Source organism: Anarhichas minor, unplaced genomic scaffold (assembly GCF_050575085.1).
Source record: "Anarhichas minor isolate MPS153535 unplaced genomic scaffold, ASM5057508v1 ptg000042l, whole genome shotgun sequence".
Taxonomy (NCBI): Eukaryota; Metazoa; Chordata; class Actinopteri; order Perciformes; family Anarhichadidae; genus Anarhichas; species Anarhichas minor.
In genome coordinates, this window is record NW_027466488.1 from 5,303,838 (window position 1) to 5,448,016 (window position 144,179).

Consider the following 144,179-nt stretch of genomic DNA (forward strand, 5'->3'; position numbering starts at 1 on the left):
ATCAGTCACAGCGAGCAAGAGATTGGCATATCCCAGCAAAGCTCTCAAAGGGCTTCCATAGGTTTAAGATATTCTCCCCAAATTGTATACATGTTGTCCATTGTCCTGTTCACGTCCACATATAACTGGGAATCATGTCCGATATTTAACATGTATTGAAATGCGTTGCAAAATATGCATCAGCAGCGAAGGCTGAGATTTACATGCAAACATAGGCTGATATTTATTATCATGAGTAGGCCAATTTGAGTTGCAAAATTGTTAACATATATTCATAAAAAACTGAAACAACTGTCAGTGTGGTTTAGTGTAAATGTGTGTGTGCGCGCGTGCACGTGCGTGTGAGCGAGAGCGAGAGGGGTGGGGGAAAGAGGTGGCGTTGTGTAGCAGCGTGGTGACGGCAGAGGGAAAACCGGCTGGACAGATTTGCGTTTACGCCTGATCTGCTTCTGGAGAGCGGGGCTGTGTGGGGAGGGAAAGGGAGCACCTGGCTCGACCGCTGTATTCCATCTCGTTTTATTGACAGCCTGATAAGCAGGGACCAAGCCGTGCGGTTTCCAGCGCGGATGTCGAGCACCCTGCTGCGTTGCACAGTATCAAGGCCTCTTAATGACTGTTCCTCCAAATAATGGCCCAAACACAGCCAGTCCTGACTGGCCCGTACCTGCGCTTCCCCGGTCTCTTCCTGAGAGACAGGCGGCGGCGCGGTTGCCCATTTACTCACCGTCTTGTTCAAATAGACACAAACATCCGAGGCTGTGAAATAGGATTGGAGGCTTTTAGCCGGCTTTAGAAAAAGGAAAGCTAAAGCCCCATTACGACAACTTTATAGGGCTGTAGAAATAACACGTTTTCAGCGCAGGATGAAACAGTGGAATTGTCGCCAACATATTTAATGTTTATGGTTACAATTTCGAACCATTGAAACAGAGCTGTAGGATAATATCAGAGTTTTGGAAATGTATCTCAGCCTATACTTCCCAAAACCATCATGAAGAACAGTGAGAGAGACATTTGCATATAGTCTCTTGAGTGGGACTTGACTGCACCTGTTCTGCCCACACCTGTTGAACATGCTCAAATCTAGAAACATAACAACAAAGACAATCTACTTGCTCATGTCTTACCCTGTCAGTCCAACCCTGTCTCCTCAGTAGCCTAACTGTTAAAAGCATTAGCTGTTGAGGGGGAAATGCAGCTATAAAAATCCATTGTGGTGAGGCTTACGTTTTCATACATTTAAAGTTATGTAAAATATCTTGCAAAACTCTCATGTAAAACTTAAAAAGACTACCAGGCTAAAGCATCCAATTCCATGTTGCATGTTTTTTGCATAGAATGAAAATTGTTTTTGACTATTCTTCAGTTTCAGGGTAAGCTCAAAGAACCTCTCTTCATGTGTCACATACAATTCTTTAAAATGCTCTTAAAACCACTGGAGTATAACACCTTGTTCTGTTTCTTGTGAAACCGTCCTTTAATCTGACACCAGAGGGGACGGTGCAATAAATTAAAGTAAAGTAAAATAAGATGAAATACAATAATAAAACAGGACGTGGCCCTTACAGAGTGAAGGGTTAGCTTTCAGTCCCTGAACACAGCACACACTCGGACAGTAAACAGGCCGGTGTGCTCCACATGTATATTCTACCTTACTTCCCCATTCTGTGCTGTGTCCTGTCCAAGGTATGACGTCGACCCGTCGCTCCAGCCAATCACTGCCAACTTGAGGCTGATGCTGAAGGGAAAGTTGCTTGTAAGAGACGCAGATTTTTTTTCCCACTCTCATTGACATTTCAACTCCACGACGGATCCAAAGGTAGATAGATTTTAATCGGGACCTATAACTTTCTGTCGCTGTGACACGGAGGAGAGATCCGGGGAGGGAAGAGGCGACTTTATACGCACAGGATACCGGTCAGACGCAGCTGCTGCCTTTCAGCCGGTGAGTTTGGACGAACTGTACTTTAATTTATTTTTACGATTTAAAGCCCCGATACTTTTCAAAATTCTCACTTTGAGGATATTTAAACACAGAAAAATGGGCACACTTTGCCTGATCTCTTCCAACTTTAAAAGCTGTAGAGGAAATTCAAAGAAACTTGCATACAGCAGATTTATCATAAGACTGATGGCACGCGTAAAGTTGGGTAAAATTACGGGTGAAAGTGCTTGCACGTTGCTCTGTGTAGCCTACAGGAGGTGTGGACACCCGCATAAAGTTTAACACAGCGAGCTGACTTCGTTTATGTTGTCATCACTCACTCACACACACACACTCACACACACACGTGTAATCAGCGATCTTGACTGAATTATTGTGAGCTTTACGCTGGGGTGAATTAAAGGCTTCGACCTGTACAGTAAATTGAATGTGTATCTATTCAGCTCTGCTCGATCCATCAGCGCTGTGGAAATGACGCTGTCTATCAGCGGAATATTTCAGTTTGTTTACTGCGTTTCATCATCGCGCTGCAATCCACGTGCGATTTTTGAAGAAACAACTTTATATTTGGGCTTAAATGTTGATTTAAAGAAGTTATTATTCGCGTTCTAAAATACATTTGACAGCAATTTGCAAAAAAACAGTGTCGAGTTTCAAAGCACAGCTAAGCATGTAGGGAAATGACCTGCACCCAGAGGGTTTCAGATTGATTTGGGTTTATAAAAGGGCCTGGGCCTTGTGTTTATACTTGGATTTATGTTTTGTTAAATTGTATTTTTTTCTATTTTTGTCCCATCTCTAATGAGATGAGCTTTCAAATGTTTATTATTATTATTATTATTATTATTATTATTATTATTTTCTACGTGAAAGATGATGATATAATAATCAGATTTCCAAACAGTAGCTGGGAGACTTTGGCTCTTGTATGTTTGGGTCCAGTGTTTCTGTCTGTCACGCTTGCAGAGCAGCGCTGTGACACCATTAGCCCCGGTGTTTATCCAGCCTTCAGCCTTTTGCCAGGAGAGGGCTTCTGTGGACCGTGCACCTTCTGTGGGCTGCATAAGAAACCCTCGATCCTCTCCTTGTCGCTCCACAAACTTCAAAGATCCTGCACTATGGATTAGTTAAATAAAAACTATACTTGCATAACTGTACTTATCGCTCAACACATCCTCCCACAGAAGGAGGCTGCACCATAATTCAGTACAAAATGAATTACATAATGTAGACCTTTATTGTGATGGAACATGTTTAAAAGCGCTCTCAAAGCTGATGCTTTTCATTCCCTTTGAAAAGCAGAATAAGGACCATCTGCGACATTTCTATTTTCCTGATGCGGTTATTTACCTAATGTGCTGAGAAATAACTCGACATTAATAGAGTTTCCTGTACCGGGACGCGCTCCATGTGCAGCACTCTTTACAAAATAGCAGATTAATGAAATAACTGCGCAAAAGTCAAACAAGCATGTGATTGTATAATTATTGTTGATAAAAAAACAGAGATGTACATTGTAAATGTGCAAATAATTTATGCAAATAAACCAGCGATGTCTTCATGAATCTCTTTAGAGAGAATAAATGTGACAATCCGAGGCTGTTTGATGAATGACAGGTCATCTCAACAAGAATACATCTTAGAAATGCAGGTCGACGTTTGTAGTGATTATTGAGATTACAACATGAACAACACCAGTTAAAAAAAAGAATTGTTGGTTTTTCTTTTCTTTTTTTAATCTACATTTTTCATCATCAATCTCTTTTTATTTTATTTATTTTATTTTTACACCTCAGATTGCTTTAAAAAAATACTAACCGTCATAGTCCATCATATATTGCCGCTAAACTATTTTATATCAGAGCGTGATCTCATGGGAAGGCGTAATAATAGCACGACCTGCTAATAATTACTAATATCATCAAAAATAAGAATAGTATAAATAAAAAGAAATTGTATAGTAATATTGGATTTAATTATTTTCTTAACAGTGCAGCAGTTTTATTAAAATGTGAGGCCTTAAATGATCACTTCTAATGAGCAGCAGGTAGCGTTGGGATTTGTAGGAGGTAATAATAGCAGGATTTATAATGTGCACAGCGATATCCTGAAACAAAACAAAAATGAACTTCTGAATGAAACTGACACCTATAAAATCCGAAGGATTCATCCCAGCAATCTTTTATTTGTTAGAAGCAATCTTGTTACAATATTGAAACATTTTCTAATGGACCTCCCCAGATGTCCTGCTATATAAAGGTGAGTGAACTATGACCCCCAGTGGGGATCATCACAAAGGCAAACAAGTAGTAATGAATTAAGAAATATAACAACAGGTTTTCACAGAAACAAAACTAATTGGAAGTACCATGCATATTTCCACCAGTTTTACACATGATTAATTAAAATCTTACAAATGTGCATCAGCCTGTAAAGGGTAAATTATAATCCTAAATAAGAACCAAATTAGGGGGGTTTACCCTGCACTACATTTCTCTCCCTGTCCAAAAACAATGTCACTGTTTTTCACTGCAGCTCCTTCCCCAAATGTGTGTCCTTCTTTCTTTCTTCCTTTTTTTGTATTTAAAAGTTTCTAGATACGTACAAATACCGAACTGCCTCAAGGGAAAATAGCGACAAGATTAGGCTTTCTTTTCAAGGCCTGTGGCATTAGTTGCTGCTAATCCGAATTGGGCTAATTGCTTTCCCAACATCAGTCTATCCCGTTTTTTTATGGACTTCCACAGCATCCAGAGTGCCTTACAATATATATATATATATATATATATATATATATATATATAAATATATATATATATATATATATATATATATATATATATATAAATATATATATATATATATATATATATATATATATTTATATATATTTGTTGCTGATGAAAATGAAAGCCTATTGACATGCAAGTGAAGGTTGTGAAAAAAAACCTGAAATCTCTCAAAAGTGGAGACAACGAATTAGCTCTTGGAGCGGATTTACAGCTTAACTAAAGAAATCAATAACCTACTGGAGGTATTGTTTCCAAAGAAAACTACTTGACACACTCATCAGGGAATCTGTCTTTTCAGCGAGGGCAGGTTAGTGGTGGGAATTTTTGACAGCTGCAGTCTGAGACAAGTGAGTGGCAATAACATTTGCACTACAAAGGTGAACACAAGCATTCTAATACAAGGATGGAAGATGATTGTTTTTGCAATTGGGATCACATTTTAACATTTAATTGTACGGGATGTTCCATGTTTATCAGCATTTTGTTACACAATTGAACTCAGCTTAAGAGTTCAACACAGAAAATGATTATATCCATGACTAAAAACAATGGCTATACAATTGTTTTGGTGCCACAGCTCTGAGGCAGCTGTTCAAGCCAACATGAGGCTGACCGACATGAGGACGCAGGAGTTGCAATCAACTTCTTAGTGTTACAGAGTGTCTCTAACTTTAGGTCATGTGCATTCTCTCCACAGAAAATGATTCCCCTCAAAGTTAATTCCGAATGATAACTTGTGTTGGAAAGTTAAACTCCACCTTCAGCGTGTGTCATTCAGTTTTACAGTAAATCATAACCAACCCGAGCTTCCCTCATTGCACAAGCTCCTACCGGGTGGGGGTGGGGGGTTGTTTGTGGTCTAATGCATGTCTAATAGGGGGGTCCTTGACGTGAAAATGTTTGGGAACCCCCCTTAGCTGATATAAGCTGCGGCCATTCACGGTAGGCCTATAGGCTGAGCCACCAGTCTAAGTGAGTAGAAACAATGCAGGAAGGAGAAACAGATGAATGTGCTCGTTTAGTTTACGGGTTGTTTGATGAAGGAGTATTGGCGAAAGTGTTGTTCCTCACCGCGGGACCCTCGGTGACAGTTTGAGCCGGTCCTCTCAGCTCATTATCTCGCCGGCCCACTGAGGGCCCCATTCAAGCCGGGCAGTCCCACTCTCTCCCCCCCCTTCCTCCCTCCCTCTCTCTCTCTCTCCCTGCCTCCTCTCTCTCTCTGGCAGCGTCGTTTGTCTACTCATTGAACCCATAGTCAGGAATGCGATGGTTGTTAGGGAGCCCTCTTTCACCTCCGAAGTGTTTTATTGATGAGCTCTGACTTCTCCTACTTTTTCACATGTCAAAGAAAGTCAAGTGTAGGCCTCCATGACTTCATTTCATGGCCTCCATCCCCCAAAAAATGATCTCCCCTCCCCCTTATGCCTGTCCTCGCTCCCTCTCTCTCTTTGCCCTTTCATGCACCCCCTTTTCTGCTTTAGTTTGGCTTCCACATCCATACAACCCTCATTCTCTTCCCTTTCGGTTTTCCTCCTTTTGGAGTAAGCGACGGGGCTCCTCAGAGCCAGACTGGTGCTGCCCAAAGCTCCGGGTGTATGCTCAAACACGGGCGCAGAGGGGTTGCTTTTGGGTGCGTTGAGGTGTGCGTTAATAGCCAGTCATTCAACCAGCGCAGTTTGGGAGCGTGTGGCCATGGCTGCACAGTCATTTGCTTTACTTTATTTACGCGTGCTATTTGCTGTCAGGTCGGAGGAGTGACGTGGCCGTGCCTCGCAAATGTGTCCATAAAAAGCAGCGGAGCTTGCCTAAAGGCTCCGCTCTTTACGCATGGTGTTCTCGTTGACAGGAAGGGTAAGGCTATTCAGGAGAAGGTGATACCCAAAAGAATCAACAAAAGCACGTGGTGGACACTTTTGATCGTCTTTAGTGAAGAGAGGTCGTGCCTTTTTCAAGAGCAAACGATTTAAAAAGTAAACAATCTCCCATATCAGCTATACATTCTGCTTTAAATTCATCCAGAACAGGTGCAGGTTATTTTGTATACCTCCTGCAGGTTTACATTTGACAAGTGGATGCAGAACCCCCCCCCCCCCCCCCCCAAAAAAAAACTAAAAAACATTACGTTTACATGCATCCCAACTTTTCAACATGATCTCATAATTACATGCGTCTACATAAAATGAATCTCATATGCACAGCCTCGGTTGCTTCATAACATGTAAACTGCAGCTCTTTGGAATTATCATTTAGCGTTATGAGCTCCAGCGCTCACGTGTGCTGCTGCTGCTCCACTGCTACTTCCCGTTCCCCTTGCAGCACTAGTTAGCCTCAGGTTGGAGCTGAAGAATAGAGCCTTCCGACCAATGGGCATTTCCGAGGCAGTTGCTTTGCAATAGGGCAATATTCAGCAAGTGAGCGCAGGGTATTTGCATGCGTGGGCTGATTAGTGGGTTGGGAAGACTCTCTCTCTCTCCCCCCCCTCCTCTCGCGCTGTGGCTCGGCCCTGTTTCCCGCTTTTGCTGTGGTGCAGGGGGAAGTGTTTATATGGGGGATGATGACAGAGGTCGGGTCGCGCTAATGGGCCAGTGAAGAGCGGCGGAGGGAGGAGAGGCGAGGCGCACACAGCAGACCAGGAACACATAGGCCTACATTACACTTGTTCCATCGCTAATCAGCATAGGTGTGTTCATTCTCTCACCCCCACCTCCTTCCACCACCACGATTCTCCCTCCCTTCTTCCCTCCTCCCCTCCTTCCCCCCTCTCTCTCTTTCTCTTCCCCTCTCTCTCTCTTTCTGACTCTCTCATTCGCTCTCTCACACGCCAGCGCACATCCTCGCCAAACTCCGTGCGTCCTGACATCTGAGTTCACTGTCAATCTCTGTCCCCTTCGCAGGGATATCCCCTCCGTCTCCGCCGAAGACCGCTGGAAACTAATTTTTCCTCTTCTAAACTTCCCGAGAGAGACTGATCCTGGTCGGCTTTTTTTTTTTTGCTCGTTCTGTGGTGTGGAGGCTGTAGCCTATAGTTTACCAAGGACTTTGACAACGACACAGGATGCCCCAAAAAGGTAAGATTCTGACTTAAAGTTTGTCTGTGCAGTTCAATTATGGAATGATTATTGATATAATTATGATTATATATTATATATTATTATTGTTATTATTATTGTTATTATTATTGTTATTATTATTGTTATTAGTATTGTTATTATTATTGTTATTATTATTGTTATCATTATTATTATTGTTATTATTATTATTAATAATAATAATATTATTATTATAGGTCATTTATTCTCGGCTGTAGATTGAGGTTCAGTGGTGAGCTTGTGGGTGTTTATCGTGTGGATTGTGCAGCCTGTCTTCTGACTGGACTCTCTCAAAAGTGCGAACAGCCTTTAGCGGCTCTGTCTGTTTTATCTGCTCGATTTTGTTGGTGTGTTTAGGCCTACGGATAGCTTACCGCTTATTTATGACAGTAAAGAGTAAAAAGTCACGTTGGGCCAGGACAGTGATCATCGTGGAGAATGGGGCGCAATGACCCGTTCAGGAAAGGTGTCAGATTGATTCATGCAGGCAAGTCACCCAAGCGCCTTCTACAAAAAAAAGCTCCATGAAGCACTTGGGGAGGAGGTCCGTTTTTAGCGTGTTTGTGTACAGCTTTCCCCTTTTTCTAAGCTGGTTCCCTTAATGACAGCGAGTTAAACTACTTTTACATTTTAGCAGTTGGGCTGAGTAGTATTTAAAGTAGTCAGACACTATCTTTGACAGGACTATCAGCCTATAATAGTAAATCATGTTTTAAATAAATTCACAAATAATTCATAAAAAACACAAAATATGGATACAAATTGCTGCTTTTAAACTATTTTGTCAAAACAAACAAATCAGTTGTATAAAACAGGCTTATTAATGTACTGTAATTAGCATCTTTATTTTGTAATTTTCAAGATGCATTCTGCATAATTCAGCCTAAAAATACCCTATAAAATGTTGAAGAAACACATCAGGCCTTAATAAGAGGGCTTAATAACATGTTAACTAACAGTGTTGATCCTTTGTACTGAGATTAAACATGTTGTAGATAAGCATGCTAAAAAAACAATTGACTAAATGTGTAATATTTAACAATTTTTTTCAAGTAATATACTAAATATAGCCTATATATTCTCTGTTAGCCTACTTGCATCGGGGCCATTGTAGTCAAGGCCCTCACGCACTATTTCTGCATATGAATGTTGTGAGCGCAGCCAGAATAAGCATGTTGAATTAAGACATTGTTGTTACGGATTACTAAAGGAAAAGAAATGCAGATTAGATCGTAGTTAACCTCGGGAACAACAACGTTTGAGCTTTCGACCTTAAATAAATGATTAACCACTTGGACCTTACAAGGCTAAAAGCTACTGCATTTTCAGGCTGGTCAGGGTTTTTGTATTTATTATTATTATTCCACTCTAACTTTGTTGTGACATCAGGCCAACAACAGCAATTCTTTCTGCATTAGTTGGTGGTTGTTTTGGTGATTTTAGGTTATGCTAAACAGGCTAACTCCGGCTATGTGGCCCAGTGTGATGGAATCTGAATTTGATTAATGCAGCCTTGTTAAACGTGAAAGAAAGCTACAATATAAATGCAATGGCGGCCCCTGCGTGGATCCCACAAACTAGCCTTGGACTAAACACAGTCTGTTATAGACGTCGCTATCAGGCCACTTTGCTCTGCACACAACACAACTTTGCATGGAGGGAGAAAACGAAAACTTTAGACTTCTCCCTCCCTGGCCCCCTTTTTATCTGTCCCCCAGTCAATAGCTTCTTTAATGCATTTGTCTTTTCCAATTTAGCGCCCTACTGCGCTGTTGTGTCTTTAAACCCGCTTTACAACCCGCACCAGCAGCACAAAATAACCACCAAATATTTGTTACAAGAAATTACTTAAAAAAAAAAAAAATCTAGAAAAGCAGGGCCAACAAAACCCACATTCACGCACTAGCGGCACCGGGGTCACGATTGTGTGTGTGCGTGTGTCTGAGAGAGAGAGAGTGTGTGATTTTGTGTATGCACGGGCGCGCGCGCGCGCGCGCGCGTGTGTGTGTGTGTGTGTGTGTGTGTGTGTGTGTGTGTGTGTGTGTGTGTGTGTGTGTGTGTGTGTTTGTGAATGGTCCCGGAGGGGGTGGATGCATGCCTCCGGCTCTTTGTATTAATCTGAACTTGTTGGTGTGTTTAGTGGGGAAGCTGTGTGTTTCTAGTCGCGGAGGCCGAGTTTTTGCCCCGGGTTTGAGGTATACGAGGCAGGAAAGGGGGTGCATTGTTGCGAGTCCAGCAGGCTTTGTACACCAGCTTTGTACCCCCTCCTGGTCTGGACTTTTGCAGTGCAGTGAGGCGAGGTAGACAACGTGTGTCACTGTACAGTTTCCACGATAGACTCCCTTATTGGAGGAATATCAAGTTTGTATTTATAAGGCTATGAGGAAATAAATAGTGCTGTAAAAGTTATAGGCCCAATTTAATTTATTTTTGACAAGTACTGTCTGAAATAAGCCTATAGAGATGTTCAAGTAATTCTGTGCCGCATACATTTTCTTTTATTTGCTTGGCAACAACATTGAGGTTAATTGTAATTGTAGGGCACAAATAAAGATACAGTAAGTGCATCAGTATAGCTGTGGCTGTGCTAATGTGTTGTTTTGCTTTGTCCTATAGGGAGACATTAAGTAGTGAAAACGGCAGATGATTGACTAAATTGTTATAAAGTGGACAGTCAACTCTGTTTCCAGGCAAGTTTAATTAAAATACATACATACACTGAGGATGTGAAAATTATTTATGCATCAATAATGTTTTGAGCACAAAGATCCGCAAACATTATTATCGAACGATGAGATGAGAAACTTAATTTATTGTTAAATGCAAATAATTTGACAGTAAAAAGGAAGATGTGTACATGAAACTAACCAGCTTTGTCTTTTCCTTGTGACGCGTAGAATACCACAGCCAAGCCGCGTGGGAGTCTGGCGTAGCCTCAATGATGCAGAACAGTAAGTTGTTTTCATATTTATTTTTGTTTGTGAAAGTTTTGATTACAACCGCAAGTTATAATGTGGTTGCATGGAAGCAACACCCACTGACATTATGCACTGCTTGTTGTAGCGCAATAACTTTAAGAACACTTTAAAGGAAAGGAAATGTACGTGCAGGCATACATTTGCATGACTATGAGGTGCAGGGGCGAAATATTCTCAGTTATTTGATGGCCGTTTCATTGCTGTTAATTTATTTTTTGCAATGATAGGTAGAGAAGTTATTATTGAACAAGTTAATCACACGTCGTCCTGCTCCAGGGAGAGAGAGAGGGGGGAGAAAGTAGAGGGGGTTGGGTTGAGAGGGAGATTTTTGTTTCTGCTTGAGTTGGTATTAAATAATTGCACAGCCGTCTGCATTAGCGTTAGAGCTGGCTGCCAGGCTGCATACAAGATTAGCTGCGTAGAGAAGGGCCCTGCATGAAACATGAGGAATAGCAATAATGTCTTATGTAGATTAGTCCATATTCTTCACGGACAGACAGCATGAACTAGAAAGAAAATGCTCATAATACAACCCCATGCTTTACTGTTAGGTGCAGGCTGAACTCACAGCAGAAGATAAATATTAACAACCATATTGTCGTGGGTGCTAATCAAAAAAACATGGTACATGAAGTTGCTTATCGGCCTCTGTTTAAAGTGGCCCATAATATCTGTCTTATTATTGGTGTGTGTTGAAACAAAAAAGGATAAACATGAACCATTTTCTCTCTTGCTGCTGGACAAGAGGTGTATGACATCTGTGATGAAGGTGTGTGGGATGATTTTATTTTATTATTCTCCAAATACCTTGATGACGTGTCTGTGCTGTATTCTGTGCGCATTAGTAAAAAAAAAAAATAATGTTTGAATCCAATGTTGGACACAATGACAGTTGGATTGTTTGATGTGAGCAGAGGTGTGATTTATAATTAAAGTGACCTGTGATGAAAACAACAAAATACTTTTACAAACTGCTGGCATTAGCGTCTTATTTTATAGCTACAGATATTTTTTGTTGCTGTTTATTTGTATTATTTTTTTGCTTGCCAGTGTTTCATTATAGAGATAATAGGGCCTTATCAAAGCCATGTACAATGCCCAGTGCTCCTGCTTTGCAGCGGATTGATGATAATGGGATGCTCCCCTGGCTTGGCGTGTGATGTCTGGTGCGAATTGCCGAGGAGATATCATTGGGCCCGGCCCTTTGGGTTGTCTAAAGGTCGCGACGGCCTCGATGGCTTTTGTGCTAATAACTCCTGGGTGTATATGGTGGGGAGCGTCCAAATTGACACCATATGTTTTCCTATTAGTCGATTTGCAATAGAATACAAGGCGCATAATCAGCGCCAGCGGGCGAGATCGACTCTGGGCACTTGAGGGAATTGTGCCATGATTAAGACTTAACCTTAGGAGAGTTTGATTTTTATGTGATGTCCTTATCTGACGGGTTTATCGATCCAGAGGATTTATATGATAGCTATAAATCAGAGGTGACGGAGCAGCTCTGGAGAACCCGCTGAGCAGGACTGCTAAATGCGGATAGGCCAATTTCAACGTAAGAAGTCTATTAATTCCACTTAATCCTGGAATTACCAAAGAGCAAGAGGGATGATAATGGATTTACTATCAATCAAATCCACGCTGGAAGATTATTACATAGCGGCCTAAGGGGATATGTTACTCGTTTAAACAGGTTTATTTTCACTCAGCTATACACAGGCCCCTTTTGATCATTTTTATACAATTAAGTCTGCAGTTTAAAGCAGAGTCCTGTGACATATTTCAGAGTAAAGACGCCTACCGATTGCACACAACAGGAATGCAGTGGCTGTGAGCATTTGTTGTCGAATACAAACAAGGGGGGGGGGGGGGGGGGAGAGAACTGCATGTCACTTTTAATATGTTAAGAATCCAGGCGCGCCCTCGTTTCTGTGACCGCGCGTAGCCCCTGGCCACCTTAAAACGAAGTCTCCCTCGGAGGGTAAACGAGTAGCGTCCAATTTTGCCTGAGTGATATCCAAATGCAGACAGAAAGGGTCGTTTTATCATGCTACTATTTGTCGTGACGATGCGATTTTCAAAAGCAGAGCGGTGTCATAAAGTGACATGCCTGCCACAAGTGCTCCAACTGATCTTTTCAATTAGCCTCCCATGCATGATCCGAGGCGACTTCCGCCTATTTCCAGAAATTAAGCTCAAACTTGACGTGCAGCTAGCTTTATTTTAAAGACAAATGTCAGGCAGGCTCATCATATTATCCCCCTCTTCTATATTTGGAGCTTATTTATTGCTAAGGAGCCTCTGCTCCCGGAGTCAATGTACCGGGCGGCAGCGCAGGGGAAGGGAGCGGAGAAACAGAGAGCAGCTCAGGCACTCCGGGGAGTCAGCTCTCCCATTTTGCTTCAGGTTTGCCGGTTTATTCTGTGCTTTAGAGAAATACCATAGCATCATTTAGGAAGCATTTACAAAAAGCAATCTTTTTTTAGACAATAACCAATCATAAAAATGCTATTTTAGAGCTAGATTACTATGTGGTGTCTGTCTTATTTCTGCGTAATTACTGTGTGTTTAGAAGGACTATCGGAGAAAGAACTTCTCGATTTAAAGTCACTTTCCAGGAAGCGATGCCTTTGAATGAAAGCTAATTTAACACATTATTTCAAGTCTAGTATTTTCTGTGATTGTCAGTGCTGCTGGTTATTATTAGTTATTAGATAGTTTTTGAGTGAGGTGCTGGTGTTGGTGATGCGCAGCTGTACATGAAGGGATGGATAACGGTGCGACTGTTTTAATACCAACGTTTTCCGGTTTGATAAAAGCTTTGTTTAGTTTTTTCGGGGCAAAAGACCGACTGGGTTGTTAATTTATAATTGAAAAAAAAAAACCTGTATTGAGATGTTTTGGTTGATGTGAGGCTATTGTCGTTTAATCCATGTTCTGCATGTGTTGCTGAATAACTGCGCAATGATTGTCTTCATAGCGGAATGTACCGAGCGGTTTAAACATTTATTACAACTATTGTTTTATCAGTGCGCTTCGATTTTAAATACTTTATTTAACCACATGACAGTTAATTTTTTTTAGTGAGCTGTTATAAACCGTTTGCACTTCTGTATGCTGTCTTCATGTTTCATCTTTAACTCTGCTATCCGCGCTTATCCCATTATCCTCTCCATTAAAAGAAACTAATTTGCTTTATAGCATATGTTTTAATGAGAGTTATTTTACGATGTGATGACTGCGATGCCTTTGTCTCCATGTAGGTCACAGTGGCGTAAACCAGCTTGGTGGTGTGTTTGTTAATGGTAGACCGCTGCCGGATTCCACCAGGCAGAAAATAGTTGAACTCGCTCACAGTGGTGCTCGACCCTGCGACATCTCCAGGATACTGCAGGTGACAACCACACTCCCGTTTGAACAGATAACAGGTTTCAAACTGAATTTGTTTTCAATGGATGCAAACTGATTTTTTTTCCCAAAAGAAAATTAAGCAAAATATGAGAGACATAACGGTATGGTGTTCCCGTGTAATCCATTTTTTCTGTAGTCTGAATGTTGCCATTTAAGATTGTATTTAAGTCAGTGAAATTATTATTTACTAGTTACATCATTCCGTTTACTGGAAATGTAATAAGGCCGACAAAAAGGAAAGCAATCTGCCAGCTCTTATAAAGAATACATATAATGCCTAATATACCATTGAAGGCATATTTTTTGTGTTTATAGACCCATGATGAAGTCCAAGTGCTGGACAGTGAAAAGGTGAAAATTATTTGACGCCATCTTAGAAATTCTGGTAATAGTCGTAAATAATGTATGTGAATTGTGTCTTTTGTTTTCTATACAGGTATCCAACGGCTGTGTGAGCAAGATCCTGGGCCGGTATTATGAAACTGGCTCCATAAGACCGAGAGCAATAGGCGGCAGCAAGCCCAGGGTTGCCACTCCAGAGGTGGTCGCGAAAATCGCGCAGTACAAGAGGGAGTGTCCGTCTATCTTCGCTTGGGAGATCCGTGACAGACTTCTGTCGGATGGGGTCTGCACCAACGACAATATACCCAGTGTAAGTGTACTGACTGTAAGTTATGTGCATGATTTAATTTGCCACATGAAATGACTTTTTTTCCTCATGCAGTGGAGGAAAAGGAGATGGGCAACCAACCATTCCGTTTTATTAAATAGAAAGTGTGGGGCGCGCATTACTGCATGTGTGATCATCCAAACATACAGTCAATTAGAAGGAGCTTGCTGTCCATTTGTGCGCTTTGCAGGAACCTCTTCCTGTGCACATTTATTATGATTATAATGTGTGTGTGTGTGTGTGCCACATATTTTTACCCGCATATAGAAACACATTGATACGGTGCTCCATCTAATCTTTACTTTTATCATATGCAATTTGTCATTCAGGTGTCATCGATAAACAGAGTCCTCCGCAACCTGGCTAGTGAAAAGCAACAGATGGGCGCAGATGGCATGTATGACAAGCTGAGAATGCTCAACGGTCAGACAGGAACTTGGGGGACCCGGCCCGGCTGGTACCCCGGAACATCAGTGCCAGGGCAGCCCAACCAAGGTGAACCTCATTATCACACAGTGGCATTAAAGACACCTTGACGCATGCATTGTAAAGGCGGATACAGCCGGGCGGCGTGGGTCTGATTTCTGAGGCTCAGTAACGTTTCAAAATATTTGACTTGTGTTTGAAGATGGATGCGTTCGGATTTATATACCTCCACAGAGGTTACCATAAATGATCACGTTTGAATATGAATAGTTTTGCAGTTTACTATTCCAGTGGTTCCGGTCCACGACTCTGTTTGCGGGAAGGTATTGAATTGGCATGCTTTAATGCCCTGAACAAGACCCCCAATTAAGACTAGTCGATTAGAGGAAGCCATAGGTCATGCATGCAGTCTGAATGCTTCCACTGTCCCAGACATGGATGTGCGTGACAGCGGCTTGTCCTTTCAGCAGAGGTGTCCACCCAACAGCCTGCATTTTCCTCCCCTCCTGATGGGGAGGCAGAGCCGGGGAGCTGTGTGCGGGGATATTAGTACAAAGGAATGTTTTCCTTCACACGCAATGATTGGTTATGGGAACGGTCCGCACTACATGTAATTGCTCATTAAAGAGGGCTTTGTCTCTCATTATGGCAACATGCAGGAGTGTGGAGATGGTAAGGCTGCTGTGGAAATGTTCCACTTCAGAAGGTTTTCTTTCGGCCTACTGCAGGCCGAACACTGAGCACATTTTATTATTAGAAACACCACCTGTTTACGCTTACTTTGCTCCTTCAACATTTACTCACTAAACACGTTTTACGATAAAGCATTGAGTTTGAGTAATACGCATCAGAATTGGGAAATACAAGTGCTGAAATTCAGTCGTTGCAAATAATAATTTGCATTTGTTTGATGACCATTTGGACACGTGGGGCTGTTGTCAATAAGCAGCAAAGCGGAAAAGATCATATTAACAGCGAAAGGATTAACTTCATTTTGGAATAATATTTAACAATATAATTAATAGTAATAAGCCTATTATTGTTGTTGTTGTTATCATTGTAATATGCTACTTATTTCGTTTTTTTTTACTGTTGTTGGTACAGCCTGTCATAGCACGTTACATCAATTATTAATCATTCTTAATAAATATGATTATTTATAATAATTATGACACCACAATAAAGAATAAACAATATCATTATTAATAATAATACATATTATTGTTATTATTAATAACGAGTTATCTATCTATCTTTTTAATTCAATGGCTATCTAAGCAAAGCATTTTGTCTCAGGGGAACGAAAATATGTTTTCCATCTGACAGCCGAGTCAGCAGCTATAATGGCTACATGGAGAGTGACAGGCCCCCAAAAGAAGACAACTCTATCCAAAGAGGAACGAATAAAAACTCCTTACCGATTTTGTCTTTTATCTCTTTCTCATTCTCATTCGCTGGCTATATGGCTCTAAATCCCGTCTATAGGATTTAGTCTCTCACTTTCTCTTTCAGTTCTAAGCGGTTTCTCAAGAGTGTTTTGATCCAGCCTCAGCAGCTGAAAGGTGCCGCAATTGGTTCGGTATCTCTTTTTTGCTGCTTTTCCGCCTGACTGGCTGAGACATCGTGATACTAAAGAATGAGTTCATTTCCCAGCGCTTTTATAAAGAAAACAAATCCCATCCTAGCGTCAGTGGGTCTGGCAGACGGATAATAGCTGCACATTCACTCCTTTTTATGGATTATCCAGAGTGAAGAAACAAATAGCGTGGATACAAACTGTTGGCCTATAGAAGAATACTTTTGTCTATTTGTAGCGAGGGAAATTGTCAAGAAACATGTCGCATCAGGTTTTCCTCCAGTGAACCAAGACTTTCACATTTAGACACTAAATATGTTTTCAGGTCTACTGCAAGCATGAAAATTCGCTTTTGAGCAAACCTGCATCTTGCTTGAACTCACATTATGGAAACGTTTGTTTTTTAAAAATATTTTTACAATATCTAACTGCTGCATTTTTCACATCAGAAAAAAAAGAAAGTTTGCACACCTTAACTTAAAATGTTTGGGTGTCCATGGAACCCACATGTTTGCTTCTAAAGGGCACAGCAGCTTAATGCATGGCTTAGGCCGTTCTGCACCTGTTCCAACCTCGTGTCCACGAGCAAGGTACTACTCTCTAAAACTATGCTAATCTGGTTAAAACATAAACAAAATCTGCATACAAAAGAACTCTCTTGCATGGGTTCAACCCGTGGCTCCAGACAAACATCCGTGAGATATTGCATAAACCACTCTTATCAACGCACCCCTGCTTACTTTCGCATTAACTTCTCGGTGTGATAATGATGTCCAACAACAAGACAGACATTAGTCGATAAGCCTCGTCCTGCAACTGAAGGGGCAGTGAATAGATTGGCCTTATTTTGGTTGTTCAGGGGGTTGCATGCTCTCTCCTCACTCATTTGTTTCCAATTGAAGACAGAAATCCTGACTGGCGTGTAGCTGGCCGGGGGACGTGATTAATGATGGTAGTGGATAAGGGTTAACACACTGGACTCAAAGCTCTGTTGACTGGGATCCTCGTGCGCACAATGCCAAAGTACTATAGCTTGTGCGCCTCCAGAGAGAGAGGATCCTTTTGTCATCTCCTCCAATAGCCCCCCTCCCATATATTACACCCACCGAGGGCTCACTGCTCGTCCCTGGCTGTGTCCATAGTTTAATGGTTTCCCTTACTCCTGAAGGCATTGTATCATTCTGAAAAGCGTCTTCTCCTATTCAAAAGTTGGTGGTCACCTCAATGGCTATACCAACGCCCATATGGGAACGACCATTGAGGCATTGCTCTGCCTTAAAAAAGGGGGCTAGAGAGTTTGGGGTTTTAATACATTTCGTAGGCTCTGAAAAGAGGCTCGCCACATCTTGTCACATTTCTCTTAACCTTTTGAGAACACACGCCATTGTTGGGAAGCGATAAGTACACGGAGCCTTTCCCTCGCCAGCCTGTTTTTCCCACAATATTTTATAAACAGTTCAAACATAAAGCCTTTTTCATATTGTTCATTTTTCACGCAGTCAGTTGTCTGTAATCTGGCAACATTAAGAAGCAACGGCAATAATTCCTCTGATTTTGAATTTAATCAACCATGATAGAGGCTTTAATTAATGATGTTGCACCGCGGTCTGTACAATTAGCCGCAGGCCGATACAACACGCGACCCGAGAATTAATTATTCAATTAGCTTAATTGAATGTATATTTCAATCATATGCTTTTTTTTTTTGCAGATGGCTGCCCACAACAAGACGGCGCAGGAGAAAACACAAACTCCATCAGCTCGAATGGGGAGGATTCAGAGGAGACACAGATGCGACTGCAGCTCAAGAGGAAACTACAGAGAAACCGCACGTCCTTCACACAGGAGCAGATTGAAGCACTGGAAAAAGGTCGAGCAATCAGTGAATCATTTCAACATTTATATCCGCCATTTGTTATTTTTTATTTATTTATTTACAAAATGTCATTGTTATTTGTAAAAAGAAATACACACGTTGCGGTTTGTCTGAAGATATTAGGATAGCGACACTTTAATCTTTTATTCTGAAATAAAACGAATGATAGGTCTAATTTCTGTTAGACAGTTTATAGTCCATAATTTTGGATATAGGCTATACACATATTCAACTAATATCCCTGCAAAAAATAAATGACCCTAGATCTAATGCATTCCTTATTTACTAACAATGTTGTTGTGCGGTTTCTTTCATTACAGAATTTGAAAGAACTCATTATCCAGATGTTTTCGCGCGAGAGAGACTAGCAGCGAAAATTGACCTGCCCGAAGCAAGAATACAAGTGAGTGATCAGAACTTTTTTATTATTATTATTATTTTTTTTACAACGGATGTGTGAACGTTTTCAAAATAGCAACAATGAAAGGAAAACTAAGCAGCCTTCGTTGCAGGTATGGTTCTCAAATAGAAGAGCAAAGTGGAGGCGAGAGGAGAAGCTGCGGAACCAGCGCCGGCAGGCCAACAACTCCTCCAGTCACATTCCCATCAGCAGCAGCTTTAGCACCAGCGTCTACCAGGCCATCCCACAACCCACTACACCGGGTAGGTGCACCACAGCGGGGATAGTACTTACAGGATACCCCCACCCCTTCAAATACTATTCAAGTTTGATATCAAAGTATGTGTCAACTAATGTGCTGCATGCATAAATATTCACATTGCATTATTACTGTTATAATGTACGTAAAAACATGTCGATGGGTTCGGGTCAGACAGGATCCATGTTAAATATTACTAAATATTATTATGCCACAGCCTGCGGATTAATATAAAAAGGAGAAAAAAAATGCCTCAAAGGCTGTGCGCTCTGGTTCACTTAAAGAAGCACAGGTGGTTTCCTTTTGATGGATGATTGAGCAAACCTTCTCAGCTGACTTATATCTGCGTAATTACCGAATCAGGCACGAGGGCACACCGGCAGAGCTGAAGCTCATGCTCACAAGTCAATCACCTGAGACACACGCTGTACAGTATGTGTCCGGGTCTATCCGCCTGTCAAATAAGGCGTCCCCTCACGCACGCAATAGCGCTAATGAGACGGTCCATCGCATTGGAGGACTTGTGTTTGTGATTTCAGCGGGTTTTTTAAACACATTTTCACTTTCATTCACAGTGTCTTTCACCGCGGGGTCAATGCTGGGTAGACCTGACTCTGCTCTGGCAAACACCTACAGTGCGCTGCCCCCCATGCCCAGCTTCACCATGTCAAACACTCTACCTATGCAAGTAAGTAAAATACCACAATGCTCTATAGCCAATCATGTTTAAAGATATACCTATTATGTGATATTTTATGATGATTGATGTGATTGTAAGAGTGGAATCAAACACGCCATGAGTAATTTAAATTGTGTTTCCTGGCCAAACAAAAAAAACCTTAAAGGATAGCTTTCTCAGAGAACCAAAACGTATAAATTAAATTAAATCAAGCCACATCTGCCTTACAGTATTCCAGACTACAACTATGGTTGGCTCAGCTAATGTAACATTCTCTCCCCTATCTATAGCCCAGCCAGACCTCCTCTTATTCCTGCATGCTGCCTACCAGTCCGCCTGTGAACGGGCGGAGCTACGACACATACACGCCCCCTCATATGCAGGCACATATGAACAGCCAATCAATGACCACTTCTGGTACCACCTCAACAGGTAGGCAGACAGTTCATTGTTTACCAACATGCTTGGGAATTAATCATAACAAACAGTGCACTCTCTGAAACATCTGCCACCTTTCCTGTAAATAAGGGGGTACTACAGCCGTCTTTGATTCATGATCTGTTGCAGCAACTTTCCTTTTTCCTTTCCATCTACTTGAGAAACTGGTTTAAACCGATCAATATCTCTGCATTCCATATCATTCTCCTTCTGCAGTTGCATGAAGCTCATTTCAGTGCCGCTCTACGCCATCATGTCAACCCCGCTACTCCAGCCCATAGTTTAGTTCCACCCCATTAGGATGCTTTTACTGAGAGCCGTATATACCGGTTATAGTCATGAAGAGTTAATCATGCATAACCACATTTCCTCTGTGCTAAATTGCTAATTAATTTGATTAATTTGCTGTTCTACTCTATCTGTTTAAATGCCATTGCCAAAGCCTCAATTTATCGAGCTTGCAAGCCTTTTACTGTGCAACCATGTGCAGAGCATTGTGACTCACTGCAGCTCCACTGCTACCTATTTGCAAGCGTTTAAAGCACAATGCTCTGTGCTATGAGCCTAACTAGTGTTAGCTGTCACACTAACTGTGCATGGTGCATCAACTCATCTAATTTAGCTTGGGGACTTCTGGGGATCTTTTCACATTTTTTCTTTTTTTTTACTGACATCTTCTCTTTTTGTCTCTGCAGGACTCATCTCTCCTGGAGTGTCTGTCCCTGTCCAAGTCCCAGGGAACGAGCCTGACATGTCTCAGTACTGGTCAAGACTACAGTAGAGAGAAGAGCTACTTCACCCTATAACCACCCACTCCACCGTCGCCCTCCGGCAGTGCTCCTCACACATACACGGCACAGAAGAGTAAAGAAGGCAAGAGAGGGTTGTGAAGAGGAGAGGAGGAAAGAAAGAGAGAGACTCTGGGAGAGCCTTGGGACGTCTGGGCTTTGTTTTTCCAGTGGGACTGTGTGCTGTTCTGTAGCTCTAGGCACATTCAAACGAGGACTTGGAAGAGAGAACAACGATGGAAAGTCAAGAAGAAAATGGACCTCTGTAAAGTGCCCGGTGTTACATTTTTATGGAACAAAAACTGTTTTTTTTCTATTTCCAACTTCAGTCATTGTTTCCTTTTTTCTCTGGTGTGTTAGTAAATGGCCATTTGTATGTTAATATGAAAAACCAAGATCAAGTACTGATAGATGGACTGCTAGAAAACCATGTTGGTCTTGCGTTTGTTTGAGAGAAGAGAACCTGAGAGATTCTGCCATGACTATCTTTTGATCTGCTTATATCGAGACTTTCTACCAGCCTTTGCATGGTCTCTGGACGCTGTTGCATATCATTAAAGACGAAAAGCTGGAGGGAAGACTCTTACTGTGTAAAAAAACAAAACTATTTATTGGTCTTATTTCTTACGAATGGATATTTAGCAGAGGAAACTCAAACTCGATCCACCCACTGAGGCTGTGGTCTTGACTCCTCTGACATGGGCCTGCGTTTGCCGGCTTATTAAACACGGATCACTATCAACAGCTCAAAGTGTGCAAAGACAATGCGACGTGCGGCACAACTTGGACCTCTTGCTTCGGTGGTTGGATTGACTCTAGATTACCACGAAGAACATTACATGTGGAAAACAGGTGTAAAAGAAAACCTGTAGTCTGTAAATGGTAGACTGCGTCTTCGATATAATCCAGTTTGTTTATGTCAAAATGTAAAGTACTTGTCTTCCCTTGAAATCTTCCAGAAAGATTTCTCCAATAAAAGTTGATTTCATTTATATCCCCGAGAATATTCTATAAATGTTCCATGCATCATGAAATACATTTCTTTAGGGTCAGGTACAATTTGTCTCTTAGGTATAGTTGTATTATAGTGTCCTATGGTCAAAAAAAATCGTGCTAGAAATATTTAATTCCTATAATTATGATTAAACATTGCTTGACAGAGTTTTAAACTTAAGTGTTTGGCAGTTGTTTACAAGTACATATCAGATTTAATCATTGTTGATTGTAAAACAGACCAAAGCCTTTGTATTTCATCTAGCACACAATGTTTTTTTTTTGAAAGATATTAGTCTTGTGTTGCAAATTTTTTGTAAACACGTTCTGTTCGATTACATTGGCTTCGAGTTCATAAGACTGCAGTCAAACCCCGCAGTCCTTATTTATAATTGAAGACCACGGGAGGGTTTTTCTAGCATCATCTGTCATGCTCTTTTGAGTTTTGCATTTTTATTTCAGTGTGTACGTAGAACATGGACACACTGGGTTTACGTCTGAGCAATGCTTCTGAGATAAAAACGTCTACACGCTGTCTCTTAAATATTTCAATTTAATTTTATTTAAAATGGAGCTTTCTAAATGTATTTTGTGAAAATTATAAAACATTTTGTACAGTAAAATTGTGTCTTAAAGAAAACCTTTTTGCCTCTTCAATGCTGTGTCTCATACAGTGTCAGTCTTTACTGAGCAAGTAAAGAGTCAAACATTTTGACATAATGCATCATAGCTGCATATTCTAACAAATATAAATGCTGACAAAGCATTTATTACAAGAGCTGGCAATATGTAACACTTCCAATTCCCACCAAACAAAGGTGTCCAAAATAACAAACCTCTCTTGATGTATGGGCTGAACCAAGTCGACACAGACCACACAGCACAACACCGCTGCACAATGAGAAAGGTCAAGCAATTCACCATCACTGGCTCTTGTTGTAGTAGAGTTACGATGGTATGAAAAAAAAATACAGAGCCAATGAAGAGGAGGGAGCAGGGAAGAGAGAGAGAGAGAGAGAGAGAGAGAGAGAGAGAGAGAGAGAGAGGGGGGAGTCATGGAATAAAGCAGTCAGTGCCTAGAGCGAGGCAAAGGAGCGATTGTGTGGCAGAGTGAGTTATTTTGCTTCACTTGCTGCCTCAGCAGGGGGGTTGTGTCTGTGTGTATGTGTGTAGATTTGAGGGGGTGTGTTAGAGAGAGAGAGAGAGAGAGAGCATCTAAAAGGAAAGGCTGTCCAGGAGAGAGTGAGGTCAGGTAATATTCACACAGCATGCAGCAGCGCCAAATATCTTGCTAAACTGATTAATTGAATTTACACATGCACTCAATATTTAATAGTCCAATTAGAACTTGGAGGATTGGCAGTTAATCTGATTTTTAAGAGGATTCTTTTCTTTTATCACACTGAGTTTATCACACAGACGGAAGAAAACTGTTTAGAGAGCCCAGGGAGGGACAGGGAGAACAGGCAGAGGAGAAACATTAATTATTACAGAGAGAATGAAAGAGATTCAAAATGCAAGAAAGACTGCAATTAGTGGAAGTCTAAATAATACACAGCTAGATAGAAAGGTTTGAATGTAATTTTCACTCGGAAAACAAGTTAAACAATATAAGTTTCTGGAAAAGTTCCTGAGAACCTTGTGCTCTTTGATCTATTTTTTTAATGAGACAACAATTCTGACCTGGAAATGTGAATTCGCACAGCAGTGAACAGAAGCTAACACTCTCCTATTTAGTGTCAGCAGTTAAGGTCTGTGTGCGAGTGTGTGCTTTATGCAAACATGAATGGACGTTTCCCTCATCATTGTAAATACAATACATAACAGTCCAGCTTTGTGTCTTTTGTATTTGACAGATATGGTCACCTCATTTGCGAAGATGGGTCTGCTTCATGAAACCCAAATTGTCTGAGAGATATCGAGTGTGGTAAAAATGAACTGTCCCACATTGTGGGCTTGAATAGTGCTGCAACGTGACGGCCATTTAATAATAGGACACATAAGGCCGCAGCTAAAGCTACAGTAGGAAAACAACTATGGCTCAAGGAATCAATAGGACATGAGCAGCAGCTGCCAAAAGACACAAAAGAAAGAACGCTCTCTACACTCGGTCCCGTAGATTCCTGTCTCTGCTTAAGGCCGAGCAAGGCTTTCAAGGAATAGGTCCTGTGAAGTGAGTGTACATCTTATGTGCTATTGTTGCAGATTACAATAAGATCAATGCAGACAAAAAAAAGGAAAATATCTTATATGTAATATTTACAGTTTTCTTCCCTCCACGTTAAGATGATTTGTTGATTTAAAAAGAAAGAAATGGGGTTGTACAGTATACGGTTTACTCTGGAGGGCGTCTAAAAAAATCATTCATCAGAACAATCCCACTGAACAGGAGAGAATACATTCTCCACCTGATTGTGAAGCTCCAGTTATTGTGTTACTGTGTTCAGAGGCTTAAATTAATTTAGATCTCCTGGTACCCGGAATTTTCTTATTCATGCTCATTACAGAAGCATGTGTGACTAATCACAACCCCCGCCATTGTCTGACCGGCAGAACACTAACAGATCCAGTCAATCAGGTATACAAAGTCATATTCTAAATTTTATTTATTTATTTATTTTTAACTCAATCTTGATTATTAACGTGCACAGCTACATGCATAATATATGTATACTGAATGCTAACATTGGTCGAAAGTGAGGACTGGCATCAACTCACTAAATTGTAAATGTAAATACATTTTTTACAATGTGCATAGAAGAAATTGACATTGTAAAACTCTGCTGATGGTTTTAAAACTTAGAAAATGATGCACTTTGAACTGAGTGTATCAGCACTGTGAAAAAACAGACGTGCCAGGAGTATGTCAATTATTGTATTTTAAGCTATACCCTAAAAGTGTATGCTGAAAATGTCAACTCCTTCACAACAATAACTTGCAAAACAGTTTTTATCTTGACAACTCAAGCTCTGCTTCACCTGTATAAGTGACCTGTGTATATGTCATCTCTCTCTCTCTCTCATATACCCGATATAAGAGCACTCCATTCATGCATGAAACTGTCAGGTAGCACTACCCTCTCCCAACACGTGTTGCAGATGCTTACCAATACTGCCAGTTTTCACAGGCAAAATTATTCAAACTGGCATCAGCGGCAGACTGAGGAAAACAAAAATGAAACATTTAATTTTTCATGTTGTTTTTTTCCCCCTCTGTTTCTCCATGTCACCGTTTGACCTAATTTGTTCTTTTGGACTTGTCATGGCAAAGCAGCTCATCCAGCAAACACGCCTGATGAGGTGTGAAGCCTGCACCCAAATCCAGCTCTCCTACCCTCTGCCCACATTTTCCCGCTCAGCTCTCAAGCTCACTGGAGGTAGACGTCACTCACCGGCAGAGTCTCAGGGTCAGATGGAAGCATCCCTGTTCCAACCTGAAACCAGTGAGGCAGACCAGAGATTCATAACACACTCTCTTTACATCCTCTCACAGTCTCACAGATAGTCAACTTCCCCTTCAGAGCTGGTGTTGACACACAATAAAGTAAAAAAAAAAAACATAAATAAAGACCATATGTTGTGTATTTATTTGCTTTTATTTAACTAAACAAAAGCACATTTTTTTGCATTTTCCAAGAAAAAAAAACTGTTCTACAAAGAGGAGCTAGTCAGGAGAGGCCACCTTTGTTTGTACAGTACGCTCGAAGCGAGGGAGAATGCAGTTAAATTATTTAATGTTTGCCAAGAGTGAGAGTCTGTGTAGACTAAAAAAATATTTCATGATGACACTTTACTTGTAAGTGAAATCCTCAGAGACAGAGAACAACAAAAAAAAAAAAAAATGTACCAAATCTTAAAGATGCTCAATACAGAATTCAGAGTATATCTATTGCCTCCACAGGCTCTACACATTAAGATGGCTGAGTCGGCGGCTAGCAGCTGACAGCGCGGTAACCGCCCGTATGAGCGCAGTGAAGAGCGGCGGCCATTAGCAAGCCAGCTGGGTACCACAGAGAGACTCGCATGCACTAAAAATGCACGAGCGGCCGGCCAGGCTACGTAAACAAAGCACAGAGAAGCTTGTATTACAACAAACACGAAGGGAGTGGGACTTCGCTCTCTGCTCCACTATATCTTTACATTGTTCCTATATTAATGCCCCGAATACACCTTTGAATAATCCCTCCATCTTGGATTTTAATTGGGTTAAGTACTAGTCACCCTGCCAATCATATACCTTGATAAAACATCTAGAAAATACCTTATGGCTCACAATTTTGCAACTTACAGTGGGAAAAAAAGCAAACTGTAGGAATTCAACCTCGGCCAATCATACAAGTTAAATGAACTTCTCATAGCAGAATGTCAACTTGTGAGTGTACTGCATGTTTGTATAAAAAAGGACTTGACATATAGTTGATGTTTAGATCTTCACCCCTGGCTGGGACAGTTGGCAGGTGGTAATGGCTTGCAGGGTTATCGAGGTTGACATTACGTGGGCGAGGGAACAACCTGGTCGCCATGGTAAAGAGGACAACGCCGCGGCGTTCCAGGTGTTGGTTGCCCTTGGCGACTGTGTGGGAGCACACTAGAAGTCCAGGTGTTTGTTGCCGGAACTGCCGGAGCCACAGGCTGAGGCCACCGTGGCCGCTCCTGCCAGCTCCCCCCTGCTCACACGACTCACCGTCTCAGACAAGTCTGGAGGCAAATGCAGTCTCTACAGAAGTCAGAGAGAGAGAGAGAGAGAGAGAGAGAGAGAGAGAGAGAGAAGAGAGGGAGGGGGGCAGAGTATTAGATCACCAAAAGAAAGCACTACAGTGGATCAACATACAGTAGATGGTACACTTCAGTGATGTTTATTCACAGAGAGCCATGTTGGGTTGAAATTGCATTAGATGCTTCAGCACTCCCCTCAGCACTGGCATGGAGGAGTAAACCTGCTAGCATGCTGCTAAATGCTTCAGAGAGCTTTAGGTCTGTTACAGCTCACAGGGAATATGTCTGTGTGTGAGAGTGTGTGAGGTAGGGGTGTTTTGAGAAGTTGTGTAGGACACAACAGCATGCGTTTATGAGGTGAGGTGTGTTCAGACGCAGATGTGCATGCAAAATCTGGATGTGTTTGCACTTGTGTTGATTCGCTGTGTTTGCAACACAGATGATTATGTTCAGCTAATACCAGAGTCATTCGGATCAAGTCTTTTAGCCGTTTCATAGCAAAGCTTATCTACGGAGCAGCCCTGTGCCAACTCGAAGCACAAAGACGCTAAGAGGTTAATGAGGGCCACTCATGTAAAGCCCCCTAACACCAACACGCTAACTACTACAAACCTTAAGAGGGGCTACGCTGCTCTGCTCTCTCAAGAAGCCGCAGGAAAAGGCTCCCAATGGCACTCCATGAACAAAGTCTTGAAGAGGTGCTGAGAGCGTGAGAGGAGGTGAAGTATCTCCAGAGCCAAGTGTGCGCCCAACAATGGTGTTGAGCAGCACGTTGCTCGAGTGTCTATCGAGGAAGTTAAATCAGAATACAGGCATCCCGGGTACAAGAGAAGTTAAACCCTGTAATTTGCCCCTGAAAGAATCTGCCATGACATCTGACACCCACTGGTCAAAGCCTGCGCTCCCACCCCACCCCACCCCTCTAAAACTTCCCCCCTCAAGACATGCAGCTTTAGGAGAGCCCTTCCACTCCCACAGATACTTATCTTTTTCTTAATGACTAGGTGTTTGGGCGCAGGGTTTAACAGCGTCATTACTAAGAGATAATTCAGGACTACGCAGCACTCTTTACCTCTCTAGGATAGACTACTTCCTCCCTTGGACTAATACAGTTTTTTTAGGAGCACTCAAACGTCTCAGTCTGAACTGAAAATGTTTTTACATCACTGATGTTCATGTCTGATATGAAGCCTTGTGCTGTGGCTACTGTGGCTAAAAGGTCAGAGGTGCATCAAGTGGTCTCTTTTCTGTTCAATGCATTTCCTTTGTGTGTGTGTGTGTGTGTGTGTGTGTCAGAAGACCGTTTGTCAAGCAAGTAGAGGAAACAAGAGGAGAAGTCTACATGCAGCCCTGCAGATTATCTAGGGCAGGTGAGCCCTGAGACACTGTGAAAGACCTATAATTTAATGTAAGATGGTAAAGGTAAGGTTACACAGGACTTATAGAGGCACAGACGGAAAATACCACTGCGAGAAAACACAGATACATCATGAGCATAAACTAACTCTTTTGACACCGCAAGAAGAATGATCAGTCGGTGAAAGACACATGATGAATTAGATAAACTTCTCTCTGTATAACTTTCTCTCTGACTCCCTCCCCCTTTCTCTTTCTCTCTCTGTCTCTCACACACACACACACACACACACACACACACACACACACACACACACACACACAAACATCCATGCAAACTCATATATTGGCCTTGAGGGGGCCTCCAGAAGCTCCAACTTCCACCCCTGCCAAACCTCACCTGTGTAACCTTTCGTGTCTTCAGCTCACTCAAGTGTGATTGAAAAAGAAAAACAATGCATTGATCAAGCCTGGACTCAGTACTGCTTAGTGCACTGCAGCGGAAACACGGTAGAGAGAGAAAAATCAATCACATATACATCACCCTCAGTGGGTGAGTAAAAAAAAAGAAAAAAAAAGACATCACACCGTTGTCTTGCTGTCACGCACCCATGGGCCTGGCTACACCGCGTCTGTTTGGCTCTGAGCTCTGTAAACCCACTGAGCATGTGCAGAGCGAAGGTCAAAGCAATCCAGAAGTGCGGCTCAGCTACTCTAACCTTTGAGTTCAGGGGCAGATGAGAACAATCAATGCTAACATGAAAGTTGGAGGGAGGAGCAGACAAAACCAATCGATCGGTTTGAAACACAGAGGGGAAAAGGGAGAATAGTAACAGTTAGCAACCACCCTGCACATCAGTGACAGACAATACTAGAGCTGATAACTGTTATTGATTATCAGGGCCATGAAAACATTCTTTATATTCAGTTCGACAGTCCAAATAAACTACTTTTGCTAACTTTAACTAAGTTAGCTTATTGAAGATCCAATACAAACATTTTAAGTCATTTTCACCCCTATTTTTAAAATGTGCACCCAAATATGTGAGGGTAGCCAACGGAGGGGCTGCCATGAACATTTGCATTGCCACCAAATGAACGGAGGTCAGTGTAGGACTTAGACAGACATAACCAGGGAGGCTCTGAGTCTGCTTCCCCACGACCCGCACACTCCATGATGTAAACAAGGACATCCGGAAAACCCTCAGAGGCATAGTGGGGTGTATGTGTGTGTGAAGTCTTTCTCTGCTGCCTGGCAACCTTCACGAGGGTGGAGAAAGAGGAAAAAAATAAGAGACGGGGGGGTGTTGGATGGGAGTAGACGGCGGGAAAATAGACCATTGGCTGGGGTGCATCGGTGGAGGTGGGGGGGGGGGGGGGGGGGTGTTGTTAAAAAAAAAATGGATGTGTGCCATAATGTTAGTGCGAGTGTGTTTTAGAAATGTGATGTTAGTGTTCCCTCCCTAGTGGCGGGCAGGGGTGAAGGTCTGTGGTTGAGCTCCGCTCCACAGCCAGAGGGGCTGGGGCCATGCTGGCAGCAGGGCGAGGGGTGACAAAGCTCCAAACGAGTGCTAAGCACTTGAAATGAGCCCTCGGGGCCGGCCCACAGACTAGCTTTGCCTAAGAGGGTTACTAATATCACCCCACAATGGACAATTCCCCTCAGCTTACTAAACACCCCAAAGACCCGGTTCTTAAGGAATATGGCGCTTCACGCTGTCGCTCACAATCTCCACATACAGCGGTGGTTGCTTGTGAATGTCACATTGTTGTTTTATAGCTCAGAAAAAGCACCAAATCACTTTTTTATGTTCATTTTATAGTTGTGAGTGTAACAAAGTTACGTAAGTGCAAACAGACCAATATTTCCAACTGGAGCTTAAAGAGGACCTACTCACACAAAGCAGCCCCATCAAAGGCATTCCACTGGTGTTAACGGCTTGCTAATGACTTGAGTATTAGCTGCTAATTTAACGAGTCATTTCTTCCATAGAGTTTGAGCCACACTTTCAAACGGCCCGTGTCACTGTACAGCTTAAAACTATGGGAAACCTAACACCTTGGTGGAACTCAGGACGACCGGTCTGGCTGTTCCAATCAGATTAGCCGATGTTGGAACATGCTCATAGAAGCGACACGATATTTACCATAAACACCTACTTAACACAATCACTGTTATAATTTGGTCCTGTTTGTTGTAAGCTCTATTAAGTCAGTGAAATGACAAAACCGAACATTGTATCACTAAGCTAAAGTCATAACAATCACAGAGGAAATGTCGACAAAGCAATCTGGCTATATGCTGAGAATGCATGAATAAGAAATTCCAGTTATCGTATTGATGCAGAACACTGATATTAAAAAAATACAGTTTGAATGGATTTATATACCACAAGTCCAGTATTCATGGACAGTGGTCACATTAGAGGTGATACCTTTTGCCAATTCAATTTCCCTGAGCAGCACAGCTGCAGTGCATCCACTGTAAACTAATGTGCACGTCTGTCCATGACACCAGGTCAATGTCCTCCATTTCCAGTCCCATTTCTTCAACCAGCCAAGGGTCAAAATGGTAGCAGAACCAAATAGGTAGAAATTTCCCAGACTTGCTGGTCTTTCCAGTCACTAAACCAAAGCTAAATCACCTCCCAGTGCCGTAATCCCTCGCACCTCTAAAGTTACACTGCATTGTGTGGGAAATCATTTGCTGAAGCTATAGGACAGTTCCTATAGGTTTTAACTTCAGCAAAACAAAACCCACATAATGGAGTGATGTCAGTTTCTATTGGGGGAAGCAAACTATCATCACATTTACGCTGGATATTTCACAGAAAACCTCCGCTACCGTATACCAGCAAAAAAAAAGCAGAAACAACCCAGCATAAATCCCATCACTTTGGTAATTCTAGCCCACCTCCACCTAACAAAAGCTGAGAAGAAGCTCTTCCTTCCTCTTCTTTTGTTGTAACAAAGAGTGCAACCTGATCCGTGACCTTGCCCTGTTGACTGGGGAAGTATTTTATCCCATGGACTTTTTTATTGTGTTTTGTTTAACAGATTTGATTTCATTCATCATACATCAGGTGAGTATTCTTTTGTCGAATAAATGTCCGGACGTTTATTTTTTTTGTCAGGGCACTTTGAACGATCTCCCTGCAGCATTACTATTACTACTATTAGTAGGGCAAACTGCAGAATAAGGAATTTAAACGTATTCAAACAATTCAGCATCAGCTGAATTCGCAAATATAAAATTTGACATGACATGTAAGGAAGTGTACATTTTCTGTCCTCTTGACATGCAACTAATGTAAACGTAAATGTTTAGTGAGTAAAAGCGGCGTAAAAAGAGTTTATGAGTGACAGGAGAAGAAAGAGACAAATGTAAGCTACACTGGAGCTCATCTCGGGTTTCTTTTTTGGTAATTGGGTGATGGTCACCTGCTCGCCATGTCACCTGCTGCCTGATCCAGGATAATCTGAGAGGCAGGCATACAGACAGTCAGGCGGACTGACAGATAGACATATAGACAGATACAGACACAGGCTCGCCATCTCTTCTGCTTCATGGCTAATGCATCTGACAGAGTAGGCAGCAGGCAGGCAGAAGGATGAGTAAGCATTTTGAGTGTAATTATATTCCCAAACACTGGGAGAATGGGAAGGGACGAATAACTGACTGCATTTCATTAAAAGTGAGCATGTCCAAGCAGGAAATGGATTAGCTGACAATATTTCAAGGTTTTTTAATACCTAATGGAATGTTTATTCCTGTTCTCTTAGCTCCTCACTTGCCCTTCATGCTCCACAGGCCGATGTAAAACAGCATTTGATAGTATCTGTCATGTTACTAAACATGACATGCTTTGGAATCAGTTCGCTCTGCGATGCGTCTGAATAACCAAATGGACAAACAAGGGCCAAAGTGTAACTGCGCTGTAACACAACAACTTGACTTGTTATCTCCATCGTCATCATCTTCAACTGAGCCCTCCTCTGGGGGGGCCTCTGTGCGGGCCTGTCAAGAGCTTTGACAGGGGAAGCAGCGTGGGGCCATTTTGTCTCTTTTCAGTTTGGTTTTGTTTCTCTTTGGAGGGCAGTGTTGGTATGGACCGTAGGCGTTGTAGGGTGAGGGGGCGAGGGCACATTGACCCCAGTGGTGGTGGGGAGTAAGGAGGGGGGGGGGTTAGTTGGTGTTATGGACTTGGGCACAGTCAGGGAGTACTGGTCCACCCCTGGAGTGACATGGTGCCTGGGGAGAAAGGGAGGGGGATGTAGGGCATAGAGTACAAACATGTCTAAGTGCTGCCTTCACTACAGATAGGCCCATAGCAAAGAGCGCGGCTGCATGAGTTATGACAGCATATCTGGGGGACCTCTTGTGCCCTCCACCCCACAAACATTTTGCGCCTCAAACCATGACTCTGATATACATGTCCTCAGGTTAAAACACCACTGACACTTTTGGTAAAAGCAGGTTTTCTAGTGCTACATAGATGCCCTGCTATAACAATTGCACATGGGATAAAATATCTAAATATCCATTCATTTTTGAACCATAAAAACAGCACGAGGTTATACCTTAATCCTCTATTCAACTGTCTATAGGCAATGGGGCCCAATTCTTCATTATCATCAAGTTCAAGCCACTTTAAACGTTTAGGTTTTTGATGAAATTATCATAACACATGTATGGGAAATCAACTGACGACATATACTTGGACAATTTTAGGACAGAAGCTTCTTTGCTTACATGCAGCGTTAGGTGAGAAGATCAATACCACTCTTGGTATCTGTCCTTCAATAGGAAGCTTGATCAAGCAACCACTTAGCTTAGCATAAAGACTGGAAACAGGGTGAAACAGCTAGCCTAGCTATTTCCGAGGGCAATAAAATCTGCCTACCAAACTCCAAAGTCAACTACTTGACTCTTTATACCTCGTTTGTTTAATCCCAAAAAACAAAGTGTAAAAAACAAGTTGGATTGTTTTTAGGGACTTTGTGCAAAAGTAACTCTTGTATGGTAGCAGTGACTTCCTTGAGTCTCCGCTGATTGTCTGGCAACCTCATGGTAAACGACAAGATGGCAAGCGAATGAGCGCATTTCCCAAAATGTCTAAATAGCCCTTTGAGATCACTGTCCTAACTGGCTCTGGTACTGCTTCAGTCACCAAAAAATAAAAGCCAGAGCATTACAAGGATATTTTGTCATGTATTATTCATTCTCTTTTCTGTGTTGCACTCAGTCTACAAGTGCACACAGCCATGTACAAAAGCAGACAGACAGACACACACTGCCACTTGCTTATGCATGTGTCACACAGAGGTATTTACAACATGCGCACACAAAGCCGGCCAGTACAAACTGGGTTTCCTGAACCCAGCCATGCCTTCCAACAGAACAACCTATTTCTCCCGTTGTCTCGTCTTTTTGCGCCGTGATGGAGTTCAGGCAGTTTACGAGCATGACATTTGGCAAAGCGAAAGGTCGTCTGGAGGTTACTGTGTCATCCTGGGTAAGTGGCAAACCCCTTGGGAGGGGGGGTGGGGGCCATCGCACTCAGTGAGGAATGGTCGGTTGTTGTGCTAGCAAAAGACCAGGATGGAATAGGGCACACCAGAACTTATACTACGACTACGACAGTCATTCAAAATATTTCCAGGATCAACATGATGATGTTAAAGCTCCCACACCACAAGTCTGTGAACCTCCAACCTGCCTCCTTGTACTGGTCCTGCGCAGAGTTGTATGGCACTGTAAGGCACAAGACCCATACAGAGAGACGTACAGAGCAGAAATGGACTCAAGTTCAACAGCTTGAAATCTTCAGGAACTATCCGAGCCAACACATGGATGACAAGGATTTCTGCATCATCACTCAGCAAAAGAGAGGAGAAAAAGTAAACAGAAATATTGAAGAAAAGTCGAAGAAAAATGAGTAACTTCACTTTCTCTGTAACTCAAGACTGGAAGAGAAGATTTATCTTCACATGTGAAGTGAAGGGGAATGTAAATGAACGGCATGGAAAGCATTCGATGTTGACCTGTTGTGAGTAAACCCAAGTAAGACGTGTGCACTTTAACCATTTTTCAAAACACTTGTGTAAGACAATGTGCCGATGTGTTCGTAACACTTGTGCCGTCTTTGTGGTTGCATGTATGTGTGAGAGTGTGTGTATGTTTGCATGCATCCGTGTCTGTTAGTCTGCCCGGATGAATAAAGGGGGGTGGGTATAATCCATCACCAGTTGATAGTCCTCACAAAAAAGGAGCCCTTTTTGCTGAGAGGACAGCCCTTGTGTGGACAAAGACCACCATACTGGGGACTTCATAGGACCCAGCTGAAAAGGTGTTGCCCAGAGTAACCCCATTCACATTAACAGGCATGCTGGCCAAAGCCAGTCATTACTGCTGACTTGGACCAGCCGGGCCACACATAGACCAGCCTAGAGCCTCTAAGGCCATTCACTCCACATCAGCCCACAGGCAAACAGCCTGAACTCTGCCACTGGGGAGCATCTAGAATTGTTACCATTCTATTCGACTGTCCGTCTTGAGAGCTTCAACATTTGCAGCCTTTGAGTGAATTCATAAAAAGGAGGAATATACAGTTCTAAAGGGAAGGCGGTGTTGCCTTTTTCATTAAAATGGGCCAATAATGTGACAAAATCAAGAAATATATTGACAATTTATAATTGGTTCAGTATGTCGTCTGGGTCTTAAACTACACCACCAGTTATATATGATCTCTTGGGTGATAAACAATAGTAGCTAGGGAACGTTTAGACATTTAGCTAGACACAGCTAACAGCCACAGACGAGCTTCTCAACTAACACTTTCCAACTTCTTGCATTTTGTAAAATTATAGTAAAATTGGAGTAAAAAATAAAAACAAAACAAATACAAAATTGCTGGAAATTAGACAGCCTGTCATATGAGATGTTGTATATTTAGTCTTTCAAAGGGCTCAGGTATATGCACATCCAATCGTTGGCCCCTCACCACTGTTATTTGTGACACTCTGAAATGAAGGTGACTTTCACAGTGAAATGATAAATGAAAAAACAGCTGATGTGCTCTCAGTGGAGTTGAACAGGAATCGCTGGGGGCTGAAAGCTTCGTTCCACTAATCTACCGAGCTCCTAAATGCACTCTGGAAAACTCAAATCTGACCTATTCTCTGTCTCCACTCTGATGCAAACTTGCAGTACAACAGAAAACAGCCGAGCCAAGAGGGAGAGAACACCAAAGAGAAATGCTGAAACTTCTCGAGTAAAAACTCTCACTTGAATATTCTTCATTCAAATAGCAAACTACGTGAAACTTGACCTTTGACAACCACACACACCTCAGTCTCCTACCTCCTCCTTCTCTCTCTCTCTCTCCCCTATTTGTCCTCTATCCTCACCCCAGCTCCACCTCTGCTCTCCTCTCCAGTATGCTCCCTGTGGGCAGGTGGTTGTGTAAATTTAGCCACAGCTAGGTGAGGCGCTTCCTGGGTAGACTGTTGGCAAAGCCACCTTTAGGGTGTTTAAGATGTCAGAGGGAATGAGACATCACCTCGGCTGCCCTGTCAAAAAATTCACCACCTTCCATTTCCCCCGTAACCTCTAGGTCCTAGAAGCACTGTGGGTGATGGGGAATTCTTGTTTTGTGTTTTCTAATTTAGCCTGAAACACACCAGCCATTACCTAACCTGGAGCGCTGGCTGAGTGTTAATTGTGAAGCATTACTAAAGCCATTAAAACAGTGAGCCAGGGCCTAGGGGAGGATGCATGCTCAAGCTAAACATCAGAGAGACAGTGCTAAATGCATGTGATATCCTCTGCAGACAATGTCTGGATTTGAAAACAATGACGAGAAACATAACACATAAAAAAATATGAAAACTTCTTTAAAGGCATTATGATGAACAGCATTTACAGATACAAATTTAAATCTCAATATGTACACATTAGTAAAAGGAGACTAATGCTCCATCCATTAAAGACTTGTTACAACATGGTAAAGAACACAGACTATTTTATCTCACGGTCTTTTATGAAACATGATATTTAATATTAAATGTCTTTAGACTTTTTTGTAAATGTCATAGTCCAGGTGTGTTAAAATGTATATTTTCCCTGAAGGTGTTTTAGAGTTGATTGGAGGAATAATCATAATCAACGCAAAGGTTTATCTGGAGGTAGTGAGCTGCATTAGCAAGTTGGTTTATTAAAGAGACTATCAATCAAAATAAAGATGACATTCTCTTCCTAACTTCACAAAGCTGCATCTGACAAAACGAACAAGATGGATAATTATCAATCCGAGTTCGCTTTGCTCAACATGTTATGTAATCACTGAGCCTTTCCCTTTGTGATAGAGTCTCTGGCAACAGTTTTAAAAGACAAATGGAAACATTCTGTGGTCAGGGTGGTTGGACTTATTTGCCAAAATCCTTTGATCTCAAAACCACAAAAGCTTGAGGACACTAATGGGTAAGAATATTAGTTTGAGTGTAATTATGTTCAATGAAGTAGAGTTTAAAATAAAGCAAAGTAAGGGTAAGTACAGAGATGGCTACAGAGCGCTGTTGAGTTGAAAAGAATAACAAAATTGGAAAGCGTTCCAAATGTGACTATCAGCTTCTTCATTCTCTCCGATGTTGAGTTAGGCGTTTTGCTGGGAAATGGGCGGCCTGCCAGATTGGGGCCAAGTCAGAGTTGTCAGGGGATTACAGTTCTGCCTTGCTCACTGCAGGGGGTGCAGAGTGGGCCTCAATTATCCTGGAGCGGCGTGTTTGATTTGGCCCGGCACTTTTGGGGACAGACCAAAAGCTGAATAATGCACCATTAGCAACTCAAAATCCTGCCCTAAAATGAGTCCACTTATGCATCACATACAGTAATTGTGTGTCTATCAAAGGCTGGCAGGTCTACACCAATTACCCTGATAACAACAAAACAATCTATGCATAATATTATCTGCCGAACACCTGTGGGCAGCCCAGTTTAAAACTTCTACATCTCATTCAAAGTCCGTCATCAACGCACTGCAGTGAAATGAAGAGTCAACTTTAGAGTGTTCTAACACGAAAATGCAACGTTGCTGTGAGATAATATGGAAAAAAAAAATGTGGTGTGATGTGTAGAACTGTTTGTTTGCTTGTATTTACAAATATGGGACATGGCAGAGAGAGAGAGAGAGAGAGAGAGAGAGAGAGAGAGAGAGAGAGAGAGAGAGAGAGAGAGAGAGAGAGAGATCCCAGTACCAGTTGGAGCTGTGCAATTGAATTTCACAGGGTATGAGGCAGCAAATGGCATGTAAAGGCTGAAGCGTCAGACGGTTGCTGCCACACGGGCCAGACAGATAAGGGAGGTGTAAGTGAAATCATTAGGTAACTCTGCAGGACATCAGGGGCAGTTGGAGATTGGCAGGGGGCTATGAGAGCCAAAGGTCCTCCTTGAGCTCCATTGAACACCCACTCAGCCTGATATACATGCACTTACAAACACACAGGGAAAATCACTTATACAAACACAAGCCGCAAGACAAACAAGGACTCAAGACAGGCCAACAACCAAAAGCTGTTTTTTCCCTCTCCACCCACAAATACAAGCACATGAACAGGATAAGTGTACTCATGGGCGCACGCACACACACACACACACACACACACACACACACACACACACACACACACACACACACACACACACACACACACACACACACACACACACACACACACACACACACACACACACACACACACACACACACAACACACACAAACACAAACACACACACACACTTCAAACAGCAGACGCCTCATTTAGGTATCAGCCCCAGTGATTGTGTTTGTCCACCTGGGTATGAAAGAGCCATTCTGGCTTGTGTGGAGGAAACAGCAGTGTGGTACAGCTCAAGCCGGAGCCCAGCTAGGCTACGTCTGTCTCAGGCTCTCAGGGAGGGGAGCAGCCAAGTGTGGATGCACCTCATTACCTCACTCATCCACACACCAATTACCCCTAAATAAATACACCCAGCCCACAGGCAGCAACAATGACATCCAGCCTGAAAGGGAAGAAAGGAAGCCGTTCAGAAAGCATTTGCACGCACAGAAAAGTGCTGTTGGATAATGATGAAAAAAAGTACAGAGAAAGGAAGCAAAAAGAAGGACATGCAGGGGGCTCCAAGTCTTTTTAAGAGCTCAAAGACGAGACGGAGAAAGAGAAAGAATGAAACAAACAGCGAGCAAGCAGAGTGAAGTGATTCAGAAAATGATAATTTCTTGCTAAATTTCACCCAACACATCCGCAAATGATTGTTGTGTCGGGGGAGGGGCATGGCTGAATTGTTTTAATGCATGCAGCCATGAGATAGCGCTGCCACGGACTAAAATGGTGATCACTGTTGAGCTGACACATATTTGCATGTAAGACGGACCGCTTGGGGCAACGGTAACAGCAGTGTGTCCGAAGGCCGAAGAACTTTGGCTAAAAAAAAAAAGAGCGAACTTGCAGCCAAAAAACTTTATCCCAAGAAAGTCAGACAAAATATGGCAGGTGGCACGAAATGTGACATGCGAGACACACTTCCTGGCCGCCCAAAATATAAAAAAAACATTTAAAGCTGTTAGCAGAGAAAAGTCTGTTCCTGGAGTGAGAAGGTGAGCGAAGGATGCAGAAAAGGTGTGTGGCAGAGAAAAGAAGACAGATGTGTTTTCAGGGAAGGGGGGGCACAAACGCGGAGAGGAAGCCAAGAGTTCCTTCATACCCCCTCCCTCTCTCCCACCTCCCTCCATGTGGGATCTTTCTGCATGAGTGACTCCGTCATACCTGGGGGACACAATGGTCTCTCTCTCCCCCAGTTCCTCCCCGACTCTCCTCTTGTATGTCTGTGCTGTGACTCTGGTGAGCCAAGCCTGGTTGGTTGTGTGGCATTGTGTGGCAAAAGAGCCAGAGGACTATAGAAGCAGGTGATGGGCTGTATGAAATTGTCATTATTAATAATGTCTTTAAACGATTCAAATTAATAGAAATCCATAATATATGAAATTCTAAATCTCAATCAAGGAGCAACTTGTAAAGTAAGTGAATCACTTTTCCAATGGCACCCAAAGGCAAAAGAGATGATTCACTTCCTCCTCTGACACCTGGAGACATGTCAGGCAACGGGAGGAACTGTAAATCACGGAGGGTGGTGTGTAAGAGTGATGCATCAGGATGTAATCTCCGATAGGCTTCTCTACAGTCACCAGAATGTACGAACCGATCCCAAACATGAAAATAACCCACGTGATCAGGGCCGACCGGTTCACCTGACCAGAGGCGGATTCCTGGTTAACAGAAACAACGGCTGGGAACATGTCAGTTTTCCATGCTGTTGATTTGGTGAGATAAACATGAGGTGATAGATTTAATTGAAGTGAAAGGAGCAGGTTTATTAGGATTCCTTCTTGATGGAGGGAGGGCACGTCTGGTGCCACAGATGGGTGGAGTGGTGTTGACATGCTGACAGCAGCATAGTCAGGATTCCTGGTGCACGAATCAACCCTCAGCTGGAATCAGACTGCGTGGGAATCCCAGGCTCTGTCACATACAACACAAAAGGCAAAGCCTGCGAAGACGTACTGGCCTTTAAGTAACCACTGTGTTTTTTTGTTTTTTTTACACAGGTTCAGCTAGTTTGACCTGCAGCTGGACCTAAAAATAGAAGGGTCCATTCTCCCATCCTCCCTTCTTCCTCCCTGCTTGATATAGCCTGGATGTTCTTCCTGGGAGCTCTAGTGTTTTTAATTTTCTGCACCTTACGACACCTACACATGCTGTTGTCAAACCCTGCAGCCCCCTTCATACACACACGCACACACGCACACACACACACACACACACACACACACACACACACACACACACACGCACACACGCACGCACACGCGCACACACACGGATATACTGTGAACACATCATTGTCTTTTAAGGTCTACAGGCACACACACATTTCTACATATCGGGACTAACACTTTCTCAGAAAGCGTGTGAAAAAGGGAGGAAATGCCGCCTGCAATTCCTGCATGTGAAACTCCTTCGTGGAAAGGTTTGCGTGACCTGTGAGATTTCACACGCTACCTGTGCCTGAGAGCAATGCACAGGAGATATGCAGGATCCTCGAGTACACACCCAGAGATGCCGGATGACAAACTGTCCACAAACATACAAAAAGAAAATTGGCCTGCTTTTGTTTGTATTCATCAAAACATGTCCTGTGGGCAGGAAACTGGAACGCCAGCCAGTTCTGTCTTTTACACAACACACGGTAATGATTTTACTCACTCATCATGAAGTCCTTGTTTGTAAATATAAATACTTTTTGTAGTTTTGAGACCATTAAACATATAATGAATCCTTCATATTTTGAACAAGCCAGTGACACATTACCACGACTCGCGATAATGCACTGGATTCTTATTGATTTGTATTTTACTAGAGCACTTACACATGTGTGTCGATGCCGAGGACTCCAAAGCAAATAAGTTCCAACTAGTTCAGCTTTTGCCACGACACAATGCAACAAAATCTAACAATACACTGTGCTGGCCAATCAAACGTGCAAGGAAACACTCTTGTTAAAATATGTTGGTGTAATTCAACTGTTTACACCGCAATTGCTGAGATGAAGGATGAAATGATTGCCATTGTGAGAGCGTTCCTCGGACCACTGGTGCCTGAGGCATCACACCTTGACCAAGGCAGCCTTTTGTGTGGTTTCTACAGTCTGACCAATCTGATACATATCAGATCTGTGGCAATGTGACCTCAGTCTGAACAGTCACATCACAAGAAGTTCTACTATACATGTGACTTTTACATCACTGGTGGTCTGATGTAAATAACATGTGTGGTGCTAATAAGGAGAGATGGAAGACATTTCTACAGAAAGGCATTATCAAAGTGTGTTGCTTCTGCTTAGTCATGAAAATGATGTTTTGTTTGCTTCTGTATGCCAGGTGTGACATCTTGTTATTATCCTTTTGTACATGCTGATCAGTTCAGGAGCATGGCCTGTTGAGACAGGTATTGGTGAAGATCGGTATGTGAAAATAGGCTCAGTATCCTATCTGAAGTCTTAAGTGTTTGAACTGTCAGAATATAAATAAAACATCCTGCATGTAAATACTCTACTGATATCTTAGATCCTTCTTCTCCCAGAGAGTAGCAGATGTTATGTGGAAAATATACACATAAAAAGGCAAGTTTAAAAGGTGTTAAAGTACTTTAAAGTATTTACAAGGCTGAGTTAGATTAACTACATAATAATTTAATAGTTTATCATATACAGGGCTGCACACTACGACATAACTTAAACATACTGTAACATTTGAGTGTGAGTCCAAATAAAAGTGATTGGGTCTTAATGTGCCATATCACAATGTAATCTAACAATCCCTCATGATGGCACAATCTCAGAATTAGCAGGACAAACACGACAGATCACAGTTTTATGGGCCGTATACATTGGCAAACACACTTACTTCATCTGCCAAATCCCTAAATTAACACCTTTTTGGTGGGAAAGCTCTATTTGGAACACGTCACACAAACACCACAGCTGGCATTCAAGGGTAAAATTAATTACTTCAGATACATGTGCTTCCTCTCAAAGTGGCAGACTTATTTGCATTGAGGAACATTCAGCAGAAGTAATCGATGCACACACAAAATACGGCCACCCGATGACCCCAGCCCCCGACTCAAAGTCCCCCCCCCAGTCCCCGAAGCCCTGGCGGCTCATCCATGCATGGAGGAACAAACACAGGTAGCGAGAGCAAATCAGACCGCAACAAAACACAGAAACATGAATGGGAAGCATTACAATGACGGGCTGGATGCAAGACAATGGGCCCCGACATTAAACAAACGGCAAATCCCAGGATGGGCTGTGGGAGTACGATACAGATTACAGGCACCTAGTCCCTGCCTGGGGAACAGGGGACAGGGAGAAAAAAGGACACAATATTGCAATCTGACAGCTGACGTCTTCATATAAATGTATGAATTTACATTCCAATTAGAGGAAATTTACATCTTAATCACAGCGAGCAGTGTGTCGGTCCCTCGGTTGGTGTGTTGCTACGGTAATGAGGTGGGATGCTGGCTGTGCTCTCTCATCCAGACAGTGATCTGTCAGCAGACGACACCTCCCTGTTATGAGGGAGCTGTGCACCCTTAAATGCAACCGCCGCCACAATCCGGTAACATCCGTTGAAATCTGTCTTAAATACCAACAAGGTGTGAGCTGCCAACCGAGGATAATGTGCCAAATATGGAGTTTGAAAAACATCAAACATATCTTAAATACAGTGCACTGAACCAGGAGTGTCTTTAACTGTCACTCAAGTGACAAGCTTTCAGTACTCTATGGCATTCCAGTTCTAATTTCCATACTAATAATGGGTATATTATCTTTAATGGTTTGACTTTGTTTTATGGCATTTGAAATGGATGTGGAATTACTCAAACATATCATGTCATCAGATCACATGCTATTCTGGTGCTAACAAAGGCAAAGTGGATGGGGGAGATGGAAGGATTGGGAACGTATCATCAATATCCTTCTGGTCATCATCTACATCAATGTACATCACAGCATACAAGCTCAACCTGGAGGAAAGCACACGGCGAGAGGGCGCGTGTGTATACTTGTGGGGAGAGAAGAAAGACAGACAAGTGCAGAGAGCTGAGAGGAAACAGTAAAGGTCTGCTGAAAGAACTTCTTGTTCAAGTTTGTAAAGTCTACTCAAGGATACTTGTTGTGGTTTAGTTCGATTAGCAGACAAGAGCTGCTGGTTTGAGGTTTTGGAAGTGAAACCACACAGACAAGCCTAAAGCCTGGGCACGGTACTTTTATAAGCTCACAACGGAAAAAGAATATATGTCACAATGCTCCACTGATATCAATTTTAATGAGTCCAGAAATGGGACCATTTAATAATATAAAGAAAAAAAAAAAACAGCATCAAAACTTTGCTGGATCAACTTCCGTCCAGTGAAACCATTTACTTGTAGAGCTGCACTGATTGCTGACAATGCAATCAGGACGAGCAGATTAGCCACCACCACATAGGAGAGCACATAAATCAGTTTAACACAGTCCCTTGCCATCTTCACGCTTGACTTTAATACAGGGATGTGTGAACAAAAAATTGGAGGTAAATGAGGCATGGCCTCTTTATCACCCACCTCGTAGCCAATCAGGCCTCTCCCGTCAGAGACACTGCTCTAATGGCTGATATCTATGGAAGCAGCCTATTACTGGATACTGCCTGTAATTAAGACAAGTCAGATTACACCAGGCCAGTGCTTCCTCTCTGATATGTAGGCTGCCATTAAGGCCAGAAGTGGTGAAGCGCTTTGCACACCACATTTAGAGAAGATAGAAAGCTCATGTGTTTTTAAAAAAGGCGTGTGCGTGTCGTGTCCAGAGTAGGTGTCGGATGCGTCTCCAAACATCACATGGGGTGATATGTGGGGCGTGGCTGGGATTCCACTTTAGCCTGCAGGGTGTTTGGAGAGGATGCCGGGAAGCTGCACACACACACACACGCACACACACACACACACACCCCATGGCACTTATCTTGCGTATTCTAACCTCGCAGATTGATTCCCACAGCAGTGCTGCTGTGTCTGTGCACTTCTGCCCGACCATCCAAATGAGCTTGCCTATCTCTTTTTTTGAGGAGTGTGTGTGTGTGTGTGTGTGTGTGTGTGTGTGTGTGTGGGGGGGGGGGGGGCAAAGTTGAATTTAGCAGGAATGTTCATCATGAGTACAGCATCTTAAAACAGGCATCAGCTTATAAGATGCCAAGCTGACTTTGTGTCTGGTAGCAAATGAGGTGAAAAGGGTGAATGTGAAGGCTGTTTAGTTGGATTAAAGCCTCTCAATGTAGAGAGAGCAACACTCTTAAAAAGCTCACTATGATTAAAAAAAGAGGAGTAGAGGGAGGGAGCGTTGGACAAAAGAAACCGAGTGAGTGGGAGAGAGAAAGAGGGAGTGAGTTTGAGATGGGAAAGCACTTCTTTCTTTCTGTACACAGAGCGACCTTGCTAACACTCAGCCTACTCTAATATTCACCACTACACATGCTTTTGTGCGCTGTTCCTTGCCCATCCAAGCACGCAAACCCTCCTCTCAATACACACACTACTCATTATACAATTTCAACTAGCCGGTTATCCAAGACTTGCACGAGCATTAACACTCTAACAAAGATTCAAAGACACACACACACACACACACACAAACACCAAGATGTGTAATATGTTGAGGGGTGCAATGAATTCATTGTGCTGATTTAATTATAATTTTGTGCATTACTTCTCTTGTCTCTTTGTAAGACTTCTGTTGTTGCAGAAAGCTCAAAGGATGACTGCTGAATGTGTTTCTAAAGATGCGCATCAAAGGAGGCTGTTAACTTTCATGTCCTATATGAGATTTATCTGGAGAGGGACGCTCATTAGGATCTTTCCTCTCGTTGAGGTAAGCAGGTTGTTTCTGATATGAGTAAATGCTTGTGATTCACATTTCATATCTCTGCAACAGAGACATAAAATATTCCCATCATATCTCCAACAAAGCAAACTAACAAACAGAATTTATTCAAACTTTTGAACTAGAAATTAAGCTGAGGTGTACAATTTTCTTACTTTTTGTCAAATAAAGTAAAGTCATGAAACAATGTTTAGGAGACTTAAAACAAAAGCAATATAAAGATACACAGTCAAGATTAAATACATGCTAAACACAGGCACACAAATACACGTATAGGCATGCGCACACACACAAATTCACAGTGGGTGATGAAGCAAGCGTACACATCGTCCCCAAACAAACAGTCTGTGTAAGTGAGCGGACAACACCAGGCCATCAGATCACCCCCCTCTCCAAACACGAAGCCTTTAATAGATGTGAAACTCCAGGCCCTGGATCTTTTCACACCACTGAGTCGCAACTCACACAGAAGAACAGGAGGGAGAGGCTGACGGAGCAAAAAAAAGTAAAACAATGACAGAGACTCCATACTCCATTTATGATGAGGGGATCAAGCAGAAATATAGCTGATTTGATTTCATTCATACAAATCTTTCTACACTGGACATAAAATATGCTTGTCTGAGGGAAAAAAAAGATTCATAAGAATCCTCAGACTAACATATGGAGTAACCTTTGTGGCCTTCCGGGACTTGAGGGTGGTGGTGGTGGTGTGTGTGTGTGTGTGTGTGTGTGTGTGTGTGGGGGGGGGGGGGGGGGGTTACACGGGGGGGTCTAACGCTCCGAGGACTATAGGCACGCTAGGGAGAGGTGAGCTGTCACCCCCTGTTACGATCACTGCCTGAGCTCAGAAAGGGGGAGGGGTAGAAGGAGAGCAGGCAACAAAAATATATATATACTGGTTCCTCACTAACCGCCATCTAAAGCCATCCGCGGGCCTCAGATCCCTCAGTCTACAACTGCCTCCTGGGAAACACTTGCACGCAAGTCCTCCTCATCCCTAGCTAGCGGTGGGGCATAATGTGTGTGTGGGGGTAAAGGGAGGGGTTTCTGTGTGTAGAGTTGGGCTGTGTAAGCAGAATGTATGGATTTTGCCTAACAAAAGGACAACTGTGCATGTTTTCTTACTTGCTTTAGAGTGAGATGTACTGACATGCAGTTAGGCTGGGTAAAGAAAAGGAAGTGATGCAGAGAGAGAGAGAGAGAGAGAGAGAGAGAGAGAGAGAGAGAGAGACGGAGTATCTCAAGGCAAACCTTGTTGTTATTCAAATTTTAAAATGAGGGCAAAGAGAAGGCAAGAGGTACCTCAGGGGCTCAATGTGATAAGACTGCCAGCAGAGCTGCTTTTAAAAATCAATAACTGACAGAGTTTGTACACTTTGAAAAGACTGCAAAGTCCTTTAACTGATGTAAAGAATAGTAGTGGAACTGCATAATAAGCAATACTGTCAAGTCAGCGAGAACACAGCAAAGAGACGTGTTTTAGCTTATTATGTGACACACAACATGGTGCAATATTATATGCCAGCGGATAAGAAGCTTGCCTCAGATTTGACCTTTCGCTGCCTTTTGTGTGAGTTTGGGTGAGCACTGCTTAGGAGCATTCTGTTCCCCAGATCCCACTCCTAACACCCCTGTCACTCATCATCACTCATCATTGTTAGGGACAAAAGGAAAGTTTGGTTAAGCCACACACTGGAGTATTCTCCCACCCAGTGCCTCCCCCACCTTCACACACTCACGTATGTTAGGTAGCGCGCACACACACACACACACACACATTGACAAACGCACAAAGAAAATTGTTCTATTTTTGCAGCATAAACGCAAGACCACTGACTCAAACATGCACCTTAATTCTCAGACGGGGTCGCAAACTATTCGATGAAGCGCCAACAACTTGCCCTCTAACTTGCCTTTTGAAGTGCAGGCTTGTCCTTCAAATGGCCCCCTGACTCATCTGCTGAGTGTAATTAAAGTCTATTCAGGGCGTCATGTGCGTCCTAACTATCCTCCATCATCTGGCCAGGCCTTTCAATAGCCACCTGTGAACTCTAAAGGACAGGGACACTTGCCCTCATAAAATACATGAGCACTACTACATTCAGTGGCCGGCCAGCTTCTCTCAATGGCCTCACTTTAAACAACTCTGTGTTGATTGTTGGGTGAATCCTTTTTAAATACAACCATATTCACGGGAGCAGGGGTTAAGTAGCTCCCGTGATTAGCTGAAACAAATGCCTTTACGGTGTGCTTGGAGATAAAGAGAAAGAAAGAGGATCAAAACACCCAATTTGTTTTCATCACGCAAGGACTCATTGAGGGATTGATGACATTCAGAAAGCATTCAGAAAAATGCTTGACCAGTGTCCAACTGGGCTGGCATCTGTAAGTCTACTTTTTCTTGTGCAATCCAATGAATGAAGTAAGCACACATATTCTTTTGGGAGGAGTCTGGAAATGATGGACTCCTTACAATAAGACTGTCTCCTCATGTGGATCGGCTTCCCGAAGACTTAAGTCTCACGTTGTAGAAAGTCTGCTGCCTGCAACTCTTTCTGTGTTCACACATTTGGTGCTATATGTCGATGTAGCCAACCTCGTACTGCAAATGTTGTTGTTGATAGTAAATCTTTATGTTTATGATTTTAGCTGGCTGCACTGAATAAAGTGTTCATTTCAAATGCAGAAGCCATGGAATCACCATGATCAATGGGCCTTTGACCAAATAACTATTTTACACAACATTAAACGATTTGTCAGTAATAAGTGATCTCAAATAGTGGCAAATACATCAAAGTATAAGTTTCACTCTCCTTAAACAAAGTAGGCTTTCTGGTCATATCTCTCAATGTGTAACAAGTATGTCCATTCAACTCAAGAAGAAGACACTTAACCAATTATATAACAAATATTTAGTAAAACAATCCCAAAAATGAGTGTACACATCATCTTGTTAGACACATTCATTTGTGTTTTCAAATGTGTTTAAATCACAGCAGCATAGCATACATAAACACTGAGCAGACACACAGAGAAATGCATACACACACTCCTCCTCCTGACCCCCCTAGGACACTGAGCAGTGAGTGTGGGAAAGTTATTTTTAGGACCCAAGCAGAGAGCCTTCCTGAGTTGGATGCTCCTGCTCCGGATCAACATTCCACCTTTGAACCACTCCGACCATGGAGCTGTTTGTGCTCATTGTGGCAATTTTGAACTTTCTCTGTGGACTAACAGAAGTGAACGGACTTTTTCATTTTGGCTGGTTTAAAATTACACCATCCCAAAAAACAGGACAACGTCTGCCTTTCGCCACCATTTAATCAAGTCTCAGCAATGATGTTAACAGGTTTTCAGTGCAATTGTAGATTGTTTATTGCACTGAACATCTAGCTTTTTGAAAACGTCTGCATGATTGCAAATGCACATGCCCTGTTCTGTGTAGGCTAAAATGCAGAGTGACTAACTATTTAATGTTAAATAAATACAGTGCATAAATTAAATGAAACACTTAGGAAATTTATTTTGGTTGCTGCATCACATGATTTCTAGTGTCTATTAACAAACAAGTCTAAGTATTATGTTTACACAACCAAAGAACAAAAGTAAAGAATGAATGATGCTTGACTGTGAGGAAAAGCAGTAGATGCTTTGCACAGGCTTTACAGTGAACCAGTCTTGTAAATAATGTTGTTTTCTTTAAAGAAGAAAAGTACAAGGACCTAAGGCAAAATTAGGAGATAACAATAAAATGATTCAGAAGCCAAGGATACAGTGAAGACCCAGTTTATAAGCACCATGGGGCCTAAGGTTCCCCAGTCACTACCATTATGCTAATGTCGAACCCTTTCCGAACACACTTACACGTACCCTATAGTACCACAAGACCCCATGGATGTGGGGTGGCATGCAAGTTACAGCCTCTTTTCCTTCCTCTCTCTAATGGGAGCTGAATACAACTAGGGCTACTTTAATCAGGTCTGAGTCCAATGTGGCCAGTCTAGTCTGATGGGGGCTGAGCGGTGCATGGACCATGTTAAGGGTTCACTGCTCACTGATGAAACGGCTTCACTTCCAGGGCGAGCTCAGGCAGACCACACTCTTACTCAATCTGGCAGGAGGAGCACATATGCCCTGTTTTGTTTTCCTTTAGTACTCCACGTTTTGTAAGAAACGTTTCGGCATTGTGTTGATATAGTATAGTGGGCAGCACATTTGGCAAAGCCCCAGATATTCTCTTGTTGCACTTTGACTAGACTACAGCAAACACAACTGCTACTACTTTTCCCTGGGCATTTGAGGATTAAAAAAAATAAATCATTGACGACTGATTCAGCCAGTCTCCTTAGAATGATTTTTGAACCTTGACCGTGTCAAGACAAGCACATCCTCTATACATTTGAGCCCTTATGCCACTGACAAATTTGCATTTCCAGCCATACAACTCAGTGGAACCGTTAGAAGATTTGGCATTAAGTGAAGTTTGTTTTTCTCAATCAATAGATTTAACAAATACCAATATTTATGAATTTCATGGGCCAGTGCAGCAAAGCTGAATCACTTGCAGGTCCCATCAAGCAGGTACCCGCAACAAACAAACAAACAAACACAAAAAACATGCACATGTTTTCACCCCCCACACACACCCAAAGTCTCAGCACAGAGACCTTACAAGCTGGGCCTTTTCAAACACACATGCACATTTGCAGAATAGATAAAATCCCCGTTAAATAATAAATGCAAATCTGGTGTATGTTGTGAATATTGTTCGGCTGAAGGGTCGGATCGCGTGCCACTGACTGGCCTCCGTCTCTCTCTTTCTCATACACGCACAAAACCATAAGCACACCTCATTCCAAATTGCAACAGAGGCTGGTGTGCACCAAGGGAGGAAGCATAAATTATTCAATTGAAATATTATTCCAAAAGATCCATTCCCATCTGATCGTGATTCCCAAGGCAGGCGTCCAAATCACTGGCAGATGTATGAAAAACATAAGGATTTTTTTGCATTCTACTAATAGGTTCAGGACATCCAATAAGCCTGTTGTTTGCATTTAGTTTACTCAATCTGCAAATATTCATTGTGATCCGCTAATGGAAGTAAATATTAAATGACCCAGTTCGGTTTTTCAGAGTTCAGAGTTTCTTCTCTACACGAGTTCTTTTCAACATTGACTTTTCTCTGATCTTTAGTACCGAGCATTATTTAAGACTTGGGGAAGCAGATATACGACCAGGCATGAAATACAAACAAACATATAAGCAAATACACAAACAGGCCCTGAGGACTGGGTCTCTGTCTAATTCATTCTGCATTGCACAATTCTTTCTTTCCCTCCCTTTTTCTTTCTCTCTCAATAAGACGGTTTGGTGCCTCTGAGGAAAAGCCCTCATTTTAATTAGACCTGACCTGAGAATCACTTAACTGCTCCTCTCCGTTTATGCCTCCCCCCCCTCCTCTCCAAGCCTTCGCTCTGTTCCTCGCATAGGTCCATTAACACCCTTCCCTCGGCACCCACAGGCTTCAACAGGGAGCAGACACAGGCGTTGTCTTAAAGACGTTTTGAGGACATGCCAAGAAACATTAACCTACTCTATACACCTCCCTCGGACTCTTTCAGTTCGGCTTCCTCTTCTCTTTAAGTCTTCTCCTAACTCAGCACCATCATCCTCTTCATCCCCCTTTTCTGCTCCCTCATTGCTTCCACTCAGCTTAAAACTATACTCAGCTGGCTAATGTCATGTTCATGTCATGTGGGATGGAAGGTCATCGGATAATCTGAGATGTTTGTATGACCGTAGAGTTTGTCTTCTGAAAGTTAAAAATGCAGTACATTGTCAACCTAGCACCGTATCCATTAAATTAGCATTTATTTACCTTTAACGCCGGACTTTGGCTGACATGACGCATCTGCGTTTGTTTGCTATTTTGGATGTTAAGACCAAAGCCTGCATTAAAATAGACCGGGGGCTGTGTTGGCGGGCATGTGCTGTTTCAGGTTGTGGTGAGATGATGACATAAAATTCATAAAAAGTCCAATCTAGAAGATGACTTTCAAGGCCTATCAGATGCCAAAACACTGCACAGCAGTTTCTAATACTCTGAGACAGGTTTTTACGACACACAATGGCAATTATTTTGTCTTTTATTGCGGCGATTAACAAAATAACACTATTACTACGGAGAATTACAAGAATCTACAATAATCAATGTGACTAAACAAGATTTTGGGTAGGAATCTGGCCTCGGACCATCCTCACGCGTTATCCTCCTCCTCTTTCTTTTACTGACTCTCTCCGATTATTACTTAAAAATGACAACATAAAAAAAAAACATTAATATAAAATTGAAAGTTCAAAGTTTAGCTTGTAGCAAATACCTGCACACAGCCTACATAGCCATCCAAGTGACAGAGCCAGTCGGGGACACCTCTAAATAGCCTGACTAGGAGAAGACTAATTTGACACAAATCCCCGTCTTATACTGTATTTGACCCTGTGACCTGCCTCTGGCACCCCAGAACCCCACGGGCACATAGCCTGTCAGTTTAAAGGGTCAAACAAAGGTAAGGAAAATGTAATTGCGTACCATCTACATTCTTCAGAGCTTCATCCTCAAAGCATCTTGCATTGTGAAAGTATAGTGAAAGAAGCCTGTGACGGCTGAATATGAGTGAGACAATTCTGACACACATTGCGTGTCACCTTCGTGCATGCGTTTCTCAATAAGTATGTGCTTGTGTCATTGCATGAATGTCAATATGTGTGTGGGGCTAGGCAATGTTTGAGTATGTGTTAATCTGGTCTAAACACCTAACACTCCCCTACCTGCTCAGACAGGGCCATGGGTTAATTCTGGCTTCAGGCGTCATGGCTAATAACTGCTCATCAACCGCAGTTTGAACTCTTGGAGACGTCAAACGTTTTCACGGTAACCTTATCACGGAACCAAGAGAACCTCGATGATGGTGCTGAGTGCGGGGCTGCGAATTAATGTAGGCTACTAAGACCTAATACATTAGGAAAAATAAATTATTAATTATAACCGAACACAAAAACATGTCTCTATTGACAAAACCTGTACTCTGTGTGCTGGAGTCCCTGAGGCGCTGGGTGATAGACGTGTGAGTCAACCAACAGTTAGGAAATTAGTTACCAGCATGACTCCATGCACAGTTGGGGTGACATGTATCTGCCTGACCCAACTGGTGAGAAGCTAGCGCTGTCAATAACTGTCATACACCTACACATACTAATCCAGATGAAACAGAGTGAGGAGGAATTCGCTGCCTTTAAAAATGTAGAAAAGGAGTCAAAAGTTGAAGGAAATGTATAGTAGCAGGAGCAGTGATCTACCATTACTGCGATAGACGTGTGGAAGAAAACAGACTGTGAGCACAAAACTTGGGAAGAGAATGCTGTAATATGTGGCCCCAGGCAGAGGAGTCCTGTAGCTTGAGTAAATGAGGTGATTAGCAGGGGTGGTGTGAGCTGTCACACATCAGACACTGGGCTTAGAATCCAATCACCATCCCATGTGTCAATCAGTGGCCCACCGAGGCAGTTGATCAACAGGTCAAACAAAGTATACGATGAGCCACATAGTCAGAGCACAGCGCCAGTCCTGCATGCAAAGATATACACACAGGTATACTGATATTAACCAACCTCTGCAACGAGGGACGCAGAGCCAACATGCACTCATGCCTTTGTGACATCTCTATCTAAGGTGATGTACACGTTAATGACAGCCAATCAAAGTGCCAGAGAATCCAACACTAGAACACAAAAGCGTATTACAATGTGTGTTTTGATTGATTTGATGCATGACTGGTGACGATACAATGTTCTCTGGGAAATTCCCTGACACATGCAAATGCGTGATGGCCAAGGATTGTGATTGACATTTCATATTAGATGCGTTCTTGTGTCAACAATCGCAGCCATTTTAGAATTTTGATCCCTCTTTGGATATCGCTCTTTTAACACTATGTGTATTAAGGGCAATACAAGAGTATGGCTACCATTCAACAAGAAAAAAACTCCAATAAAGCTCCTTAAACAAGGAAGGCAGACAAAGCGTGGACTTTACAATGTGCTGCTGGGATATATGACACAGTATCCAGGCCCCACAGAGCTACAGGGATGCTCTAGGCCTCTGCCCCCTGGCCTGCCCAATACAGAGGCCTAATTAAAAGACCATTGAGGATAACCACCTTGACTTTTACGGACCATATAAATCTATGCTGGAGTGGCCTATTCAGGGGGTCAGAGAAAGGAGGGGGAGCAGGCTAATGCAGACAGGAGAAAGGGTGAGAAGGATGGTGAAGGCTGGCAGAAAAAGAGAAGGGGTTGACCATAGGATGTGGAGAAGATTTGGGTGGGAGGGTGGGGAGGGGGGGGCATTCCTCTCCTCCCCCTCACCTCCTGCCTGAGACAATAGGACTCACTAACAGCCAAGGACCAGAGGGTGTGATAAGGTAATGATAATGTAATGAGGACCAATCATGAGCCTGAGCTAAGAGGAGGGCCCCTTAATTTGTCTCCCGAGTGGTAGTTCACCGACAGATTGATTGCTCTGAGTGAGAGTGATGATGTGACACATGCAAAATGGATGCGTCTCTGACAGGAAGAGAAAGAGAATGAGAAATCATGGATCAAAATTAGTGAAGAAATGGAAAGGCCATACAATCCTGTGCTGTGTTTATGCCCTATACTCCATACCGGCAGAGCGAACATAGCTACCCAAATTGACAGTTCACAAATACAGGGAACTGAGCAGAACAGCCAGCAAGTTGAGGTGCTGAGTGACCCGTATTAAACTGTGTGGAAAATGTGAAATGGCGCTACTTGCGGACCCTCTCAAGCCTGGGATTTTCCGAGGCATATTTGAAACAATGTGCGAGGGCAACTCACAGCTCCGGAGGCACTATGATGCGAGGCCAGTTTTCAAAGGATCCTCTAGCATGATTCAGAACAAGCTGCTGAACTGCATGTACCAGGTGTATAGGGAGTAAGTTGCTGTGCAAGTAGCTGAGACATTCTTTGTTGCTGTGCACATACCAGCTGGTACATATTGCCAAACAGTACGGTGAGAAAAGGTTTTTAGAGATTGTGGAAGTTAGGGATGAAACTATTGCTGTAAGCCTGTCTAACACCATCAAAAGTGCAGTGGAGACACTCAAGTTAGGGGACAATTTGATTGCATGAACATATGAACGTGTCACCATGATGAGCGGGAACGTCCGAAGCATACAGACCTTGATGAAGGAAACCTATCCAAATGGCCATTTTGAGCACTGCTATGCACACCAGCTCAATCTCACTCTGTCAGGAGTGTTGAGGGTGTCTATTTTGTACCTAAGCACCTTCGCCGCCTTCTTCTCAGAGGTCTCCAAAACGAGTTTCAGCCCTCACAGAGGCAACATGAAGGCCATCAGCTGTCATTGATGCAGCTGGAGTCAGCAGTGCTCTTGTTCAGTTCAAAGGGAATATACAAGACTGCAAATATGACACAGCAAATCGAAAGATTGGCCACGTCATCTCAAGCATTATGTAAAAGTGTGTAATTTTCTGATCATGCATCTGTCCAGAGAAGTCCATGTCCATGCATTAATATATTGACCAATGATTACTTCATACTCCTTCAGTTTATACAAACGTTAACTATACCTTTAACTTAAACTCCCCCAGTATTTTTCATTGCATAATCATGAATACAGAAAGAGATTTCTCTCACTCTGTTGCCTCTGGAGTAAGTGTGGGACCAACAGTCAATAGCTCCACCTTTGATTTTGACACCCAATAGTAGAAACAGGCTGGCAGAACTAATGTGAGAGACTTCTCATGATCATCAGCACTTAATTTCAGCACCGCTACGAACATGATGAATGGGAACAAATGTAATGGGTTTCTCAATAAAGAATTACTAATCTAAATTCAGCTCTTGTTTTAGGATAATGGTTGCATGGCAAGTTACAAAAACACATTAGAGGTACAAAATTGGGCCAACAAAATAAAACAAAAAAATCAGATTCTGACAAGAGGGCAGAACCCTTAACAGTATGTTTTGTTTATAAAGACATTCTGGCTATGCTGAGTAACCTTAACAACTTACCTCAATACTGAACTGTTTTCTCTTGAGCTTAAAGGCCAGGTCCTTGTGGTCGGGGAGTTTACTCGCTAGACAGTTCAGGTGAGGTACTTGGCGTACATGCAGCAGACCTGTAGAGGACAGTGACAGCAGATTAGACTGGGCTGAACAGTGCATAAAACCTGGAGTAAAGGTACAAGATATTCCAGTGTGCATATCCAAAATGTACATGTTTTATATTAAACTGTGCCTGAGACAAAGTTGGGTGCTTCATTTTGTAAAGTGTAAAAGTACAAGTGAGGATCAGGGTTATTTATTTCTCCGTCCAAAGTTTTCTTACGCAGGTTTCATACATGGGGGATTCACTTGATACTTTACACATGACAGGCAATATCTCATATGACTGCTAAAAAGAATCCTAATATTTGTACATTTCAAATAACTTTTGTGACATCTGAAGGGAGCCGTGTTTCTCTTCTTGATACCTACAAAAAAGTTGTTTAATTTTACATTTTTTCATTTAAAACAAGTGTGACAGTCAGGATCTTAAAATTATGTTTTCCAGAATCCACCTGCTGATTCTAAATTGCTAGAATCTGACGGTTTAGAAAATGTTGGGCAAAAATCAATGTTACTTTTTCCATATTTGATTTGAAGTGAACTGTGCTTGTGTACTTTAGTGAATTGATTGAATGTAGTAGGACAGACATTGACAAACGGTGTTTGTCAGACTCCTACATCAGCATCATAGTTAGAGTAAGTGAACACTGCTGACCAGAAACCAGAAACATGGTGGCATTGCAGTGACATAAAAATGTATCACTAGTGTAAGACAAAACCACCAAAAAACAAACTACTTATCAGATATCTACAAACATTTCAATGTCGCCATTCCTACTCTCATCTTTTTTCTCTACAGGCCGGAGCATGGCTGTACTGTAGAGGGAAATTTGCCAATTAAAGGACACATTAGAGCAATGAGGGACAGACAGCGAACATACAAGCTAGGGATTCCTGCAACGGATAGAGGGAAGCTGTGGAAAATTATTTTACCCTTTGTTTCTCTTTTCCTGTCACCACAAAGTTTCATTTTCCGGAAAGTACTGTAGAAGTGGGTATGGCTAAATGAGCGTGAGAGAGAGAAGAAGAGATCGAGGGAGTAATGGAGAAAGGGAGACAGACAGAGAAAGTGGGGGATGGTGGGTTCTCTCCTCTGTGCACTTGGGTGATTTCCTCTTGCCTGATTTGCAGTGACAGGCTTCCCAGCATGCTTTGAGCAGCCCTGAACTGCTGCCGCAAACACGCACGCACACGCATCCGCATGCACTCTCACACTCGCACCAGATGCGTTTGCACTCATGAACACACATCAAAACAATCATGCACATAAATGTATTTCATAACCCAACCATAATTTCTCTGGCTGGTTAAACAGATGGCAAATACATTCTCGAACAAGAAATTCAAATAGTATTAATTGCAAATTCCAAAGAACATTTTTGTACTAGAACAATAGTTTAAAATAATGATGCACTACAACGTGCGTATGTTGAATGGGTTTACAAGCCACCTGCCTTTACAAAGCAGAGGAATGCGATCACTATTGGATGTGTTATCTAAATAAAACATGCTGTTGGATGAAACCAAAATCTGCCATTGAATGTTTTTATTCCTCATCCCCTTCATCTGTCACAACCGGGGCTGTCTAACCTGGGGATGGGAGGGAGGGGGGAAATGAGAGGAAAAGCGCAAGAGTGAGTCGGAGAGTTCGAGAGGCACGGCTAAAAATACTCCACTCGCTTAAACTGACCTTTATGCGCGAAGAGTGCAATAAAAAAGGGGGAAGCAAACAGGAGAAAGAAGGAATGGTAAAACCTTAAAGAAAAAGTGATCGTGAGGACCGAGACGGCAGAGAAAAACGATGTTGCCCCATTTCTTTCTTTCGTTTCCATCTCTCAAATCGTCCCATACCAGTGTCCTCTTACCCTACTGAAAGCCTTGCCCTCCATTTATTAGCAGAGCATGCTGGCCATGGAGGCATTGAGTGAGGGATGGAGAGATACAGGCAGAGAGGAAGAGAGAGTGATGGTGAGAATATCGATTCCCCAGTGTTGGTCTGCTCTGCTCCAGAGCCTCAGGGGTATGGGACTGGGGATGGAGAGGGGGCGAGGCGAGAGGGAGAGAGAGGCTCTGCTGGAGGGGGGGGGGGGGGGGGGGGGGGGGGGGGGGAATGGAGGGCGTGAGGGTGCGAGGGAGAGGGGGTACAGCGTGGCAGCTGAATCCCCCCCGGCCTGTCTACTGAGGAGCACGTCTGATTGAGCAGCAGCACACTAACACGCACTGACAGCCGGGCCTGCAAGGGGGCTGCCCTGCCTCCATCCACAGCCCAGCCTTAATGCACTGCTTGTGTGTATGTGTGTGTGTTTTTGATGGAAAAGAGGCAGAAAGATACGCGAGTGTGTGTGTTCTTACCATGGTAATCTTTGTAGAGTGGGTTGGTCTCTCTCTCAGAGCCTTTGAATGATTCCAGGGCTATGGCATTGTCACATAGCCTGGTTATGCTGCCCATTAGAGCTCTGTCCTGTAGGGTCGAGAGAGGGAGGGAGAGGAGAGAGACACACAGAGAGAGAAACATGAGCAGGTAATTAAAAGCCACCTGACGAGCCATCAGTGTTGCAATTAAATTAGGTCAACATGTCCCGTGGCCAGGTCATTTCTGCCCATGGCTTAGGTGAGGGTGATGAGGTATAGAGGGGAAAGAGCCCCGATAGAGGTTACGCAGGTGATGTTGGGGCAGGCAAGTGGACATACACCTTACATTGGCATACATATACAAAAGTGACTCGGGAAAAGTCAATCGAAACACACTGAAATTATCTTTACTTCATCAAACAACAATTTTCACGAGAAAGTTCACAGTTGGTGCACATTCTCAAACCTGCACATGGCAGGGGAGGAGAGAGAGAGAGAGAGAGAGCAGCAGAGGCTTGATGGGGAGAGCTCCCCCTACTGGTTAGGTCAGTGACTTGACAACAAAGAGGACACATCAGGGGGCGAATACAGTAGATAGAAAACTGAAGAAGAAATATACAAAAGGGTGGAGGCAGAGGGTGAAGAGAAAGGAGGGGAGCGAGAGGGACGCTGGGATGGAGGGAAAGAGGGAGTGCTGCATTATTAATCCCTTTGCCTCTTGAATCATTCACATCCTTCTCTCTGTGTTGGCTGCCACCGCCTAATGCAGTTTTCATGCCTTCATGTCTTTTCCCCCACTCTTTCTTCTTCCTTTTCATTTTTGTCCTACTTTTAAAGTATGCATATCCCACCAGTCAGGACCGCCAGCACTTACAGGGTATCTGAGGTCTCTCAAATGCCTCAGTAAAGCCAACGTAAGAGTTTGGCTACGACAAAATATTCACAACACTTATGGCACAGTATGGCCAATAGTGTCAGTACGAGAGAGAGGATCTGCTGAACAATGTGTTAATTCATCTAGGCCACAATACTTATTCTGTGTTTACTGAAATACAAAGATGAGGCTCCTTGGCAAAGACTCAAAAGTTTCAAAGTCAGAGGAATTCAAAGTGTCGAAAGGGAACGGCTCAGTTCAGTGGCAGAAGGGCAGAATGACGTCAGTGAGGCATGCAAGTGCTCCACAGCTCCTTGAGTTTTAGGAGGTTACATCTTTTTTTTTTTCTTCATCTTATTTATAATTGATAAGGGACTAAAGCAAGAGTTACTTCAGTTCTGCAATGAAAGTCTATGCCGGCTCAATTAGCTCAGATTCCATCAGTGCAAATCCTCGGAACACTCTGAGCCTCAGCTGACCATCCCTGACAAGTGATAGGAAGAGCCTCACGTTCGTTTACTCTGCAGTATCTTAACTTGACCGGGTAAACCACAGTCCCTTCATGGAACTAGTTTCTGATGAACAGCTCTCTGTACTTGTGTTGGCTCGTGTGAACATGTGTGTATGGTGTGTGCAGAATCTACCCCAAATACAATACATCACTCTGAGGGAGGAAGATGCTGCTCCGTCTGCCTAAAGTCTTGGGAGAGTAGAGTCTATACATATATATGAGACTAAATAAATACACATCAATTCCAAGGCTAGAAATGGAAGGAGGACATTCTCCAAAAATGTGATTTCAACTGGGGACATGGACACAGTGTCTGCATTAAAAACAATCTAACAGATATGAGAGTTGTAGTTATTATGATGATTATATGAGATTGTAATACATTATATATGATGGGATCACATAAGCCTCAACGCCACATTGAGCTAGGGGCGTAAAGTGGGGTGGCCGATGGCCTCTTCCTACCCTCATACTTTAGCACCCTTGACTGGACCACACCCATCTTCAAACTCTATCTTCATTTTAATCTCGACTAAACACCTGTAAAGTTTTGTGACTGCATCTTGCACAGTTGTGTCGCATCGCATTGACAAAATCTGTCCACAGGCATTTGTCATGATGACACACACACACACACACACACACACACACACACACACACACACACACACACACACACACACACACACACACACACACACACACACACACACACACACACACACACACACACACACACACACACACACACACACACACAGTGAAAACAATACCAGCCACACGCTGTCACAGCTGGTAAATACTAAAAGACAGACTAAGATTGAAAAACTACTGTTGGAAATTTGCAATTAAAAGCCACTAAGTATCATTAGCTGCGTAGCTAAAAAAACATCAGCCTAATTTTCAGGAATTTAATCAAACAATTAAATCGTACGAAGTCCTGTTCAAGTTTGTTATTTTACAAATCATGAAAACTGCTCGGAAATATAACATATTCTATGATAAATGAATCATTCTATCAGTCCAAGTTTTACATATGAGAGGATTTGCTGCTTTTCTTTGTCACATGTGATAGTAAATTAAATATCTTTACGTTTTGGACTGTTGGCATCACTTCTATGACCACATAGACTTTCTGATATTTCATAAACTAAATGATTAATTAAGAAAATAATCAGCAGATCAATTGATAATGTAAATAATTATTAGTTAAAATTGAAATGTCCAAATGTGAAGGTGAATTGAATACCGATGGTACATTTCTGGGGACATTGATGGTTATTAAAAAGAACCTGCGGGTTTTGTTGCCCCACCAGAGTACTAAACAACTCCACCTGACTAAATATTTGCATAGGTCGGGACACCACTTAGCCTGAGCAGCAGGTGAGGTGTGTATGGATGCATTTTGGGAAAGACTGTGTACTTTGTGTTTGTGTGTGTTTACTGGTGGGGATGGGGATGATGGCAGGAGATGGGATGATGGAGGAGGACCAGGCTAGGACAAGCCTAATTAATGTTTCAGATGGACTGTGGCACTGGGCTGCTTTGAGGAGGCTTTCAGTGAGTTGCTCGACTTCCCAAGCTGCTTAATAATGGATAGAGAGTCCAGTGTGGTCTCGGTCAGCTAGCCCTGCTACTAGTCTAGACAGTGTTCCAAAGGCCACACTCCGTTAACTAAGCTAATTATCCAAGGAAAGGCACCGGCAGAAAGAAGCTGTGCGAACACATCGATTCATACCATACCATGCACACTCACGTTAACTTAATATGAGCAGCCTGCACACTCGCGTTAACTCAGCTGATCAATTAGAATCTTTTTTTGTGACAACAACACCAAGTGTGATTAAACTAATCATAAGGTCATTTCATTGATGCCCATCTTTAACAGCCTCTCATTACCTCCATGTTGGCTTAGTCATCTAACACCTGATTCGGTCCAAAATCTCCCCCTCTCCTCTTCTTCCCTCGCTCATTCACTTCACTCCCCAGGGTGGAGAAGGGGGACAGATTAAGGGTTTGGAGGCCAGACCAGAGAGGGACAGGCGGACTGCTCCCACCACAGCTGACATCTGCTAGTTAGCCACTCTACCTTTCTTGACTAGGCCAAGGCCGCTGTGCACTGAGCACATAGGCTTGGAGCCAGAGCATGTTGTGGCAACACAGCTGTTCAGAAAGTTAAGCATCAACCTATATCTTTGTATAAAGGATCAGACACAATGCAGCTTCCATGTTGTTAAGAATGGGGACTATAAGGAAGTAGGGTGTCTTAAGAGTAGGCGAGACAAAACATTTGAGCAGAAAGTCTCAGATGGCTATTCTGGTGAGTGTGCGTCTATGGTCGACTGTCTGGGGGAGGGCTGTGGTTTGCCATATGCCTCAGCAGATGACTCCTCCTTCACACTGAGAGGCCAGACTGTACACAGACGCATGCACGCGGACTCATACACCGACCCACCCCCCCACACAAACACAGCCAGAAATACACACAACTACAAGCAGAGATATTTTGTAAGAGAATAAAATACATACACAGGCAAACACTGTCATTGTGTACAGCTTCAAGTAATTAAAAGGCCAAACAAACAAACTTAGAGTCCTTTGAATGAAGTGTGCACTCGACTGGGTCTGTTGGGGGAGCGATGCGTGAGGAAGAGGCCCCCGCGCAGGCCTGAGTCATACCAGGGTGACACTGGACCACAGGGTCAAGAGGAGGCCCCACTACAAAAGACTTCAAACTTTGTTCCCATTTAATGAACAAGACAAAGAAAAAGCACATGGGCCAAGCACTAACTGTCCATTGTATGTAAAATCAAGTCGATTCAACTTTATTTATCCCTCTGGTGGCAACTAAAGGAAGGTGGTTTCGGATACAACAGAGGAGCAAAGACAGAGAAAATAAAGCAGAACCTGCTGCGGTTATGACTTGTTAAGCTTGTATATCTTGGTATTCTTGCATGACAAACCGGTCTTAACTAATTAAAGCTAGCATAAAAAGATATATCAGTCATAGATCAGGGTTACGGTTGCTAATCAGAGAAGTTGTATTCTAAGTGCATGCTGATGCTTATGAACTGTGCCGAGTTGTTCTCATGTGTCAAAAATGTTCTTACCTGGATGAGATGTGAAGGCAAAGTAACTACTGCAACTGATAGCGATGACCTCAGCAAAGCACGCAGTCCATAGAGAAAGGTAGTGAGGGCGTGGCCATTTTTAGGGTTGTCGTGGCAACTCAGGTCATCGCCCCACAGAGCCGAGCCAAGAGAGTGAAGCCCAATTCGCAGGATGTTACGCGACTTTGACTATAAGAAAGAACAAGCAAAAAGAAGGGTTCAGGAATATTAAAAATGTGTAAAAAAGTCAGACAAATATGTCATTTTCTACAGAAGTAAACACGCTAATGCATTAATACAGTTTTATTTGATTTAAAGTTCTCCCATTGCATCTTAAGAACAACAGATTGCTGCTTTTGCATTATTTTGGAAAGGTGCTGTTTTGGGTAGTATTCCCAAACTCTGGGAGAGAGCGACCGGACAGTCTGCTCACCAGCACAGACGATCGGAACACAGTGCCCAAACGTGACTGGACACAACTGCCCAATCACAGAGGCCATCTGACACACGCACAATGGACCTGTCAGACAGGCTTCCAATATGGCCGCCACCCAGAAAACCCAGCACATTCTTGGCACAACAGCGATGCTCTGCAGCCAAGGGGGCCTGGGTAAGGGTGGAGTGCCTTCCCTTGAAACACCCTCCCCACCACAAGAGATCAACAGTAACCCACTCTCACGAAGACGGAGGAAAAGTGGCCAAACAGTGGTGGGGTATATATCACTGAAACTGAGAGAATGGAGGCGCCTGTCCAAACTGTGAGAGGTTTTTAACCTTTACTACAATTGCCTTTTATTTGGGGTTTCTTCAGGATGGCTCCTGATTACTGAGGTGAGCGCCAAGAGTGATTAATAAAGCTCTGGCCTAAAATCGGCTCACATTTTCCCTTTTTTTCCTCTCTTTTATCCCTCCCCCTCTATGATCTCAACCCTCCTAAAATCTCCTATGCCCCACTCCCTATCCCTTCCTCTCCCAACGGTATGACCTAAGCTTCAGTTGGACCTGGATCAGAATCACAGGCATCTAAGAAAAATAAACCCCATTGTTTCTGGGAGTTTTTCACAGTTGGCTCATAGTTTCCCAAAGGAGGACTCTCACACCGGACTCTACATTCATCCTCCTCTACACCATTCAACATTAGTGCTGCATCTCTATGCCTTACTATGCTTAGTGTTGTGTGTGTGTGTGTGTGCCTTTGTCATTATTAGATATGCCCTTTCTTTGTTTAACATGCTTTGCCGAACACAGGTCTTGGGGGCCACAGAATTAGAATTCTATTTCTATGTCTGTGGCCCAGCAGGGGGGGGGGGGGTCTGTGGTAACACGACTGTTGCTGTGGCATCAGGAGAAGAAGCCAAACTTAACTCCTATAGTTTAGCCTATAGAAAAATCAGGGAACAGTGCCAGTTGAGTCCAGCCAAGGGCCAGAGGCCAGCCTTATAGACTATAGCCAGCCTGGGACAACAACCTAATCACAAGCCAATCTCTGCCGAGACTCACAGTCCTGCTGCCACTCCTGTCCCAGCCATCTCAAAAAACACTGGGTCTAGGAGATTGATCATTGTTCTAATCTGTTATTTACACAACACAGTTTATATGAAATCTGCATCTTGTTACCAATCCATGACGGCGGATTAACCAATAAACATATAAACGCACACACTGACTATCACCCATACTGGGCATTCTTGTGCCAGTGCCCATGTCGCTCAGTGCCGGTCTGCATTCCTGGACTGTGCCAACAGCATGTCAGGCGGCCACACTGCTTTAATGATGTCAGCAGTTAATCTGCCGTGAGTGACAGCGCTCGGGGAGAGAGGGTGGGGGGTAGTGGAGGTAAATCCTGTGTGTGAGTGACAGGGGGAGAGGTGGCTCCAGGTGACGAGCAGAGGGGTCACCGAAAGTAGGTGAATAAGGCGTGGGAGGCGAGTAGAGTACACACACCCCGTCATACTGTATCTATGTATATATATATATATATATATATGTATATATATACAGGCACATCACAGTGTGTGGTACGTCCTGTGGGAAACAGACGGGGCCATGGATGATTCTGGCATTCTGTGGGGCACTGGTGACTATTAAAAAAATGTATGTCAAAGGTAAGACACACACAGCTGGGACACACAGGTGAGGCCAACCAGAGCAGGTGACAGAGAGGTAAACAGACTCAAGAGAAGTGGAGGTTGAAATGTGACAGAAGAGCTTGGGGTCACAGATTCAGATTTATTATCTCTATCTTAAAAATGCTCCTTTGATGAATATCACTCATAACAATGCACAATAGCCTGACTGGGCTCATCGTAATTAGTGGGGTTAGCAGACATTTGCAACACAAACATGTTAGCAGCTTGAATGGCATTTTTAGAAAGAAAGGAAAAAATGCACACCTGTGTTGAATCACTGCTAGTGGCAGCTTACTGCCTGCCTATTCAATGTCACCAATGATTTTTTAATCAGAGAGCCAAAACCAAAAGCACATCCACAAACAATGATTAAAAATGTATGGATTTGATGATTGGTGAAATGGGAGTTCATTCAGGTCTTACCATGGGGGCTGCTACATCAAAACCCTCCCTGTTTATGACCTCTTGGAGTGACTTCAGCAACGCAGAGTAGGACTCAAGCATGGTACTGAAAAGAGCACAGGACAGAGGACAGTACAGTGGAGAAAGTGGAGAAGACAACCAGAAAGAGAACACAAAAGGGTTACTTAGGACGTGTAAAATGTAATTGAAAGTATTTTGATAAAACTGGGCCAAGCCTTTCCCCACAGAAGCTTAATCCTCTATGACTGCAGCATGTTTCTCCTGACTGTGCTTTTCTGGAGCCACTGAAGCAGACAGATGATCCATATCAAGAGATCCAATTAATTTATTTGGTTGATTAAATTACAACATGACTGGTTCTCCGTCAGCTCCCCCAGGATCTGATTGTGCCGAGACAGACAGACAAACAGACAGATGAGATGTGCATATGCACAAACAGACACACAACAAAGACGATAAGTGAGAAGGAGGAGGGGGGGGGGGGGGGGATTAATGGGCTGATATCTAGAATTTACAGGGAACAGCATTTTTGAGTTTAATCAGGGGTAAGATGTGCACTATTGACAAAAGGCATCCAGTTCCATCGGAGCAACATTTAGCAACAGTCAAGGGATGGGTTACTGCTGAGCCCATCATGCACCTATAGGACGGCCAATAGAAATGTTAACCCCATCATTTTACGCAAGTCCCTCAACTTAAGAACGCCATTGTAATGACCACTCTGTGGTAAGTCACAGTGGGCTGCTATGCCAGTTGTCAATTTCACCTGCAGGCTACAAAAGCTGATACACATAGATTGGTCACACACCAATAGCCCTGCATAAAGAACAGTAATACGTACTCGTGTTGATTACACTTGCGCCAAGTACATCCATGTACTCTATTTCAGTTATTCAGCCCAACAATGGTGCCTCCTGACCCCGCTGGGGCTAATGATAGAGCTGGTTTGGTGAAAGAGGGACACCTACCCTCCTTGGCCTCTCTGCCCATGCCCCTGCTCTGAGGTAGGGGGCTGGGATGGTTTGACATGCAGTTGAGCAGGAGGTTGCCTCTGGTTGGCAGCCATTGTGTGGGACGGCATTGTGTTTTAGCTACCCCTACTGAGCACCCCTCATTCAGGTACCAAAAGGTCTAGGTGCTTAGCTACAGGGGCTAGTGCGTCGGCTAATTAAGATCATACACAGGGAAGCTTCTTTATCTCGGTGTTCCTCTTTCAGTGATGGAAGAAAGGAGGAGAGAAGGGGGATGCTTGGTCTTAAACAACAGGATCTGTATCACCTAGAGAGCAATTTGTGCCAATTATGCCTTCAAGTGAAACGGAGCAATTTAACAGCTAGGGTATCAACATGGGGCTGTGGACACGTGCAAGGGGGAGTAGCCTGCTTCGGAGTTTGTGTGGTACATGTGCGTGTGTAATATGCTAAGTGTGTGTGTGTGTGTGTGTGTGTGTGTGCGCGCATTTATGTATGTGTGTCAGTATTGGGGCGGGGCTGGGGGGCACAATGGTGCGGTGCAGGTGTAGTTTCCTGCTGTCAAAATGTCTTTGAGATCTATAACCCATTCAGATGCCACAGCGGCACAACAGCTCCACCATGTCACTCACTACACCGACACACAACGCTGCAAACATCAGCGGAGAGGATATTTGATTATTTTGTTTGTATCCTATCAATAAGGCATTATTACCTTCTGAACTGATATTTTGAAAAATGTTCCACGCTTGTGAAAATGTGTACTTTGAACCGAATATCCACAACATGTAATGTGTTTGCATGGGCGCTCTGTTAAACAGTCTCTGTTCATTGAAATAAAGGAAGAGGCATTCAATAAAGCCTCCTCCACATCCTCTGTGCTCCAGATTGCTGTATTTACCCAGTGTGTGTGAGTGGGCCTTCGTGTGCCCTTGTTTGTTCAACAGCACTCTCTGAGTAAAGAGCCCGTGTGACCTCTGAACCCTAAATACACTCAACGCAGGAGAAATCAAACAGACGCTGAGCAAACAAGACCCTTATTTGAATAGACATACACAACCTTTCCAAGAGGCCGAATGTCTTAGGCCAATGGCAAGCTACTCAGAATAGAGGATGAACCAAGCTGCTTTTTAACTGATTTAAATTGATTGTTTAAAGGGTAAAAAAAACTGAGCTTTTAAAAGATTTTTTTTTTTTTTGAAAACTCACAGATTTCATTTAAATGATGTATCAAATTCTGGATGGTTTGACTTCAACAGTAATGATTCATAATTTTTACAGATATGAAGCAATTCAATGAATCTCAGTAAAAACATGAATGTAAAACTAAGATCGTGTTCTGTACTTAATTAGAGCTGAAACTGTTAATTGATCGATCAGCTGATCAACAGAAAATGAATCAGCAACTATTTGAATACATTTTAATCAGAAATGTCACACATTATCTGGTTTTTTGGACTGCTCTTCACACAAAACAAAACATCTGAATATGTTAACTTGGGCTCTTGTTTCTTGTGGTTTTACTATTTCTGACATTTTATCAAAAAACAAAACAACGAATCCAGAAACATAAAAAGATGAACTCGTAATGAATATTTGGTTGCAGCCATAGACTTTATTCGTATAAATGAGTAACTCTACATGATACTAGGGAGCTAGTTTCTTCCTCTCATGTTGACTTCTCTCTAATGCACATGCTGGTTGCAGGCCTTATAAAGTGTACGCTCTTTAAATTATGTTAGTCCGTCTGCATTGTTGGTTTACCTGTATTCTGTGAACAATGCCATGTTTGCTTTCCTGTGTTCTGTTGAAGATGTCTAATTTGTGTAACTGTGTTTCGTGGATGATGTCGTGTTTGTGTGCCTGTGTTCTGCAGATGAAGTCTCATTGGTTTCCATGCATTCTGTGAATGATGTCTTGTCGCTTTACCTGTGTGTGGGTGATGACTGGGTGGGATGTTCTGGAAGGTAGAAGTGGTGGCACTTGGCTGCCTGGCGAATTTCTGGCTCCATCGTCTTGGAGACATCATAGTAGTGCCCAAACCGGGATGAGGATGCCAGGGCGCTCTAAGGAGGTCAACAATCAAACTCAGCTTAAAGCATTTGAGCACCAAAGACCTTTAATTAGAGAGCATCCCGATATGACGCTACTGCTTGCTTTACATTTCTTACAACAAATGATGTGCATTTAACTCAATTCAGATAAGAATAAAGCATCTTTCTAATATGTTAAATGAGTAAGCTTCACAATACTATGGCAATGCAATTGCATTGTTTATGGGTCATTCCTCAACATTCCTACAGCAGAGAAGTTAAATAACCACTACGACCACGCTCTTAATCATTTCTTCACATAAATGTCCACTTCTGGCTCTGAAAGCAAATGTGTCAGGGACGCAGGGGAAGGCGGATGTTTTCCTGCAGCTGAAAGAGGGAGTTTTAGCTCTTCTCTCTCAGTGAAACCAGGGATTCCATTGTTAGAGGGGCCCTTAATCTACTCCTAATCTGGATTAAGGCCCCCGGTGTGTCCCTCTCCTGGCGGGACGAGGGGGTCAGCAGGGCAGGGGGGTCAGGGGCTCATCTTCTCTTTGTGAGCTAGGCAACCCGCTTAGCGTTCCATCCCCGCCCTGACGGCCTCACCTTTGATCTGATGTCTTCATCGGGAGAGTAACACAGTGGGCTATGCCAGGAGAGGTGTGTGTAAGGGGAAAGTAAGCGTTGACTCTGGGGGTGAATTTGGGATGCAAATCCTCTGGCGGGGCTTACTAGTGGTTTGTAAAGACGATTTTACAGGGGAAGGGGGAGAGATGAGGAAAGGACACAGATATAAAGAAGTTTCCAGGGAGAGAGAAAGAGAGAGAGGATCCCCAGGGACACACTGTGTGCTGTTAATCCACATAGCGATATGGATTATAGACTGAAGGGGGGAGACTGCAGAGAAGTAGAAGGGGAGGGTCACCTCTCCTCAAAGCGGAAGAAAGAGTGTAGGGCTGCCGACCCTAGCAGGGGGAAAGGCAGGGATTTGGGGAAGACAGAGGCGCAGGTCTGGGTCATAGGGTTGAGCGAGCAGACATGTCAATGCACAGGCTGCAAAGTACTCTTGTTTCCCAGGCTAAGCAGGGGTGCAGGCGTGTGTGTATGTGTGTATATGTGAGTTGGGGACCAGTGAAAAGCCTACCTATTGCCAGCTAAGTGTGAGTAATCTGGTCCAGCTCTGAAAGGAGAGTCTGAGGCCTCATTCAGTCCACAAAGGAGTTTAGAAGCTGATGGATTTAGTGGTAGAGACAATTGCCAAACCACTAAGACCAGAGAGCCAGTGCTGTTCTTTCTCATACAATCATGAACGAAGACAAATGTTGGAGTTTTGATAAAAGTAGCATTATTACAGAGTTGTCTTTATTCTACTGTATGTCGTCGATCAAATATGCTGCAATAATTATTATTACAGACAATATAAACTAACATGTGATTACCTGTACTTTTGGAAGATGCTGATAGCGCCAGGCTATCTTCATGGCATCCAAACTGTCCTGAGGTTCACAAGACAGCCTGGGCTGCTCCACTGGTTTGTGGATGGCAATATCGTCCAAGATGGGAGCAGGTAGTTCCTACACAAAATAATACAATTAATATAATAACTCAAAATATGTTGATTGTAAATGGCCAAGAGGTATTTTAATAACCCTTATTGCTGTTTAATATCATATGGCATGTCCCAATGTGTCACATATAATTGAAATGCACTTCAAATTCAAATGTAGCTGTCAAAAGTAATATGATATCTTGAATGTAAAGAAAAAACCAAAGTTGGTTTTGCTGGTCATGTTGAAGCACTTGAAAAAACCCAGATAAAACTGGGAGATATTTCTCGGGGAATCTTGATTTCTTGGCCATGTACAAAACTGAACAGCACATGTGCATTAAAAGTCTCCACACGGGAAAAGTATCGCTGTGGCATTAGTGCGGAGGGACGAACGATCATGATAACGCCGTGTCCTTGTATCAAGTTAGATCCAAAGACTGACTACAATTGGAAGTCAGTCAGTTTCTAAAGCTGAACATTAAGAAAACACTCTTACCAGCTTACTGATAAACAAGCCTGTTCTTTCACTGTGCAACCAGTAAAAAAAAAAAATCCAACTAAATGGAAACAAATCTTGCTCCTTGGTTCAAAGACATTGTACGGTGGGTGGGAAATCTGACCGATTAGCTGATTCAAGTCATCATGGGTTTTTAAGTGCAAGGAAGTGTTCTCAAATGTCCTGCTTTAGCTTGATGTCTTCCAGCAAGCTTGTTTCTTGTGTGCATGTTAACGTAATGCATAAAGTACAACCTGAGCAGCCAAACATTAGCATACTGTGAATGTAGCTGTGAAAACAATAAATGATGTGATATATCCCCATTGGGACTCCCCGTCTCTTAATAAGCCTTTGATATGTAAAGAGAGGGTGAGGCTGTGACCCCTCCCACTATCAATCAGTGGGAGAGAGGCCCTCCTCCTGTATGCTGGGTGGCAGTCAGCTTCTGGGACTACGGTCCTCTTCACAGAGTGATGCATCGGGAAACATTTCAACAATGCCACAACCGTGCCACCCTCGACCTCTCAGATACCCCGCTGACCCTGACACATCTTGGGGAAAGCTGTGCACCTTCAATACGTGCTAAATCACGGTCTGACCAGCGTGAACCGGGCTGAATACTGTACAGCGGGAGCTGATTGATTTATTGTGAGAAAAAAAAAAAAAAGAATAGGCAGTAGGCAGAATATTCCCAACTTCTTCAGTTGACTAAAGGTAAACAAAAGTTTTTTTTTAGATGTCTTTTTGACAGCGCAGCAGTTGTACGGGGTTGATGTTAAAGCAGACGTATTAAGGCCATCCTTGCTTCTTTGTGGATGGTTTGTCAAGACTTGCAGCTTGAACAAAAATCATACTTCGCAGTGAAACTAATTTCCTCTTTCAGAGCTTGCAAAATACGGCACCTCCTCTCATACCTGTAAAATGTCATCTGGGTTATCTTGAGCCGCCGCCACAAAAAGTTCATGTCGACACACCACTCCTTCTGCCAGGAAGTACTTCAAGATCATACGAGAGTAGCTATCATATCGGTCCTCCTCTAAAAAAGGAACAAAAGACAAGAACAATCAGAAATTGAGTGTGAGTGGAAAACAAAAATAAACACACACTCGGTCAATCAATGCCATTGTGCTAAAATTGTCTGAAAGGCCTAAGGAAAATATTTAGTGATGAACATTTTCCCTAAGAAAAATATATCAACCATTGGATCTTGTCTTGTTCTGACCATTCATTCAGACACCACAGATCCAGAAGTTCACGACCACATCACAGTCGCTAACTGTAATTGATATAAGGACCACGTTTGGGTTACCTTTGGTATGGAACAGATGAAGTAGCACAGAAACATAGGTGTTACTGTGTGACCTGACTACCAAAGTGGAGCTGACATCTTCAGCTCTCTTGTTAAGGTCTTCACAGTGTCCCTGTCCACTTTCACCTATCATATCCGCAACCATGGGCGGAGAGAGGGGGAGGCACCTGTCTTAAGCACTCACCTGACACCTCCCCCTGAACACAAAGGTACCCCAGCTGTCAGGACAACTGACAAGAGGAGGCAGAAGCGGGATTATATAGTGCCTGTCCTCAAAATGCTCACCGACGTCTGGTTCAATCTCTCTGCTGTTTGTGTGAATTCTGCTGGCAATGGCATGCTTTCATTATTCTGTTTCTACATCAGGTGTATTTATTATCATAAAATGGCATATAAAGGTTACATGAGAGACTTTTAAACACAAGTGGAAAGGGAAATTCTCAGCTGGTGGTGGCATTACAGTCTCATTTAGATGAGTGTCTCCAACATTAAATGGACAGGCAAGTGATTCCAAACACTGAAACCGTTTTCCCTAAGGTAGCCTTTCTCCGTGCACACAAAGCGGCCACCCGGCCATTCCCCACCCCAAATTCACAAGCATCATCACCAGGACCCCCCCCCCCCCCTATCAAGGCACATAACTCTACCCAGCATGCTGCTGCTGCTTCCTGTCACAATCATCATTTTGTAAAGATTTCGTAGGCCTCTCCATACAATGACAAACTGTGGGCTCAAGGACAAAGGCAGCAGTGACAGTTTAAGGTAATGGGCATACAGCTGACAGTTTGGGAATGACATCCTGACGTGTCATCCTGAATCATCCGGAGAATTCCCCCCTCCCACGTTCCCGGTCTATGTTCTCACCTACGGACTTAGGATGGCACAGGAAATTCCATGGCTCTTCAATTTGTTGTCGGTGGGGCTCCCTGTTCTCTTATTGATGGGTTTCTAGGTCAGCAGGCCTTTGTGGCTTTCAGCAGGCCCCACAAAGACTCCCAGATGGGCCCTCTCAAGATGGGGCCTATTGTGGCTGTGTTTCTATGGGAGCCTTACAAATGGAACCTCCAGGAGTCATTAGGCTGTTGAGGCGGGGGGTAAGGGAGGGGGTGGGAGGTGGGGGGGGGGGGGGGGGGGGGGGGGGGGTATACGAGCAACAGGGGGTGGAGGACGGTCATATCTTTGAGGGAGATCAATCACTCTGGACAGTCATGGCATGATTTTTTTCTTCTCCTTTTTATTTTATGGGATTGGGACTGAGGTTTGGTAAAGAGGGGAAACGCCTTTGTTTCATTTGCCCTCAAACAGGGGAGTGTGAGTGTCCTGAATCATATCTGCTAAACCCGGAGGGGGAGGAGACTAAATATCTAGGTCAGGGTGTTTTCCCCCTTGTATGAATCTCTGGTCTTAAGCATTTCTACTGAGCAGCTCAAATTCATTTAGGGCATAAGGCAGGTACACTAAATATGGACACTTACAAAAAAGCACTTGAACTGAATCACTGTACATTTTACTACAAAGGTGGGTTGTATTAGGCTACCGTTAAATGCCAATTAGCAACATCTGTCGGGCCCCATATACTGTATATGCCATTTCTATTGTTAAGCTTCAACTTGTGACCGTTGTTCCTCTTAATCAATTCAATTTGTCTGTGTTAGGCACATGGTGTTAGGATGTTTTAGATTGTTTACCATTGACACATTCAAAACTGCAGTAATCCTGGTTATTATCATATTTGTTTCTCTTTTATAATTGTTGCAGTTCTTCATTGATTTCACAAACATTTTATTGTATTCTGTATTGCATGTATAATATTAGCAATTGTTATGTCTTTATTGTCTTAATATCTTTTTATTGTTTGTACGTTTTGTGTTTTTAAGCTGCCTTGCAGCCAAACGTATGTCCTCTTGTGGGACAATAAAGATCTGAACTGAACAAATTGTCATGGAACTTAATATAAGCTACCACTATAGAAAAGTATGTAACTGTGATTAAATAACTTCAGGGTTGTTTTTTCATCGAATGTTGCCATACATCGTCACTGCATCTCCCGGAGTTATACTATTATGCCTATTTAGTTTGACAGAGTAATAATTGTGATGAACTACTGAAAATATTTGTTGCGGTAATCTACACAAATACTAAACCTGAGCTCAAATCTAAGATAACTCTCACTCAAAGTGCACTTTAAAGCTTTGAAAAATGTAAACATGTAAAACAATTAAATAGTCATTACTATGGGTACATTAAAAGGAAACACACATCCACTTAAACTAATGAAAACCTGACATGATCAGCATAATAAAAGCTGGAAAGCTTTCTTCCTTCTATTACAGAAACACAAGGGACGAGAGATCTTCAGACAGCAGCCATACTGAGCTGATCCCCCTCGAGTTGACAAATCAGGATGGACAGCTCAAGACACTTCAAAGGCAGACAACGACCAGTCTGATAATTTTATGTCTGTGTCTCACAAACAGGCCATCACAGCTAAAGGGGCAGACTGTAGGAGACGACTGCCTGAAACAAACACAAACAAACACCACCCACACAACAAAACAGACACACACACACACACACACACACACACACACACACACACACACACACACACCACTCTTTCATAGACAAACACAAGAGAGCTCACACACGCATTTCACCTTTACTGTGTCTCTCATTACCAGATGAAACCAACCGTACATTGATTCCCAAAATGGAAGGGAAGAACGCATTAGTGTATAATCACTGACTCCTGCATCGATTGGGGGGGGAATTAAAGGGCAAAGCAATATCATCAGTTGGTATAGGCCTTTGCTACACACAAATTACAGCTTCAAATGGGAAACAGGAATACCTTAACCTCACTGTCTACCATTTCATATAGCCTGGCCTATGATGAATGATAATAACAATAATAATACAGTGGAAGACATTTGTGTGCCTAGAAAACCCACTTGCTTTAAATGTACTTCCGAAAACTTCTATAAACACGTATGCAGATGAGCATATCAATTAATGATCACAGTGGACGTGTGAACACCTGGGATTATAACACCTTCAGGTCATTCTTCTATTTGCCATTCTGCTAGACGCTGACACGCTAACCACAAAGATCCGGAGAGGACAGACAGACAGTATCATTAGCTGTGGCATGCTACTGAATTCAGCTTTGGTATACGCATGAATATATAATATATGTTTGATTTCAGCGATGGGTTAATGCAGTGTCAGCTGAAGGCTATAATGAGTCAGAATAGAATATTCCTCTTCCTGGCTTAAAGCATTTCATATTATGCATGATGTATCTTTCTGAACACCAATACACTGACGTTCACAAGGCAACTTCTACTGACAGTTGTTCATTGCTTGTTTGAGCAAACAAAAAGGAGATGGCTTCAGGTGTTGAAACATTGCTTAAAGTACTACGATAAGCACGTCAAACGTGCTCTTGAAGCCTAGGAACAAAAAGGCTTGATGTACTTCAGGAGGAGTCAACTGTTGCTTTGTACTGTTTACCATGGAGTCACATGCACGACATTCACAATTCATATCTCAAGACTTAGGCATCTGATAACAAAGTGATAAATGATGAGCATAAGTAGTGGATATAGTTATAGTATCTGCTAATATAATATAATGCTATTAGGTATCACTTGTGTAGTTGAACTTCCTGGAAAAACGCCCCTCCTCAGTGGGGACTTCATGCTGCATTAGTGAGAGTAACACAAACGTCTAACCAATAAAGTCATCACTCATTTTTAACAATCGTAGCTTTTAAGCTGTTCTGTCCAATCACACCATATCTGTCTCAATAACTCTTATGTATATACAGTATATCACATTATGGAGGTAATTATTCCATTTAAGTCAAGTCAGAGGCTCACCTATGAGAAGTACTGTTCCAACTGCTAACCCGCCACCTGTTTGCAAAGACATACAAAAAAAAAAATTCAAATATCAGTTTTTTTTAATAACATCAGTCACATATTACAGACACTGTCTCACTCTGAATCAATGTCAACCACTCGAGACCTCCCTTTGCTCAAGTACGGCTTCACTCTCCAGCCTCCACAGCATTGTATTCATCTCTATAAGAAAACAGGCCTTTTTCACAGCAGGCATTGTGACTTACCTTAGAAGGAAAACAAGTGTTAATAAAAACAGTAATAAAGGCTGCTTTCTATTCAAGTGTCCCAGTGAGCCGTGACAATCAACACAATAGCAGTAGCTTGAAACTGAAGCTTCGTTGTTAACACCGGTGCTTTTGTGACATGTCAAAATATCTTCTGTTAAAAAGGCCAATTGGCGGACTGGACATCTGAAGAGGAGTCTCTCTCTCTCTCTTTGTTTTCACACTAGGTTTTGGCGAGAGCTTTATTAAGCTTGCTCAAATCTAAGACCCCTGGAAGACTAACAACATTTCATGCCAGTCCTTGATTATTCTGGCTGCTTTAATCAAGCAACACAGATTTGTTTTTTAAATCTTTTTTAATTGAACTCATGTTAGTGAGACTTGCTTGACCTTTAACCTGTGTGCCAGCACATGAGAGTATATGGCTGTTAATCTCAGACAGCAGAGGTCTTGATAGGTTTGTGTTGAGAAAACAAGAAAAGTGAAACCTCCACTGGTGCCACATCTGCAAAATTCAGTATAGTTACAACACAATTATGTAATAGAGAACAAGCATGAAATAGATCTTATAAAATGCTTTGCAGGTCAAATAAACAAGAAACCGGATATGACACAATGTTTACATTTATGCAAGTTAAATTATCAGTTCTACAAATAGCTTGCACCAGAAGAAAGTAGTGGCTCTTATCAGACAAAGGGACACATACATTAAATCCATTTCATGAGAATCTATCACAACTACTCAAAGATGCAAGATATACGTCTCTATTACAGGGGGGGTGAAATGCCATACAATGTTGAATGAGACCTGGCATGGCTTTCAAACATGGCGGAGAATATAAAGACTGTCCCCATTCAAGCTTTGAGAGTGACGTCTGAATGTGGATGATAGGAAAAATCTGAGGTTGTTTTACCTCATTTTAAGTTGATCTATTTTTAGTTTATTTCCATTATAATCGTTTAGAAACAACCAGAGAGTGATATTCCACATAACATATTGGAGGACACCACACTATGATACACTGCTGCATTCACACAGCTCGTAGCAAAGCAATTATGTCAAGTTGTGATACACAACTTTTGATGTCTAATGTTAAGTTATGAATCATAACAACATGAAGAACATATCATTCTGATATCGATTATGTGGATATTGACAGCCCTGGTACTGAAACACATGATGCCAATTCTATGAAGACATTTGATTTTATAATGATGATACATGGACATGCATATTAAACAGATTAAACAGAGATATACAATGTGTTTGGGGCTATTTTGGTCCTTGGCTTAAATCAAACAAAGTAGAGAATGCTTCATTTTTGGCATCATCTTAATTGCACATTGACTTATTCACACAGCTCCAAGCAAATACTTTCCCGTGTGCTATGGACATTTCAATGTAAATAAAATCATAGTACGTGAACAGGTTTCGTACAGATTGCAGTGCACCGACAGTGACAAAACTCCATATTCTGTAATAATCACACATTTCCTCTTTGAGAAATGAATCACTGATCATCTAGTAAACCTATCGTTGAGATACACCGTTAGCCTGTGTAGCTGGCGCTAACGTGAAACCTCAACAGCACACTGACCGAGTAGATAGTCGAGTGACGTGACACCGGTCGACACTAAGAGTTGTCCATTTTGAACCGATGGTCTGGTGCCAGGTATGGAGATTAACTTGGTCCTCGTTTTCTTCTGAAAACTCGTAGAATTGAACGGCGATCGCTCAGCGCAGGGTTTCCCCACAGCGCTCATGGGGGCCGCCATACTGCTTGTAACGTGGGGGACGCCTGCTACTGTTTTGAAGCGCGTTGTCCAATCAGAGAAGACTTTGGTGGCGCTCGACCAATGAGAACAGCGATTGTTACGGGGCCGTGTGCGGAAGCTGTCACAATGAGTTTGTTGTGGTAGATGCATGGTTGGAGCATTGAATCACTCAGTTAGTAGGTGAGTAAAGCTAAAGTCGCTGGTATATCTTTATCCTGTTTACGTATATGTGAGCTTATGTGATCTTGCGATGGCCAGCAGCTGTTCTGTGCCTACACGAGTCAATTAATGCATGTGTTTGTATCGCCATGACCTTGTTGGTTCATCGCATAACTTTATTGTAGAATCAGTCCCTTCGTTTACCATTACAGCTCATCTCTTGCTTAGCAACCAGAGTACAATTAACCAATATTAAAAGAGGTAATTGTTGCTTGGCAGAGGAACAAGCTGTTTACATGATGCATGGCATATCACGCCACAATACGACTTTTATCGTAGATGGAAGTGTGAAGCACATCGCCTACACGTGTGAATAGGGAAAAATATGTTTAATAAGCAGGAATCCTCCGCACACTTAATTAATTCACTGCATAATGGATTGAAACAGTTTGTGACAAGGAGCATACAATCTGTTTTAACACACACACACACACAGCAACGTGTAAAGGTGACATTACTCACAGGTATGTAGAGCAGCCATAACTGCGAGAAGAAAATAGACAATTTTTGACGAAATTTGACTTCACAATATTTCATATATATAACTATACATAAAGATATAATATATATACAAACATATTAAAACTATTGTATTTAACACAGCAAAAATAAAAGCAAATTACTACAGTATGACACATAACTTTTAAATTCCAAATGTAAAAAAACAAAAATGCTTTGTCCCAGTGCATTGCTGTCAAATGGCGAAGGGGTATATTGTGACGTTAGCCACAGTGTATCAAGAGACTATATCACATAAGCTCCATCGATCAATTATGCCAGCTCTATTCTATTTTATTCTATTGTATTGCCTGTAAATGCATGACCTTTGTACAAACAAGATAAATGAATCTGTCAATCTACTAATTCACATCCTTAAGACAGGGTAGGTGTTATGTAATAAATGGGTCATCAATTGCAGTTGTACAAGTGCATCAGCTTCATGTGCCTTTGCACATGGGATCAGCTGTATGTAAATTGCCATGTATGTCCATTTCTGGTTGTATAGTCTGTAGTCATTTTAATCTGACAGTGAATGTAAATGTGTAAGCCTGTGCCTCACTTCCCTGATCACATTCAATTTTAACTCAGCAGGTGTAAAGGCGAGAGGAGGAACGTGGTCCGTGCATGAAGTAGGAAGAGACTGCAGCTCAAGAATAGCTGTGGATAGACGTGGTGAGCACCAGCAGCTTCTGAATAACACTCTTAGTTTAAAAGTTGTGAGTTATCATACCAGGTTATTGATAACGCCAACATAGAGTATTCCTGCCTAATCTGATCTAAACCAATTCGGCTAACCCGATGATGAACTGCTGCCTTTTTAAATGCATTCATGTTACTGGTAAGTTTTCCTAAAACATAGTATTAAAGTGGAGAGTTTAAGATCCAGTTGTAGTCTTTTTGAAATGGGAAAAATCTGTTCAATTTTGAGCAATTTTCTATTTCAAATACACAACAAAGATATATTAGATTTTACCATTGTTAAACAAGTTGTATTTAAGTGCAGTCATTTCATTTCATATAATGTTTGATATAGATTTTGAGTGGTCCACAATACATTCTGATATTTTGAATAATATTGATAATATATTTTGGATTTCATTTCACAAAGCTAAGTATTACAACAGTATAATCCATTTCAAATAATTGATCACATTGCGACTTCATTTAACATTTTAAAAAAATCTCATACTTTGAACTGGTATATGAGTTTACAAAAGAGGTTCGGCACTAAAATGTATAATGTTTAAGTCGGCTCTCTGCTCAGCAGCTAATAGACATTTTTCATAGAAGACATTTTGATGATGGATATTCATTAAGCTGCTTTGGTTACAGGGTCACTTTCTCACTGTCATGGAACACTTGAATAGAACGGAGGCATCCGTATTGTTAAGGAACACCTGTGATTTTCCGAATATGACAAGTCAAAATGTCTGCTGTCAGAAGGGCCTGCTGATGATGGAAACCTATCTCGCATATATATCAAGAACTCTGAATGTTCTGTCAGATCAGACAAACTGGCAGGGGAAAGGCCAGTTTCTATTGTACTGTATAATGTCCACTTATTATACTGGCTGACTTATGAGTGATCAGTGTAATCCTTAAGACAGCTGTAAAAAAAGCTTTGTGAGGCAGAGAGAGGCCAGAGGCAACACACGATCACAGGACACTGTAAGGCTCCAGAGGAGGCAATAGCCCAACTGCTCACTTTACAAATGCTCTCAGCAGAGGCAGTCCTGCTGTTTTGACAGTACTGTTGAGATTTATATGTGCTGACAGGAGACCAGGGGAATATATCATGACTGACAACACTGGGCATTGTGGAAAGCCTATATGAGACAAATAAGATGTACTGCCTGACCTGCATCTCAGACGGAGGAGAGCCTGCTTCAGCAGTAACACGTGCAGGATGTAGGAGTACATTGTTGTGGAAACTTTTGTTCTCTAAAGTCACCTTATTTCCAATTGTCTCAAATCCCAATTTAACCTGTGGGCTCTGTAGCACAATTCAATCTGTGCAAGTGTAAATACAGAAACCTAATTGTACAAAAATAACATAATTTCCCCCCTTTTCAATGTGTCATCTGTACATGTTTTCCTGTCGTGTTTTTGTCAGTTTTATCAGTCTCTGTATATCTGATTGAGCTATATAATGGCAGCAGTCATAACATGTCAGACCTTTCCTGGTCAGATTGTTTTGGTTTCTTCTGTGTAATTCTGCCATCAGTGTGGAACAGCAAGAAGCGGTACACTTCTCGTGTCCGGGGGATGCAAGATTATCATCAACGTGGACCATATTTATTTAGTTAGTGTTGAAAGTGAAGTTATATTCTAAGGGCACAACTACAATAAGGGTAGGATGGGTTTTGTACGCAGCTAATTTTGTCTGAAGATTGGACTTTTCCATTTTGTTCAACGTCCCATATTTTGAATAGCACTATTTTTAAATTCCTTTTTTGCTGATATGGCATGAAATCCAACAAGCCATATTTAGCTTGAAAAATATATTTAATTTAGAATGAAAGTAAGTCACATTCATGAAAGTCATAGGTTTGCTTTTAGGTTGCGGTGTCTGTCATGAGCTAGTGTTAAAATATATCCGCTTTGTCGGGAGCCGGCGACTGCAAAACACAAGCTCCTTTGTGAATCTGATACAACACCAGATAAGATCTCTCATATTCTCTCAGCACCAGGCCAGCACCACGCATTCGCTTGTGGTCAATACAATAAGGCTTAGCGGCTGATTTTTCCATTCTATGTAATTGGCTGGGGACTCTGTCAACCCACACTTCCTTTTCAATTCATAGCAGTTGTATTCATATCGCTTGGCTATTATTTGCTCTGGCTGACCCATTGATTGTAGGTTTAAACCCTCAGCTCTTCAAATAGTAACCTCGCTCAGCTGTTTCACGGCTATGTTGCTATTAGCAACAATGAAAAGAGCAATATGGAGATCAGTTGCTTCAATTAAGCCTCTAATAGAAGGCAGACTTAGAAGAGATGGGGGCTAGACATAGTACTCTGTCACTAAGACTTTTACATCTGTCACTCTCCATCCAGCCAGGTGTCTGTGTCTGAATCGGCAGGATTATCTCCGATTGGACTGATAGTTGAAACAGACCCCCCTGGTTGCCAAACCTCCTTTTTATAGATCACATTAAGATCAAATCAAGCTCTGCGCAACAGGACTAATGCCCCTCCTTCCTCTGCCTTCTGCTGCCCAGAGGAAGACATCAGAGGTGGGATCCGTCCCTTCTCTTGTGCCTGCTCCTCCAGACTCCCTTCCATCTGGGATCCTCAGGGAGAAAAAAAATATCTGACAAGGGGCTTGTAAGCCTCTTAGCCCCCCTGTTGCCCAGCTCTCTCTCAGCCCATGTTTTCCTAATTTAGTTGTGTAAGGAGTCCGCCGCAAGGCCCTTATATGCTGTTTCGATTGTGATTCTCTTTGTGGTTCTAATAGACTTGCCATGTTTATCAATTAACACTACTCAGCCAGTGGCAGGTTCAAACCTCTTGAGACCAGTAGCGGTAATTCCTTTTGGAATATTTCCTTATGGCGTCAATAATGTTTGTATAATCAGGTATCAATGTCAGTGTGCCGTTATTAACGTCCCCTTCGCTACATTGTCTTTTGTTTGCTGTTCCTACATTAACCGAGTTTCCACCTAAATAATATTTTTATGATACTTAGCAAACCGCAATGGAACTGACAGCATAACATTGGTCTGAAAAATGCAAAAAAAAAATTCATGCTTATTTGAAGTTTTTATAATCCGATTTTTTTTTTACAGAGATATCAATGAAATTGTTAATGGTGTCTTTACCTGTAAATCACATCCTTTATGACATTTCATGTGTGTCGATGCATCTTGATACCACCATTCTTTATTATATGACAATATAATAGGCTGAAAATAGGCTTTTCACAAAAACTACTTTTGTTGGATGATATATTTCACCAGAAATATTTGCGATGGACGATATTATTGTCATTTTAAGACTATTTCTATGCCACTGATATAATGATAATGCAATAGCATAAGAATGCAAGTACACCCTCATAGAGCAGTGAACTTTTTATTACCTAAGAATATTCAGACATTGGAATTGGAATGTGAAAAAAATAATAAAATAAACCACACAACCAAAAAAATAAATACATTTGATTTATAAACGCTGCTGTTTGTTCTGGCGTCATGTTGGCTAAAATGTCGGTGACATTCTTGTGTAAACAAACATGAATGTAAACACAATGGGCAATATCGAGGTCAGCTAAAATGATCACGGTCATGTCCATATATTTAAAGATAAGTCAATAACGTAATTATCGTTGCAGGCAATTTACTTAAACATGACAACATATCCAAGGTCAACTTTTTAGACACTATATCCATTTTCTCGTGGATGTGTCTGTCATAGCGACGCTCAGGAAGCCTCTTCATTCTACTCAATGCAGACGGCAGAAATACACTTCGTCCACATTTTATTTCTTGCAGTGTCGGAAATTGTACACACAAAGTGCTTTTGACAGCTTGATCGACACACTGATAGACATCCCCGTTATTGCTGCACTTTATGCTCAGAAAAAAGAAAAAAAAAATCATTCATCTACTTGTGATTGCTCTGCCCTGAGTGAACTGGCCTCCCTCAGTAAGAGGATCACAGAGTTAAACACACAATGAGGTGTTTCCATCCACAGCTATTCATTTGGGATCCCCCTCTTTGCCCCACTGTAGCGCTGTGCCACGGGAGGTCGGTGGTCACAGATGGTTCTGCAGAGAGGGCTGTGCTGACTTTCTTTGTTTTCCCATGAACATGTTTGGTGTGTAATCCTGGATTAACGGAGAGACTTTGAGTTAATTTACAGCTGTAATACAGCATTCAATTAATGTTGGCGCTCCCCAACACACATGTGCTGGGTATTAGGGGCAATAGATAGTGTTGGTTGCCTGGCTCTTTGCTCAGGGGAGTAAGAGGTATTAGAGATCCAATCAGAGGTCTCTGTGGACGTCCACCTCATTCTGAATCCCAAAGGAGTCACTGCAGCTCATATACACTTTCTATGAAACACATAAGTAATGCTTTTGTCTGTGCACAGTCACACCACATGCGCACACACACAGGCACACACTATCAATGACAGAGGGTGCCTCAGAAAACCAGGCGGCTGCATATGGACTCTCTTGATATCAGTCACTGGCCGTGTGATCTTGTTATGCAAAGTCCCTTAATCCCTACCTATGATGAATGCAGGTCGAAATGGAGGGGGGGGATCTGAAACAGAGATATGAGGGCAGCTGTAAGGGAGGCTGTCCACTGTGCTTTGCGAATGAGTGCGAGCAAAGATTCCTGATCCCCAGCCTAGCAGAAGGAAGAGCCCATGTGAGATCATGTCTGAGGGTGCATTACAGTACCGCAATGACAGAGGAAGCTGAGGGCAAGACAAATGGAGCTGAACATGTCACCTTAGTGCAGACCTAGAGATTCACATTAAGCTTTAAACCACTTGCTTCCCAATAGAGGAATTATAGGGCCAGAGGTGTCGTTGTACCGGCTGTGGGAGGACTGACTTTACAGCTCCTGTTGAACAGATCAAGAGACCAGTGCAGAATAACCCTGGAAAAGGGCACTTCATTTCGTCCCTGTGCTGAGCGTATACGTGTCCCCGGTCACTCACTCGAGTGCCGTTATTCACAGTGGCGGCAAGAAGAAGAGGGTTGCCAGGGGTGATCAGGACACAGGGGGAAGAGTGGAGTTGCGGCACACAGGGAGGTGAAAGGATGGAGTTGGTCTTTTTTGGATCAGAGAGGATGGTGAATGGGCCGAAGAGACAAACCGTGCTAGGGATGAAAGAATAGATGGAGGGTTTAATAGGTGGAATATTGTGTGTGTGTGTGTGTGTGTGTGTGTGTGTGTGTGTGTGTGTGTGTGTGAGAGAGAGAGAGAAAAGAGAGCAGAGGGGGGTAATGGGATTAGGGGTAACACCTTTGGCAGGGCTGGGAGAGCCACCTGACACCCGGTCTGTTGGGGACCTGGGGAGAAAGGGAGGTGGAGGTGGTGGGGCAAGGGAGAAATTGGGGGTCTAATCCGTGTCCATCTTTGGGAAGTCATTCTCAGAGCTCTGAGGATTTGGGGCTTTGGTTTCCGCTCTACTTGCTTTTGTTAATAATGCCCTGGGAGGGAGAGAAGACATGGAGAGAGAGAGAGGGAAAGAGACAGAAGGAATAAGGGAGACGGAGAAAAGGATTTCTTTACCCTGTGGTGGACTGGCAGGACAGCGGCCTGAGCTAAAAATGTTTCAAGTACAGACTTTCCTCTAAGCCAAGCTGTATCTGTTCTTTGCAAAAACATACAGTTTCAATCTGTTTGTGTATTTGCATGTGTGTGTGTGTGTGTGTGTGTACAGGTGTGCCTACGTACACACTGTGCACGGCAGTGTGTAAAGATTGACTTACTTTCTTCTGTCCATCCAACAGGTTGCAGCTTTAGTAAAAGTCAATAACCTGAGTGCGGCTGGGATGTTTGCTCAGAAGACACACGGGTAGTCCTTGTGTGCATTTGTTTGAGGGCGGGTGGAGGGTTGCTGGGGGTATCTTTGTGTTTCTATGGTGTTGACAGAAGTTGATAACTGCTCTAATGATTGTGGTGGTAGTGGAGGCAGCACAGTGTCAGGGACTAGCTGCACACGTTGCTGAGCTGCTTGGCTGGATGTGTCACAGCCTCTGTGTTTGTCCATCACCTGAGCGCAAGGTGTTGATTGGTCCATCCTACACAGGATCAAAGTTCAGGGCAGTTTTCTGGTGTGAACTGGCCGCTCAGCCTCTGAGAATGAAACACCAGGGAATGTGCCATCTTAGCAGTAGGCCAACTGTGACAACCTTGTCCACACCTTTGCAAATTAAACCCCAAACAGCTTTTGTTTTTAGAAATCCTGCAAAGGACATAAGCCTACCATAAATGGATCAAACATTAAATCCTTCCCTCACTACTGTATTATAGAGCATATGATAACTATGTACGCCGACATTGTGCAATAACCTGTGGTTGTGTTTTGTGTATAGGTGGAGATGTTCCGCAGTGTGCTGGGGAAGACTCTCGGGTTTGTGGGCTACACAGTCCAGTATGGCTGCATTGCACACTGTGCCTTCGATTACATTGGAGAACTTGTGGTGGTGTGTATTATTAAGATTCCAGAATTTATGATTGATAATTATTGTTCTAAAATTGAGTTTACCCATCTATGCACAATAAATAATAATTGTTTTTCTTGTTGCTTCAGTGTTCGGGTCCATCCATGGAGCCAACTATTGTCAACCATGATATTGTCTTCTCTGAGCGGATGAGTCGTCAGCTTTACAAAATACAAAAGTGGGTACCAGTAGTGGATACGTGGTTTTTTTACAGTTATTGTTTTTGAAAGCAATTTACTACAATAGATAAAACAATATATATATATATATGTGTATCTTTTTTTTTTTTTTTTTCAGGGGTGATATAGTAATTGCAAAGAGTCCATTTGACCCACGTATGAATATTTGTAAAAGGGTTATTGGACTGGAGGGTGACAAGGTCTGCACGAGTTCCCCATCAGATCTGTTCAAGGCCCACACGTATGTGAGTATGTTTACATTTCTTATACATCCTGTGATTACTTGCTTTACCATGGAAGGTTCCATGTAGCATTTTTAGAGTGTCTTTGGAAGAAGAAAAGGTTAAAAAGATAAAGTAAAATAGAGAATGAATGAAGAGTGAGTTTACAAGAAAAGTCTTGGCAGTTTGTTTCACTGTAAAATGACAAACAGAATCTCTATGCATAATGCAAAACCATCTCTCAGCTTGTCTTTGGTTTTCTTTGTGTCTGTGTGCCTCAGTCTATAGACGATCATCGTTGTTTGCATTTTAGACCGCACACATCCATTTTGTGTCATTGGTCAAAATATCAGCTTTTGACAACACCTATATTTCCTCAGAACAGTGATAAAACCAGAGAGTGAGCAGGGGGTTCTGCTGCTGAAACCACTGTCATTGCTTTTCTATTACTACTCTCCCCAACGCCCACAGCTCAGGCCTGCAATCTCTCTGAAGCCTGTTAGAGTTAGTGCCAGCCGAATGGACAGACTGATGGGTGGGCGGAGGTGTGTGTGTGTGTGTGTGTGTGTGTGTGTGTGTGTGTGTGTGTGTGTGTGTGTGTGTGTGTGTGTGTGTGTGTGTGTGTGTGTGTGTGTGTGTGTGTGTGTGTGTGTGTGTGTGTGTGTGTGTGTGTGTGTGTGTGTGTGTGTGAGAGAATACGTCCACAAACCAAAGGTTGCGTTGCATGTTACGTGTTGCATGTTTTTGAATTTTATGTGTATTTTATAGACTATGGCCAGACTGTTGAATAAGTTCAGCAAAACATAGCATAAGGTCACGCCTGTAAGTGTCATTCAACAAATGAAATAGGAAATAAAGAGGTTTCCTCTTCTACTAGCTTCACCCGACACATACAGGGGACTGAACTTGTAATCGGTGACATCATTGTGTTGTGATTCGTGATCCCAGTATGTAAAGACAGATGATCAATTTGAGCCATTTTTAAACTTCGCGCTCGGTGGACAGCTACTATATTTTTGGTTTGTCCATCAAGCTCAGGATAAAACTTAATGTTGGATGCTCCTTCAATTTCCTTCAGTTATATCTCAAAACCAATCGATACATGCCAATATCTTGGTGGTATGTGGTATGTTTCAGGCCACATTGTAATTCTTCAAAGCTGTCAGTTCACTAATCTGTTGTCCAAAATCAATCCAAATCAAGACCATGGGGATCTGCTTCCCACTCATGAATATAGTTAGTGAGTTATATGTTATGGATCCACAAATCAGGGTTACTTACACTAATTCTAAAGGTATGGTTTTGCTTATGAACTCGTACACCTCAGTTGCCTTTGTCTAACAGGAATTTTGGAACTATGTAGCTTCATCCAGTTTCAAATTTAAGTTTTTAACTCAAAAGAGGAGATCATACCAGAGTAAACACATCACTCTTTTTGCCTGTGTTTACTTCTTGACTCAAATCAACTTCAGGTTTAAAAAACACTGTAAATAATTACAGTTCACACAGATAAGATTCAAAGTAGCGACAATATACAAAAGTGCGTTGTATAATATAATTCAAGGGCCTCTGTTCAGTCAATGCATGTTGTTAATAGAACAGTTTAATGCGTTTTTTTGTTTTAAATAGGGCTGCAATTATCAATTCCACCTCAATTGAAACAATTAGTTGTTTACAAAACTGAAGCAGAATAATCAGTTAGATTAGCCAATGAATCTGTTGAACAACAAATTGAATGTCACAACTGTCACATCAGACGGCTTTTGTTTCTGCACTGCTTCAGTTCTCTGTCATACATGCAGCTCAAATAGTGCTCATTTTTGAAAACGTAAAACTGCTTAATTTGATAAAGTATTGATTCCTAACAATGTTGCATTGTATTTGACCCATCAAAGATTACAAATATCTGTTTCAGGGCTGAAAGAGATATCTGTAAGCCTCAAAGATGAGTTACAACAAATGGACCTGGAATTGTTTTAGGTATTTGGTGGATGACGGGACTTGTGCTCACAGCAGAAATAGAGAGAGAAAAAATATTGATAGAGTTTATGATTCCTTTTTTTTTCGTTTTCGGGGAGGGACAATTTCCCCCCTTGAAACCGCATTCATAGGCACAAGTAAGTGACACGGTTTAGTTTTTTTTGCATGTGTATTTGTAATACTATGCGACTCTAAACATTTGTCAGCTTCACAAACAAAGCAGGTCAGAAGCTTGAAATAACCACTGGGCTAGTCTTCACAAAAGGTCATTGTTTTTAATATCATGCAGCCTAATATATGCTTTCCAATGTTCATCTTTTAACTCCCAGGAGCCAAATCACCAGCTTTATGTAACAGCATTTGAGGTAACTGTGAGAATGCCCGCTGTTAACATACATGTTTGGGCTCCCTTAGGGAATTTCTTTCCCCAGACGATGTATGTGTTTGTGTGTGACAATTAGGATGGTGTGAGGCATTATGGGTGGACCTGTAAAGAGGAAGATTTTGGAAGACAGTGGTAGATCCTGTCATCGCATCTTTTTTTTGATCTAACAGTGGACTAATTGCCCTGTCACCTTTTAAGAATCATTTCTGTGTCTGAGCTATTGTGTCAAAACAATGACACTTGATCCCTAATATTACAGCAAAGCGAGGTAAAGAGAGAGGTGGACAGAGAGAGATGAAATGTCCCCATACGTTCTCTTCTTTTCAGTAAAGATAGACGGAGTAATACGGTGAAAGATGAACTCTATAAGCCTGTATGTATTTAAGCTGAACATAATTCACCACCTCAATCATGTTAACATAATGAGCACTGTAATGGTGTGGCTGTTAAACAACACACCTCCACCGCGAGGAGATCTCCAGTTTCAGGAGCTCTCGACACGTCTCTGACAGGTACACAATGCCTCGCTTCGACCCAGCCTACAACCGCGGGACAGGTTCAATTTCTGCCTTCCATCATACCAGAACCGCCAGCAGAGCGGATCAGAGTGACTCCATGTCCTAATACTAAAACTCTGTGTTAGGCCTACCTGGATCTCATTGTGGTTGGAAACATCTGTTGATGACAGTCAAAACCACATGTTTATACTGTTAATTAAGGAATTAAGGAATGACTTGGGTATTTCCACACCGCCCTGCCCACAGAGAAACTTCTGAAACACAACCTTTTATGTGCATGCGAAAAATGAAGTGACGCTAATTGCTTTGTGGTTATTTACAGGTGCTTTAAACAGCAGTTGTATTTGAGTCAAGGATGGTGCATCATACCTCTGCTTTGGATCAACGTACCGTATTTTCCGCACTATAAGGCGCACTTAAAAGCCTTTCATTTTCTCAAAAAACGACAGTGCGCCTTGTAATCCGGAGCGCCTTATATATGGATCAATTGGTTAATTGGTTGATCCATACTGGTTGTACACGGCGCTCTGTCAAAATGTTTCAGTACGACTGGTAAACTACAAAGCCGCACCGCAGTAAACACCGGTACTGTGCTTACTCCTAGTCCAACACCACTTGTGTGTATAAAGACCCCAAAATGGCACCTTTCAAGAGACACGCTTACGACGCTATTCTATTCTATGCGCCTTATAATCCGGTGCGCCCTATATATAAAAACAGTTCTAAAATAGGCCATTCATTGAAGGTGCGCCTTATAATCCGGTGCGCTTTATAGTGCGGAAAATACGGTAGTTTTAATTCAGAGCATCGCCTTTGACTTACCCCCCCCCCCCCCCCTTTACACACACCTGCAACTTGCAAAGCGATATGCTAAGCTTTTATCCTCATACTGGCCACAGTACAGCAGGTCAAGTTTCAGACCTCTTCACGTTCTGAAATACTACTTGGTTGATCCCTGAAGTACTTTTGTCTCTCTAGTTTCTCTTTGAGGTCATTTATGTTTCGGGACTCAAATTTAAGTGCTTACTTTAGCTGTTGTCGATCGGATTGATTGACCTTCACTGTGGTATTGCTCAGACTGGATCCTAAATATATCAGAAGTGAAGTTTGTGTGTGCTGTGGATTCACCAAATTCCGGATAGCCGCTTGGAATTTCTTTATCAATTCTCTACGTTTTTATGGATGAGCACAACGAAGATGATGCTTATTTTTTATAGAAGATGAGGAGAAAAGGGGAGTTCTGGTTTGGCAGATGACAAACGTTGGTGTTTATTTTTCCTGTGCTTGGGAGCCAACATATGTTACCATGTTAATGAGGTGTGATGGTGGGAATCCAGCGTGCTGACATATGGTTCTCAGATGACTCCTTTAATGATATTCATTTGCGTCGTCGTTATTTAGTGAGTTGTTTACCTCATGTTAGGTCAACATGTCACTGGCTCGTGATTATGTCACATCATCTGTCTCAATTATCGAATATGAAACGAAATGCAGCATCCCACAGCAGGACCGAAGACTAATCGGCGAGTGGGGTGATGGGGCTAAGAAATACGAGCATAGGCGAAGACGCGACGTCACTTCTTTGTGGATACTATTCTGTTTCTTTATTCATGTTTTTCTCTTTCCCCCAGAAGACTTTTGCCGTTAAAAAGTTAGGCAACACAAAAATAGACTCGTGGATTGTGATGCCCATTATGACAATATAATGTGTTGTTGATCCTGTCTGCACATATAGGGGGGACAGCGCACTTAATTAGGGCCTTGACAAGCCTACTCTCCTAAAGTGATGAGATTAATCATAATTGGTGTCACAGTGAATTAGAGCCCGCTTGGATAACCGCCCCACTGGCAGGTCGGACTACGGTGGAGACCCTTGGACACTGCTGCTAGCCGCAGCTTAGCCCTCTCTATCTCCCTTTTGTTTCCTCCCTCTTGCTCTGTCTCTCTCTTTCTCTGCCCAGCTATCTCAGGCCCCTCTCTTGCTTTGCCCTCCCTGGGTAAGAGGGGCGCAGATCTCAGCCAACAGCCTAATGACCCCGTTTGAAGTTCTTCTTAATCCCCCCCACCCCCCCCCCCCCCCGACCCTGCCTGTTACCCATGACCCCTCTCCTAAGACGGTTCAGGGTTAAAGAGGGACAGGCAGGTTGACGTTAAGATAGGCTGAGGAGGGAGGGACGGCTGAGGCGGCTCGCTGGGGGTAGGGGGTGGGCTTAAGGTAGATTCTCACTACATCATAGATCCGCTCACTTTTACATGTTATACTTGCAATTTCAGAGATTTGATTTCTATCTGATTACTACATGTTAACCATTTGTTTGCCCTCTGTCCATGTGTGTGGTGATGTTTTCAGGTTCCTAAAGGCCATGTATGGCTAGAAGGGGATAACCTTCGGAATTCCAATGACTCAAGGAGCTATGGCCCAGTTCCCTACGCCCTCATCCGAGGGCGTGTTTCCTTAAAGGTAACAGAGGAGGTGTACTGTATCTTGTTGTGGATTTTATTAATTTTTTTAACAAAATGTGTTCTTTTGCAAAATCAGAAATATCGTTTTGATTAAATCTCTCATATATGGGTTCTAGCCGAGTTTGGTGTTTATTTTTTCTTTTTTTCTTTCTTCATTCAGCCTATCATTAGTCCGGTACGGACATTTTTAAGCACAATTCAGAGACGCGAGTCAGTTGGAAGTTCAAAGCAAGTGTGTCTGATTGACCAAAGCCGGGACAACATATTGTCTAGCTTTCCATTCTGCTGTGTTGTCATGTCACTGGATGTCATAGCAACCACGACCCTGGAAACAGGTCAGCCAACCTTCTGTCCATCTGATTGGACAGCGGCACTCCACTGGAGGCCCTATTGCGACAGCTGATGAACTAATAAGATCTCTCATGAAATCAAATGCTTCATTAAAAGCCATATTAGTAAATGTGTCCATGTGTTGCACATGATGGTTAGAAGTCCTGCATTTAGCTTCTTGTGAGTCTCACCTCTCTCTTAACCCATTGTTTCTCTATACCCTTTGTCCTACACAGCTCTGGCCACCGCACAGTTTTGGGACCCTCAGTGAAAGCCCGACCCGACGGATCATTAAGACTCAGAGTGACTCAGACTGACTCATTCACTTTGTTTGTACAGTACGTTGCTGTTTTAAATCAATTTTTGAATAAAGTTCATATTTATTTAGATTTTTTTATTTTATTTTAAAACATGGTTATTCTTTAACCATGCTGATGTGATCAGCACCATGCAATCATACATGCTTCAGTTATACATTTATTTTAGTGTTTTATAACTGACAAGATTCTGTCATCTGGGACATCTGTGCAGCACTATAAGAACAGCGTGTGAAGCTTTGTCTCTGTGGAACTGCTAATGGCAGAGAGTGGGCAGTGGCAATACACGAGGTTCATGTTGGGAATCATGATCATTAAGTAATAAGACGCACATAAGTTTTAAATCAACACGTTAGAGACCAAATCATACCCAAGATTCACTGGGAGGGCTACCTGTGGTTGAACTTAAATGCTGAGTTTAATTTGCCCTAAAATTCACCTAAACCACATATTAACAAGACAGAAGTACATGTGTTTTAAACAGAGATATCTGTCTAAACCTATAAACTATGACCTCGGGAAATACATGTCTCATTCCTTTAAAGAAAATATTAATTTCATGTTTACCCTTTCTTAGTATTATGGTAAAAACAAAAGCTCTCTTATTGTTTAATATTTAATTAGGCTGCCAGGGCAATTGAAAAAATGTTAACATTTCCCATTTAACCATACAATATTAATACGCACTTAGTAAGAGCCTCACTCACCACTCAAAACAGTGTGTGTGTGTTGTGTCCAGAGCCTCACACCCAGTATGTTACATGCACTTAAGACACAGCATTATTGTCAGCTTTCTGTAGTAACCACACGTCATTTATAGACGTGGTTTCTCTTATCCGGGTAAAGGACAAAGAAAAACTTGGTAAACACAGCTACTTTAGAGAAACCTGACTTCTTGGTCACATATATACCTTAAACCTGGTCTCTTAAGTGGATTTTTACAAGAGCGCATGTGCATGACAAAGACTTAACAGTGGAAGTAATGTGGCAGTAGTGGGAAGAAAAAGGAACATTGCTGTACTAGCTGTACATCTTTGTTTTGAATCCAAAATAATTAAATCCAAAATTGGAATAAGCTGAAGCTAAAATATAATAGTCTAAGTAAAGCAGTTTCCACCCGTGGACAGCAGGTAATGTTCTAACACAAGCACAAACAGGAAAAACTGTATATTTTTTTTATCATTCTGCTTACTCTCACAAAAAAAGGCCATGCATTGCTGCCCACTTCTAAGGCCTGCTCATCCTCCTCGGACCTTCCTGGACACAGGGACATAACAGCACATCCACATACTGAGCTGTGGAAGCTCAGCTGGTCATTCTCCGAGGCAGAAAGGGACTCTTCTCCTTCGAGCTCCCGAGGGGAAGTGAGTTGCAGGCAGCCGTGGGTCCCTGTCCAGCTGCTTCCTCTGTCTGGAGGGGGCCAGAGGGTCAGAGACAAGGCTCCCTGTGACACTGAATTATCTGCCTGAGTGTGATTGTGCCTGCTGGGAGGGATGCTTAAGATTGTGGGAGCGTCTGTGTGTGTGTGTGCATTTGAAAAATATGTATGCAGAGTTTTGCTTCAAGCACATCTTTGTTTCTCAAGGTTTAATATTCATCTGCTGCGTGTCAACACGGTGCCCGTCTTCAGCTGAAATGCTGACACAAGTAATCTTAGCGTGCTCCTTTAAAGATACTGCCCCATAGAGGGAGCTCTGACTGTTCACTAATGTAACTCGAGCCCTGCTGGATGACAAGCTGTTTATGATTTAAAGTACTGTTAACTAGGATACATCTTAACAAGATTCACACCACCTAATGTACAAGTATCTCGCTTATTTCTTGTTCTCAAGGAGAGAGAGGCCAGTGTCACAATTATGCTCGACCAGACTCCCCTCATACCTAAGTTTGAGCTGCATAGTATACACATACATCCCGTATGTTGCTTTTGCTGTCATCCTTCGAGTTGTGTCAGGAGACCAGAGTTTCAAAGAGATGACCGGGCAGAGGTGTATATCATTATCATGCTGAGTGGGCACAAAAGCTGGGAGTGAGGCAGGAAGAGATAGAGATCGGAAGAAACGGACAACAGACAGCTGTGCTGAGCTATGCAGCACCACAGAGGCAGGCTGTGGGCTGTCAGCAGGGCTGAGATGTGTCTGCTGTCTCTGTAACACAACAGGGAACGGAGCACAAGTGTACTGTCATGATGTGGCTACTGTATGTAGCTGTACATCTGAAATATCATGCTCAAGATCGAATGTTTTATGGGCATGAGGAATGATTATATAGTTCATATGAGTAACTACTGTGGCAAAGGAAACTCTGTCACTTTTCCGTGTGATTTAAAGTAAGAATATTTGATCATTTTCAATATGTAATGTAAACAAATGGCAGTGAAAGTGAAAAGCAAACTATTCACAATCCTTATGATTTGGCAGTACACTCCTATAACATTGTTGGACTCATGATGGAAAGTAAAAAATCAATGCAGTTGACCCAGAGTTGTCATCCTTTTCCTTTCACACATTCTTCCTTATTCCTGGTGCCTGCATTACCCACAATGCACCTCAACCAGTCAGACATTCAGATGTAGTGGCTAATGTAAATCCAAGCCTCTAGCCTTGAGTAGAGGTGAGCGGGCTACATACGTCTGGTAAGCTCACTTCTTTCTAACTCCGTACTCCAAGATTTCTTTAATTCTCTAAATTGTAATCTTTAGAATCAACGGATCACTTGAGGCAATTTATTAGTCTTTTTTTTTTTTTACATATGCGGTAGTACTATAACGAATGTAAACAGACTGTCATGTGTAAAACTAGTGGAGTTCCAAGTTTATCGTTTATGTAATGGAAACTCACTACATAAAATGTACTGTTAAGTTTCCAGATATTTTTTGTTATTATTTTAGATGAAATTGGTTTCCTTTTCAGGTCTGACACTTCTTTTTTTTTTACTGCCATTTTGCATAACATTTATGACTTTGTGTCCAAATCCTCAACAAACCGTGATTACAAATACATCCCTTTGTTGCTTCTCTGCCACAGTCGATGTGTGTATGAGGGTTTTTAGAAACTACTGTAATCATCAAAATTAGCTCAGCAAATTACCCTGATAAATGCTCATTATGTTAAGCCAATGAACAGTGGCTGTACGTTTATTGTCCTGGGCTTGTTTTCCTATGTTTACTAAGAGCCAGCAATGAGTCAAAAAAGCAAAATGACCAGATTTTTATGAAAAAATCAAATATTTTCTGGGTAATTTGGATATCCAATGAATATTTGAGTAGTTTTAACATCAGGTTTGGCCCTTAATTTCATACTGTGCAACATTATTTTCTTTAAAATTAACATTTTGATCAGTGTATTGCTTTGGGAAGGATGGTGATGATTATTGTTACTCTTATTATTATTTAACTCAGGACAGGGTCCTCCTACTTGCTCTTGCTACTGTATTTTCTAAAACTGTTGTACACAAAAAATATAGGAGTTGAGCAAGAGAAACATGAGAAATGACTGGAGGGGGCAGAAGGGATAAGAGGGAACTGGAGTGGAGAATAGTTGAATATGGGGCACAGATGGGAAGACATGGCAGTATCTTTTTATCTTGATTCCTTAGTTCATTTGAGGTTAATTGAATCCTTTAAAAGCGCAGAGACACGTGAAAGAGGAGAGCGGGAGGTATGGGTAAAGAGAGTAAGAGAACCGCCCGTCACTGGTAATGGCCTGGTTTGTTTGTTTTCATATCCATGGTAGAGAACGTGACCCAAAAGTAAACTTGGGTCAGACGCTGCAGCATTACTCAGACAGCCGAATGTCTCTTTTAGTGCTGTCTGCAAACAAATATATCCTTCTCCTAAAGACACACCACCAGGTCACTGATGAAAAGTTATGTAGCCTTTATCACACAGAACTTTTGCTCGTCAGTAACATAGTCTAAGACATATCAGTCACACTCCTGTGTGAATTCTACCATGCTTCAGTTCTCCTTCTCTCTTTTGCATATTTTTGCTCTGTTGATGCATCCTGTTTTCTGCCTTCACTTTTCCTTTACCCTCCCTCTTCTCCCATCCACTCGTGTTGCTGTGAGCTGATAAGGGAATTGCTCCTTTCATTGACGGATCCTTTAATTCTCTCCTTTTAATCAAGCCTGTTAGCACTTCTTAATTAAGACATCACAGGAGCGTTTCATCACGCTTTTCTCTGTGTGTGTGTGTGAGAGAGAGAGAGACCATGAAAAAGAGTGTGAGTACTCTACAAGTCCCTATTCTGTGTGAAGATGACTGAACAGCTTCAAGTGGGGTAGCTACACCTCCTCCAACTCTGTTCTGCCAGCCCTTGAGGTTTGTGGTGTGTACATATCCCAAGCCAACAGGCGTCAACCTCCAGAGATCCATACTAGACAGATGGTATTGGAGGCTTGGTAGGACGGCTATCGAGCTTCCTACTGTCAGTTTGTTGATCACACACACCAGGCTGTCAATACTCACAGTCCACTAATCAAAGAGGGTAGAAAAAAACAACCCAGCACAAAGACTATTTAGAAGGCAAAACTTAACTTTTGCTGGATTTCATTAGAGAAGTGAGAATGGGAATTTCCAAACACCAACAGCAGCACTTGTATATTTTTGCTTGTTTAAACATATTTTGTGAAGAAGTCAATAGAACAGTGAAGCTGAGGGTTTCACAGGAACATTAGCCTGCCTTTGGCCTTAGTGTTTTCCCCCCCTAAAGGCAGTTAACACTATTTGTGCTTCTTCCCTCTAATAGTGCAGGTGGGTGGGAATATGTGTAAGTATGGGGTGGGGGGGGCCTCTGCTGTACATACAGTACACTCACTGAGGGTCCTAATGGAAAGCTATGGGACCTCTATCCTCAGGCAAGGAGTGATGCATAGAGTGGAGGGCAGGGAGGGGGATGACAGAAGCCTTAGTCTGACAGGCCTGACCTATATCCCTCTTCGCTTAATAGAGAGAGGGAGAGAATAATTGGTAGATACACATTTGCTGTTAGGAGCGCTCTCTTTCTGGATAGTGTTTTCTGTGGTCAATATATAGAGCAGTAGGCGAGGGTGAGGAGTTTCCATCGTCACTTCAGTCTCTTATTTGTCAGCTTTGGAAATAATAAGACAGGCCTTGTCTTGACACAACAAATTGTCTGTGTCATTAGCATGATCATAGGTCCAGTGGCTTCCATACTGAAACAAACTAAAATGTGTGTCTGTCTTTCTCTCTGATGGTCAGTCAATTAGTCGGTCAGTTGGTGTGTATGTGCTTGTGAGTCACAGAAATTAAGGTACACTGTGTGTGTGTGTCTATGTGTGTGTGTGTGTGTGTGTGTGTGTGTGTGTGTGTATGACATCCCATTCTAGGATTCTATGTATATATATATATATATATATATACACATATATATACAAGTATTGTATCTGGGAAAGATAAACAACAATCCAAGAGAAGAAGAACAACTCTGAAGTCACCATGGACCAACCTCAAACACCCATTGAGTCTGCCGATCCTACTGCCTCTGAAACTGCAACAGAGGCAGGAAGTGAGGACAAGCTCTGGTGGTTCGTCACCCATGTGACAGTAAAATTGGTGAACAAGTGTCAAGCTCTCCAGATCTCTGGTTAAACAGACGATAGAGGGACTCGCTATCACTGAAGGCTTCTGCCCGGATGCCAAGAGTACCAAAAAAATGTGCAAGGCTGTATTCAAAGACCTGCAGAAGAAGTTTTACGGTAAAAAGCTGCTAGAGACTTTAATGCCGGTGTGACACGCAGCCATCGTCAAGTCTTTGCAGGCCCACATCACACAGAGGTCTGCTCAGCTTGCAAAGAAGGAGGCCTCCTGTTGCTGTAAAGATCTGGCTTACATTGCAGGTTTAGTGGCTTTGACTGCAGTTTTAGTTGGTGTCGTCACTTTCATGATGCTCACATGAAGCAGCTGCAGTGTGCTTAGTCATATACCCGGACAGCGAGGATGCCTAATGACGAACATCCATGCCCATGTTGGAATACGCCTCATAAACAGCATTAATCACTACGATTTAACCAATTTGAGGGCAAAGTCCTACAGGCTGCCTAAAGGCCTACATGACAAACTTCTACCTCTCCAAGGACTCCGAGAAAGTCACAGAGGCCAAGAAGGAAGGCATTGCTGCAGCCACAATGTTCATGCCAGAAACGGACAATGAGTTATTATTATTATTAAACGACACTCAGCAGTGGCGTTTGATGGCGACACCGTCCTCTTCTCAGAAGAGTCAGAGATCATCGTGAAGAAACACGGCCTGGACACTTTCTTTGAGAACGAGCAGGCGTTTGAGAACTGGATTAGCAATCTAACGTGATTTTGTATGTAGAACTTTTACTTATAACAGAGTATTTTTACTCTATTGGGACTTCTCTTAATCATCTGAGAACCTGTTCCAGCGCTGGTTATAGGTGGGGATGATGGTGATGCGTTGAATATATGTTCTTAGTTTAGAGTTTTTTTTGTCTTTTTGTTGTTTTTTGGAAGAGAGTGTGTGTGTGTGTGTGTATGTGGTCCCCCTGGCATGTCCCGGATCCAGTAGCGGGATACGCAGCTCTTTCTGCCTGGTTAACTGATGGGGGCTGTTTGGCTTCCAGACAATTTAGCAAAGGAAACTCTGCACAACAAACATAAACAGACACGTACTGATACAGGCAATAACAGAGAGTGCATACACAAAGAAACACACAAACACCGACAGAAACACATGTAGATATGCAAACAAAAGACATAGTGATTATCATACAAAAGGGCATGGATAAGTATGTACCACAAGAATGACACTTTTGTAGAGTCCCTTCTCTTCCAACAATCACTCTCTCTCTCTCTCTCTCTCTCTCTCTCTCTCTCTCTCTCTCTCTCTGCTCCTCCAATTTTCTAACTACAAGCTGAAGAGTCTCCTCTCCGGATTAGAGTTTGCAGCTTCCCATTCTCTCAACTAGCAGTCCATTTGCCCCTAAGGTAGAGGAGGGAAGGGCGAAAGAATGGGAGAAGAGAAAGAGAGAAAGAAAAAAACCTTAGAGCGGGACATGGGCCTGAGTGGTGATGGAGAGCTGGCATGGGGAAGCAGAGCATTGCGTGCGTGTGTGTTTGTGTTCCTCATCGGTCACTGTAGTTCAAAAGCTGAACCGCGTCCAAGCCTTGGTAATGATGCAGCCGGCCACAACAGACTACAATAACCAACAGTCTATGGCCGGCCAATTACTGTCCGCCGCAATTATATTTCCAATTCAGAGGTAACAGGGGAAAGTGGCCCAACTCAACTAATCATTTCGAGCAATTACGTTTAAAATTAATTAGAATGTCAGGTTTGGCTGTGCGTGCCTGAGCTTGGGGGAGGTTTTGTTTGTGTTTTTGTTGCTGTTTTCACTTTGTCAAATGGATGGACTTGAAAGGAGAGAGCAGGAGGAGGGGGCAATATCAGCAACAGTGCAAGCCAAACATCAACCACAGCCATGGATTGAGAGACTTGGTCATTATGGGAGTTTGGTGAGTTCGGGGAAATCCATTGTGCTCGAGAGAATGCTGTGATCATTCTGTTGATGCCGGGCATTTTGCTAGACTGGAAGAATGAGTTCTTGGTGATGTCAGCTGAAATGCTGTGAGAGAAACAGAGAGGGATGAGAAGGAGACACTTTGTATTAAAACAACATCAATGTGTTTTGATGACTTTAAATAAATTCAAGAAAAGCTGAATAAAACAGTACACTGCAAAGATCATAAATACGTAGATTTGAGAAGACAGTGCTTCACACTTGCATATTGATTATTCTTCACTCAGTTGATTTTTGTCACGATGATGTGATCAAATTGTGTTGTGATACAAACGTGTTGTCAAAAAACTTGTAGCAAATAATTAAAACCTTATTAAAACTTTATATTTAGAGTTTACAATGATTAAATAGAAAAAAAGTGGAGCACATTCTTTCCTTTGAGCATCAGTTTGATCTTATGTGATTGTACGTATATGTTTGCGTTAATTATGAGAAATACATACATGTGGAAATATAGTCATACATTCAAATGAATATTGTGATATTGATTTTAACCACAATGAACAGCCCTGTACTGTAGACAGAAGAGAACACTGACTTACTAAGCACATAGCGAGACTGGACAAACATTATTAGTGTAAATAATGTTTCTTTACAGTAACACAGTGAATGAATAAGCCATGGCATGCCGTGGAAAGAAATAACGGATTTAACAGGCATACTGTACAACTGACTCAAACTGTTTAAAGGAGCAATTCCAAAGGAAACCCGGTAAAAATATGACAGTACACCAGAGCTGCGGGTGCATGTTGAATGTGTGTGTGCCAATCGGAAAATCTGCAAGATGGGCTGTGTTATATATTTTATGAGTCTTGGGGTTTCTTTTTATACCATACCACTCTCACACACGCAAATACCTGCTATACATGAAGCTGGTTAAGACACGCACACAAGGTTACTTGTAAATGTAAAAAGCTTGCTTTAGAAATAAGTGGATGGTCCACCTGAACAACACTGATTCGTCCAATAATGCATAGCAGGGTTATGGCAACTCACGCAAGTCTAGTACACACACAAAGTTTTTTGATGTAGATAATCCCAACAATAAACATGGGTTCGTTTTATGCGATTGATTTGATCAAAAAACACATGAATGCCAAAACATAATTGTAATTTCCATAATAAATACAACGTTAATACTGTCAGGGATGATGAGACCGTTCTCATTGTTGATCATTTATTTTCCCATTGCATTCCTTGGATGATAATATTGTACAGTATATGCAATCTTCTTGGTGATCATCATGTCACAAACGAGTGTGATAATTATTCTTGCCTCATGCCTTGCATTAGCATTTAATTTGCACTGTAGGACTTGGATTTATTTTAACCCTAGAAATTTGCATTATTCAGTGTTTGCTTTGGGCCATTTGTGTCCAAATATTCACACATACACACATGCGTTATACAAACAAACAAAAACACACGAAAATGCCTCTGGTAGTTGTCATAACAGACCACCCCTGATGGAGTGATGTCTCATGTCTCATTAATAGACGGCTCGCAGCAAAATAATGGCGTTACCTCTCCCACTTTTACTGGGCCATGGTGACAATTCAGCTTTTATCAAACAAGCAAGTGTTTCCTCCCTGGTCCATCGCTTAGACACATCCCAACTGGAAATAGGCAAGTTTCTGTTAAATTATAACCCAATATAACTCTTTAATTTCTGTTAAACATGATATCGGGTGCACTCTAAGGTATGACAATATAGTTAACAAGTTGTCATCAGTCACAGGAATTGAATCTATGACACATTTCTGAAAAGAAGAGAACACGTTGTCCCTGTTTTATCGCGTCGCATCATAACTGACCAGACATTTCAGTCAATTTATTAGTTCCTGAAAATGGTTTTATTGTGAAATGAAAATGAGCTAAATTAATCGACCATTTCTGTCCTTCCCTCTTTCCAAACCAGGCAATTCTTACAACTACTAGGGTGAGGTAGTCTTTACCTCCCCGCACAAAGGCAGTATAAAAACACAAAACATAAACATGCCAAAAACACTTGATAACATTAAAATGTGCATATCGCATATGGAATAAATGGAGACTTGAACCTGCAGAATGAAGTTATCTTTCTTAGATTTTGGCTTCGTGGATACAAAGGTTATCTAGCATATTTTTGCAACAGGAAACATAACTGAAGTCTTTAGATGGGCACTTGCATTGATTAATTGTTTAAAATATCAGTCAGTCACAGAGTTTTCTGTTAATTCTTTGTTCTTCTTTTTTCCATGCAGCTCATTTTGTTGTTTTTTAGAATTGATGGATGGATGATTTAGACTTAAAGTTACAAATTAATCAAATTGAGAGGGGAGTGCCATTTGTTCTCAACAATTTATTTCATGCCAATGCGTGTGTAATTATCATTGTGGTAATTACTAATTAGGTAAAAGCGATCCACAATTGTTGATTGTTGTTTGTTATCTAAAGAGACGAGAGACAAAAAGCTGGACAGAATGTTTTGATGTTTGTTTTCTATGTGTGGCTGATGTCCTTGCTGATACACAATTAGCTGACCCATTAAAATGCCTTATTATTCACAGTTACACATCTGTAATTGATGTTTGCCTTCATCGGTGCCCCGACCAATCCTTGTCGGAGCATCATGCTCATTATGATCACTGAGAGGTTCTCCAGGCTGGAGATTTGAACCAGAGTTTTCTGGAGTGTGCACACTGTGAAGGAGAGGAGTCGAGATGGAAGGAAGAGAGACACATAGAGAGGAGGGGCAGCAGCAACCAAACGTGGAAGAAGAGGAGAGGTACTTTGATTGACAGTTGTCTGGCCTGGTGCCTGCTGAGGTTGTTCCCCCCGTCGACTGCTATTATCAGCAGAAGGACTTCCCCATTGCCTTGGCAGGGACTGTGTCACCCCTCTCCCCTGGAGGATGCTATCCCATTTGGGAGGAGATGAATAGGGGTCCCCTCACCCCGTATGGGGTCTCTGTGGACAGAATCTTTACAGGGGCAGCACAGTGGAGTAAACAGGCTTTATGTCAATACCAGCATCACTGACATCATAGCAACTACTGGCCCTGCAATAGTTTCAAACTGGCTGATTTGGGGGATGTGTCTGTGATGAGGCTGTGGAAGAAGGCACTCCACTTTTTTAAATGTTTTAAAATGTAGTTCTGATTTAATTATGACAAATGTGGGATGGTATCTGGCATTACGCAAACATTTTTATGAAAAAACTATAGACATAATATATTATTGAGAAGAATACATTACAAACATATGTAATGAGTTTCTGTTTGGTTTTTGACTTTTAACAAGTGTTCATACTTAATCCACCACTATTGTCAGCTGCGGTTCAGAAACAGGAATTACAACAGCTATCTGTCACTATCACAGCTAAGCTTAAAAGGTATGACATCTTGAAACTAATTTTGGAATTAAAGTGCTGTGAAGGGGTGTGAGACTCCACGGTAGCAGGGCAGCTCTGTGATCATTTGTGTACTGAATTAATCATCACGGTATGAATTTAATATCTTGGTCAGCATTAGTCATTCAGTTATGGTAATTAAAAACAATTTGAGTGATTTTGACATGCAACTGATGGAACAGCTTGTCACGACATTTGTCCCCACTTCAGCATTTAAAGCTGCGTGTCAGAGAGTATTTAAGGTGCACAGTTAATTTCTAAAGGAATGCAGACAGCTCACAGACAACACACAGACAGCTGCACTGTTGGGTGATTGGCATGTTCAATGTACTGTGTGTAATACAAGTAAATCCTTCACTTAGGCAGGTGTGTATGTGTGTGTGTGCGTGTGACAGAGAGAAAGAGAAAACACAAGAGACGCCCAGAGAGAGAGAGAGAAAGTGTGTGTGCAGGTGTCATGGACAGGTTTATTAAATGTTGTTCTTTTGACAACATCCCTGCAGCGGTGGGTGTGGAGAGCCTCTTGACTCACTCTTAAATTTACATGTGCTCTTTCTTACTCTTGGATCAGTGGTGAACAGGCCACCAGGAGGGGAAGTCTCAGGCAGATCACATGTGAGTGCAGATTGTGTCATTTTATCACACGTATGATTTTCCTCTATTGAAGAGCCATCTGGGTAATTGGTTGTGCTTTTATCTGCAGTATTGTGGCCTAATGTGGTTAGTGAGTGTGATAAATACAGAGGACAGTATCCCTGGTGGGAATCTATAGAGATGTATACCAGGATACCCGAAACACCTACGCTGTCAACCCAGCTTTCAACTTACAGCAGCCTAGCTGACCATATTTGGATTGTGCAGAAGCAACACCCCCCCCCCCCCCCCCCAACACACACACACAACACACACTCACACACACTCACACACAAGCACACTTCACTTCTTCACTCTCAATTTAACCCTGGTGTGTGATGGGGCCCGTGGTTAGACTCCTTGCGGGTGTTAATGGCCAATGGAGCAGATATCGTAATGAGTGATCAATCTAGTTGCTGCCGTCACAGCAACACATTAGCCATTCATACAGATTCAGTCCACTCGCCCAAGCAGAAGATCTGGATGCATATTTAATGTTTATCTTTTACAGATCTCGTTTAAGTGGACCTGTTCATAAAGCAAAGTCTTTGAAAAGGTGACAAAGTCCATGTGAAGCCAACGCCTGCCTGGCAGAATCAAACAAGTTTGCACTGGATCTCCAAGAAGTGTGATACTCCTCTTTTTGATGAAGAAGCAAAACAATTCTGACGTGAACGATAATGAGGTGATTATTACGATCTGCTGAAACTATCTTGCAATTAACATTAAAGCTTGCAATAGGTGCATTACATCAATTAAACAAGACCTTAAAAATGTGGCAGGAGATGAAAGAGAGCTGATGCATATAATGTCAGGATTGAAACGCATGAGGAGAATCACAGCAACCCTGGGATCAGGAGAGAGGAGGAGAGTCGCTGAGAGTGTCTGCTTTTAAGTACCTCAATCATGCACCTGTCACTCCCTTTCCTCATGTAGACATCAGTGTTTACCAAAATGAGGGCTGACAGAAGACATCAGAGCTGGTTTGTGTGCAAACAGCTTCTGCAGACAGCCTCATGGAGCCAGCACTTCTTGCACACTGATGCATTTTTTAGGTTTTACAATCGTGCAAGATCCCATTTGAGGCTATTTGAAGCAAGAGAATCCTTCACTTGTCAGGAAGTCATTTTGTGTCAGTTTGCTGAAACAGCATGGGTACAAGACATTGTGCACAGTTCTCTTATTATGCTTTACTGGCAGGTTAATTTGGAATTATTAACTGATGCCAGTGATGAAACAGTATGAAACGCATGAAGTGTCTCGGTATGTTAAAATAACCCTGAGTACATTTGCAATGGAACCCCCATTTCCGAATGCTCAACAACTGCAGCATCACGCATCCCAAGTCACCCGAACAAAGTCTGAAAGCAGGTTTCAGGCAAGGCTGGTCGCAATTCAACTGTAATAAATGGGCAGATAAGACAATCAGTGCACACCGTGACTTATAGCAGCGCTTTCTGTCAGACCAGCACTCTGCTGGGGACTACAGGTGCACCCCCGGTCCTACAGCCAAGGAAGGAGGGAAAAGCAAGGGCACAAGGAGGCGTCTCGCAGCCTGTGTGTATAAAGACCCAAACTACAGTATAAAAGGTAACTCCACTGTCAACCACATGCATGTTTGTTATTAAAGCCTGTATACTTGGAGAAATATACAGTATTTGCTAGAATCAAACCAGGGATTTGAATTGACTGATGTAGGATACGCTCATACCCCAAACCCAGAGAACAGGCCTGTAGCTGTGAAACCCGTACCTGTGAGAAGTGGTGAGTTGGCCAGATACCTAAATACCATTTGCCAATGACTGACAAATGTAAACTGTGTGCCTGGCTGGCTGATGAGTGTATGAATGGGGCAGACTGTTTGAAGTGCTTCTGGTGTATTGTTGAGGGAAATGTCTACATGTGTACATGATTCACTGTCTCCAAAGGGTGCCAAGGCACAGCAAGGGAGTGCCCACGTTGCATTTCTCTCATCTCCAGGATACAATAATGAGTCTAATTGTGTGTTGTGCGCACAATGCGGCTGTTATTGCCTCTCTTTCTAGCTTACGCTCAGCGACGGAACAAGCGCTGCTCTGCACGCAAAGCTCCCATCAACCTCAAACCAAAACACCTTTCTCCACATAACATAAAAGGGATGCACACATAGAGCCAGAAATACTTCAGTGTAGATGACTTCATGGTTGTGATGTTGCTGCTTTTACTGCCCTCAGCACTGTGATGACTTCACTTTGTGTGGATGTACAGTAACTACTGCGGCCTCGACTGAAAAATATTTTTTTAGATCTAATTGAAAGAGTTAGAATTATATTTTGCTCCGCAGGGTCAGCTGTGAGTTTCATTTAAACAACATTAATTGGTATTATATTTGTATAACTGCTAAAAAAAATTAAAATAGATGCTTCCCTGTCAATGTGCAGTCCATTAAATGTTTTCTTGTCAAACACACATAGAAAGGCCTTGTGGCCACTTCTGAGACATGGAATATTTTATATACCATTTAATATTTTGTACTGCATTGAGAGGTAGATGATCAGCTTTTAGCAGCAGACATAGTACCCTTCTGTGGATGAAGACTGCATGAGCACAGAAAGACTGTTTTTACAGGTTGGTATGACAATACTGCCACCTAGAGGCGTGAGGAGGACTGAGGCAGGAGCACAAGGCGGACTAAAACCTCATTCAGTCCTGCTACAGTTGATGACAGAGGCCAGTGCTCAACTGAATACATGTGAAGCTGCCATTTCGCAAAATTAACAGCATCAGTATAAATCTACGGCTGTCTTTGAGCATGTGAGCATTTGTGTGCACCTGCATGCGTTCAGATCTCTTTTGTGTTTATCAAAAGGATACGAAAAGGCATCTCTAGCTGCACTATGGTCACATCAGGTGGGTCATCCGCCGAATGTCATCTCCATTGAATCCCATCTGGCCCGCAGAAGTAACCCGGCACATGCTGACCTGCTCTCATTTGAGATGCGGGACATGACTATAAAGAAAAGGAGAAGCAGAGGACAAGAGAGGGCTCACCTGTGAACTAGAAATGCCCTGTTCAGGTGGGACCTGTTTTGACCTGTTACCACGGGGGGGGGGTATGTCCATCTGGGGTATGTTTGTCAGTACATGTGAGTGCTTTTGTTGATCTATCAAAAGGCATTAATAGGCCAATGGATTTCTTCAAGCAGCTCTTACCATAAACAACATGCGGAGATATGAAACAAAATATGAAACTTTTTTTAATACAAGGTTGAAATTCACCAATACTTTCATAATCATATGTAAAACATGGTGTGGCTATTTATTCTGTATATGATTTGCATATTGGTAATATCTTGACCACAGATCTGCGAAGCAGCAGTTACCAGTATAGACACTTAATGTGTGTGTGCAAATCCTTTGACCGATTGTTTTTCTCCAGAACAAGTTTTTTTTACCAGTACACTTTTTTAATATGAGGATTTGACTTGCTGTAGTGTGATACATTTTTTTTTTTTTACAATTTTCTGACAATGACAATAATGTGATCCTCTATTCTTTACAGTCAAAGGTCAGCTGCTTCTGTGATTGTAACAAACACAGTCAAAACAAAATCACACACACTAATCGGAACAATAACATATACTGACTCAGACAGGGAATGACCTTTGATGTTTATACAAAGGAGCTGGTTGTCTGATAATCCACACTCGTGCATACAAACATACACATAAACATGCACCAACATATACGGACACACACTTACCTCTTGAGAGTATCTGATAAATCTAATTGGGATTTAAATTGGTTAGAGGCCTGGGGGCCTTGTTTGGCTATACGTGGTTTGTCTGTTTCTTGTTTCTTTCTCTCTAAGGTCATTTAGAAAGTGCTTGTTTAGGGATGAGTGATTAGCAGAGATGTCCAGGGGCTTCCTACTCATCTGAAGCTTCCTGGAAAGGCGGGGTAGACCTGCTACAGTGGCATGGCTGAACAGTGGAGGCTCCGGGGGCTTTGCCATCCAATACAGTGGGGATCCTGCTGTGGTTGTGAGCTCATTGAATCAGTGTCATGGAGCCTTTTGTGTTTATATCGCATGTGTTGTGATATTGTAACATTACGTATTGAAGTTTGGTTTTTGGAAACTCTCAAGTTAAGGTATTTCAGCAGTGTTTTATTCTCTGACTCAGAACCTCTAATACCAAGAGACAACATGTTATCACATTTAAACGATGGTTTTGAACACACACACAAACACACTTATGCACATGCAGGCTTGCACACGCACACAAACAGACAAGTATTCGATGTAACAAAGTCCTCTGTTGACCCTGACATCCAATTTAACAAACACCAGTTTAAAGTCCTGTTGACAAGAAGCAGGAAGCGAGAAGAGAAAGAGGATATGACATGAGGAGAAATCGGCTCCTTCTGTTCCTTGTCACTCCATATTATTGAAGACTTACCCAACATGCACCTGGGGGAATCAGTGTCTGTCCACCCGAGTCTCTCCGTCTCATGTTGCTCTGCCTCTCTCTAACACACACACACACACACACACACACACACACACACACACACACACACACACACATTCCCTCTCTTTCTCTTTCCTCTCCTTCTTTTCCTCTTCGTCTTAATCAAATGTGCTTCTACTGTACACACTCTTTAGCGTTCTTCTTTTCTTTTTTTGTCTATGTGTCTTGGGCTCCAAGGGGTCCAGCGTGGGCATGTATGTCAGCCTTTGTATGTTTATACATATGTGTACATGTGTGAGCAGATGTTTGCTCGGGGCAGTCTCTCATGTCCGTCCCTAATAGCTCAATAGAAATGTGGGACAAACTCAAAATCACAAAAGAACTTAGCATTGAGATGTATTCAGTACATACGGAATAACTAATATGACTCCGATCACCTCATCTACATCAAATTGTACTGTCCTCATTTTTGGTCTGACTATTCATTACATAACAATTTATTATAATTTGCATTATTTCTATGTGTTCAAGGAAGAGGAAAAATACATCTGTTAATAGCACAAAATCACCCTGATAACGTCCCTGCAGAGTAGACTTCTCCTCTCCATCTAATATTAATAGGTCTCAAAAAGCTATAGTTATTACAGTTATTTATGTATTTTACTTCACAAAGCCAGCATACCTCAGTGAGCACCAAATATATTTAGTCAAACTCTTTAATGGTAATTTAATGAACCGTGACCTTTGGATGACAATTAATGCCAGACGTATTTCCACAATGTTCATTTATTACTGGCTAATTTTACCTTGCCTGCATTTTCTCCAGTGCAGATATTCATGGTAAGTCTCGTCTAAATTAGCTTTTCATCATTAGTTAACCTCACCAGGACAAAGACTTCCATGTCCACCTCCTGAAACAGTATTTGAAAATCCAGCATTCAATTCTTAATGAATATGTTTATGAAAAACAAACATATTAACTGCCCTTTTTTATCATGCGTGACTTTGATAAAGACGATAAAACCAGATGGATGCATGTATTATTGGGGTACAACCAATTTAATGCTAGACTTTGAGATGTGCAGCACAAAGATTACCCACTTAGTTCATGAGCAAATGTGGTTTCATTGATTATTTCATTGAAAAAATTGATTCAGAGCCAATCGATCCGTGATTATGTGTTCCAGGCATCCTCATCATTTCTAAGCCGTATCATAAGTCTGGAACAGTTGTTTTTTTTGGATCAAGTGAGACAGTCATCACAAGATCTCAGAAATATCTCGTTTCCTCTCGTTTCTTTTTCTCCCCCCACCCCTTCTCACTATGTTTCCAGTCTATCATACATCCCCCCCTTACTGGGATCAGTGGGGCCATCACGCGCGCACCTTTGATGTCTCCCAGAGTTAAGCTGGTTTTGAAGTCAGATTAGTGAATTGTAAACACCCTTTTAGACCTTCAGACTCTCTCTGCAGAATGAGGGCGAGTAAGAGAGGGAGAGAACGTGAAAGAGTTGTGGGATTAACCCATACACTACAGCTCAAATGTTAGCCGATCTAAAACCACGCTCCATATTGCCATGTGCAAAATCCTAAATTGAGGTGTTGTACTCGTTTATCATTTGATTTTCTCCCCTGTCTCGCCCGTTTGCATTTCAACTTATTTTGCGGATGCTGTGGAAATGGCTGGATTGAAGCAGACAGTAGATATGTGTGAGAGCAAGAGTGCCCTCTCAACTCACACACACACACACACACACACACATGCAGACACACACATATATACACACGTGTACGGAGAGAGGGCAGTGTTTTTCAGACGAGAAGCCCGTCTGTCTCTTTCACATTCCATTAGTTCCTGGAGCTACATCAGAGGGCAGCGAGAGCACACAGACATTCCTGCAAGACGCAGATGTCAGGATCAAAAGTCAGACTGACTCCTGTACGCAGCAGGGGAGAAAGACAGAGAGGAAGAAAAGAGAGGGGAGAGCAAAGGAAGGGAAAGGATTTATGTATGGCGAGAAAAAGCGGCTGCATCTTTTTGAACATCCTGTGTGTTGAAACCCATAAAAGAATTATACTCTCCTTCAAAAAATTCTCCAATTTCCTGCAAAACAAAGGCCTTATCCGCTGCCTTGTGTTTCCATCTACACTTGTAATGCTTTGTGTATTTACTGTTCTCAGGGCCATTGTTGCTATTGTTACTTACTGCTCTCTTGCAACCAGGCTGATGGGAAACCATGCACCATGCTGCCTACATCTTGTGCCTTGTTTGAGTTATTAAAAGGCACGGGACCAGATGGTGTGTGGTGTGTGTGTGTGTGTGTGTGTGTGTGTGTGTGTGTCTCCAGGTTTACACTTTGGCTCCAGGCTCCTCCAGAACTGGCACAAGCCCAACTGGGTCATCCATGCAAAGACTCTCCCTCTCCTCCTCACCAAGAGCGCATCTGTGTAGGCCTTTACATGGGGAATGTGTGTGTGTGTGTGTGTGTGTGTGTGTGGTTTTAGTAAAGATAGAATGTGTGTTATCGAAAGGGGGGTTGCTGGGCAAAATATGACCGCTCCTCAACAAAACATAAATTCTGGTCTTCATATGTCCATCTCATCTCCTGGGTCTTTCAGTCTCTCTCCCTTCTATCTGTTTATCTTTCATCTCGTTTGTTTTATTTTTCATCTCTTCCTTCCTCTCATCTCCAGCCAGCAGAGCAGCCAGGTGAACACTCAGTCAAGTGATCAAGTGATGCGTCCCCCCCCCCCCCCTCCCCTATTTTTACGAGAGAACTACAGGAAGTGGGAGAGACTGAGGAGAAAATAAAAGAGCACTGTGGGATTAGAAAGGGGGGAAAGCAAGAGGGAGTCAAGGTGGGTAACAGTGTGCTGCAGACATATGTGCAGGGACACTGAAGGTAATGGTAGAGGATGGGAGGGTAAACACTTTCAGCATCAGGCTGCGAAAACGATACGAAGACAGAAGGAGTTAAGAAGAGCCACGGGCCTAGTAGAGCTGTGAAGGCGGCCAGGGAGCTGCAGGACTACACACTGTCAGGAAACATCGTATCCAACCAGAACTTGTCTCAGCTCACAGTGTGGTTGTCATTTTACCGATATGTCTTTAAGTTGCAAACTACTATTTAATATCTCCTCATAGATTCTGCTCAAATATGTATGTGTCACCGTTACATTAAGCAGGCTTGAGACGAGACATCGTAGACTGGGATTCAGCTCTCAGCTTCGCCGCAAATCTATCATATTGTGTGTATTTCAGTTATGAAATAAAGATTGAAAATTGACAAGCAAGAGACTGCCTCTGTTTGCTTCAAGCAGTGCTTTCACTCTGTGACCTTCAAAAAATGAGAAATGTATAACTTGAGTATTTCCATTTTATTCTACTTTATGCTTCTACTCCAGACAAATATTGTACTTTTTTCTACACTATATTTATCTTAAAGCTAGAGTTACAAATTTCTTTGCAGATTAATACAAAATATGAATCTCAAATAAATTACAATACATTAATATAGATTACGCTACCCAACAGTATATTATATTGATAATTATAATAGATTATATTATAATAATAATATAATGTGCATTATTTTGAAACTGGAAATTCTGCATAATGAGTACTTTGACTTTTCATGGTTTAAATATATTGTGCCTCCCTGTGGTCTTGCTAATTTTACTTAAGTAAAAAGTATAAGTACTTATTTTACCACTGTAGAAAGTGTATTCTGTTTCCTTGTGCTTGTTTTAGGATGTTTTCACCTCGCACAATAATATATAAACTTTAAATATATGTCATGTATAAGGGATCCTCGATGCTTGACTCCTGCCTATTCTCCCACCTGTCTCACTGCTGATCTCGCCCTTCGCCACCTGCCTCTCGGCCAGCAGGGAGCATTGATTACATTAGTCCTCAGAGGTTTGATGAGATCGATACAGAGTCACTGTTCAATCCAATACAATCACAGCCACTCGCTAATGAGAGGGAGAAAAAGACAGACAGAGAAAAGAGAGACAGGGAAATTGGTAAAGCTCTGCTCTGTGTTTTCTGTCAAAGTGGAATTGTATCATAGATTTGTCTTTTGTGGACCACAGATCCTGATACCTCCATTTTTCCTTGATCAATACTGCATCATGATTTTGGCATTTACTGTGGTCTGACTGTGCCAATCTCCCTCTTTCCTTTCATCTAGTGAAGTGTCTGTCTTCCCTTCTGCCTCTCTCTGTCTATTCCATTGTCTATCACTCTGTTTTTGGCTGCCTCCTTCTCTCTCTCGCACATCGCTGTTTAATGATGGTAATTTTCTACCCAGGTCCGAGTGTGAGCTGATGTGGCGAGGCTCTTGGCCACCCGCTGTTCCTGATGAGGCATGATGGGAAATTACCCAGAGCTCTCTGTTGTCAGATTGTAACTCACTGTTTGGTTGTAATAAGCAGGCAAACCCCTGCATGTGTGTTCACACACACACACACACACACACACACACACACACACACACACACACACACACACACGTATGCAGACACCTCTGATTGTGCGCATTAATTACACTGTGTGAGATCACAACGGTGACCACAGCTGTGTGGGCCACGCCTTGCTTTCCGGGTCACTTGGGTCATCAACTCCCTATAACAGCTACAGCACCGTCGCTGTCAGACAAAACAACACATAATCAGAGTTCTCCTCGCTGTGCTTGCTGTTCAGATACCACTCAAACACTCTCCATCCATCCATCTATCACTTCCCTTCTTTAACTTTCCCTCTCCGTCCTCTTGTTCCCCTCAACATTTCCAGGTTGTCGATGATGTGTGTGTGTGTGTGTGTGTGTGGCCGCCTGCGGTTTATTGACTGATGTGGTCGAGGTACAGGGCTCACTGGGGCACCACCGCTGGGTGAGTGGAAGTGTGTGGGGGGGGGGGGCTGCCCCTGTCACAGTGGTGTGTCACCTCTGCAGCAGCGCTGTCACCAACAAATGGAGCTGTAGTGGAACCCTGTAAAGAGAGTCCTGCTGAGGTACTGTTTGTATCAGCTTGGAGCCAGTGGGGGACTGCAGGTTCTGTTTGATCAACATCAGCGGATGTTGGGAAGATGTCCACTTTCAGCTTAACTACAAATGACCACCCACATTCAACACAGACAGTGGGCATTTGTTATAAGTGGCAGTATATTTAAACAAGGTTCAAGAGAATAGCATGTACTCTAAGAGTACAGCTTCAAATCAAAGTAGAATTTATGAATTAGCTGGTGCTGTATTTGGAAGAAAATTAGGAAAGTTAAAAAAATCACAATCCATAAAGTTATTAGATAGATATAAAGGCTTGGATAGGAGACAGAGGATCTGTAACCTTTGTAATGATAACTGTCTAGTGGATCTGAATCAAATTTAGTTTGCATTTGAGAATGGAAGCACAACTGGGAAGACTTCATGCAAAAGTAGTGCTGTCCATCTACGTTTAAAGATCCCAACTAGACACGCTAACATTAACATTAATATTAAACATTAAACAAAGATTTAACCAGTTAAAAAACCCCAAAGGCACGTCTACACCTTCTCCCGCATTCAAAAATCAATCATCTTAACCTAGATACGAGGTGAGAACAGAAGAAGGTTCCCCCTTCAGCAGAGGAATATGAAAAGTCTTATAGTGCCGATCTCTGTACACATATCATACTGCACAGTGAAGGTCCAACATGCAAGTGAAGTAACAATAAGCAAAACTAAACTCTAAATCTAAAATGCGTTGAAAAACATGTGCTCTATATTCTGATATCATGATTATATTAAATGTTTTTGACACGCAATGGCTTTAAAGCATATTCGGAACATTTAAAAAAGAGAATGATTGAATCTGAATCTAAAATGACAGACTTCAAAACATGTGAGGCATACTTAAAGAAGTCCATGGATGAGTTTGTTTAACTTACAGACTTCCTATTTATGATAAAACTATGATAAATAATGTGATGCAGACAAAGAGGAAAACCAATGATGTAAATTGTAAAAATTGTTCATGGATTATTTAGAAGAAGATTATTTGGAATATTTAGAAAAATGTGCCTCCTGTACATTCATTGAATTATGATTAAAAGATGATGTAATGATCTCTTTAGATTATCCATTCTACTGTGAAGCCTCACTCTCACAGCGAATCTCCACATTGCATCTTTGATATATCTGTGATATCTGTATCATATTGAGGGCATAGTAATCACATTTCTCCTCGCAGCGTTGACTGCCGTGCCCAGCACCTCCCTGCATGGCTGTGGAGATACCCTTCTAAGAAAGGCTTTAGCTAAAGGATAGCGGTCAGCATTACTACTTTCATAGTGCCGCTGGCTGAATGTGGGCAAAATGGCAAGGCCCAACTAAACTGGTGTGACTGAGAACGGTCTCAGATAGGGCAAAATCAGTCCGGCTCAAACGCACACACACACACACACACCCAGGGGCCAGAAGCTGACAGTAAATAAAACCAGAGTCCCTCCTTAATTAGCTTTCTGCCTGAGGGTGAAAACACAGAGAGAAAGTGTGTCAGTCTCTTCCCATGTTGGACACTAAACTGCCGACCCGTCCTTCTGACAGTGGAAGCCAAGGAACAAGTCAGCACACTGATTTATGTGCAGATGTAGCCAAATGACCTTTATTTACTTAAGTATTAGGTGATTATTTTAAAGTCTGCGTACCTTCCCCCATTTAATTATCTTCATTGTTATTTTCTAATTGTCACTTAATACAAATACAGCACAATAAACAGCGACAGCCTTACGCATTGACAGCAAAAATAGATAGTTAGACGCACTCTACTGGTATCTAGACGTAGAAATATAATGAATTTAAATTTAGGGCAGAACATCATGAAATATCTGAATTCACTGAGGTGAACATTATAAATGCTGATTCAATTTAACAATTACAAGGTAATGTCTGTCTCTACCTTTGTGCATCAGTGATGTCTCAGCCTCTCACTCTAACCTAAGTTCATTATCATTTAAAAATGAGAGCGAACTACTGACCCTCATCCGCATTTTGAATATGAGCTGTAAGCATGAAAATAATTATCCTTGATAATATGTATTTAACTTATCTTGTTAAATTCCAAGTGAGTTTACTGGATATTCAGTACCCCTATCCACTATATAGAATATAGACAACTATGTTATGTTGGAAATATATTTCACATATTCAAGTTAATCAGTGTAACCTATGTGAAAGCTTTGTGCAGTTGATTTTTGAGAGGAAGTCTGTTTGACGAAGCTGGCGAGGAGCTCTGATAGCAGTGCACTACTGACCCCTGCTGGTGTGATGTTGCTTAGAATAACAGGAGTTCAGCAGCTATAAAGTCAACACAAAAACAAAACATTTTTCCTTACACTTAAAACTATTTGCTTTTTGGTTTTTCAAGACTTTATCTATGTACTTTTTAAAAACCTTAATACATGTTGTTGTACAGTACAGTCTTTCCCTTATAAACATAAATCCATACTACTCTGTTTTATTGCAGAACGCTTGAAATCTGACTGCTTTTTGCAGGATTTACAATATATGGACAGTTCATTTTCATATATTCTATATTCTTTTGATTGAACTCTTTTTTGTGGATTATTGCTGTTATTGGATGGTTGATCGTATAGTAAAGACACAGGAAACATGGAAAGAGAGAGAGTGGAGTATGACATAAAGGTATGCAGCTGAAATCATACCATAAATATTACAGTTTTGCTTCTCCACTATAGATAACCAGGATGCCCCAACTTATAAGTTATTTGTTTTGATGTTTCTAGTGCTACAGAGGTTAAAATATTGAATAGAGTCTTTTAACCTCTACGGCAGTAGAAACATCAAAACAAATGTACAATACATTTCTCCGGGCAAACAGGCTTGTGTGTCACACCTGACTTTGGCAGGGGTCTGTAAGAGCAGCGGATTTACACCTCGTTGCTCTTCCGATGTCACTAAGCCATGGCTCAGAGGGAGGAGAGTGCTTGTAAGTAGGACTTCTGGGGGAAGGAGGTTAAATCCATCTCGTTGTAGACAAAGGTGGCATCAGAAGGGACAAAGAGGGGACTTGTTATGATTAAATTCATCATTCTACAAGCAGGAGTAGATCATCTGAAAACATGACAAGCCTGAGAAGTATGACAAACATGTTTCTGTTTCTGCAGCTCTATGTTTGAGAGTGCATCCCTCCTCTGACCACTGTGTAGCTGAGTGCTGTCTGAAACACATTATCGCTAGGAAAGGCCAGCAACTGTATGAGATCAGACAAGCACAGGACACACGTCATTAACCGCACATGGCAGTGGCCCCGCAGCCATGGCTGGCTATGAGTGGACTATCAGTCGCCCCTGTAAGGAAAGGCCCAATTAAGAACATTAATTATGCTTCTTTGGCACTAACTCTATCACTCTCTTTTTAGCCTGGAGAACATTTAAGTCTGAGGCCGTGGCTGCACGCTCCCTCTCGTGCTGTAATCCAATCTAGTTGAGGAAGTTTGTCATGTTTGGCAGAACTGGACTTTCTGGGATGAGCTGGGAAATCCAGATGGACAGGGTAGCGGAGTCAAGCTCATCCACAGGGTAAGGATGTGAAGTCGCACAGAAAATGCGGTGTGATCTCAAAGACTGATTCTACAAGGTTCTCCTAATGCACTGTGAAAAACCTGTGAGGGAGGCAGATGCAACATGTTTCAGAGCATCAGCACGCCTCACAGCTCTTCACTGACACAGAAAATGCTAAACTGATACAGGCTTAATGTCAATTAGAATTTCTAAACACAGTGAAAGGAAGGGAGCTGTGTGGAATGTGTGCAGTATTTCTCTATATACTGACGTTAATTATAGGGAGTGAAATGTGCTTTTACTGTTAACAGCTCCTTGCTGCCTGAGGCAGGCTGCCTTAAGATATGAAGGGTTTTATTTGTGAGGGTTCTTTCTTCCCTCAGACTTAGTTCCCCTGCTCCTCTGTTCACTAATTAGTAACATAATCAGGTTTACTAACTGTCACATATTAGCTTGAGTGTCCGTCACAAAAGAAAGTACTTAATTTACTCTAACTATGCAAAAACTTTGGTGGCTTTAAAAATGTGATTCTTAATAATTAACTAATTTACATTGGAATAAAGACATTTGACAGGTTCATAAAAATACATCTTTGTAGGAGAGTAAATTACATTCCAATTAAGGGCATCACCTCAAAACACAACATAGAAGTCTAATGACACTAATGTCTCATGTTGTATCTCTTTATTGCATGTGAAATGTTTATTTGGGGCCTAGATAATTGAGAAGATACAGCTCAAATAAGCATGTCCCATAGAGGGCAAAGAGTCTGTGAGTTTTCACTACACTACGTTAGCTGATTTCACTCATCACTTCCTCCTCTCTACTTTGAGTTGTGCTAATCAGGAAATCAGCGGGTGTAGTGTTTAAAGGGAAAACCTCAATACTCTCTGCCCTCCATGGTTGTTCATTCCTGTAATGGAGCAGAGGAGAGCAAGATGCAAACAGAGATAATGACTCTTTGACTGAGTCTTTCATGAACTGAACTGGCACAGTGCAGCATAACTGCAACCCTGGCAGGTCAAACAGATTTGCAATTTAAATAACAATCAAAAGTTAACAATAATGGGGAGAAAATGGATCTCACATGCCACCTGGAACATTACAATTTCAATACAACAGATTTGCCCTATATCCTGTCCTTTAAGACAAAATGCACTCAATCTTTGCATCACACCAATGCCAATCTGTTCTCGGGTGGCCGGCTTACTCTGCTATATACCATAGAGCAGATTTTGCCAAACCAATGGCCAGTTTTTCAGTGTTGAAATGTCTGAAACGGAATGAGATTTAGTGCAGAAACTGGCCTCAACAGGAGCACCTACTCTGGCAAGACGTCAACATTTTGCAATTGGAAAAGCTCCTTTCATTTATTTATCTAATTTGCAATAATCGTTAAAATGTGTGGATCCTTTTGGCTTTATATGCTTGGATCTAACCATTAATTGTTTCCCAAAGTTACAAAACCATCAGTGGATGTCACAAAAATATATGATCATATCAGGAATGACACATTTCTTTCCCCCTTAACATTTCTCTATATATATATTGTAAATTATTTTGGCCACAATAGTCATAGTGAAAATCTGTTATCCTGACAGTGGCAGCTGGATGTGTGCTCTATGTGCCAACAGCCAAAGCTGCCAATGATACAAGGGTCACACTACAGTTTTCAGAGGTACAGTATCTTTATCGGAAAAATGAGGTTTGAAAAGTATATGCAGAAAAAGTATATGCAGAAATAGATGCAGAAATAGATTGCAGTAAGTAGGCTAATGAATACTTACTGCAAATTAAATGAATTAGCTAATATCCTTCAGTGGCTGCAGAAACAGAGGTCTGTATCTGTTCAACATCATAGAGAATATAATACATGACTCTACCACTGGAAATTACAAAAATGGTCTAAGACCTATTGCAGTAAAACACTAAAACGCTAACAGTAGTATCAGAAATGGGCATGGGTATGTTAAGATGCCTGTACACTTTTCAACAATGTACATCTTTAGATTTCACTGATTGAAAGTTTAAAAGTGTTTGTCTTGATTAAATCTTAATGTCCATTGCTCTCCCAACTCAGTCATGATCCTGCTCTAAAATATTACCAGATTACCAGACCTCAGTTTTCATGGCCAACAGAACATTAGCATGCTTACTGCTCTCACCGATTATCCTCACTATGTACGGTACATTAGCGAACTGTACGATTGGCCAACCCCCTGCCTGCACAATCAACAGAGAGCGTGAATGAATGATCAGCCATTAGCAGGTCGGGTGTGAACTGTGAAAATGGGCTCTCACACCAATGACTGCAGGAGGCCTTGATTTGCTTTAGCCTAGCCTAGCATCCTGCTAGCAAGGCCCTGCACTTGTTACACTGTGGCAGTGCATCAGCTACCATTAGCCTGCTCTGCCCAATGTAATGCAGTGGAACACAGACAAGTGTAGCGTACTGAAGCCCAGTCTAGTGGAGTGCTGTGTGCAAGATCATAGTAAGACTTCTTGCTAGCATATGCTTGTGTTTAATGCAGCGACCTGCTTCTGCATGGTGAGTTTACACATACCCTGCAGTGAAGGTAGTGTGTGTGTTTGTATGTGTGTGTGTAATATCAGTAATCAGTGTACCTCAAACAGGCAGAGTATAACTAGGCCTGGTGTGGAGTGAGTGCTGTAGACCAGCTCTCTGCCGTCCCATGTTGACTGTTTCAGCTGCTGTGGGAGTGTGTGTGGTCATGGATACTAAAATTGGAGTTCGGTTGCCACCAAGACAGCGAAGGCCCAAAAGGTTAAGGTAACAGGGAGAGGTGTCAGTGTGTGTGTGTTTTTTTAGAGCAAGAAAAAGTTCCTTTGGTGAGGAAAAATGGGATTGTTCGATTACCTCTGTGTTTTTAAACTAAGTCTCAGTGTGTGTGCGTGTGTGTGTGTGTGTCTTTGTGTGGATCAAGCAGTGTTAGTCAAGTCTCTGTGGATGGGATGCTATTAGAGTTGCCAGCATGAAGGCAGGCAGCAGCATGCCGGGGGTCAAAGGAGGATTGCAGATGGATAGAAAGAAATCTGATAGAATGTAGCCAAAGGCTCCTCAGTTGCGATTTGTCAGAATAAATGTAAAAATGACAAAGTAATATAGAAAAATAAACACATGAGGGAGTGAGAAAGTTGTTAATTATTTCATATACTGCAATCTCTTGGCCTTTGCTGCCTTAAAGTAAAATCGGAAACGCTTAAAAAAGTTAGAAAATAAGTTTCACTCTGGTTTTCAAATTGCTTCATTATTCTCTGTTGTTGGCTGAGAGATATGTGCACGGCTAAATAATTCAAGTTAGAGATAAAGGAGACTGTATTTCAACAAGCTTGAGGCAAAGATGGCACATTAGTTACAACAGAGAAACCAAGATACTTCTGATCGTGGACAATTTTCTTCTTTATTGAGTTTGACAGTGTTGAGGCGCGGGAATGAGACAGGCGAGAAAGCGTGATACCGTGTTTCAACCTCATGCTTATTTGGGTTTTCCACTTTGACACCCCAGACTAATTTCACAATACAGAATCCTGTTTGCATGATGGCTCGTTGTAGTTCCTCGAATCAGTGGACCAGATTGGACCCGGGGTCACTGACTGAGCCCATAACTCACCGATATCAGCTCAACACGCCGACGCCTGCGTGTGCATGGTTAATTTGGTTGTTATTGTCGCTATCGTGTGTCCCAATGGAGCCAAGGCGTGTTGGTTTTGCGGGCCAGGTTTTAGTTCCACTCACTAGTCTAAATGCACACATGAAGGCTGATGTGAGGTCCCTCTGGGCCGCTCCCCTCCACATGTGTGTCAACCTGAAACTCTTATCAGACACTGACTACATTAGTTTGGTACTTCTCATTTGATTGATAGACACGGGGAGGCCCGGATTACAGATTTGGTTTTATTTTGTGAGTCACTGTAATGCTTGTTGGTTTATAGAAAACTCACAAACACATTTATATATCTCCATCCATAATAATCCCTTTTTAATGTACAAGAATGAATCAGCTAATTGCCTCTAAAGTAAGGTAACAAAGCTTGTCAATGAGCTTTTATTTTGTTGACATTCTGTTCATTATATAGTGTATTAAGTATACTGTATGCAAGACAGTGAACAGGCCCCTTACATTTCATAGTTGAGTGGCTCTACTGTGTCTGTTTCAGCACTGATATTTAAATGATAACCTCTATGTCGTCTGCCACTGAACAGCCTAAGGACCATCAAATCCTTATCCCATTCCTCATATTCACATCACAGTGCTTATGCAGGCTCCCCAATCCATCAAAAGCAACAGACATTTCATCATCTCCCTAAATCACTGGCAGATCACTAATTCATCCCCCACACACTCGAATCCAGTCTTCTTTTTAATAACAGCACAGAAAGTTCCTCCATATCTTAACATCTCACTGACTGCATCCTCAAGCCCAGACTAGCTCATCTCTGAAATGTGGTCAGTGGCTGTGTGATATGGACATTGTTTGTGTAGTGGTTAAATAATGAGTAAGCTTTAAAACAAATAATCTTTGAGCTTTACTATTAAACTCATGCGCAAGGGATTTGTAGATTAGTGTCGCTTTTTGATCTCATCCTCGACCCGTTGATGTGGCGTCGTAGACGCCGTTGCACTGATCTTCAAGCAGGCTTGATAATGAGCAACAGGATGGGTGCAGCAACGGACCGCGAGACAAATACTGGATGCATGTGCTGTAAAGTGTAAACACTCTTCACTGGATTCACCTGATTTGTGCCGGTTAATGCCTCAATGTGCCGAGCAGCGTTAGATATTCAGCACCCAGGCTCATTATAAGACCTAATTCAATTGACCTGGAGATGTAAACACATGTGTATGGGGATATAGGAGGGCCAATTAGGAGTCCTGCGACACTGAACTGCAGCGATTTGTCGTACCGTAAGGATAATCGCCACAGAGCCTTAAAAGTAATAGTGAGAAACTAAGGCAATTTTGAAGTTCCTTGTCGGAGAGGGAGACAAAAAGAGAGAGAAAGATAGGGGGGTCAGTACAGGCCCAGCTAGTGTCCCATGCTTACTTGGGTGTAATGACCCATCAATGGTGACATCTTGTTTCATCAACTTCTGCTTCCCTTCACTTGTCTGTTGGGGCCTGGTCTCTCCCTTTCTCCTGCCCTTCTCCCCTCCTGCCTCCTGAAATCCATCTTCCTCTATCATGTTCTCCATGTAACTGCCCGAGAGCCTCTGCTATGTAAAGGACAATCCTGCAACGTCTACTAGAGGACATTCAGATTCAGAGCATGTGATTTTTTTTTTTGGGAGACAGTGTCCTGTTAGGGCTGGAAGTAATGTTAAAAATCATTTTCACATATCCCAAAATATCGCAAAAGTATGTGCAAAATTATTTCTGAAATAATCAATTTGATGTTTTCACAACAATATGTAATGCTTACATAAGAAACAACTCTTCACACATGCACAGACATTTAGATTCCTTTGTTATTACAGTATGCCTGGAATCTTTAATTTTGACATGATCCTACTGTGACAGTTTAAAGTAGATACAAGTAATATTTAATTTAATGTTGGAATGTTAGTTGATTAATCAATTCAAAAATAGGAAATCATCAACAATTTAAAAAATAAAAAATGCCCCTCCCAAAAGTACTCCCAGGTTCTCATGTATGAGTGTTTGTTTGTCTTCTAAGACAGTAAAAATCATTGGTCAGACAAAACAAGTAATTTGAAGATGTCACCTTCGACTTGGGAAAGTTTAATAGTCACAAAACAATAAATTAACTGAGAAAAGTATTGCTAACAGCAGCCCTGTGTCGTGCCACTATCAATTGTGTATCCTCCATCTTTTTTCACATTCAACATTTAAATACTCTATATTCCTTTGTTTAATGCCCTGCAAGTTTATTTAAAAAAAAAAATCTGATGAGAGGAAAAAGAAAAAAAGAAAAAATTAAATGACAAATGAGAATAGTTTTTTTTTTTTAGATTGATTTTTTTCCCCCCTTAATAATAAAAACCTTCATTTAAAAACTGCATTTTGTGTTTACTTGTGTTATCTTTGTCTAATATTTAAATTTGTTTGATGATCTGAAACATTTAAGTGTGACAAACATGCAAAAAAATAAGAAATCAGGAAGGGGGCAAACACTTTTTCACACAACTGTATCTCAAAGAGAAGTCAATGTGGTGCGTACCAAAAACACCATACATTGCATTCTAACATTCTCCGTCAGAATTGTGTGTATGGTGTGTGTGTGTGTGTATGGTGTGCGTGTGTGTGTGCGTATGTGTGCCTCTGTGAAGAGGCAGGGGGCCCAGCTGACGAGGCCTCTCACCGGGACACTGGCAGGCCTAACTCGCCGCGGGTCCAGCCCTCAGCTCTACCTCTGACAGGCTTCATACTTATTGCTCAATGACATTCGATGTTTTCCTTCAGTTTGCTGTAAGATTGATTTCCCAGATATGTTTGAAATATCTCCAGAGCCCTAGAGCAGGGTGACAGGCACAGTGGCACAGCGAGAGGGGGGAGAGAGAGAGAGAGAGAGAGAGAGAGAGAGATAGGGAGAGAGAGAGCTGGTGCAAAGGGGGAGATGGTGTGTCCAGGGAAAGGAGAAGAAGAAGAAGAGCAAATATCAAAAGCAAAAGAAAACTTCAAAATCAACAGATGATCTGTCTGTTACCTGCTGGATACTCAAGGTTTTATAGTTGATTCTTGATATCTTTTGGTTTGATTGATCATTTTATCATTCAGTCAGAAATATGTAAAAAAGAGATGGCCATCACAATCCCAGAGCCCAAGATAAAGGGGCACTGTAGAGACTTTCTGTACACAAACAAATGCATTGAATGCATTTCCTTCCTCATAATACATTAGCCGATTTTCTACAAATATTTTACATTTACTTTAATGTTTAGTAGTTTCTAAGCATTGCTACACTGCTTTGTCTGTTACCACCACCAACTGTCTGTCAATGAAGTGTGATACTGACAGCAGGACCGTAGCCTACTCTGTCGCTACTCTTGCGGCTGTAAAACAGGCTGTTTTGAGCACCACAATCCCCACGAAATGAGTTGTTTTACAATCAGAAATTGATCAGAAAGCATTTGGAAAGTCTAGAAGAGCACGATTTGATTATTCTATCCCCATTCAAATTAGCATAGGGCTACACCCGAAGTTAGCCGGCTCGGCCGAGGGAAGTCTTTGGTGCACATGGTCTGACCTTATAGAGCATGGGTCTTAACATTCTGCAAAAGTAGAGCACAGCAGTGAGACGTCTAACATGTCGTATAAACTGTATAGTATATGTAATCAACCCTCATCCAAGGTTCGGCGGACGCAGCGTTTCAGAACAGAGAATACTGCGTATTTTTTCAAGATTTTGAAACCTAATTTTTTATACTTGCTAATCATTCAAACTCAGAACACATATTTATTTTTACTTTACCCCGATTTTAATTTATAATCCTATAAAATACAGTAACAGAGGAAATCATCACTATTGAGCAGCCAAAAACTTGTCAAATGTTTAATTGTTGTTCTAAAAAATGGCCTAAAAATGACTTATTGATCAGAAAAATCGCCACTTATGAATTTTCTCTTGCTCAATAAATCAAATATTTGACTAATCATTTCCGTGTTATTGCATTTCTGGCTCATGTTGAACTTTCAGTGTTCTTTGGTGCACCCTGTACTTTACTCTGATATACAGTCAGTAACTAAAATAAATTGGGACATATTGATGCCTGACCCTAAAGGGGCCTGTTGTGGAATCAAGTTCATCTCCCTCTACTGAGTTGTGTATCATGGTTGGAGGGGCCTCATGATTAAATTGCCCCGTTTGTGAAAACGCACCCTCGGTGCGTGTTACACTATGTCACGCCTCGTCACTGAGCATTTGAGCACATTTACTGCTTTGTTTTCTTGGGAGCGAGGAGAGGAGGGGGATGCACATATCTACTGTTTTAAACTCTTTAATGCAATTTAACAATGCCACATATTCTTTTCACGTTTCATTGGGGTCCTTTACGTGTGAAATTGCAGAGGCTTGCCCAGCCTGAGCGACACGGCACAGCAGAGGCAGGGTCACACCGAAGCGCCAGATGTGGGAGGGAGAGCGAAATTAATTGCTACACATTGTTCAGTGGGTGTGTACGCACCTTCAGTGAATTAACCGCTCTCAGGGTGTGACTGTTTGAATAACGAGAATTAGGTATGAGGCCTCTCACTCACAGCTGAAGCCAACTGCAGGGATTGTGTCCAATTAGCTTATATGGCTCTAAATTCACATGCTTAACTTGTCATTTGTTAGTGCTTGTAGATCGAAAACACTTGTTGTGAACAATACATCGCACATAGTTGTTCTCTGGTTTTCTGTGCAGTTCTCGTGCGTGCAACACAAACACCTTTTCACATCTTTCAAGAGAAGTAACTCCTTCATTTAAAGGTAATTTCAAATTACATATATGATAAGAATAATTAAGGGCCAGCCACTTAATTCAAGCGACATATTCAGATAGACAGTTTTAATCGAGATGACCTGAAAGCTACGCGTTAGGTGAAAATGGCAAACCAATTAGCGGGGCCGTCAGTGTGAGCCCATTAATGTGAATCTTAATGTTGTCTGATACGTCTTGTATTTCTATCAGATTAGACATCACAATGTGGCTGAGTGCAGAGGTAATGCACATTAATGACAGTTGGATGGCAGACATCAGGAGCATATGGTGCTCTCCTATGGCCATTAACAAGTTCATACCATCCCCTCACCCATATGGAGGATGAACAGACAATAAAATCCATGTTAAGACAGAATGCCTTCTATAACAATGTATAAATAGTACAACTTTTTATTCAATTTGATTGAATAAACTTTGGTGTAGCTGTGTTGTGTGATATGACAGTTTTCATTGCATTCCACACCATTACCTAAAGACTTACGGTATCAAGAGTGGTAGTACATCATCATATCCCTCTGAGGTCTACAATTACCATCTAAGCAGCTCGCACTGACCCTAACCCACGCTGCCAGCATCATCCGTATCAGGGGAAGTAGCAGTGGCGTGCCCACCTACTCGTGACCCTGGCGAAGTCTCCGGTGTGGAGAGCTTCTTGTAGCCTAGCCCAGCTCAATAGAGCACTTCTTCCCTCCACCTACCCCCTCCTGTCTTTCTATTTTCCTGGCTGTAAGGAGAGTGGAGGGATGGAGGGTGGGTTTGGGGGATTTGATGGAGAGGTGGTGGTGGGGGGGGGGGGGGGGGGGGGGCACTCTGCTTCCCCTGGGGCTGCCTGCTGGAGCGAGGTGACCCAGCTTGTCGCTCGGTGACCTGTGAGAGGGACATTATGAAGTGTGAGTGGCTGTCACCCTAACCGCTTGTGACAGCACGGCTCCCGGCACAGCTGTGCCAGCCTGCCCCAGCCAGAGACCCAGGGCCCATGGAGAAGGGGGCGGGAGAGAGGCCGCTTTGGAAAAGGCGTGGGCCAGGTTGGGGTGTTCGGAGAGTGTCTGTGATAGGGCAGGAGGGTAAGAGTAGAAGGAGAAAAAAGGTTAGAGTGTTCAGGGCCTTTGGTCTTGTCGTGACTTTTCCATTGATTCTGGGGCTTAATGGACGACTTTGCGGCTCCACAAAGTCAAAGCCAGCACAGTTGGGCCTTGAGCTAAAGGATGACATAGGGATGTGACAGGGCTACGTGTATTTGGCATCTATATTTTGTGCCAAAAACAACTTCCTAACTTACTGTTTTCCATGTTGTCAGTTTCCCCTCACAGTCAGAAGTGTGTCATCCTCATCAAACGGTGAGACACTTTTATTCTGTATTCAGAAATGTTGAGGTACCTTCCTTAGGTCTGAATAGAAAGGCATCAGAAGACATGACAGCCTTGGTTCTGTCACTTTTTTGTACACTCTTCATCTTAATGTTGGGTTATGCTCAACCGTAGCTGGATTTTGTTCTATTTAGTTCACTGCAAATCCACCTGTTTAAGACTCTAGTGAAAGAGTCGGAGACCTTTCGCATGCCTCTGCTATTGTTTGTCACCTCGATGAACTCATTAGTTTGCAGACTGACCAGAGGGCCATGAGTGTTGGTGCCTCAATCAAGATCAGGATCTTTAACCTACACACCCTCCAAGTCAGTTTCTTTTTACATCCTCTTTCGATAGTTCATTGCAAACTTTACCATCTGTTTACCATACATTTTTAAGTTCCGTTAATTTAGCAACTTTTGAAACATCACTCTTGGACGTGGGAAGAAGCCTATGTGGCTGTTGTTGAAGGTAGTTTAGCAGTAGGACTATAAGTAAATAAGTAAATATTTATATGTCGTATAATTTAAAAGGCAAACATAAATTCAACCAGACTTGCAAGTAAAGTCGACCCAATAAGATAAGGGACACATAGGATATTAGTTATATTTCCTGAAATGCAAATGATGTGTATGTGCACAAATTTAAAAGTAATGGACATGTGATACAAAGAATGAATTCATGCAAAACCCCACTAAACCCTTGCCAAATATATATCCCCCCAACCTTAACCAAAGTTCTTATCTAAATGTAATGAATGTGAAATGATCAGTGTGAGCTATATTGTCTTGTAATAGAGGAGTCTAATATTCATGTAATTCTGAGTAATTTGCTCTTTCAAAACGTTGTTTGTGGCTATATTGGATACATTTTCAATGTGTGCCTCCAGAAAAATATTGGCTATGGGGAACCACACATGACTTAAAAAGACATCTAAGAAGACCAGTTAATGAAATGTTTAGGCATGTGCTGCTAAGCTATGCAGGACTGAAAACATTTAAAAAACACCACAAGATCTGAGAATGAAGTGCACACAATCCTGAAAGTGGTTCATACTGTTACTCTTCTGCATCTGGCAGTGTTTGTTATACTTCTTTAACAAACAGATAGAGCTTCTCTTGCTTCCTTTTACAAAAGTGCACACACAAGATATAAGTAAAAAAGAAAGTTGGCATTTTTAAGACATGACTTTTAAGGAAATAATTAAAAGTTAGTTAAAATAACTATGTTAATAACTCATATGAAAAGCAACACTGCCCATCGCCGATGCCTTACATTGTACATTGCCGACAGTGTACTTCCTGGTGGATGAGTACATACTGTGATTTTCTTAAGCAGGTCTCTAATTCCCCTAACCACTGTACATTGCAAAACGTGTTATTTACACATGGATGAGCAGTCCAAGAAACACAGAGCCTGACTCCTCTTGAGGTGTTCCCAAGCACCTAATGAGCTCATGTCTCATGTTACATTACCACCTCTTTTTGTAATTTGAAAATGTCAGAATGGAGCAAAAAGATGCATAGTTCCTTTACAACTACAATTTAAAGAAAATTATCCATCTTTGGCAACCACGGTGTCCTTTACAAATAATTTACATCAGCTGTTACAAAGATGAACCCTCATTTGTCCCACCTCGCTGCAGACTGCAAGGAGGCCACAAATATGCAAACAGAAGAGGTGACGTGAAAATGGCCTAATTGAACAATAGAACTGGAATAAACCTGTTAATTGGAACAGCCTATTTTCCCACAATACAAGACAGCTTCATCTAAATGCTCATTTACCCAGCCTGACAGTCTAACTAGATACAACTGCATTGAACAATCTATCTATACAATTTTTATTCTATTTACACTATTTTATGCATCCAGCAATCCTGTTAGAAAGCATGTGTGTGTGTGTGTGTGTGTGTGTGTGTGTGTGTGTGTGTGTGTGTGTGTGTGTGTGTGTGTGTGTGTGTGTGTGTGTGTGTGTGTGTGTGTGTGTGTGTGTAATAGGTTGGCTCAAACAGCAGCAGGTAAACCTTTAATTAAATTAACTGATTTGGCAAAGTGGATGGATGACATATGGTAATGTTAAATGTTTTGTAAAAAGTCCATTATAATAAAAATCATTCCCACACCTCAACTTTAACAAAACATTATAGATTTAGTGATGCATATATTCCACCATTTTCATATGGGAGTAATGGGAGCTTAATAGTAGAAGTGTTTTACTTGAACCTGGATTTCTTTCTGTTAAAGATTATCTGCATACAGATACAATGTATGTAGAACTTCAGAAATACCATGAATGAATTACCTCAGCTCAGATAACTAAGTATGTATTGATTTTGTTACATTTGCGGTGCAATGTGGTACAGGTAAATTTCCTTCTTGTATGTAAAAGGATTGTTACAATATAGGTGCAATGTTTAAAAAAAAGCGTACAAATTAGGACTTATTTTGTGGGGTTGTCTTGCAACTGCACCACTTTTCGCCCCCAGTATGTTTATTATCCCGGCTCTGTGTCTAAACCTTGCCCCTAACACACTCTCTCTCTGTCTCTCTCTCCCTCTCTCTCTCTGTATCCCTCTATCACGGCTGACCTGTGTCCTCTCTCTGCAGGGCCTCTCCTGGTAGCGCCCAGCTGGCGCACTGCGAGTCGGCTGGGCAGAGGCAGGAGGTAGTGCCAGCTCTACTGGTGCAGAAAGGGGCACACCAGGCAGACAGGCCCAGTGTCAGCAGCAGCAGCAGCAGCAGCAGCATGCTATCCCCCGGCTGCCACATTCATAGCACACACATATGCCCACATATATAGGCTCTTGCTGCAACCCAAGCACACCAGCATCAACGGACCAATGCCAAATAGGTTTGGTCCGACTGGGACCTATTAACTGGGACAAAACATTTGTTTACACACTAGACTAGTGCAAACAGGCACACAGACACATTGAGCCACACACACACTGACATGGCAGGAGATGTGGAAATATTCACATGAAGAGAAGCTTGTCTTTGGTGCTGTTAGCAGAGTCCTAAGTGATTACTTTGACAATCCTGATGTCAGCCCGGGGGCCTGTTATCCCCTGAAGGAATCTGAGCAGCACAACACATGTAATAGAGCACATATTGAACGGCACGCATGTTATTGGCTTGTATTTGTCCTCAGGGTTGACACTTGAGACTCCTTGTAATTAAGAAGATGAAGACTGGGCCTTCTGCCTGTACTTAGCCCCTTCATGTCTTCAGCCCTGAGTGTTGCTATCAGTTATCTGCCTACCAATTTAACTTGACCTTCCTCTAGCAGCAACTTTATTAACCCCAGTAAAGCACTGCTGGCCTGAGATCAGACCTACAGTGATTAAGTTCAGCAGGGAGAGGAAATAGCATGTTGTATGAATATACAAAATAATTCAACAATATTGTGATATATATATGTGACATTCATTTCAATAGCATCCGTTGTGTGACTTATTCTAAGCCACTCATACGGGGATTGTTTGTCTTTGCATAGAAGAAGGAACTCGCTAATTTGCATACTGTTTGATTATCGGAGTCTTGAGTATTCAGCTAAACTTCCTTATTTGTGTTTGTGCCCCTGTGTGTGTGTGTGCGTGGGTGTGTGTGTGTGTGTATGTGTTTGTTTTGACCTCTTTCACACAGAGAGACCCCTAATTGTGCTCCAGTATCCAGCAGAGCTCAGTGAAGCAGAGCCTATATGCTCACTGGCATTTCACACACCCAAACGTGTGCATGTAAACACACATGAATATCATTTATCCAGCTGGGGTCCCATGCGACACACACACACACACACACACACACACACACACACACACACACACACACACACACACACACACAGATGCACACAGACATCGGCTTAGATGGAAATAATGGTGTGGGTCCTATCCCCTAATGTACATAGCACCTCATTGCAGCAGGAAACCCCTCAGCCATATCTCCACTGTTATCTGTCCAACTCCCGCTTGACTCTGCAGGTCAGCCCTCTCTATGCCATCTCCAGCCTTTGAAGCAGACTTCCGCTTTAAAAGTTGTACGCCACTACCTTTGATAATCAAGATAGGACCTAATTGAGCTCACCCATGCAGAAGATGCTCTCGCCTTTTCGCACACACACACTTTTTGAGGAGACGGGGGCCTATACTGTTTCAGCTCATCCAACTGTGAGATTCTCCTTTCCCCTCTCTAGTCCTGCCATCATCTCACTAATGGTGTTTCTATCTCTTCTCCATAGGAGGTAAATGAAGCTTTTAAGCGGGGTGGAGGGAAGGGGGACTGCTGCAAAGATTAATTGACTTTCTGCAGAGCTTCACTTATCCTCCACTGGCACCTTTGACTTGTGAGTGTATTTGTGTTTGGATTACATGATTATATCACCATTATTGCGGCAATTTGTGGTTTGTTCAAAACGGTGCCAGGAAATGTCCAACTGTGTCCCGTCAACCATTTCATCTACAATGGCTACTTGGTACCTTTATGCAATTAGAGCCAATCTTGGTGGTATTCTTGGTTAGATATTTTGTGATTACAAATTATTAATGTAATAAAAGATAATTCTGAACTCACCCTGTTTTTTTGTATATTTACAAATTTTCAATTACATTACAATAAAAAAAACACAGGGAAACAGATTACAGTCAGTAAAAAACAGGGACCATAAACGTGGATAAGTGTGTAATTGTGGCTCTCCTACGGTTGCTTTGAGAGCTCGTTGCACTACAACTTAGGAAAAATACACATAAATTGAGAAACACATTCACCAATTTGACAACATGTATGTGCCATATGCTGCATGTCATACATAACGTGTAATGTACAATTTGTTGAGGTTGACTCATAAATGATGCTGTTCAATGAGCTAGTAATGTTTATGTTAATTTCAACATGTGCTCATTGTGAGTCTGATATTACTAAAGATAGTAACCATACTCCTAGCGACAGCCATTTACCACTTTATAGTGTTCCCTAAAAACCTGCATTTTGTTGATGTTGACTTGCAGCATTTAAATTTTTGCTTGAAATGGGTGTATTTGCAGTGTGTTTCTTAATGCCGAGTATATGCTTTCAAATTGGTGAATATGTTACTTTATTTACTCGTATTGATTTTTTTGTATTTGTTTTACTTTCTTTCTTTTTTTAACTAAATGCAAAAAGTGTGCTGTCACTGTACCCACTGTACCCCATAATGTTAGAAAAGGTACCCCTTAATCAAGAAATACCTACAGTATATCATTTTTTTTTTTAGTTCCCACATTGTTACTACCATATTTCCAAACTTCACATCTTGTTTACTTGTACTTACATGTATGTATCCGTACTGCACTGGTACACTGTTAGTACAAAACATTGCACCATAATGAACGGCTCATTGTGGGCCTCTACAAAGCCTTTCTGAAGTTGTGCTGGCAGTGAAGCTAGCTTTAGAATTCTATGTGGACAGTAGAAATGTTACAGAAGAGTTTGCAAATGAGCAATGCATCATAGTGGGCAGAGGACTGGCAGCTGTAGTCTGCCTTTTTGTAAAGGGTGCGTTGGATATATGTTGCTGAAGATTGTGATGTTTGACATAGCTATACCTTGCAAGAGAACCTTGATCATCTCTTTGCACAATTTAAGTATAGGGCATGACAAGGAGCTCTGCGCGTTTTATGTAGATGGTTGAAATACTCTTCACTGACTATTAGTGTGGAATGATTTACTGTTCTGAGGAACAATACAACAAGAAACAAACATTAGACTACTAAATAAGAGTAGTCTTGGACCAAACTGACTGACATACAGCACAATCTCCATTAATGGATCAGTCTGATCCAGGAAAATGCTTAATTGGTGTGTGTCTATATGTGTCAGTGTACAGAGGGTATGATCGTGGGTAGCAGAGCTTAAGTAAACTGCTTCATGTTTAAAATGTCTTATTCTGATCTCACAACATTCTTCAGTTTCCACCAATCACCTTGTTTTAACCTACATCACCTCACAGTCATGTTAAGTACAGTTTTGTAGAGTAAATCAGCATTTAGCCTGATGCACAGCTAAATAACTCTATATCAATGTTTGCTGCACGTCTGTGTTTCTTACGCACACATACATTTGATGGACAATTAGTACGTATATCTTAGAAACCCTGAAGTAAGTTTGACTTTGAATCAAAAAACTGGCACGGTGAGAGGGAAGAGCCAAATGTGTGAAAGCACAAAGAGTTCGCTCCCCACCCCCATCTCTCCGCTGTAAACTCCACCACCCACAGCTGCGCACACTTCTCCTGTCACGGTGATAATCTCTTTGTCAGGAGCCGTCTGTTAGAGATTTGTCCGTCTGATTCGGTGAACGTCCGAGTGGCAGGTCTAGCTGTAGTGCCATAGGGTGTCCGTGGGTCTGTGTCTGTGTGTGTGTGTGTGTGTGTGTGTGTGTGTTTGTGGGTGCAAACCCAGTGCCATAGGTGGTGGGATCTCCGTCCTTGTCAGAGTGTGTATGTTGCTTGTCTTCAGAACTCTGTTTTGTGTCAGAAGAGGAATGTCGAGCAGAAGAGGAACAGATACAGATACACAAGGAAGGAGTTTGCATTTCACATTTAAAAGCCAATTTAATATCATCACCTCTTCATGCATCCATCTTTATCTTTACTTATTTTGTAGCCAGTATGACTGGAGATACATCAACACTCTGAGTCACCCATAACTAAATGTGGAATATTGAGAAGCTTTTATTCCCTTCAGAGACATTTTTTAATTGAAAATGGCATTCCACTACATGGCTACATGGTTATTTGAAATGCAAAGTGATATTCCGGTATTTCAATAAAAACGGTACTGATGATAGTGCAGTAATATTATTTTCAGCAGTAGTCAAGTGATAGATATTGCTATATTTCCATTTATCATCAATCCTGCAAAATATAACATGATGCATGCCATCTTCATAATAAGCTCCAGTGGTGTCTTCTTCTTAATATTGAGCCACACAGTCACATGCTCTCCAGAAAGGTCAGAGGTTAAGTCATGCTACAAAACAGCCCTTCCAGAATTATTCAGTTACTTGCTCAAGGACACTTTGGCAGTTGGGTATTAAAGAACATGAACATAACTCAAGGACAGCCAGGTGCAAACCGGGTTTCCTACTCATTATTTAATTCATTTCAGTTGCATTTTTAAGGAAGACTAAAGACCAAAAAACTGACACTAGAACTATCTGACTGTATGTCAAAGTAAGATTAAATGATTTGTTGAAGCTACATGAGTGTAGTATTAACTTGCAACAGAATATAAATGACATTATACTGAGTTTTAATAACATGAGGAAATACATTTAGAAATTCTTCCATTATGAAAGCTAATATAAATTCTGACAAGGCTGTAATTGTTGGGTTGAGTTATTGTTTCTCAAAGCTCTTTTTCTTTCTTTTGCCTTTCATCTCTCCCCTCCCGACACCTTCTCCTTCCTCTATCTGTTGTTTGGTCTCCTCTTGTCACTCCACTGCAATCATCTTCGCAGGGGGGCTTGTCATCTGTATCTACTCATATCCTCCAATCCCTTTTGCTCTGAGCACTACTGCACTTAAATGTCAGAGCTGATGAGCCTGCCACACCCACCTGACACATCAGCTCAGCGCCTGCTAAAAGCTTTTATGGAACAGAGAGTGAGCCTGGTTGATATAAATTAAAGGGTTCCTCGCTTCTTTTTTGGGGGGATTAAGGCTCCAAAGGGACAACTTCTGGTAAGAAATAGAAAGAGAGAGAGAGAGAGTGAGAGCACAGGTTATGATTGGTTGCCATCTAGTGGCTTGCTGCCACATTATCATGGATAGAGAGAAAGTTACAGAAACTGAACTTTCCTCACCTAAAAATATATTACATTTCACTCTATGGAAAGATAATTTACATTTCCTCCACCTTTCATAATTATTAGTCATGCTCTTGCGTGCATTTTAATGCATACAATTTGACAGACTGTTAATCTCACCCCTCATAATTAATCGTTTACTACGCTCAAACAGCCTTGAATACATCTTGTAAGCTCAGTTCTTAGTTTGAGATTTAAGGAAAGTGAAGTAAATATTGTGCAATAGTGTTACTCTTTTGGGAGGTCTGGAGATGTAATGTTAAATATTGCACTGTACTTATAGATCTTGTTCACAGACAGCATTTTGACATGTCAGAGAAGGAAAAGCACAGGTAAATAATACAAATGAATGATGGCTCAATTGCATCTACACATGCAGGAACATAAATATTATTTAAAACAAATCTGCAAATTTCAGTGCAGTTTCTGTTGTTTTCCTTTATTTGTAAAACTTTGGCATTCTAGCCAATAATTTCAGTGATTGGCCAGGTATAGACAGTATGTACACTCTGAGCAATGGATAGCAATGGACAAAATAATATGTACAATCTCTATCTGCAAACACAATATATACAGTCGTACTGCTTGCCAATAGTTGTACCACACTATATGTACAATCTAAATTAGGAAACAATATTTACAGCTTCACCTTGAACAACACAATATCTACAACCTTATCTGCATCCTCACAGTTGCATCAGTCCCAGCTACACCACTCACAGTTGTGCAATGTGTCACAACACATACAGCCTTAGGATCAGCAAACATAATATGTACAGAATTAGTTTCTCTGCTACAGTGCTTATTGGTAACACGTGACAATATGTTTCGTCCTACGTCTGACCAGTAAGTATGTGTATTGCTGTGGAGCATCATAATCTACATTCCTACTGGTAAATTGTACAACACAAAGTGTGCTACTCATGTCTGCAAAACACCCTGTTCTGTCTTACCTCGTATTTGCGATTGTACAACTTATTAGATACAATCAGGGCAGCAGCAATAGACAGTAGACCTATATACAATCCTCTGACACAGTGGTTTTAAAACATTTTAGCTTACAGACACAAACAGAGGTGTACTGGCACCTATACTTGACACACTCAAGCACACACTGAAAGATGATTTATCACACTGATTGCTGAGTTAATATTTCAAAGTATAGCCTGCAGAGTTTTGCTATGAGTGTGACATTTACCAAAGAGCGATATGATGCTCCCCCGGTTTTCCTGCCTCTATGACGTCTCTTAAGCCACATAACATTTTGAATATGTTATGGAAAAACACAACAAACTACGTTCAACATAAATACCTTCATAGCTCACTGTTCCATCTGATCTGGGAAGTGCAGTAGTGATACATTTAACAATACATTTTACAATAGTCAAAGGCTGTATTCATGGAAGACAACAATACAGACAGTATAATTATTAAACATATTATTGACAATAAGACTTCAATGGCATTGGTAACTTAATAATTCCCTTTGGTAGGATATTTACATTTTTAACATGCATAACTCTGTAGAATTCAGAGGATCGATTGTAGGAAACATGTTATAATCAGAGTGAGAGTACCTCATTCAAATACATGTTACTCTAACCTATCTATTGTTAGATGATGATGATTCAACATATCTATAGTTGGATATATGTTAGAGCAATGACTGTGGAAGACTGTGGCTAAGTGGATAGCAGGGCCGTCCTTCAATCAGAGGGTCGGCGGTTCAATCCCCGGCTCCGGCTCTGCTAGTCGCATGTCGATGTGTCCTTGACCCCAAAATTGCTCCCGTAGCTGTGCCTACGGTGTAGAAATGTGATAGAATCTGAATTGTAGTGTCTGCTAAATGACTGTAATGTATTAATGTATGACATTTACTCCTGGGGACATACATGTATGTGCTAAATATGAAACCTAAAGTAAATCGACTACATGGCATATTGTTTGTGGCACTGAATACTGCTTTTTCTGAAGTTGGTGACCGGACTCATTTTTCCCGCTTTCAGCGGTTGGAGCTTTGGTGGCTTTAGTTTGTCTGTGGATATTGCAGTACATTTATAATTGTACTCTGAAGAAGTAAATTTAGTTTTACATTTTCATAGCCATCACCAAACTATGAGAAAGGTTGTCTGAGAGCCAGGCTCAAAATTTGAATGAGAAAATAAAATCTAGATGTTTTTTCAACCAATTGAAAGTAAGGGCACCCGTCAAACAGAGCTTATAATACCCACAGGACAACTGAGGGATTGGACAAAGCTTCTGCTTGATTGAATGAAACCCTCTGTGCTCAGGATTTAGATGATGATTATGATTTTAGAGCAATAATAGTCAACTTCTTCAAATAAGAGTCACAGGTGTGCATGATGAATTTTACATCACAATTGCAAAGGTTTAAAATGTACACTTTAAATTAGGTGAACTGAAGCTAGTCCTGATACCTGTGCTTGTGGACTGCTTCATTGTTATAGGGAATTAGGCTTAGTTCCCTTTGCGACAAGATTTCTAAAATCTGCTACATTTAGTTTTTATAGGCCTAGGAGCACTTTGTGACACAGTTTATGCTTTTCAAAAAGAGTATGTCTTCTTTAATGATGTGGGTCTATTTTAAATGTATTTTAAGTTTCATTCAGATTGTTGAGGCTTTTCCTTTTCTTTGGGGTCTGAATTCTCTTCGGGACTCCCCGGTTTATTCATCCCTCGCCGTTGAGCGAGGCAGGAGGACTGAACAGGCTCCAATACTGGAGCAGGAGCACAGCGCTTCAGAGCTGAGTAGGTGGCAGACAGTGCTCCCTGGTGGAATAAAAGGAGACGACGTCATTACATATTAATACTGGTCTAATCTGTCGTGCAACTAAATAAGTGGCAGACAGCACCACCTGCTGGAAAGACACAACCCATTACAGTGGTTTGCATTGTTGTACATTTTGCTGATGCTGACATGAACTCATGTAATAAGAACAGCTGCTTTAAGAGCTCAGTTATTGAGGGCAACAGAAATAATGACACGTGCAAACTTTCAGACGTGTTACACACTCAGTGAAAAGCATTTGACAAGTAAATCTTGAATATATTATCTTACAATGAGGATGTAACAGAGCTACACACAGAAACATAATAACAAGTATTGGATCTGATATTCTGATTATATTTACTGTATACACACACATGCACATATGTACCGACCTTAACAGTAAGAGCATCTTGTCTGGTGAGAGCTCTGTCAGAGAGCTGGTCTCTGTCTACAATCCAGGGATGACGAAGAACCTAATGGGCATTAAAAATGATTTCCTGATGCATTTTTTCAAAAACTGCTCTTAAATGAGCAGTGTGTAGAACTTGGTGGCATAGAGACATTGCAGATTGCATCCAACTGAATACCCCTCTGATCACCCCCTCCCTTTCAAAGCGTGTCTGAGAACAACGGTGGCCTTCAGGTAACCTAAAAACGCAAAAGGCCCTCTCTAGAGCCAGTGTTTGGTTTGTCCATTCTGGGCTACTGTAGAAACATGGTGGTGCAACACGGCAGACTTAGTGAAGAGGACCTGCTGCCTATGTAGATATAACCGGCTCATTCTAAGCTAACAAAAACAATTCTTACTTTCAGGTGATTGTGGACTAATAAAAAGATAGTTATGAATATTATATTATATTTCTGCTAATACCCCACCTTAAATCGTGCACACTGTTCCTTTAAGATTGATATACAAAAAATACAGAAAGCAGTATACTGTAATATGAAATATATTTGATAATGTTTCCTATCAACATATTATAAATAATTGATACTACAGTAAAAACTATTAGGACAAAAAACAATATCAATGGGACTTAATAGCATCCATCTAAAATAGCCTAATAAAGCATACCAAGTCATATTAGGGAGGGACTAATAGTACCTGTGGGGCAGTCAGGCGCTGGTGAGGGTCCACGTGGAGCATCTTCATCACAATTTCCTGTTAAACATATGCATAGGTGATATTAGTTTATTTAGACAGCAACACAACTATTTTATGTGTATTTAATTCCCCCAAAAAAAGGAAAAAATAGAACCTTGGCAGCGTCTGATACCAGGCCCCAGTTCCCTCCTGTGATAATGAATTTTCCACTGCCGATTTGAGCCAGAATTTCCTCTGCTGTGTCCTCAGAGCTGCTGGCAAACGGACTGAAGCTGGGCCAATAAGAATAAAAATCAATTCAAAAGCTGGGTGAACTCTACAACTGGTGTGAAAAAACCCTCTGACATTATTTAATCTAGAGAAAAGCACAATGTAGAGATGTTAAAAGACCTAAAGACACTTTCTAGGGTAGTTTATTTGGAACAAATGTTGTATACAGCAGCAGGAGGAGCGTTAACAGAAAACATTGCATGTGTTTTAAACTTTAAACTGACCCAGCTATCATGGTGTAGAGCAGGATCCCCAGGCTCCAGATGTCGCAGGCTGCATCATAACCCTGCTTCTTCAGAACCTGCACACACACACAAACACATCTTAACAATTTATTATGTTCCTTTTTTTTCCTGTGAATGATTCTTTTTAAGTGTATTTTTGATAACTGTTTTGTGGTTTCATTTGTTTCATAAGTGTTGGTGAGATATTAGAGACTTCCTATTATGATTACTGATATACTGCACCTCAGGAGCCATGAACGTAGCTGTGTAACAGGGAGTCATCAACAAGCCGTTCTCAGCCCTAAGCTGCTTGGCAAAACCAAAATCACATATCCTGATGGATTGTGGGAGTCCACTGTCATCAGAATAGCGAATGTTACTAGGCTTCAGGTCTCGATGCACGACCTGAAAAAAACGAGAAAGACACACACGCAGACAAAAACGCAATCATGATCTGCAACAAAGTTAACATATGGTTGCTCAAAACCATACAGAATGATGCAAGTAGGTGAATACAGTATAGTGATGTAAAGAAGTCTTGTGTCAAAGGTTTCAACAAATATTTTTACCCCCTGCGAGTGTAAATATTCCACAGTCTTGGTCAGTGTGCAGATGATGTCTGACGCATCTCTCTCTGTAAAGTTAGGCACTGTCAGAGCTCTGTCCAGCAGCTCGTCTCCTCTTAGTAAATCTTGTACCAGGTGCACACATTGGCCGTCGTCATACACCTGATGGCAAAAGCACACACACACGGGGAGTTAGAATCACCAGAAGCCACACAATACAATATTATCACAACACTTGTGTCACTATGCAATCTTATTGTGATTTTAAACATTTTGCGATATGGTGCGATAACATATATGGTGTATTATTACCTTTTTCCAACTGCAAATTATACAGTTTGTCAACATCTGTTTTATCAAATAAGATACAGTTTGATTCGGTTCATCTCACTTCAGTCATTTTTATTGCAGCAAAATGGGTTTGTCAGTCAAGCAGAAAAAGCAATTATTATCATAAAGTTTCATTTGTAATTGCAATATTAATAGTTTATATAATAAAAGATCGATACTAGGCTTCCAGGTATCGATACAATATTGCCATACAAAATATTGCTAATTCTATGCTGTATTGACTTTTTCCCCCACCCCTATTATATCCTGTTGTAAAGATGCTGAAGAAGCTCTTCTAACATGGCTGTTGAAGAAAACAATGTGTCACTAATATGAGTGGGTGTTCCACTTACATCCTTCAGGGTAATAATATTTGGATGCTGTCCGTATCTTAACAGGATCTCAATCTCCTCTGATGGATCTTTTCTGCCTCTGTCAATGATCTGACACAAAAACAGAAACGACAGGATATGTTTAGAAAGACATACAATTCCAAACCTCTAAATAACCAGGATGCACAAAGCATGTTGTTTGGGTGGTTTCATTTAATAATCCCAACCTTTCCCACAATGCACCATTAGCTCACCTTATATGTAATTATTACATTTTGTTGGTTGGATTCAGACCTGTGTTTTTGGTCAAACTGTGCTATGAAATGCTTTTTATGTATGTTCAAAAGTACTTTGAATATAATATAACGTTGATATCACAATGTTGTATATCTTAATAAGTTCTAGTAAAAGTGTAGTGACCACTACCTTCACTGAATACTCCACAGCAGTAACTCTGTGCAGACAACTTCTGCAGACAGAAGTCGCTGTCTGTCCAATTTCCTCCTTGAGCTCATAAACATCACTGAAGGCCACGTCCCCTTGGAGGTGCTGCAGGGAACACAGACAATCAGACAGACAGACACACACACTTCTATTATATTTCATATATCTGTCATAGTCAAATGTGTCAGTCATATATTAGGTGTGAGAAGAATTGCATTGCTTCAGCAGTCAGCTGCTGTAGTAATAGTTGAGCAGGATTTATGAGGGTCAGCATAAATGAAATTGCTTCATCGTCCTGTCTGCTAGTTAACTCATAAAGCAATGATCAACTCTGTGATTTATTTACATAGTTAATTAGTTATCCAATCAATGTGCAAGTGTCTCATTTAAAGTTGATGTGTAGATGGGGCATGAACTGCTTTCTTAAAGACACGTACCTTTGCTATGGGATTGATGTTGTTCACCTCCTGATGAGAAGGTGCTACCGTAGCGATGCTAGGCTCCTGACTTTGACTCGTTGCAACAAAGCTGAAGCCACGAAACAGCTGGTGTGTGTTTGCGCTGGGAGGGATGCCGGGAGAATCTGGATATAGGAAAAGACGGACCGATACAAACATGTGCTCACAATACTTTAACTTGATGTTCTTATTACAAATTTACATCCAATTAGGAACATCAACATTTTGAAATACATATAACGTATTGAAAAATACATTTAAAGTAAATGTTGTTCATTACATGAGCTATAGTTAGATACGTTTTTATAGTCTATTCATCTGTTTTATTTGCTTTAATTACATCAATGGTACGTTTTGATTGATGATAGAATTACTCGACTCAAATGGATGGAAATTGTATATATAATTGAAATGAATAAACCTGACAAATAGACCTATGTATTTATTTGATTGGTGTATAAATATGTATGTTTATGTTTTTGTGGGTCTCGGTTACCAGTGGGTGTTCTGGAGGTGAACTCAGGGTCAAAATGGAAAGTGTCTTCAGGTCTTCCAACTGTGGGTTTGAATGGAGGCCTCATTTCCTTCCTGTACAACTTCTACAGAAAACAAGAGAACACATGATCTAGTGCAAATTCACAATAAGAATTATTATAAAAGTGATGTTGCAGTTGGTGTGTGTGTTTTCCCCATTATATTGCTGTGTTTAATAGTCACTGGATCCAGTATGAACAATAAAATATAGGTTGGGTTCCACAGCAGTTACATTAAATTTCATGTCCCACTCAAGTCTCACATCTCGAAGCAAACTAATTCTAAAGTAATGCAAGTGTTAATGTAAACATGTACTGAGTCAGCAATGGCACAGCCTGGTTTTTAAATGTAATGTGGAGCACAAAGAATAGAGCAAATGTAATAAGAAGAAAATAAAATGAAGAATATTGGACTGGAAAATAAAGATTGGCCTCAACTCGTGGATAATGAAAAGTCAAAGTGATTAAAAAGAACACCCATATCATATGTAATGTGATGTGATGCCAAGTGAAAACTGCCCATTATATATGAGTACACAGAGTATGCACATACTGTATCTTTATTACATACAGTGTATTATTTACTATGGCCTGCAGATGTCACCATTGCAGTGTCAACAACAGTCTGGCAGGGTCTCTTTGAGTAATATATCACATTAAATACCTAACAAAGGACTGATGCACACTCCTACTTGCTATTTGATTTGTAATTGACATTCTCTGTGAATAATCTGTGGTTGCAGATTTAGTCAGTTTTATCAAAGATGAAAACATGAATAAAAGATCACAGAGAAATAGCCAACCAAGATTCTGATGGAGTAAAGCATTATGCCTCTTACTGCACAGGATTCTAATTAGCATAGTGTGTAGGAGAACTTAAGCCTCTTATTGATAGCTTGTCACATCAAGCCAGCAACACCATTTGTAAATGGGAAAATGTGGTGCTTGGCAGAGGCCAGTAGGTAGTTATGTAGCGAGGATACAGTGAGAGCCGGTGGTGAGGGCAGAGATTAGTGGGCATGTAAAGCTGATAATAGTGGATTTTGTTAGAAATGAGAGCATCACTACTCGCAACAGCGGATAAACAAGAGTCACAAGCCTTCGGAACGCGGAATATTAAGGAACGCCCTGTTCACACTCACACTTCTTGTGTGTGTTGTCTGTTAGTAGCCTGTATACAGTAGTTAAAGAAGTGCATTGCTTTTCAGCAATGTGAGCTTGTTGAGATGCTTTTAACTGCTCTTGTTATGCTATGCAGCAGAAGGCTTCTGCAGGATGAATGCTACTCACATACAACCCAGGTACTGTAAATAGAAGCTTTGGGCAAGAGTGAGTTGAACGAATTTCAAGGTTACATTGTGATAGCACAGGTAATGTCTGCAGCCAGAAGATGTGCACATGAGCCAACTTTCTGTGAGGAAGGCTGTTACAGATAAGAGGATTAATTACAATGAAGTTGGGCAAGACAGGCAGACAGGGAAGTTTGCTACAAAGCAATAGAAAACCATGACTCATGATTGTGGGTAAGTTTAGAGGAAGTGGGTGAACAGCTACAGAGTTTTTATGTAAGGATACAAAAACTGCAGTTACCACAAAGTGATTTAGATGTGTTGTTCTTAGAATATGTTTTTAAATTCAACACAGGCTGTTAATCTGAGTAGTGCATCTCAGAAGTGGAACCTCCAAGAAACCAGTAGGCTACGTTTGTCCCATGATACTGAAATAACTTTTGTTCCTGCAACTTCCTTACATGAAACAGTAAGTGTGAACAACCAGGTGTAGTTGTTGGTAGTCGAACAGGGTATTCATTTACAGACCTTTACCACAGTCGTGGCGGACATACTTGCATACGATGCAGGCCTCGATCTGTTCTCACTGTCTCTAGCAGTGTTAACAAGCCAACTTTGTTTCACTTCCAGCTGAGTCTGTGATTACTTTTTTCAGTCTAATGTACACAGCATGTGTATAATGCCAGTGAGTATGTAGTGTCCTTCCTCCCAAAAACAACAGTACTGGACAGCTTAAAAATCATGCAGACCGTAGAACATTCTTCATGAATTGTACTTACATTCCAGTCTATGGATGCAAAGAAGCGATGTCTTTTTATTTCCTCCACTCCATCTGGTCCTGCACCTATATCAATCACACAGATTCAGACAAGTTGATAAATGATGCCATTGTTCACATCTAAACATGCATTAATTAAAAACTAAATCATTCAAAGAGCATGAATACAGTCAAGTCTTTTATGTACACAGCACATTTTCAATGGACCTCCATGATGGTTTAGCTGTTTTGACATTTGTGACATAAATGGTAATGTTTAACATTATTAGCATGACATAAGAAGACTGCAGCTTCAATTTAGACAATTCATTGTGATAACTCACAACGTTAGCGTTTGCTCTAAACAGACCTGATTTGTAGAATATTATATTTGGTGTTAAACAACTCAACAATTTTGCAAAGTGTTCAAAATGACAAATGTATTTTGGGTTGCTGTTTGCCTGTTCCAAGTTGAATCAATGTATACAGTACCTAGTCGATTTACAGGGTTCCTCTTGAAGAGCGCTCTTAATAAACTCTGCACTTCAGGACTGAGGAACTGTGGCATTCCCAGCTTAGCCCTGTACAGTAAAGACGAGAAACAGATGTAAAGATGTAAAGGTGTAAAGATGTAAAGGTGTAGTGCTGTGATGCATCAACATTGTTTGTATTGGATCAGTTTAACTTTGTTTTCCAAGCAACAACTTTATAATTCAGTTTATTCAGGTATAGTGGGATATTGTGAGATTGATAATAGCATGTGCATTTAAGCAACTTATCTTGAATGAACCATAACTGAGAAATGAATTATTATTTGAAATAGTAGACTGTTTTGAACAAATCCATTTGAAAAGGGAAAGAGAAAGCTGATTAGAAGCTTTGAGGGGAGAACGTAAGTATGATCAAAATGCAGTAACATCCTCTACATACTGTTTATCAAGATAACCACTGTTACGGTAGTACGTAGAAACTAAGAACAAGACACCAACGAAACCATGAACACTGAGGTTAGCAACTTAAAAATGACCTAGAGCATTAGGATTTGGTAATAAATAAAAGAAGCTTTAATAATAAAATGATAACAGTTAAAATATGTCTTACTTAAGAATGAACGCCATTGTTTCCTTACGATCTTTTCCTTGGAATGGTAATGATCCTGTCAACATCTCAAACTGGAAAACAGATGATAATAATTGTCAAAGCACCTAAATTAATCTCAGTGACTTGTCATACCAAAACTACTTAAAGAAAAGTTGTATGCACAAGCAAACCCCCCGACCAGACCAATACTTCTCTCATGAACAGCAAGTCTGCAACTGCTGCTGACATGCCCCTGCTGCTTTCCAGTACCATTGTTAATGTTATTTACTTGTCCCAAATATATTACAGTGTTTGGAATGAAATGTAATCATAACTATGGATTTTTCCACAAATGTTGTTCTAATTGATCAAATAGGCTCCGCCCACTATTGTCTCTGGATTACAAAAATCTGTATTGTCCAGAGGGAGTATTTTCAAATGTTCTGTTTGTCAGCTGTCAGTGAATGTTAACCTCCTTTTCAGTATTAGTAAAAAATAAATAAGCCACCAAGCAAACAAAACAAGCAAAATCCAACAGATGCACGATTACACAAAGTAATGGGACCTAATCTGCCAGAAACGGTAATTAAGCAGCTTGTTTTGCCAGAAGAAAGCCAAATTCAGAAACCA

At 41.8% G+C, this 144,179-nt stretch overlaps 4 protein-coding genes across 14 annotated transcripts in view; 2 read left to right on the forward strand and 2 right to left on the reverse strand.

Annotated features, from left to right (window-relative positions):
* Nucleotides 1–10,752: 10,752 nt before the first annotated feature.
* On the forward strand, nt 10,753–21,512 carry pax6b (paired box 6b). Of its 9 annotated transcripts, none has more exons than XM_076110224.1 (12): nt 10,753–10,777; nt 11,550–11,573; nt 14,068–14,198; nt 14,531–14,566; nt 14,652–14,873; nt 15,215–15,380; nt 18,599–18,757; nt 19,084–19,166; nt 19,276–19,426; nt 19,998–20,110; nt 20,392–20,533; nt 21,235–21,512. In XM_076110224.1, the coding sequence occupies exons 1-12, from the start codon at nt 10,765–10,767 to the stop codon at nt 21,318–21,320; spliced, it is 1,326 nt and encodes a 441-aa protein (XP_075966339.1). In that variant the 5' UTR covers nt 10,753–10,764; the 3' UTR covers nt 21,321–21,512. The 9 variants fall into 9 exon arrangements, with proteins under 9 accessions (XP_075966339.1, XP_075966340.1, XP_075966343.1 ...); XM_076110225.1 differs by having other exon boundaries at nt 14,652–14,867; XM_076110228.1 differs by lacking the exon at nt 14,531–14,566 and having other exon boundaries at nt 14,652–14,867.
* A 4,385-nt stretch (nt 21,513–25,897) lies between these two features.
* Nucleotides 25,898–76,814, reverse strand: elp4 (elongator acetyltransferase complex subunit 4). The gene is made up of 10 exons (XM_076110223.1): nt 76,637–76,814; nt 74,791–74,826; nt 70,515–70,636; nt 68,995–69,129; nt 67,452–67,588; nt 64,552–64,636; nt 62,000–62,188; nt 57,505–57,613; nt 55,057–55,163; nt 25,898–27,037 (listed from the first exon to the last, which is right to left on the reverse strand). The coding sequence occupies exons 1-10, from the start codon at nt 76,812–76,814 to the stop codon at nt 26,909–26,911; spliced, it is 1,227 nt and encodes a 408-aa protein (XP_075966338.1). The 3' UTR covers nt 25,898–26,908.
* A 101-nt stretch (nt 76,815–76,915) lies between these two features.
* immp1l (inner mitochondrial membrane peptidase subunit 1) lies at nt 76,916–94,572 on the forward strand. Of its 3 annotated transcripts, XM_076110201.1 has the most exons (8): nt 76,916–76,994; nt 78,123–78,206; nt 84,593–84,703; nt 84,811–84,899; nt 85,019–85,145; nt 90,355–90,465; nt 91,034–91,135; nt 92,321–94,572. In XM_076110201.1, the coding sequence occupies exons 3-7, from the start codon at nt 84,599–84,601 to the stop codon at nt 91,112–91,114; spliced, it is 513 nt and encodes a 170-aa protein (XP_075966316.1). In that variant the 5' UTR covers nt 76,916–76,994; nt 78,123–78,206; nt 84,593–84,598; the 3' UTR covers nt 91,115–91,135; nt 92,321–94,572. The 3 variants fall into 3 exon arrangements, with proteins under 3 accessions (XP_075966316.1, XP_075966315.1, XP_075966317.1); XM_076110200.1 differs by lacking the exon at nt 92,321–94,572 and having other exon boundaries at nt 91,034–91,184; XM_076110202.1 differs by lacking the exon at nt 92,321–94,572 and having other exon boundaries at nt 76,947–76,994; nt 78,126–78,206; nt 91,034–91,184.
* Nucleotides 94,573–135,992: 41,420 nt separating this feature from the next.
* rps6ka2 (ribosomal protein S6 kinase, polypeptide 2) overlaps nt 135,993–144,179 on the reverse strand; it is a 14,648-nt gene continuing 6,461 nt past the window's right edge. The window contains exons 9-22 of the mRNA XM_076110035.1: nt 143,571–143,641; nt 142,962–143,050; nt 142,492–142,556; nt 140,387–140,489; nt 139,870–140,015; nt 139,415–139,537; nt 139,010–139,099; nt 138,330–138,488; nt 138,004–138,165; nt 137,761–137,837; nt 137,421–137,538; nt 137,267–137,323; nt 136,554–136,634; nt 135,993–136,160 (exon numbers count right to left, since the gene is read on the reverse strand). Coding sequence (XP_075966150.1) covers nt 135,993–136,160; nt 136,554–136,634; nt 137,267–137,323; nt 137,421–137,538; nt 137,761–137,837; nt 138,004–138,165; nt 138,330–138,488; nt 139,010–139,099; nt 139,415–139,537; nt 139,870–140,015; nt 140,387–140,489; nt 142,492–142,556; nt 142,962–143,050; nt 143,571–143,641 — 1,509 coding nt within the window. The remainder of the gene's footprint in view (nt 136,161–136,553; nt 136,635–137,266; nt 137,324–137,420; nt 137,539–137,760; nt 137,838–138,003; nt 138,166–138,329; nt 138,489–139,009; nt 139,100–139,414; nt 139,538–139,869; nt 140,016–140,386; nt 140,490–142,491; nt 142,557–142,961; nt 143,051–143,570; nt 143,642–144,179) is intronic.

Coding starts and splice junctions, on each gene's coding strand:
- immp1l (XM_076110201.1), top strand. CDS start 84,599: ATGTTCCGCAGTGTGCTGGGGAAGACTCTCGGGTTTGTGGGCTACACA. Junction 85,146..90,354: donor TGTTCAAGGCCCACACGTAT/GTGAGTATGTTT, acceptor TGATGTTTTCAG/GTTCCTAAAGGCCATGTATG. Junction 90,466..91,033: donor GAGGGCGTGTTTCCTTAAAG/GTAACAGAGGAG, acceptor TGTCCTACACAG/CTCTGGCCACCGCACAGTTT.
- pax6b (XM_076110224.1), top strand. Junction 14,567..14,651: donor AAGTGCTGGACAGTGAAAAG/GTGAAAATTATT, acceptor TTTTCTATACAG/GTATCCAACGGCTGTGTGAG. Junction 14,874..15,214: donor ACAATATACCCAGTGTAAGT/GTACTGACTGTA, acceptor TTTGTCATTCAG/GTGTCATCGATAAACAGAGT.
- elp4 (XM_076110223.1), bottom strand. CDS start 76,814: ATGGCGGCCCCCATGAGCGCTGTGGGGAAACCCTGCGCTGAGCGATCG. Junction 74,827..76,636: donor GTCACTCGACTATCTACTCG/GTCAGTGTGCTG, acceptor CTTTGCAAACAG/GTGGCGGGTTAGCAGTTGGA. Junction 67,589..68,994: donor AGCATCTTCCAAAAGTACAG/GTAATCACATGT, acceptor TGACCTCCTTAG/AGCGCCCTGGCATCCTCATC.